The sequence below is a fragment of the Maniola hyperantus genome, chromosome 26, assembly GCF_902806685.2.
Source record: "Maniola hyperantus chromosome 26, iAphHyp1.2, whole genome shotgun sequence".
NCBI classification, from domain to species: Eukaryota; Metazoa; Arthropoda; class Insecta; order Lepidoptera; family Nymphalidae; genus Maniola; species Maniola hyperantus.
Window position 1 is genome coordinate 4068385 of NC_048561.1, and position 144179 is coordinate 4212563.

General features: G+C 37.1%; 8 protein-coding genes, 3 long non-coding RNA genes and 1 pseudogene across 13 annotated transcripts in view; 7 read left to right on the plus strand and 5 right to left on the minus strand.

The window, feature by feature from the left end:
* LOC117994453 (E3 SUMO-protein ligase ZBED1-like) overlaps positions 1 to 27972 on the plus strand; it is a 318547-nt gene extending 290575 nt beyond the window's left edge. The window contains exons 2-4 of the mRNA XM_069507573.1: positions 25017 to 25648; positions 25987 to 26189; positions 26317 to 27972. Of these exons, the coding sequence (XP_069363674.1) occupies positions 25455 to 25648; positions 25987 to 26189; positions 26317 to 26969 (1050 nt within the window). The 5' untranslated portion in view covers positions 25017 to 25454 and the 3' untranslated portion in view covers positions 26970 to 27972. The remainder of the gene's footprint in view (positions 1 to 25016; positions 25649 to 25986; positions 26190 to 26316) is intronic.
* The window catches only part of eRF1 (eukaryotic release factor 1), a 59185-nt gene extending 24533 nt beyond the window's left edge, over positions 1 to 34652 (minus strand). For both annotated transcript variants that reach the window (XM_034982363.2, XM_034982364.2), the window contains exons 1-6: positions 34167 to 34652; positions 32489 to 32664; positions 31629 to 31867; positions 30867 to 31097; positions 28590 to 28745; positions 1142 to 1242 (exon numbers count right to left, since the gene is read on the minus strand). In XM_034982363.2, coding sequence (XP_034838254.1) covers positions 1142 to 1242; positions 28590 to 28745; positions 30867 to 31097; positions 31629 to 31867; positions 32489 to 32664; positions 34167 to 34249 — 986 coding nt within the window. In that variant the 5' untranslated portion in view covers positions 34250 to 34652. The remainder of the gene's footprint in view (positions 1 to 1141; positions 1243 to 28589; positions 28746 to 30866; positions 31098 to 31628; positions 31868 to 32488; positions 32665 to 34166) is intronic.
* A 3342-nt stretch (positions 34653 to 37994) lies between these two features.
* Positions 37995 to 48485, plus strand: LOC117994449 (uncharacterized). Its single transcript, XM_034982362.2, has 9 exons — positions 37995 to 38424; positions 38641 to 38756; positions 39591 to 39712; positions 41301 to 41467; positions 41644 to 41952; positions 42037 to 42201; positions 42613 to 42693; positions 43368 to 43715; positions 44227 to 48485. The coding sequence occupies exons 1-9, from the start codon at positions 38173 to 38175 to the stop codon at positions 44338 to 44340; spliced, it is 1674 nt and encodes a 557-aa protein (XP_034838253.1). The 5' UTR covers positions 37995 to 38172; the 3' UTR covers positions 44341 to 48485.
* Positions 48486 to 49204: 719 nt separating this feature from the next.
* Positions 49205 to 64973, minus strand: LOC117994185 (uncharacterized). The gene is made up of 9 exons (XM_034982074.2): positions 64913 to 64973; positions 64227 to 64286; positions 62413 to 62445; positions 61755 to 61880; positions 60737 to 60947; positions 58478 to 58585; positions 56930 to 57077; positions 55572 to 55761; positions 49205 to 49360 (listed from the first exon to the last, which is right to left on the minus strand). Exons 1-9 carry the CDS (start codon positions 64934 to 64936, stop codon positions 49238 to 49240), a joined length of 1023 nt encoding a protein of 340 aa, XP_034837965.1. The 5' UTR covers positions 64937 to 64973; the 3' UTR covers positions 49205 to 49237.
* On the plus strand, positions 50318 to 93574 carry LOC138404206 (uncharacterized). 2 transcript variants are annotated; one of them, XR_011238228.1, is made up of 4 exons: positions 50318 to 50801; positions 91576 to 91780; positions 92141 to 92959; positions 93234 to 93574. It is a non-coding gene; the product is annotated as an uncharacterized lncRNA (long non-coding RNA). The 2 variants fall into 2 exon arrangements; XR_011238227.1 differs by having other exon boundaries at positions 92141 to 93574.
* LOC138404176 (transcription factor Adf-1-like) lies at positions 72365 to 75006 on the plus strand. The gene is made up of 2 exons (XM_069507560.1): positions 72365 to 72723; positions 74080 to 75006. The coding sequence occupies exons 1-2, from the start codon at positions 72408 to 72410 to the stop codon at positions 74958 to 74960; spliced, it is 1197 nt and encodes a 398-aa protein (XP_069363661.1). The 5' UTR covers positions 72365 to 72407; the 3' UTR covers positions 74961 to 75006.
* LOC117994104 (putative nuclease HARBI1) lies at positions 75554 to 79750 on the plus strand. The gene is made up of 4 exons (XM_069507566.1): positions 75554 to 76388; positions 76513 to 76802; positions 76896 to 77496; positions 77807 to 79750. Exons 1-4 carry the CDS (start codon positions 76183 to 76185, stop codon positions 77817 to 77819), a joined length of 1110 nt encoding a protein of 369 aa, XP_069363667.1. The 5' UTR covers positions 75554 to 76182; the 3' UTR covers positions 77820 to 79750.
* Positions 79839 to 82602, minus strand: LOC117994186 (uncharacterized). The gene is made up of 2 exons (XM_034982075.2): positions 82352 to 82602; positions 79839 to 81286 (listed from the first exon to the last, which is right to left on the minus strand). Exons 1-2 carry the CDS (start codon positions 82524 to 82526, stop codon positions 80616 to 80618), a joined length of 846 nt encoding a protein of 281 aa, XP_034837966.1. The 5' UTR covers positions 82527 to 82602; the 3' UTR covers positions 79839 to 80615.
* LOC138404217 (uncharacterized) lies at positions 79839 to 82868 on the minus strand. The gene is made up of 2 exons (XR_011238241.1): positions 82596 to 82868; positions 79839 to 80292 (listed from the first exon to the last, which is right to left on the minus strand). It is a non-coding gene; the product is annotated as an uncharacterized lncRNA (long non-coding RNA).
* Positions 79930 to 81989, plus strand: LOC117994184 (uncharacterized; annotated as a pseudogene).
* A 3024-nt stretch (positions 93575 to 96598) lies between the features above and the next one.
* On the plus strand, positions 96599 to 101001 carry LOC138404191 (uncharacterized). Its single transcript, XM_069507604.1, has 2 exons — positions 96599 to 99239; positions 99377 to 101001. The coding sequence occupies exons 1-2, from the start codon at positions 99234 to 99236 to the stop codon at positions 99854 to 99856; spliced, it is 486 nt and encodes a 161-aa protein (XP_069363705.1). The 5' UTR covers positions 96599 to 99233; the 3' UTR covers positions 99857 to 101001.
* Positions 101002 to 126686: 25685 nt separating this feature from the next.
* On the minus strand, positions 126687 to 127529 carry LOC117994182 (uncharacterized). The gene is made up of 2 exons (XR_011238250.1): positions 127475 to 127529; positions 126687 to 126822 (listed from the first exon to the last, which is right to left on the minus strand). It is a non-coding gene; the product is annotated as an uncharacterized lncRNA (long non-coding RNA).
* Positions 127530 to 144179: the final 16650 nt, after the last annotated feature.

The following is a 144179-nucleotide window of genomic DNA, read 5'->3' on the forward strand; positions in this document are numbered from 1 at the left end:
GAATAAGGGACTCAAAAAGATCATGAAACGTAGGCCATTCCATATATTTCCCAGAAAAGGTGGGCAAAGTTATTTTAGGTAATTTTATACTATGATTTTCTCCATTGGCACTACTACTATTGAAAGAACTATCATTTTGTCGTCTCACAGTAAAACTCTCAAGCTTTTCTTTTAATTCTGTCTTAAATTCTAAATAAAACTCCTCTAAATTTCCAAATACATCCTGGCTGAAGTAATCATTTGTTACAGCGCTTCTATTTCTAATCAACTCCACATGATTTTTGGTAAAATTATTATATTTAGACTCTAAAGCTTGCAATCTAGTTTCAATGTACTGACGAGTTAATCTTTCCTTTGAACACTTTTTGTAATTTGTTCTTAGTTTGTCTATTTGTGACCTTAACTCTTCCTGGACTTGAACAAGATCCATTGTAACCTCACTTTAGCGTAATTTTTACTTTCTTCAGAATTCCGATGTTTGTTTCACAAAGAATTCGGTTCGATTTAGGACCATGAACGTTTCGCGTAGCACTATATCACTTTTATATTACGATACTGTTATTAAATACACAATTGAGATGTTTCTATTCGTTTTATTTCATTAATTAACAAAGTTCACAAAGTTCCTTAACCCACACATGACATTTTTGACATAAGCAAAAACTTTTTACATTTGATATTTTTCACTCGCCTTACGGCTCTGGGTTCTAGCTATGAGTTTATTAACATAGTCCGACAAAAGGAAAAGGTGAGTGACTGACTGGCTGACTGATTTACTGATCTATCAACGCACAGCTCAAACTACTGGACGAATTGGGCTGAAATTTGGCATGCAGATAGCTATTATGACGTAGGCATCCGCTAATAAAGGATTATTGAAAATTCAACCCTTAAGGGGGTGAAATAGGGGTTCGAAATTTCTCTAGTCCAATCGGACGAAGTCGCGAGCATAAGCTAGTTATACAAAATGACTTCTCACGCGCCATTTTAATTCTATGGGTCAACTGTCATCAAAAGTAGGTACGGTTCACCTTTAAAAGACTAAAATCGTACTTTTCACATGACATTTGATACAGGCGCGTGAGCACTCATTTTTTACACATTACACCATGTAATCGAAAAAAAAGATTAGTAGACTTACCGCTGAATGTCGAGGTTCTCCCAGCAGATGAGTGTTTCGACGGCGCCCAGTTCGAGAGCGCGGAGGGTGTCGTCCACGCCGAAGCAGTACTTGCCCGTGTCCTGGAAACAACGAGAAAACTAACTATTAGGAGGGATCTATCTTACACCGCGCCCGTGGGGCACGGGTCTAAGAACAGGGAATAATCATCAGAGATTAGAATAGGGGGACCTATTTTGCACAGTGCCGGGCACGGATCAAGGAACAGGGGATTATCATGAAAGAATGAAGAATGTAAGAAGATGAAAATCATATATTTTTCTATCACCGCACTTGTATTATTTCTAGGTCACAAGAACATAGTGAACTGTAAGTACGTGTTAGAATAAACTAAGGACAGTTATTGGACTGTAAATTAGATTTAAAAATTAATCATAAGTAGAAGTTTAAGCTAGAATAATATTACTTATTAGCCCATAGGCTAGATGGTAGTAGTAATAAAGCTGCCATTTTATAATGGTGCTTTATGGTAGGAAAAAAAAAAACTTGTATTTGCCGCCTTTTGAAATGGAAGTCACGTGATCTGTTGCGGGACAGCCATCTTGAGTCGATTGTATAAATACGGGTGCTTGATGGTTTTTAAGCTAGTCTCGTTCCGACTCGAGACTCGACCGACTATTAAATGCTTTTTGTGTTTAGGTCGCCATTTTGACTGAGTGGTTGCAATAGCAATTATTCTGCCATAATCAAGTTAATACTGCAGTTAGGTTATTATAAAAGGTAATAAGGCACTGCGCGTCGTAACTAATATTTAACTTCACTTCTGGTATGTTTATTTTTCTCGTAATCTTTATCATCGAAAGAAATTATGGTATAGTAATTTTAATAACTAATGCGAAGTAGGTACAGTTTTTTTTAAACGAAATAGGCATGCTCTTGACTGCAATCACACCAATAATGATACAACAGATTATCAGGGTGGATCTATCTTACACCGCGCCCATGGGGCACGGGTCAAAGAACAGGGAATAATCATCAGAGAATAGTATAGGGGGACCTATTTTGCACCGTGCCGGGCACGGGTCAAAGAACAGGGAATTATCATAAAAGAATAGGGATGAAAATCAAATATTTTTCTCTTAATCTTCATCATCGAAAGAAATTATGGTATAATATTTTTTTCAACACACTTGCTCATAAAGTGGCTCTAATTTCACCGCAATCAGGCACATAATGACACCCATAATCAATTTTCATTGCTATTATTCACGGTTACAGTATGTGTTTTAAACTTGTCTATGATAATATTAGTCTATAGTCTATACTCTATAGTATGACGAAAATAAACGAAAGCCCTTGTCTATGGCAGACCAATGGACGACGACGTACTTCATTTACTATCCCTAACTTTTAACAAAACTAAAAGTATAACATGGTGTCAGAAGAAGTGTCCGGTGAAAATTAAAAACCGAAGAGAATAAAACACGATTTCAAGAATAAAGAGTCAAAGAGACCAATTCAAAAGAGACGCCACCACTGACAACTACGAAGACATCCGACAGCATGGCGGACGTACAATCACCATCTTCTCTTATCAACAATGTGGAGAAATTAAATATAAACTCTTCCATGTAGAATGGAACCACTTTGCCAAAAATCTAAAAATATTTATGCGGGCGAACAACTTTGAAAACGGAACAGAGGCACGTAAGGTCGCCATCTTGTGTTAGCGTGCATTTGATTCTTTAAATGTGGACATCGATAAAATTACCTTTGAAGAGCTACTCAAACAGTTCGAGGAATATTTTCTACCAAAAGTTAGCATCACCATGGAAAGACATAAACAGAAGACAAGGTCAAAATGAGGACATAGCATCTTATGCTACAGACATTAAGAACATAGGCCTCCAGTGTGGTTTTAAAGAACTGCGTGATAATATCCTAAAAGATGTCTTCTCATGGAACCTAAACAGCAATTACAATAGAAACAAACGTTTTATCTTTCAGTGACTTCCAGAAATTAAATATATCGTCAGACATTTTACAAAAAAGTAACTTGTAGTTACTTTTTTGCTTATTACATTTAGTGGTGAAATCATTCCAACAGTAGGTCTGTGTATTTTACCTATTATTCATAATAATCCGCCTTATGAATTAACATTTCATATTGTCGACTTGTCATGTAAAAAGATTTATTGGTCACGAGACATGTAAAATATTAAAATTAATTAAAAGAATTCACATTGTCTTTCAGTCAAATTTAGAGCAAACAGATATCTTTTCTAAATATGCTGACTTATTTGAAGGTATGGGTTGTTTAAAAGATTATGAAGCCCATCTTGTCCTAAAACCCGATGTAATTCCTTCAATTGATCCTTGTTGGAAAGTTCCATTCCTATCCTTTTCCAGGTTCCCTAGAAGCGAGGTGTTAAAAAACCAAGAAAAGGTGCAGGAAATAACAAGAACAAGTTAAAAGTGAAATATTCCTCGTCTTCTGAAAGCAATGCTGAAAATGATGATAAGACAGGTAATTCAGAAGATGTTTCAGACGAAGACATTAACAAATGCATAGAATGCACAGAAGATTATTACAAAACACAATCCTCTGAAGATTACATTCAATGTACATCTTGCTTAGGTTGGTTACCCCCTTGTGTAATCGTTCCGGCCGTAAAGCAAAGAGAAAAGTTGTTCAAAAGTAGACTGGAGGAAGAAATAATTCACCGTTTGTGATATTTATTACTAGTCTGATTGGGTCTCATAGATTTAAAAATTGTTACTTTATTATTACTTTTCTGTTAGTTTTCTTTATATTTTTGTTAGTAGATAGTAGTATCTACTTATTTTTTGTTTTACAGTACTTTAAAAAAAGTGGGGCGTATTACCTAGTTTTACCCTATTATTTCCTTCACAAGTGTAATGAAAAACGTCGTATGACACACACGTGTGTATTGATACACTAACTAAATAGGCATGCCAGATACAAAATTCACGATTCGGCGCAATAACAGCTGATTTTTGGACAGATCAATTCAGACGTCGCAATTATATAACTTGCACTTATTGTTCGCGCCGCTAAGGAGTCCTGTGTGTGTGCATGTGTGTGCAGTGCACAGACATCTCCAAATACGAACCCCGACTTTTCGAGAAATCTTGTACTCGCACGCCGGGCGTGCGCTAGTCTAATTTCAGATCTCAGAGCAGTCACTTATAACCTGTTGTATATCTTTAATTACAAGCAATGTTCATAAAGTAGAAGTTTTATTTACTGAACCACATTCACGAGGAGGACATCGAAGTCCCCAACATTTACTGGCGACCGTGACAGAACTCGAACCTGCAATCTTCGGATACTTATCATTTCATATCACAAGAAATGCAACTTTTGAAATACACGCTGGCTACCAAACAAGTTACTGAAAAACATACAGGCTTAAAAATTAAAGAGTAAATTCGGGATATTTTGTGTACTTTCCAAATACCACAAAAATATATTGTCCTGGTTACCGTACTCTGAAAAGAACTGCAAGTTTACCGAATGTGCAAAATCCGCAATAACAGCAGATTTATGGACAGATCAATGCAGACGTCGCAATTATATAACTTGCACTTATCATTACATATCACAACAAATGCAACTTTTGAAATTCACGCTGGCTACCAAACAAGTTACTGAAATAGGCTTAAAAATTAAAGAGGAAATACAGGATATTTTGCGCACTTTCCAAATATCACAAAAATTTATTTTCCTGGTTACAAACTCTGGCAGTAATATGATATCATATCGTCGGTTCGATTCTCGGTCAAATACAAATAGTGATACAAAGTGTTCGTGTGGCGAGTTCCATTCTAATTCCCAGATGTGTCCAGCGAAGTTAATAAAGTGTTTTTTGTGCAATCAGAAGGGTCATAAAATTTTTTTTGTCCGTTAAAAGCTACTACTACGGCAGTAATACGATATGATATCACTATCGAGCAGCTGGTTGTTTCATTACAAAAGAGCTGCAGGTTCACTGCATATGCAAAATCATCTGTCTTGTTCAGGCTTTGCATAATTTGGTCACCGTTAATGGTATTCAGAATACTGACGAGGTTCTTCAGTTAATAAACAAATGCAAGCAAGTAATCAAACATTTGAGGTACAGAGCTCCTATTTGGCCTTATTTTAAGTCTGAAATGTAAAATTATATTATCTGTAACGCTGTTGATTACAAATAAATGAATAAAAATAAAAATAAAATTAGAAGCCGCAGCCAATAAAAAACAATGTGATTTGCTTTCATCTTTAGAAGAAATTGGCGAGCATTTAGAGCACATAGATGAAGAGGTTTTTAGTGAATCTGTTAACATTGAAAGCCCTTTATTATCAACAAATATCAGAACCAGTGCAGAACCACCGGAAGACGCAGTGTTGGAAGACCTCCAACTAGGTGGACGGACGACATCAGACAAGTCGCAGGGAGCCGCTGGATTCAGGCGGCGCAAGACCGTGGCGTGTGGAAGTCCCTACAAGAGACCTATGTCCAGCATTGGACGTTTATCGGTTGATGATAATGATGATGATGATGATGATGATGATGAGAGTATTTATCTTGTTCAATACAATAAAAGTGAATATAATTATATTGAATTAGATATGGATGGAAAGAAAAGTTTAAGTGGGGCAGAGTATTGCTAGAGAGGAAGATGATAAACAAAAGGATGTGATAAAAAAAACACGGAAATCAGATGATTTCTTTGGAAAAACATATACAGATATTAAAGATCATATCATTGATCCAACACATATCATTGTTCCTAGTGATGCTACGTCAATTACTGATGTTTCTTCAGTTTCAAGTGCAGATACTTGGATCGTTGTGGCAAGTGGAACAAGGGAAGAAGCCGAAGATGTCCCATTAGTACCTACCAGGAGTGCAGCCCAATCCGGAGCAGGAGCTGTGCGAAATCATCAATGATCCAGCTAAATGGATAATTGAAGAGTTCACGCGTGATTGATACTTATCTTTGTAAGAACGGAGCCAATCAAAACATCCAAAACAATTTTCCTAACAGTGAGCGAATTTACAAAGAGCGAACGTCAGCTTCCAAATGGCGAAAAAGTTGCACGAAAGTGGCTAATTTATTCGGAAAGTACTGGATGTATATTTTGTGGACGTTGCCTTCTTTTTAATGGTAAATTTTAATGTTGATTTAATGACATAAATTGTAATAAATTGTTTGTAAAACACCATATTTTTATGGCGAAAAGTGCCATATCCCAACTGACCAAAATATGGAGAGACAAGAACATTTCGCAATGGACCAAAGTACATCTGGTCCGGACGCTTGTTTTTCCATATTTTAATATGGAGCCGAGACATGGACCCTTAAATCTGCCGACCGGAAAAGAATTGATGCCTTTGAAGTGTGGTGCTGGAGACGGATGCTCAACATTTCCTGGACGGAACATAAGACCAACGTCTCAGTTTTAAACATTGAAAATCAAGATGCGGTTGTCCAACATCTGTCTGCAGCGGATTCTCGATTACTTCGGTCACGTCAATATTTAAAAACTACCTACTTACTGTCTTAAGTTAGTCTCAGAACCGCCGTTTCAATGCTAGTACCTTTCACTGGCGACGAGGATGGGATACTTATTTATTTGGTGATTTACAGTTAATTAGTGGAAAAACGGTTGGTCCCCGAGGGAGCAGTAGACCGTCACCCTCCACCCTCACCGTCATCCAACGCTTATATATTAGTACACTCAATGTAAGATCTCTCGTGGAAATAGGACGTCAAGAAGAATTAGAACATGCTCTACAAAATATTAAGTGGGATATACTAGGTATTTCAGAAGTTAAAAAAGAAGGAACTCACACCATAGAGCACGACGAGTACATTCTACTCTACACAGGGAAGAAAAGTGGGAGAAATGGAGTCGGATTTCTCCCACTAGAGTCGCTAGATTAGACATATGTATAGAATGTACCTCACTCACCATAATACAAGTCTACTCGCCCACAGAAAAATCGTTTGAAGAGGAACTAGAGTGTTTTTACAATGACTTAACATTAGCTCTGGAAAATACTCTTTCAAAAACATTTATAATAGGTGACTTCAATGCGAAGATCGGTCAGGCAACACCTGAAGATATCACAGTAATGGGCTCTTGGGGATATGGGGTCAGTGGAAAAACGAGGATAATATTAAATTAATAATATCGCGGGCGTTCGGGAAAATAAGTGAATACAATTTAAAATCGGGGAATTGGACACTTTACGTGAAGAGGTTAGAAATGTATTTCAAAGTGAACGCCATTGTAAAGGCTTATGGTTACCCATGCTGATAGCAGGAATAGGTGACGAGACATACGAGTTATTGAGCAGCCTGGCGAGCCCCAAGAAGCCGGCAGAATTAACGTACTGTAGTGATTAGTAAATTAATCATAAAAATAGAATTAAAATTCATGGCACCATCTAGGCATTCCTACTAAAAATGTTTTTGCGAACGACATCTACCAATCGTATAGGGCATAACTACGTTAAAATTATGAAGACTAGGTAAAACTTTAGCAATCAACGCCAACCAGTATCGAATAGCTGAAAACCTAAAACTTTAGTGCCTGCCACCTATCAAAACTCGTATAAATTAGAACGCAACTGGACTACCAGCCAAATCAATAGTGACAGACAGTATAAACAGCTGGAACGAACTAACGAACTTGTTGAAAAACGTATTTAGTACTCCAGATTATTACTACAGAATACTAGAAGAGATACGTTCGCGCACACAGGGCAGTAAGGAGAACATAAATATTTACCTATCCATAATGCAAGGCATGTTCTCTAGATTAACCAAACCTATTAGCGATGATGCAAAACTAGAAGTTATACTACATAACATTCACAAACTAGAAGTTATACTACACAAACACTAAACACTACACAATCACTACAGTACGATACCGCGGTGTCATTACTACGAAATCATTTACAACCGAAAATGATTTCGTAGTAATGCTACACAACATTCGTCCGGAATACGCGAGTACTTTAGCTTCCGCAACTACAATAACCTCTATTGAACAACTACAAACACTCTGTCACAATTTTGAGATCTTTAACTCTAGATTAACCCAACACCACGAACCTCCTAAGGTACATCACGACACTATAATAGCACCAGAATTCGCATATAATAGGCCCAGTACATCATATTCTACAACTTATACAAACATACTAACCAATTTAAAACTAACAACTGTCACTATAACAAAGGAAAACCACATAACCACACCAACACGGGAAAAAAACATAAACACTACACACTCACTACATAGTGGCGCCCATTTAATTTTTAATTTTGTGATACTTATTGTGGAATAATCTAGTTGACTAATCACAATTTTAACCCACAGGTTTTGAGATCACACAGCTCTAAATACGCTAAACGTAATTTCGTGTGTGGATACGAGTATATTTTTAAATTTCGTGTAAAGTTTCAGGATACACTACATGTTTGTATATTTTACTGTATTTTGTGCAAATTTTTTCTCATTGTGTGTTATTCTATGACTTTGTAACACGGTTACCACCTCTTAGCGAAGAGGCAACACTAGAAGTTAACCCATCGCATTCACAATCGTATCGTATCGTAATCGTATCAGCTAGTTAATAATAATACCAATCATTATTAATAATTACAAGCAAAGCCGATCCTTACATTTTGCTGAGGAAAATTACTCATTATAGAATATTTTAAAACAATTTAAAACATTCTATAATGTGTTAATTTTCCTTACAGACCTAACACCTAGAGAGAAAAAGTTGAAGGAGCAACTACGGGAAACTAAATGCACTTTGGCATCACTGAGACGAAGTGCCAATATTATAGAAAATTTGGAATCTGATATTCTCAAAGAGATTGTAACCTCAGCTATAAAAAATCAAAAAAGGAAACCTAAGGGTAGGCGATGGACATCGAAAAATAAAATATCTGCCTTGGCTATATTCAAAAGATCACCAAAAGCCTACAGATATTTACAGCATCTTATGCCGTTGCCCAGCGTGAAAACATTGCACAATGTTTTAAAAAAAATACCTATGTCAACCTAAATTTAAGACAATTAAATCAAGACGCATTAGAAAACTTGTTTGGAGTAATAAGGCAGCATAGTCCCACAAATAGAAATCCAACTTGCTCTTCATTCATATCAGCCATGAAAACAACTCTGATTTCAGGGATGACAGCTCCTCACAATAAGGGGTTCAATTGTGAAAAGGATTTTAAAAAATTGTTAACAGATTTTCATGATGTTGTTTTCGAAGAACCCCAAAATAAACAGGAGCTGTCTATTAATAGAAATATAAAAGTTTCTGAGCAAGTTGGGATGGATGACTATGTTGCTGAAAACACCAGTAAGGCTATTCCTGAGCCAAGCATTGCGGAAGAGGCAGAGTTTGATAAAATAGAAACTGATTTAGCCGAAATGGAGCAGCAGCCTATTGTCTAAGTTAGTGGATATGTTTTCTCAAGCATTTTAAAAAATAATACATGTGCATTTTGTGAAAAATGTTTGAAAATCGATGAACCTGATGACGATCCAATGTATAGTTATATAAAATTAAGAGAATGGTGGACGGATAAAAAATCTTTGTTGTAGGTTTGGTCGAGGCAGCTACAAAAATATTTGAGAGAGAGATTGTGTCATGTTTGCATCATCAAAACATTTGTTCTTTGACAAAAACTTTGTTTATCGCCGAATGTGATACTTCTTTTTTAACTTGCGAGCAGCACAGTTTCAAAATAGTAGATGAAGTTTTAAAACGGTTGGCTCTTCTTTTAATAAGAAGACAATGCAAACGCATAAACGCAAATATAATTCTCGAAGAAGAAACCAATGCAGAGATAAATAAAAAAGCTCAGCAAATAGGCATTGCAAAATAATAATTTTAAATAATATTACATTACTGCACGAGACCGGGAAGTAAGCGTTTTCTGGTCAAGTGTGAGTTAGACGGCCTAGCCTCAGCAAGGACGTCTATAATACGAGGCCAGAAAGGCACTCCCAGTCGAGGCATGTATAGTGCTTTTCTAAAAAATGAAACTAGTAATTTATTTAAAAAGTATAATATATACTATGTATTTTGCTAATTCGGCCTCCTCTGTCAAATTAGGTGTACAATTAAATTCCATAATATCCTCACTTGAACTCATTTTATCTAGTAGGTAACTTGTAACTAATTTAAAACGAACAGTCACAATACGTACATGGACAGTAGTAATACTGTCCGGGAAGTTTAACTTTCAAACCAATCTACAGGGTATGAAATGTGCACATTTCATATAATTCTTTGGAAAATTGTTATTTTGCTATGCCTCATCATGATCAACCCATCGCCGGCTCACTACAGAGCACGGGTCTCCTTCAGAGTGACAAGGGTTTTGGCCATAGTCTACCACGCTGGCCATGTGCGGATTGGTAGACTATAATTTTGCTATGCCTATTTGCTGCTAAATGCATAAGATTTTCCATTTTTCTTATTCTTAAAAAAACATAATTTTGTCTGGTTCAACTACTACCTACTTGAAAAATATATAAATACCTACCTGGTATAACGATAAATAATTTGTTTTATTTTAGCCGCATTTTCACAACAGCATCAAACGATAGGTAGGTATAAACTACAAAATATTATTATTATAAATATTAAACATCGATAAACTGTCGATACGGTGCACATCCCTACTTTTTGGCCCATCCCTACTTGACAGATAAAGGTCACTGGCCAAAGCTCAGACTCTGAGGGCCAAAGAAAGTTTTTTTTAAGTTGGTAGCACTGCTTTTTTTAAGCAATTGGCTAAAAGGGTTAAGAATTGATACAAAACATAAATGTTCTAAGTTCCGCCTCTTAAAACGTAGTGATTATATTCTCTTTGTTAAGAACTACAACTATAATATGTAGAAGCTTTATTTATATATTTTTAAGAATATATTTTATGTAGAAGCTTGTGTAAATTTTGCATATCATAATTTGTTTATATATACCATCAAGAACTACAAGCACACACGCTTTAGGAAGCGTAACAGGGGAACGGCGAAACAATGACAAGCGTTGCCTGTTGCAATGCAATTGGTAATTTTCTTCCACCAGTTATCATTATAAAAGATGTCAGTAAGAAATCAAAATTTGAAAATGGACTTCCACTGGGTTCTAAAATATACGTCGGGGAAAATAATGCATACGAAATAAGACGTCTTTTTCATTAGAATTTATTTGAAATAGCAACACAGAGTAAACTCTGGTCTGTGGTCTTGTAGCTTGGAGAACGTCACAGACAGTGAGTCACAAAGAGGACACTTGACGGTAACGTTAATTCTTATTTTTGCCACGCGCCAAGGTAGCACTGTAGAGTTCAAGCGGACTAGAACCCAGTGTCGTAAATTAAAAAGTTTAGTCCATAGATAATAAATATTCAGTCAGCCGCTGAATCGATATTATTGCCGAGACAGCGCGGGGTGCGAGAGATGCATGCTGATTGAAAAAGAAAACATATGGCCGACTTTGGAAGTGACCACGTGAAATTAAATCCAAACGAATCTCCGAAATATATATGAATAAAAAGTCCTCATATGTAAACACTGAGCTGTTCTTTAAATGGCTAACAGAACATTTTATATCTCTCAAGTCACAAGGTAAATATTAGACGGGCACTCAAGTCATTCATGCGCACCAGACATGCTGCAAGCTGCGTTTGCTCGCCGCCCGTGGCGGTCAGCCGCGGTGTCAACCGCGTCAAGCGGCAAGCCGCTAAGATGAACCGCCTCGGCGGCTAACCACTAATGAGTATGAGCACTAAGATTGCCTTACTTCTGTTACGTACGTGGCATATTTCCCTCATATTGGGCTAAAAAGCATCATAATTATTACGTCTTAACAACGTAAAAAGTAAACCATATTTAGTTACCAAATTACAAAACTAACGGATTGCTTCGAGATCCGGCCGCAAACTGATTCATGTGTTTTCCCCTTGTTGTGAAAATCAATTTCAAGGTTCGATTTTCAACTTAAAGGTTAACATTTATTGTCATATCAATTTTTGCTTATTTATTGCAATAATTGCAGAATTTTACAGAAATCAGTTGATAAGTTCACTATAACGTTGTAAAACTTTGTTACAACAAAATGAGTGAGGCGAAGATGAAAGATCTTGTCAAAAAGCGTGGATCTATAAAAACAAAATTGACACAGTTTTCATCATTTATGACGCTGTTATAAAGCAGTGAATCATTAACTGCCGTACTAAGAGTCGCTAATACTTACTTAAGATTCAGTTAAAACGAGACAGATTTATGCGAGAGATATAGCTCTGTCTCGTTTTAACTAAGCGACTCAGAGTACGGCAATAAGTGAAGTGCAAAACTTAAGATTTCACTCAAATCATCGGCGACAGCCAGAAAGAACGAAGTTTTCAAAACCGACCAGCACCACCCTACACTGACTACACCCTAAGGTACGAACAATGATTGTCGACCATCTCCTTCAACGGACAACGGACAATTAACAGATAAGTGCTAAGACTTCTAAAATTAATACAGACATTGACTCTGATAGTGAATTACCTTTGAAACGTCAGAAATCAATCAGTTTCGGAGAAATGTACGCGTATTCGTCTACTGGTGATAAAACTAAAAAAATTAACAATGCGATACTGTTTATGATTTGTAAAGACAACCAACCATTTTCATCGGTCGATAATGAAGTTTTCAAAAACCTGTTGTAAGTTACACACGACGGAGTAATATAAATTATATTCTAGTCCGCTCAAAATAGACATTCAAGGTTACAATAATTCGCATAGGAGCCATAAATTGATACGAAATTGTAATTGATAAAAATTCATCTGGTATGTCGTCGATGAAATCTCTTTTAAGAGATGCTGCAGACGATGCGGCACCCAGTATGGTTCTTGAGTCAACCAGTGATGCGAGTTATAAACAAGATTTGAAAATCAGAAAACGAATCATGGAGACACTAGAGAGTGAAACTCAGAGAAAAGTCACAAAAGCTTTTGCTTCTACCATGTCCTCAGACGATGGAAGCAAAATAACGCCAAAGGTATCAAAAAATTTAGAAAAAGTTATCAATATTTGTTTAAAATCACCAAAAGAAGCATCCATCGTTCTAAAAAGGTTTCAACGGTGACAACACCTCTACCGCCAGAAGAAGCTTTGGCTATTATCACTGACAGAAAACTGAGCGTGGAGACTTACAAACTAATACGGCAAGATTTAAATTGGCGAGAACACCTCGCTTACCCACCTTATAGCGAAATTTTAAAAGCGAGAAAAGCGTGTTATCCTACAGAAGATACAGTTTCTCAAGTTTCTGAAGTAAAAGCATCAGTTCCTTTACAAGGATTACTGACACACACTCTTCAACGAATTGTCCAAAGTTGTGAAGCTAGTTTCATAAAATATTTTAATAGAAAGGGCATACAAGGAGCCACATGCGTATCTGAGGGGTCTTGGGGTTTCAATGGCAGCCCAGGCCATGCACTATATAAGCAGCACTTCCCACAATCAACAGAAGATATTTCTATCAAAGAAAATAGCCTGTTTGCTACTACTTTTGTATATGTATCGTAGTTGACAATCATTTCATTGCCCGGCTCAATCCGACACCCCAATCATACCGATTTTGTCGACCACTGCATATCCAATACAAAAAAGAAACCAGTGATAATTCTCTCTGAAAAAAACTATGTAGAACAGATTAAAAGTTTTTTTTTAAAAAGAATATTAGCCATATTAAATGACTAATTCCCATTTCCTCTTCAATTAAGCGTCAGGCTTGTGCTAGGAGTAGGCAAGCCTAACGGCGGTTACGCAGTCATCCGATCCGAGTCCGAGAAAATACGTTCCTTTTTGTTTTGTATGGTAGATGGTAGCTTATGATATATTATTATGTCGTAGATAATCGCTGGTATTCTCACGGATGACGGATAGAACTCGGATGGCGGAAGTGCAGTGCGTAATCGCCGTAAGCCGCATTCATGATTCCTGTCCACTTCCTGCTTTGCAACCAAAATTCAGCTTAGTTAGTTAAAGTTATAATAGCTACTTAATTGATTAACACCTAATCATTGTCTTAAGAATTTTTTTTTAAAACATAAATCCTAGCAGACAAAGTTAAAGCTAGTAAAGGCATAAGCTAGTCCTGTATAATAAGTGAATAATGTAACCTTGTTTTACTTTTTCTTAAAAATAATAGGTATTTGTGGTATGTTAGCTGAATAAATATTTTATTTTTAGCTTTACTTGAAACCACTCAGCCACTTCTGCAAAGTGAAGAGCTAATTCAGTTGATACAGGCAGAAGTTCCATGCAAAACAAAAGATTTGCCTATAGATGTTTCCATGAATGTAACAGAACCTATTATGGTTACATCCGAAGATATAACTCAGTCCACTGGTAAGATTGGTATACAGTTTTGATTGCTTGTTTGTTTTGTTTTATTAGTATTTTTACTTAACTTAATGGAGGCTGATCTCAATAGTAATTAGCCACTATACAGGAGATATTATAGTGCACTATGTTCACAAATACAGGTGTACTCTATTCCCTCAAAGTCCGATGAGATAGCCAGTAGCCTGAACATAAACCTGTTATTTAGGTATTGTTCAAGCTCATCTAAAAGTTTTTGTGTTTTATATAATTTCAGGTATGTACAAGGCTTCTTCTGCTGGACACAAGGGGCACAGGATTGTGAATCCTTGCAAGAAACCTACGTCCAGCTATCGTCATTCGCTTGAGATGCCAAAGACAATAACGGACAATGCATATTATAATCAAATTCAAAGGAAAGTTTATAAACTCGAGCAAAAACTCAAAAGTTAAGTGAAAAGTATAAAACCCAAACTAAGAAAATTAAATGTGCAAGGAATTTATCTCATTCGAATTGATAAAAACGATTCTGTTAAAGCACTGGCTAGGGCATATTATACTAGAAAATGCGAGAAATAAAATTATGTAAAAACCTATTTATTTTTCTTTTAATCAATAATTTCTATCCTTTTCCCAGGACGGCAGCTGGCGCCAGTTTCCCTCGAATTTGAACCAGACTATAGTTGAAGACATGTGAAGACCCAGTATCCATCAAAGTGGAAATGGAGATGCGTTTAGCTGACACCAGCAGATTATTGATTGATGTGTTAATTTTATAATAATATTTTCTTTTCATAAATGGATTGGTCAGCTAAACACGTCTCCATGTCTACTTTGATTGATACTCGTCCGAAGTCTGGTTCAAATTGAGGGAACTGGCGCCAAGCCGCGATCCAGAAAAAAATTAAATTATACAGCGCCATCTATTGCATTATTATTGTTATTGTACTACTAGCGACATCTGAGGCAGCGGAGTAAGCTTGGTTCCCTTTTCCAGTTACATAGTATGAGTTGCTTATCTATACCCGTATTAGTATGGATACTGCAGAAATTAGCAAGACAGAAATATCTGTCATTCTGACAGCTTTCAACGGAAGTTTGCGCGTTTATGGTCGTTTTTATTTGTAAATACACTAAAAATGGAAAACCTGGACGTACTAATAAAAATATAAGGCTTTACTTACAGTTTATTAAATCTATATTGTTATTGTACTGTTATTTTATCCTATTAAAACTTAAGTTTTCTGTCGGAAATTTTAAGTTTTTGCTGCAGTTTTCTCAAATTAGTATCACAAAATAACCAGGGGTTTATACAGATTGTTCGAGTGTGACCTTTTAGAAGACTATTTTACAAACTTTCGGTGGTTTAACTGATAAATAAACCAATTGTTATCTAAATTTCTATGATCTAGATGAATGATATTTAAGTCTGTGTTAAATTAAAAAGCTTGAACTCAGAGTCTTCGGTTGTACGGTTTTATCAAGTAAAAAAAAAAATGTTTTGAGAGTCTGTGGCCTGTGGTCTCACTTTGATTTTTGCGTGATTTGTCAAATTATTATAACCTTTTTTTACATTAATCTAGAATAAGCTTTTGGAATATACTTCGTACTTTTTTATTGTACAAGTTGTCTTATTCAAATAAACATGGTCCTTCGAACCGGATAAACCCAAGGATATACAAGGTTTGCTTCATTGTTGTTATGTATATGTTATGACAAAACGTCACGTCATCGTCTCAACCTATCTTTTTGCAAGAATATCCTCAGAACGAGAACTGGCTGGCGGCCAGCGTGTTCCAGCTACGCTCGAGATCATCTACCTAGCGGGGGCTCGTCCAACCTGCGTTTTCCAGTGTGAGGTGATCATCTGAACGGCTATCGCTTCGTCGAGCAATGTGCCATGCCAATAGTGACTATTGCTTCACTTAACAGTTACACCAAGCAAAGCTAGTGATGTGTGAGCATAGTTTATAATCAGTCAGCATTAGAGCTGCTTTCTCATATGAATTGTACAAATATGTTCTTAAAAAGGAATTGAACATTTTACTATTTCACAACAGCAAGTTTTTGAAAGTGAAATATGAAAAAAATGATTTACTCGAACCCGTTCCGAAAGCTACAGTACAAGGTATTAGTGAGCAAAAAAAATCCGGCATCCTAACAAAATTGGGACCTCTCATGCCTTCAAATCGACTTTCATTTTGGCAAGCATTGCCTGAAAATGATTTGGCCGTCGATTTAGTTACTTATGATGATGGTTGTGATTAGAATTAAGTAGTATAATTACTAGGAGATACCTACGGCTTTTTTTTGCGTAGGTTTTTAAGAATCCCTTTAAAATCGGTTAAATGGATGGATGCTTGTTTCTTTTCATAGATTGCGAGTTACGTACGTATAATAATGCCTGGAGTGTCATCAAAAAGTGCTACCAAAAGGAAAATAGCTGATGAAAATAGGAGGATGAATTTTGTTTCATCAGTGGACACAAGGAAGGTATTCTTATGCCCCGAAACTGTTGTCGGGATTAAACGGTAACAATTTATTTCGTCATTACACACGTAAACAGCTTGTTTACAGAGGCTTTTGCTTTGGAATCAAGAATAAAGTGGCTCATTTGAAGCCGTCAATTCGTCGTCAACAGAATATTATGACCACAGCGTCACAAAATGAGGCTGTAACAAAAGCTTCGTACCAAGTTTGTAACATTCTTGCAAAAAGGATGAAACCCTTCACTGACGCTGAACAAAAAAAAAGAATGTAGGCTAACTATTTCTCAGACTTTGTTCCTAAATTTCTCAAATAGTAAACAAATAATGGCAAAAGTAAAAAAAACCTACGCTTTCTGAATCAACCTGTTGCCGCCGCGTTGAAGATATTTCAAAAACAATGGTTAATGCACTAATTCAAAAAAGATTGCAATTTTTTTTTTTAAAAGAATATTAGCCATTTTTTAAATGACTAATATTCCCCTTTCCTCTCCAATTAAGCGTCAAGCTTGTGCTAGGAGTAGGTACGACAATAGTGCAACGGGCGGGGTTTGAACCGTCGACCTTTCGGTTTTCAGTCCACTCCTATACCGGTTGAGCTATTGAGGCTATAAATTTTGGTTGCGCCAACTTATTTATGTAATTAATTTAAAAATATTTCCTGGTGTTCCCATTCCTAGCTCCTTAAACCCGAATGCAGCACTCAGTAAGTCTGCGAAGAAAAAGGACTAGAATCCAGAGCCGCGACGCGACTCACCTCATACATACATTAAGAAAAAAAAAAACACTTCTTCTCGAATACGATGCAAGTGCGCGCGGTTCGAAGAGAAATGCAACGTTAAAACTTAAATTATAAAAAATATACTATATCTCCATGTGCTTCATTGTGAACACGTGAGACTTTCTTTATCATATATGTTTGTGCCTCAATCGTGGTGGAATTTGTGAAAAAAGAACCCGTGGAAGAAGTGAAAAGTTATCGTCGGCCATACTGGAAGATCTTAAAGCAGATTGATTCAAGTGCTGTATTTCCTTCAGTCTAAATCCTTTCTTTATTTCATTTGCACCACGGTTTATACCTATTTTGTCTCTTTAATACAGTCCGCTAATTATATTTAAATTCATTAATTTAACATAATATAACTTGGCGCAAACATACTTCGTCTTGCGTGTGATTCCAGCTCGGATATAACGTCGATGGCTCAATGCTCATTATTTGTGCGTCACTGCATAATGGACGGGATCATAGAAGATTTCCTGGCTCTCATAACCATTAAAGGTCAGATAAGAGGTAGTGTAACAACCCAACCTATTATTAGTTCCTAAGAGATGCCAATAGATGGCGCTAGTTGTATATTGCGTCGCGCTACAGACTCCGCTCCGCTCGCAGTGGAAGGCGGCTATAACGGCATTGAAATTCTCTATTTACCTCCGTACCACTGCAAACTGAACACCATTGGGTTGGTGTGGGCCCAAATAAAAAATTATATTGCTGCCAACAAAACAACTTTTAAGATGACTGACGTGAAAAAAACATTTTATTCGGTTAGAAAGACGCTGATCGATGGGAGAAATGCTGTGACCACAAGAAGAAAATACCATGTGGGATTTAGATGACGTCATGGAACTGGCTGCAGAAAATTCTTTTTAACCGACTTCAAAAAAATAAGGAGGTTCTCAATTCGACTGTATGTTTTTTTTTGTATGTTTGTTACGCGATTACTCCGTCAATCATCAACATCATACTTCAGAGGTGGTCCCCTTTTAATTTGGTGAAGATTTGATGAATATCTTCGGAGATGGAGAACGGAACTCCTCTATGGATAAGAGTAAATTGCTCGCGATCAGTGTAATAGCTTTGTAAACAGTAGGGTTTTGACCAAGGTACCTGCGGGTAGCAAGGACCGGTGTCTATCAAGGGCCATTACTACAAAAAAACATATTTCTAACACATTTATTTAGATTCCTTTCACGCACACATCTAAAGGACCAATCAGAAAGCAAATTTTCAAACGCGCAACCCCATGCGATGATCTGGTATGTAGCCACGACGCCGTCCGACGAGTAGGTCTACGCTACTCATTAGTAAAAAAAATCGCATGAATGCAGAATTTTGAGGCTAAAAATACGCAAATTTAATGTAATCTCTACTTAAGAACTTCAAAATAATAATTATTACGGACAAATCAAGGTAAGTTCATCATTAATTTTAGTTTTTTATGTAAATTTTTCATTTAATTTTGTAAAACTAGTCTAAGAGTCTAACGAGAACCACATTCTGGGCGGGTAATAGAGGCCGGCCCTTATTAAACTTACGAATCTTGTAATATTTTTAGATAGGTACTGCATTTCATTTAAATGACACTTTCTGAGGTAGGTATATTCCCAAAATTAAAAATACTTATTTAGAAAGGTTTTTAATGAAATTAAGTAAATCAATGACGTCAAAATAAAATCCGTTTGCCAGCTTTCAGGACACCAGCCATGGAACCTATTGCTCGTGGAAGTTGGACATAGGAACAGTTAAAAATGCCATGGACGCCGTTAAAGGAGGACTGATGTCTCAACGTAAAGAGGCCAAGACGTATGGTATTCCTAGAAGAACTTTATTAAATCATCTGAAATCTGGAAAAGTAGAAAAACAAATAGGGCGTCGCACAGTTTTGACCGCAGAACAAGAAAATCACCTAGCATTAGAAATAAGAATCGAAAGACTTGCATCCATAGGTTTTCCATTGACACCAAAAATCATACGACACCAAGCATTTATTTTTTGTGAAAAAAATAACATAGGTACCAAATAAATTTAACGAATCTAAAAAACGAGCTGGAAAAGATTGGTTAAAATTATTTTTAAAAAGGCATCCTGACATTACAAAACGTAAGGTCAGATTCTTAACCCAGCCAGGGCACAAAAATTAAATAAGCCAATTTGTAACAAAACATTTTGAAGAATATAAAAAAGTATATGAGCTACTAAATATCTAAACATATAATATAATATATAAAATATATAATAGCTATGTAAACAGAATTATGTAGTATATTATAGAGATATGTATATAGGTATATAGGTATATATATTTATATAATAATATCGAAAACATATTTACGGTGTTCGCGTCAGCGAAACGTTAAGTGATTATCCCTCGCCTGGGATACATCACATCAACGTGGTCCTCGCCTGGACCGCGTCGTAAAGTTTTTGAAAACGTGTAGTTCTCCTCGCCTGGATTACAATACAAACTTGAAGCATTTAAAATGTCACTGTCAAGAATATATTTATACGTTGATATAAATACACTGGAAGCAGGTAAGTTCTGTGTGGTGAATAAAAGATTTTATACACAAAATGGTTATTGTTATTTGGTCTATTTCCATCACCTTGGTTTTTCGACAACACAAATTTTAACTGTTGCCCAATATTTTAAATCCTACCCAAAGTTGAATCATGTTATGGATTTTCTTGGAAATTTCTTAGAAGACGATGATGTTATATTAGCTCCTAGAGTGAAATGTCAGAATGTATTACATGTTTCTGAGCGCTCGTATAAAAGAACATATAGAGAGGTCAGAGAGATGTATAGACATTTAAATTATTGCGTCGGGTCGAATGTGGTACCACATAGTGCTATACCCGCGATTTGTCAAAGAGCTGGGCTTGATTACCAAGCAGAAGTTGCTAAAGTAATTGCGCGTGACTTAGCCACCGGTGAAAGTGCTCTATCAGAGATGGTACGTAACGCCGTAATAGTTGATGCTAAGAGATTGGTTGATCCTGCATATAAAGTTGATAAACTTGTTATACATCATAAATTGACGACTGAGGAAGAAGCAACACTCACTGAGATTTTTCCAGAACTAAATTTGGACTTCAAGCACGATTTATTTCATCCGCACGCTTACGCTGCCGCATCTCGTATTATCGAGGAACAAATTAATATCTTGGGTTTAGGTTTAGCGAGAATAGCAAACGTTAAAGTACCTGAAGGTTACGATGCCCTAGTGAAAGATTCTGGAGGCGACGTATTTAAGCAGATATGTCGGGGTAGGCACAATTTTCATTGCTGTTCACCAATCATAAGCATATACGATCAACAAAGGGACGCGAATCGGAAAGCGTCTATAGCTACAATGCAGAGGTGTTCCAGTTTACAGTTAAAAGCGCTAAGTAAATACAACGATGACATTCGTAATAAACAAAATTTTTTTCTTGCTCTGATGTTTCAGAACAATGCAACGTAAAAACACCCTTTATGACATTTTTGCACTCTACTTACGACAGGACAGCAACTGACATAGCAAACGCTATGACTGCTGCAGATGCAAAAGTAGGAACCGGATCTTTCATTTTTAGTACTGAGATGCTGTTAAATCCTGAAGGTGTTATCAAGTCTTTGGGAGCGTATTATCGAGTATTCACAAAAGATGGAATAAAATACATAAACATGAGTTTTAAAGGTGACCCGTCATGGTCGTACACTCATCGTGTAGATACCTACATGACGTTACTGCAGCAACCAGTCATAAAAGACAGTAACGGGCAGCACTATTTTGTTAATATATCATCCATAAGAAATTCCATAGTGTTCTTCAGAATAGTTAGATGTGGATCAAAAAATATCTTACCTGGTGAGTTGACACATCGTCTATGGTTTGACAATTCAGAGAATATGGTCATCCAATGTTTCGACTGGTTGGCGGACGGTTACGACTCAAATAAAAATCATATGCGTCTGGTACGTTTCGAAGCTCCGAAACGTTTAGTTAATGACGCAATGAATTACGCGTATACTTTAGATCACAATAAATTTTCTGTAGCGAATATACTCGCGGCTTTAAAATCTTTCTCAACTCGCGTCGTCGGGACCAAAGCTATTAGTCAGGCGGCGTATGATATGGAACCTAAAAAATTGTACCTTCTCGCGAGCGCCATATTCCTAAAGTGTTTTGTGGATCGTTTTGGTATCACTAAAGCTACGTCTGAGGTCACTGACGAGATTCAAAAACTAAGACTACAAAAAGGTTTCAGTCCTTTGAACATAATAAAAAATCTATGGGAGAAATTTATATCTCCACGAGTCCCAAAACCCTCTAATGAGAAAAATGTTGTTTACGAACAAATGGTTGATAATCCTTGCAATATACCTTTGGAAGGGGTACCAGCAATGAACTGTGGTACGCGTTGGTATCAAAGGTTTCTCTCATTATTGATAGAATGGTCAGCAGTACCGCAAAAATATCCGGTCCACATAAGTGACGCGGTACAATTCGTTGAAATAACGACAATAATAGAGAGCGATTATTCGGATTTAGATAAAGATGCGAAAAATTATTTGCCGTGTTTTCCATTAGTCGATGAACTTGATCCTTTTAGAGAGAGTCCATTGTCAGATCAAGCATGTGGTATTGAGGAAATAATCGACGACATCGTCGAAGAAAATTCAGAAACAACTCAATCTGAAGTATCATCAGTTTCCGGGATCAATGAAGAAACGCGATCGCGAGATAAATTGCCTACAGTTGACGATCTTGTAATTGGTACAGCACTTGGTGACGGAAATTGTCTTTTCGATAGTCTTAGACAATTATTAGATGCAGATCTGTCTATAGCGGAGTTTAAACGAAAGTTATTAAGTAGTGAAGCGATTGTAGATATGCCGACTATTATTTTACCAGAAATTATCAAGGTACTCTTAGCGGAGAATGAATGGGGCGGTGAACCAGAAGTATTACTAGCTGCTAAGTGTTATAATGTAAAAATTTTAGTGTATGCTGATCATTTGAATTTCGAACCAAGAGTGTACGGTAGTGGTGAGAAACTCATATATTTATACTTGAACAGTAATCATTACAGTCCGTGTTGATTGAGACGTGACATTCCGAGATCAAATCCTGTTCCTGAACCGGAGGTGTCTACTAGCGATTTCACTTTTAAATTGTCATTTAGTGATTTGACTAATAATGTAAAACAACGTGACACTAAAAATCTTATGGATACTATGTCAAATTTCGAAAAAAACTATATATGTGTATTATTAGAATGTACTGTGTATGTAGTCTAATTTATAATAATATAATATATCTAGGGCCATTTTCGGCTGCCGCACCAACCCGTGCTTTCGTGATTCCTTTCGTCAAAGGTTGCCTGGAAGAGATCGCTTTAGCGATAAGGCCGCCTTTGCATGCTACATCTATTAGATTAAGATCCTGTATTGTGTTTTTTCAATGTTTACTTTGTGTTGTGTGTAAATAAATAAATAAATAAAAATAAATATCAGAGAAAATTCACAGCGCTTGTTTAACATGGACGAAAAAGGTTGCAGGCTAACTATACACAAACAACCAACAGTTTTAGCTAACAAAGGATCAAAAAGAGTTCATATGGTTGCACCTGAACATGCAGAAAACGTAACAGCGGTTGCTTGTGTGAACGCATTGGGTAGTCACTAGTCCGATACCTCCAATGATAATATTTAAGGGAAAAAGACAGAAACCTGAATTCAGTCACAATTTACCTGCTGGATCACTTGTAAAAATGGCTCCCAAAGGGTGTCATTATTCGTAGACTTTATTCGTCATCTTTTTTTTTATATTTTTTTTATTCAGATACAAGTTAGCCCTTGACTGCAATCTCACCTGGTGGTAAGTGATGATGCAGTCTAAGATGATAGCGGGCTAACCTGGAAGGGGTATGGCAGTTTTTATTAAACCCATACCCCTTTGGTTTCTACACGGCATCGTACCGGAACGCTAAATCGCTTGGCGGCACGGCTTTGCCGGTAGGGTGGTAACTAGCCACGGCCGAAGCCCCCCACCAGACAATCTAGGAAAATATAAACCCGAAGGTACGTCTGTTAGTTTTTGACGGTGCTTCTTGCCACCTCGACTATGATATTGTTGATGCAGCAGATGAAGAGGATATTGTTTTATACTGTTTACCTTCTAATACGACGCACGAACTTCAGCCGTTGGACAAAAGTGTAAACAAATCATTTGAACACTATTGGGATCAAGAGACAAGAGAGAGAGAGAGAGAGAGAGAGAGAGAGAGATCAAGGGAATATTAGATGTTAAATTACTAATATTCCCCTTTCCTCTCCAACTAAGCGTCAGGCTTGTGCTAGGAGTAGGTACGACAATAGTGCAACGGGCGGGGTTTGAACCGTCGACCTTTCGGTTTTCAGTCCACTCCTTTACCGGTTGAGCTATTGGGGCTAATTCCTTTGTACACAATCTCTAAACTAAACTAAAATGGCACGTCTAAATCTATTGCTATCCCTTTCATAATGTTGCTTGCGGAAAAGGATAGCACTAGATTTAGACCTGTTAATTTAGTTTAGTTTAGAGATTGTGTACAAGAGAATCGGCCCCATTGAGGCTCTAAAAATTTTCATTTTTGTATCAATATCCTTTAACAAAAACGCGATTTAACCCAATTTTTAGTAAAGTATGGTCAAAGTGTATGACTCACGAAAACATAGTCAGTGGATTCAGAGCTACTGGGCTTCATCCCTACAACCCAGAAGCAATACCAGATGTAGCATATGCTCCCTCAGTATTGACTGAGAGACCACCAGAGCTAGAACATGTTTCCACAGTACATATATCTCCAACTCCTTGTCCTTCCAAACAACATGCTATTAATAGTCCTAGAGCGAAGAAAGAAACCCAAAACAAAAGGAAACTAACAGAAAAAAAGTTCTTTGAGATTTTTCACACACAAAAACGTAGTTTTTGCTCAAAATGGTGATAAAAACACCAATATTTGCACTGTTTCTTAACTTTCAGCAAAAATTTCAAAAAAATTAAGCATCTTGGGTACAATGCCTCGATGCGGTGGTCACGAAGAGGGTTATAGATGTAATTATTTTAATTTAATGTTTTTTTTCACTTTTAATTTAGATTTATTTAATAGAATAGTCTGCTAGTATTATACCTACATGAAATAAATTTTGATTTCGATTTCTTGATGTAGGTAGGGATATTCCGATACTAATAAATACTAGTAGGTACTCGATACTTTTGATTCGATACCAAGTATTTATTGTATCGAATCAATTTTGCGATACATAATCGGTATCGAAACAAAAATACTTGGTATCGAATCGAATCAGCAAACGCATCATACAGAACTAAGAGAGCAAAAACGAGGCAAAAACAGTCAGCTAATCAGGTTACCGAGTTACCGGTATTCGTCGCGTGGCGGCGTGAGTGACGCGTTGTCTCGCGCTGGGCTAGCCGAATTCGTCCGACTTCAGCCGAGCCCGCCCGAGCCGAAAGCGAGAGAAGAAAACACCCGCACCCGCTCGCAAATCATCTCGCCATTCCGCCATTGTGAAAGTGTTAAGTGATTGTTTACAAGTAATTTTATTAATTGTAATCATCAAATTCATCGGTTTATTCCAATGTTATCATGGCACCACCAAAATCTATAATATGGACACATTTTACCAAAACAAACGAAACAATTGCAAAATGTAAACAGTGTTTTAAGTCTGTGAAGTATTGTGGGAATACGTCGAATTTATTCAAGCATTCTAAAACTCATGGAATTTCTGTGGACAAAGGCAAATTACAGAAAAAAGAAAATAATAAGTCCAACGAAAGGTAGGATTCTAAACTTTTCTTTTTTTTTGCGATTGCTTTCCTAAGATGTTAAATAAAAAATCCTACCTACTCCTACCTATTTTATTTGTATAAAAAATAGTTTTGCAGCAGTGGTACTGTGATTGTCTTGTCTATATATTAATAATATATGAATAATAATTGATGACCGGTGATGAGATATTTCCTTTGTATAAATACGATTTAAACAATTTAAGGTTATGTGTTTGTTTTTGTTAGTGTAATAGTGTTGTTAAATGGCGGTAGTGTTGGAGTTGGTATTATCGATACTTTGAAGATTATCGATCTATCAAGTGTTAATTTTTGTTATTATGTTTCAGTTCAAAAAATACAATAGTGTTGGCCAACTCAAGGCATTTAATGGAAGATGATCAACCCCAAGCATCAACATCGAAAATTTCAGAAGATCGTGATGATTGCTCTAGTGTAACCACATTAACAAGTATGGACTCGGAGACTGCAAGGGAGCTATGTCTGAGCAATTCAATAAAGAATGCGTTTGAACGAATTTCATCTAATAAAGGTAAATAAATAGATATTTAATTAAATATTAGCAAAATAATATTAATACATATAGAATTAGTGTTAAAGAAAAATATATAAATATTTAATTTAATATTACATGTATTAAAATTGAGTTTTATTTTTAGCTGGTGGTACGAAGTATAACAGAATTGTTCAAGCATTGATATTTTTTATCTGTCAAGATATGCGTCCATTTAATATAGTTGAAGGTGAAGGCTTTTTACGACTTGTAAAAGAACTGGAGCCTACTTTTAAAGTTCCTGGCGCAAAGTATTTAAAGAAAATGACTACCGAAAAGTACGAAGCTTGTATAACTATTTGTAAGTCCAAATTATCCAAGATAGACAATTTCTGTTTAACGCTGGACATATGGACAGAGACAATGAATGAAGTAGGATTCATGGGCGTCACCATACATTTTGTAGAAAATGGTCAAATGTGTATGTATTATCTTGCAACTCGTGCATTAAGAGAGCGACATACAGCTGAATACATATCGGAAAACCTGCTGGATATTTTGAAAAAATGGAATATTCCACTTACCAAAATTCGTGCTGCTGTATCAGATAATGCCAGTTCAATGTTGGCTGCCATACGAATGTCTTTAGGCGAAAAAAAACATTTACCGTGTTTTGCCCATACTATTAACCTTGTAGTTGAAGAGGCACTAAAGTTGCCCAGTGTTAAATCAGCTGTTATAAAAGTACGAGAAATTGTTAATTGGATAAAAAATAGTGTTGTGCAGTCGGATAAGCTACGAAAAAATCCAAATGCGTAATAATGTTTCGGCAGGATCAGTTTTAAAACTTATTGCAGATGTAAGAACTAGGTGGAACTCAACTTTTTTTATGTTAGAGCGATTTCTAAAGTTAAGAATAGTAATATCAGAAATTGTAATTGAGAGTGTAGTGGCTCCAAATTTGCCAAGTGCAGTGGAAATGGAAACCTTGAATGAGCTTACAACTGTATTAAAGCCTTTTGAATATGTAACAAGAGAATCATCGGGCCAAAAGTATGTAACAATCTCCAAAATTATACCAATGCTTAATTGCTTAACTACAGAACTGAATAGTATCACTCCAAACTCCGCTATCGTTAAAGAATGTAAGGATGTTTTATTGAGAGAGCTGAAAAGGAGGTATGGGATGATTGAATTAAACGATCATGCAGCCATTGCAACAATTCTAGACCCAAGGTTTAAAAATCTGCATTTCCAAGACCCCTCTGCATGCGGAAGAGCTATTCAAAAACTTAGAACCATGGTTGTCGGACAACTAAGTAGCCCAAGTGAGTCAGAAGATGATGTCTCATCTACTGCACCACCTGAATACGATTTTTGGAAACATCATAAAGAGTTAGCACATGGGCACAAGAAGAAAAAAAAATCTCATCAGGGAGATGAAGTTTCTCTTTATTTATCAAATCCAGTAGTTTCTCTTAAAAGCAACCCATTTGCAGAATGGGATGACATGAAGTTGGTGTTTCCTTGTCTGTACAAGTATGCACAGCAATATTTAATTGTTGTTGCAACATCAGTTCCTAGCGAGTGCCTTTTTTCCAAAGCCGGTGCAACAATGACACAAACAAGAAACAGATTGTCTTCTAAATACCTTGAACAGTTACTGTTTTTGGGCAATCTTAATGCTGAAGAGTTTTTTGTTTAAATTATAATAAGCCTAATAAACATTTATAATAAATAAATCGTTTTTTTCGTCTCAATTTTCTTTAAATTATTATCCTTCAACGTTCATTGATAGCACCCTCAAAATAATAAAATAAAAGTTCCAAAAAGTATCGATATCAGTAAGTATCGATACTTGAGGAGTACTTATTTGTATAGTATCGAAAAAAGATTTGAGTATTATCGAAATGAGTAAGTATCGATACTTAGGTGGTATCGGAAAATCCCTAGATGTAGGCTTGTAATGGTACTTATAGTCCAGGACAGGTTGAGATAGCAATCGGGGTATGAGGGAACGCCCCGCTCACCCACACGGGGCTAGCGCGGGGGGTTCCCTTCTCGATCTGTCGCGTACTATAGTCGACGCATTTTAAACTGAGTCGTCGAGTTATCTGTCTGTTTCGATCGCACTTACCAACGACCTGTAAGTGCGAGCGAAACAGACAGATAACTCGACGACTCAGTTTAAAATGCGTCGACTATATACATAAATCACACACACCTAGTTTTTCCTCTCACCAAAGGTTGCCTGGTAGAGATTGCTGTGAGTAATAAGGCCGCCTTTGCATACAATTGTTTTTTTTAGTTTCAGTTTTTTTTGTTTTTGTCATGTTATGTAATATTTTTGTATGCAATAAAGTATTTCTATCTATCTATCCATCTATAAATCGCAGCACCTAAAAAAGATTTATATAAAAAAAAAGTAACTGTACATACCTGTGAGATCTCGTCGAAGTATCGCCCAATGAGCTTCTTCTCCTGTATGAACTTGACGTTCTGCAGGGACTCGGCCGCCAGCTCGATCGCCTGGTTGAAGCCGTTCTCTCCGCCGTAGGACACGTCCACCAGCTTGATGATCTTGGATTGGAGACGCTGGAACAAAAAAATAAATGTAAAATCAAAACTTGAAACTTGTCTGATTTGGTAAGGCTGAGAAAAAGGCTAAGTGGAAAGGCTAACACTTCTAACGCACAACAGACTGAAACCAGCCCCAGCCCAGAGTGAATAAAGAAGGCTAGCACTTGTGGCCTAGTTGTGAGCGTATATCAGGCGATTGAGATTGATAAGCACGTCGACCCGAGTTGATAACTGGGTCAGTAACCAAATTTGGAAGTCCAAAGTTGGCCTCTTCGTTCAGAGATAAAAAGTATTATAACCTGTCTGTCCCTGGGATGCAAGCTATCTCTGTACCAAATAGTCCGCAACTTATAAGCTTTTTAAAAATCCAGTGGGAACTCTTCGCCTCTCTGGGACTAAGAACCACCTCCTTTTTAGAAGTTCATTAAAAAGCAGCGGATGCCAGCTGTCTCTATACCAAATTAGGTCAAAATCAGCAAAACTGATGGCTCGTGACTCGTGAAAAGTTAGCAGACAGTCAGACAGACACATTTGAACCTTTTTAATATTAGTATTGGTGTTATTAGTCTATTGTGTAGGTTCAGTACCTGTTCAGGATCGAACATTTCACATAGAGACAGCTCGACCTTGAAGTGCACCAGCTAGAAACGAGGATGCACCACGTTAGTGGCGTACGCTTCATGCCAAGACAATGTGGCTAATTCCCATGTACACAATCTCTAAACTAAAATGACACGTCTAAATCTATTGCCCTTTCATATTGTTGCTTGCGGAAAAGGATAGCGCTAGATTTAGACCTGTTGATTTAGTTTAGAGATTGTGTACAAGATAATCAGCGCCAATGCTTATACCCTAACTTGCTAAACATCTTTGTGGGAGATTCATTTAAAAAATGTATGTGTAGGACTTAAAAGAAGGCTTGTCTGTATGCATATCCATATTATTAATATTGTGTCTGTCTGTCTGCTAGCTTTTCAAGGACCAACAGCTCATTCAATTTTGATGAAATTTGGAACAGATATAGCTTGCATCCCAGATATACTTTTTATCCCGGAAAATTAAAGAGTTCCCTTAGGATATAAAAACAACCTAGATCCAAGGGAACCAAGTCACGGGAGTCATCTAGTTGTAAATAAAAAATACAGATATGAAGTAATAAAAACGGAAAAACCTCTATATAAATAGTCAATTTAAAACATAAGAGTAAGAAATCATAAATTAAAAAATCTGAATTAAAAAGAGCAACCGCCGAGTTTCTTGATGGTTCTTCTCGGTAGGAACAACATTCCGAACCAGTGGTAAATTAAAACTACCTGACTATTCATAAGCACTTGTAAAAAGTTTACATGAATAAAAAACATTCTATTCTATTGCAGCCCCATCAGCTAGTTTCAGTCCATTTGGGACTTACCTACCTAAATGAGTCCAGCAAATGAGTCTTTCCTGGGATAGTCCACTAAACTAAACAGCTGTGGTGAAGCCAAATTTGTAGAGCACTGTCTCTGTCATTGAGACCGACAAAACGTCTTATAGGTATGAGTGACATAGATAACACTTTACAAAGCCGAAATGTCATTCTAAAGGCTCATGTATATTACTTTCGGCCGCGTACTGTACTGTAGTTCAATGTGTACTTGTGATGTTTCTCCATTGTTTACCAACCAGACGTGTGACCAAAACGAGTCTAGTAAGTCTAACCAGTGTGAGTCCATTTCAACTTAACTCTGACCAATATGAGTCCAGCTAGTGACCAGATTTGAGATTAATATAACAAAACTTACTGGATCAAACATGTCAGACTGCGACAGCTCAGTCTTGAAATCAGCAGAACCGGCTAGGATGAGCCCAGCCACATTAGGTCGGTCTGATAAATAGCACTGTAGCCACTTAAGTCTTCTTTTACATGTATGACCAAAATATTAGTCTAGCCTAACCAATATGAGTGCATTTCAATTAACTCTGACCAATATTAGTCCAGCTAGTCTGACCAATATGAGTCCAGCTAGTCTGACCATTATAAGACCAACAAGTCTGAGCAATATGAGTTCAGGTAGTCTGACCAATATGAGTCCAGCTAGTTTGACCAATATGAGTCCAGCTAGTGACCAGATTTAAGATTAATAAAACAAAACTTACTGGATCAAACATGTCAGACTGCGACAGCTCAGTCTTGAAATCAGCAGAACCGGCTAGGATGAGCCCAGCCACGTTAGGTCGGTCCGCACTGATGAATAGTTGTGTCGCCACTTCTGCCACTTTCCGCACGTAGTTGTGACGTTTCTCCATACGCAGACGCGCGAAACGTAAAGCCGATTGACCACCACGACCGTGTTTCTTGGGTAGGTCGACTGTGAATTTGTGGAGGACCTAGAAATAAGGTTGAATGTTGATTATTTTATCTTACCACTAGAAGTGGTGATAGCCTAGTGGTTAAGACGCCTGCTTTTTATTTGGAAATATAGCCTTTATTTCCAAAACATGCATTAGGATTTACATCATTATCAAAAAAAAAAAATTGGAAATAATGATCCAACAGCTGTCTCAAGAAAAACTATTATACATTAATGATAAAAATATTTAAAAATCTGTTTTAGAATGCACAGGTGAAGACCTTTCATAATATGATACCCCACTTGATATAGTTATCTTACTTCGAAAATTGAAAATGCTAATTAGTTCATGACCACAATTTAATTTTTTGTTGTGTAATGTAACTACAAATTACGGTTTTCAGATTTTTCCCAAATGTCTGCTATAAGACCTACCTCCTGCCAAATTTCATGATTCTAGGTCACCCTGTAGGTTTCTTGACAGACCGACAGACAGACAGACAACAAAGTGATCCTATGAGGGTTCCGTTTTTCCTTTTGAGGTACGGAACTCTAAAAAGCAACTAACCTCTCGCGTGTTTCCCTGCAGTGTACCGAATAGGGCTCCGTTACCATCCATAACAATGAAACCAAACTTGTTATCATCGGCCAGTAATGCAGTCAGGGCTTCAGTGTGAAACTTGTTATCGCACAGGTAGAGAGATGTGTTGATAGGCTTGAAGGGCTCAAAGTCTATGTTGACTTTCTTCTCTTTGCCTTCCTCTGTTACGATGGTACCGCAGTAGATTACCAGGCCGTTTGGTGGTACTGTAGGGAGAGAAATAAATATTGATAATTATAATTTACTAGAGGATGCCCGCGACTTCGTCCGCGTGGATGTAGGTTTTAAAAATCCTGTGGGAACTCGTTAATTTTCCCGGATAAAAAGTGGCCTATGTCCTTCCCTGGGATGTAAGCTAACTCTGTACCAAATTTCATCAAAAAGGGTTAAACTGTTGGGCCGTGAAAAGCTAGCAGGCAGACAGACAGACACACTTTCACATTTATAATTTTAGTATGGATTATAAAAAAACCAGCCAAGTGCGAGTCATACTCGCGCAAAGAGGGTTCCATACTACAATCGGCCAGTTTTCGACATTTTGCACGATAATTCAAAAACTTTAATGCATAAAAATAAATAAAAATTTGTTTTAGAATGTACAAGTAAAGCCTAATTTAGGTTTTAAGAAGTCTGTGGAAACTCTTTGATTTTCCAGGATAAAAAGTAGCCTATGTCACTCTCCATGTCTTTAAATATACCCATGCAAAAAAATCACGTCAATCTGTTGCTCCGTAGCGACGTGATTGAAGGACAAACCCACTTTCGCATTTATAATATGGGTAGTGATTACTGATTATGACCTGCCTGTAGATAGGTTTCTAACTGACCTTTTGTGTATAGCTTGAGCCGATGCTGCACAGATGTGATGGCACCCAGCACAGACAGTCGGTTGACCCTGGACTTGATGTTGGAGGCTGTACCAAATTCATCAGCCAACATCTTGGACACTCTGGAGATCTGGTCCTTGGGCGGGATGATGAGGGATATCATTGATGTGCCGTTCCTGTAAGAAATTACCACCAAAATAAAGATGAATTCTCTCCACTCATATTCGTCATTGTTGAGGGTCCCATATGGGAGATTTCTTGGGACAATGTGACCAGCACCTCGATTGCGGGAAACGGATCCATCAATATTACAATCTCAATTGTTGTGATTGGCTGAATTTGTGCAATACTTGTTGCAACAATGCATTGTAGCCAATAGTGAGCGAGCGTCAACCAATCAGAGGTGATTGCGATCATGTAGCTGTCATTCAACTGCAATCATGCACCAGTTCCGAGTTCCTCCTGTATATAACTTAACTAAGAGAACAAGATTTCGACTCGTAGCACAGCTTGTGCTGTATGTAAAGACTATCACTCATTCAGAAAGCGGATTCTATTGAGAAGAGTCGGTAAGAAACTCAACAGCTGCTCTTTGATATGATATTAATGATAATAACCAAGACCTATGATTTAACACCCAAGGCATGGAGTAAGGGTGAAGAGGCAGGCCAAATTCAGTTCTCCAAAGTTAATTACCTATCCAGATACTATGCTCAACAATATCTCACCTAGGCTACACAATCTTCTACTGCTGGACTGGTGCTATTTTGGCATGCATACAAAAACTTCAAAAAAGGTTAGAAAAATATATCTTACTTAATAAACCTAACAATGTGGCTAATTCCATTGTACACAATAACTAAACTAAACTAAAATGGCACGTCTAAATCTATTGCTATCCCTTTCATAATGTTGCTTGCGGAAAAGGATAGCATTAGATTTAGACCTGTTAATTTAGTTTAGTTTAGAGATTGTGTACTAGAGAATCGGCCCCACTGTCTTACTGACTGCCAAATGCCAATGCACAGCTGAAACTGGTTGGTCTAGACCAACCACACTAAGCAAAAAGTTTAGTGTGGTTGACCAACCCACTCCCACTATCAACTAAAATTCAACAAGAATTCAGGTAATCGCAAGAATATGTGGCAATCAAAACTTCTGTGCTAACTGTCTAGTGATCTTACCAATAACCTCTCAAAGTTCATTACATTTAAGTCTTCCCCTGTACATACAATTTTATTTTTGTTTTTAACTCTTGACCTTTGTATAACTACTAGTACAAGGTGATTAAGTATATATACAGAATAAAAATAAAAAATAAAATAAAAATCAGTATAGACATATTTAGGAAGCAATACTGCAAAATTGACATAAAGTCGAAAATTGCTTGCATACTCTGCTGTGGTTGAATGAATCGCAGGCCAATGCTGAAAAGTTCATCGTTCGAAAATAAAATCGGTACGAAAAACACAATGGTGGATCTTAAACAATGCGCATTTCTCAAGCCACTGCATGATATCGAGGTTATATTTCGCGCATACGATTCGCGCATAGGTCCAGCGTGGTAATGACGCAGCCTAGTTGGCAATTTCACCCAATCATGTGGCCAAAAAACTTCGCGCCGTCACTCAGAATTTCACATGAATATTTGCTAATAAATTCCGCAACAATAACTCACCCTCTTGCCATTTCCAAGCTTTTGATTAGCTTCTTGATCTTCCATATTTCGACGTTGCGATCTGCTGACGATTCCTCGGACATTTTGGATCTTTATACACAATTTAACCAACAAAAAGTTTTCCGAACAACGGCAAATAAAACGTATATTTAACTAATACACAGCACTAAAGTTTAATAATATTAAAATCGAGGGGAAGGAAGCCCGACAGTCGGTTCAAACTGCTCAAATCCAGATCGAACCGGACGGACAAGACACCTCACGACTTTTCACACACTTTCTAGTTCACATTTAACTTCAAAAATCTAACTCGTACTTTTCTTCTCGTGCGGGGATTCTTGGATTTCTTCTTAATTCGGTTACCCCTAAGCATGTGGGATGCAAAATTCAGACATTTGAAGCTAAAAAGATGACGTGAACGTGTGACCAAGCGATCGAACAAACGCCAGCCGCTCGTCGTCGATCGAGGAAATGAAAGAAAGTGACATGTGTTGCCAGATGGAAAAATAAAAAATGCTTCCATATCAAAATCTAAAATATCTATCATTTGACACTAGAGATGGATAACATTGGAACAATCTGTCTAATGAAAGCTGAGTTTGAATTTTTAGCGTTTTTAGGAATAGCTGTGACACTCAGGAACAGCTGCGGATTCTTTTTACTTTTACTGTACTTTACTGCAGATTCTTTTTCTCAGTAAAATTCTACAGACCTATTTATAGTAATACTAGCTGATACACGCGACTTCATTCACGGGGATTTTTGTTTTCCAAAATCCCCTGGGAATTCTTTGATTTCCCGGGATAAAAAGTAGCCTAACACATAGGCTACTCCAGGGTACCTATAATCTACCTCCATTTCAAATTTCAACCAAATCAGTCCAGTAGTTTTTGCGTGAAAGAGTAACAAACATACACACAAACTTTCGCTTTTAGTGTGAAGAAGTGATAAATAAAAGAATAATAAAATATTACAATATTAAAATTGTAATATTTTATTATTCATTTGGACGGCGTATATTTTTTGTAAATATAATTTTTTTAGTGATAAGTTTTTCTGTATGCATATACTATTATTTATAATAAATTAGATAGGTACAAACTTAAAAAAGCTACCGACGACACATTTTAAAAGGAAACTCTTTCAATGGTTGAGCGATGAATCGTTCTACTCTGTCTCAGATTACCTCAATTATATACCATGGAAATCATAGTGCTTATTTAAGATGGGTAATTAATTTGTTGTAATTTTATAAAATAAGTTTGAATAATATACCCAACATCGTTTGTCATTGTACAAATTACCTTTAGGTGTAGATATATTATAATTAATATTTGCATGCTGAAGTATCAGTAAATATGCGGGGACTATTTAGATTATAAGTATTAAGACCTTTGTAAACTACCCATATTTAGCAAATAAAATAATTTCATTTCATTTCATTTCTATATATAGTTTTTTTTCCAAAGAAACATACTATAAAATCTAGTATGTATCGCCGTTGATTGCAAATAAACGAATAAAATATTAAAATTGTAAATCGTTATTAAGTCCAGTTTGAAATCCAATTTTTTCTGCTACGTGCATTTCATCCGTAGCAAAAACAGAATCAATACCTACATAAAATAATACTAAGCAATCAGATATAGTTACTATGTTTCTTTTCAGTCATACACAAGGACATAAAACTTAGTCTTTTTAATTAATTTAGAGTAATCTCTCACCCCCAGGTACTCCATAACTAAGTCACCACACAGTATGGGGTTGTTAACTGTAAATGAAACATAATATTTTTATACAATTTTCTCCTATAAAATTAATATAAAAATAAGCGTATGTTATTTTTAAAATAATTTATTAGATTGCTTATATTTGAGATAATTATTAATTAGTACGTGACAGTTCGAGATGGCAATCGGGGAGGTAACGCCCCGCACCTGCACAGCCCCCCGCTAACCCGGGCTAACGCGCGGTGCAGGCGGGCAAAGTTAACGTGCGGGTGTGCACGACGTCCCCCTGCCTCATATCCCGATTGTCATCTCAATTCTCAACCTGTCGCCGACTATGCCATGCTGTTATATAAAAGAAACCCACGAGCTAACTGCTCGCGCCAGCGAATTAACTCGTGCTAACATGCTTAACCCGTATCCTTGCCATGCCACCTTCAAATTTCAGCGCCCTTCGCCATCGCCTAGTTTGTCTTTATGAACGGGCTGATCCTGGGGTTTCCCGAGCAAACACTGGGACCGATTCTCTTTTACACAATCTCTAAACAAACGAAATTAGTGATATCCTTTTCCACAAGCAACATAATGAAAGGGATAGCCATAGATTTAGACGTATCATTTAGAGATTGTGTATTTAACGGAAAATTAGCCATATTATTGACGTTATTTTTTGTCTAGTTACCTACTTAGTTTTCATAGTGATATATTTGATAATATTCTACCAAAAGCAAATGCAAAGCTACCATTAATTACTGGTAACACAGTCACTTCGTCTAATGTCTAGTCTAGACTGTCTATGTTAATTATTATTATCTGTATTCGGTATTCGTGCTGTAAATTAACCTCAGAATATGACTCAGAATATCTGTGGAATATTAACTATTTCTATGGTAAATTATATCTGTGATTCCAGTGTTTTTACTTTTAGGGATTTCGCCCTATTTTGGGCGAAAACACGTCTAGGTGTACCGCATAGTCCGCATAATATTGCACGGGCTTCTTATGTTGACAATGATTTAGGCTAATTCAGGACAAAATTGGATTTTAAAGAAAGAAAGAAAGAAAACTAGTTTATTCATCTTGTGCATAAAGTACAAACAAACTTAAAACGAATGGTTAGTAGTAGTTAGTAATAAAAGCACTTGAAAATTACTTAAAATGAGTTCCCGCACCCACCCACATGGCACACGAAATCAATGCTCCACGTTTAAAAAAAATAAAACCTGAGCGCTGGTATTCTGCCAAAATGGACCAAAAGGGGTAACGCGCACGAGTTCAAACTGCCTTCACAACCATCTGCGATTAACAGGATGTGGGATAGAACGGTTAATGAAATAAGTAAGTACCTAACTAACTAACTAGTTATTTTGTATGGTGAGTATTATAGTGTATAAATAGAAATGTTGAAAACTTGTAGTGTTATATTAAGGTATGGATGGATATGAGATAATGTATCCGACGAGATACGGGCGAGGTATAAATGAAAATATGCGTGAATAAGTAGATAACAGCTTCAAAGTAGTTACGAGACTAAAATAACCCAGAACTACCTAATTAGAGTTTTTTGATGGTTTGGGACTTTGGAGTTTCTTTTTTTAGTTGTGTAGTGGTAGTGGTAGGCCAGTTTTTAATATTCACCCAATCTAAATAACTATAGTTGACATAAGACAAAAAGGATTTGAAAAGGTTAAAATGAATACGCTCTTCATTCACAGTGTCGCGGAATAACAGAGTCCACGACAGGTTGTGATGGCAATTGGAGTATGGGGCAGGGGACGCCCGGCGCACCCGTACGTCACCCGCACTCGCCTGCACCAGATTTGCGACCTGTCGCCTACTAACTATAAGTATTTTTGGTGTACCTAATTAATACTTATTGCCTTGTTTTATTCGTAGTTATGAGGCCAAATTATTTCTCATCACAAAATTAAAAATTTAGAATCCTGAACTCATATTAAAAACGTGAAAAGATGTTATTTTTATATTGTGCCCTAAATCAGGTACATATTTTGGATTTTTTCATGGGAATTCGTACCGAAACTGGGGTAAAACCAAAATCATAAGTGGAAACACTGCTGTAATCTGTAGTCGATTAAAATTCAAAAAATGTCCGTCATTTTTCTCGCACGCGCGGGGTTAAATTTCGCAATAGGTTTTCAGTTTGAAAACTCGGTTTATCAAATGTGAAGTAATTATTTAAATATGAATTACTTAATGTAATCCAAACCTAGTTTTAAGGAATATCCTAGTTGGCAGCTCAGGTTGGCAGGCCCAAAAGCATGTCAACTATTAAATTCATACTCAAGGACTTGGGTGTTATGAAATTATGGAGTGTCTGGACTCGCAGGTGCATTGTTAGTACGGTAGTTAAACGGTGTATGCGTGATCGTGGGTTCAGAGAAGTGATACAGCGTTTCAAGCACACAATTTTACGCCAGCGTAGGACTTTGATGTTAGCGGCGACAGCCGCCTGCAAGAGCCACTCGGAAATACCAAGGTGTGATGAGGGGATTAGTGACAATGAAATGCAGGTAATTTTTGACATTCGTTATACCTGTCTCGTTGATCTAGTGCCTCGGTCTCAACCTGGGGGTCGCTACGCCTGGGGGGGTGTTAACCAACCAACAATAGTGCAACGGTTAGGGTTTATGTCACAATCTCAATCAACTGCTGAAAATTTTTACTATTTTCCAGAATTCTACATTTTTGAGTTTAGCCAGTATATTAACATGTAATTTTCATTGCAGGCGTTGTTGTCAGATTTGGACAATGTCCAAAGCTTGGCCAAGTTGACATTGTACTGCACCAGCTGTGGCAAGCGACTGGTGATAGACAGGAAGCAGACAGGTGTGCGGTATTGTGTGTGAGTATCTCTGCAGGCGTTGCTGTCAGATTTGGACAATATCCAAAGCTTGGCCATTCACATATTCAGCAAATAAACTAATACACTAGGGGTGAGGGGCACTAGGGGTTTTGCCTAAAACCCTTAGACACACACAACAACTCCTCACAAGTTAGCTCACTGGAACATAGAAGGGAACAATGTGATATGTTGTTACTGCAAGCTATTTTAACCGGCTCAATCGATTGTCCTAGCTTACTCTCAGCCTTTTCATTTAATGCTCAACCTTCAAGAACGCGTCACACGCGCCTTCTAAATGTTCCCAAATCTAACTCAAATTATGCGCAAAATTCTATAATTCCACGCTTGGTACGTACTTATAACAATCAGTTCGCTGAGTTTGACTTATTTTACCTATCAAACAATAAATTTAAAAAGGAATTAAGAAACTATCATCGTAAAACAAAAAAAAAGTAGCTAACATCTAAATATGCATGCAATCATACACTCCCATTTACACACACACACACATGCACACACGCTCACACATACTCATAAGCACACACTCACACACGCATACACACACACATACAATCATACACACACTGTTGTAATTTTATTTTATTATTGTATATACCTACATTTATTCTAACTCTATTCTGTTAAAATAGTTTAATTATAATTTTAAGTAATCTCTTTTGGCCTTCTGTTATACCTAGATTTAAATTTAAATAATAATTATGTATTTACGCTGTTGATTACTTTCAAATAAACAAAATAAAATAAAAATAAAATAAACAACTCCTAATCGAGCTATCACAATTTTAAATTGGCCCTCATAATTCTTTCTATCAGATGCAAGGACCCGAAGCCCTTGGGTGACTCCTCAGAAGGTTGGGTGCCATACATGGAGACTGAAGACGTCATAATATGGCGCAAGGAGTACAAGCCAGGAAAGGGCCTCTATGCTTACAAAGGTATGGTACAAGGTTGGAGAAGATCACACTATCCTGTTACATGAGGTCATGTACAGCTCGCGACAGGTTGAGATAAAAAAATTAAAAATATTTGTCGTGTACGCCATGTGACGTCATTAATCGCTTGTCGTATAGCAAGACGTTAATAATTAATTATTATAAATATGAATAAAAATCATGATTTTTTAAAATTATTCTCTTTAAATTCTAGCCCCATAAACTACCGCTATACAAAAAATCATGTCATTTTATTTCTACAGCCCAAGTCTCCAAGACTCAAATGGGTATTTATGGGTATTTGACTGTATCACAAATTAATTATTTTTCAGTAATTATCCTCCAATATACGTAAAATAGTTTTAAGTGTAATAACCATTTTAAGTTTATCAATTAAACTAAAAAGGTACTTCATTATGATGTGACGTCACATCACTGTATTTCATAGAATCTCGCATAATAAGCGCGCGTTTTGACGTTTGACAAAAAGTTACTTTTTAAGGTTCCGTACCTCAAAAGGAAAAACAGAACCTTTATGGGATCACTTTGTTGTCTGTCTGTCTGTCTGTCTGTCAAGAAACCTACAGGGTACTTCCTGTTGACCTAGAATCATGCAATTTGGCAGGTAGGTGGGTCTTATAGGGGAAAAATCTGAATACCGTGAATTTGTGGTCACATAACACAAAATTTTGTTGTGGTTATAAACTAATAATTAGTATTTTCAATTTTCGAAGTAAGATAACTATATCAAGTGGGGTATCATATGAAACCGCTTCATTTGTACATTCTAAAACAGATTTTTATTTATGTTTAGGTATAATAGTTTTCACGATAGACTTTTTTTTTTTTTTAGAATAAATTATATAGGATAGGATAATTAAATAATAGGAAATAAGAAATTAGTAATACGGTTAGTAGTAATATAAGATGTATTACTATTGTATCAGAGAATAAAGGCTATTTTATTTATTTATTTATTTATTATGCTTTTTCAATTAAGATTTATAAATTATAATTATTGAAAATACAATAAACAAAAATACCAAACTTATTCTATATATAACAAAAATTACAGATCGAAAATATCATCTAAACCACCGCAACGAGGCAGGGTGCCCAGAACGCTGGCAGCATTATTTATTATAATAGTTTTTGATTTTATCATGCAAAATGTCGATAAAATACGATTGTAATATGGAACCCTCAGTGCGCGAGTATGACTTGCACTTGGCCGGTTTTTGTTATTTGACTAGTTGTCAAATACAGTACTACAAAATAATTATCAGCTAAGGTGGAAACAATTTGTTTTCATGTTTGTGATTCTGACTAACAACTAACAACACACTCTGATTCACCATAAATAAACTACCTATCTTTATGTAACATGACCTTGAATATAATTTTATCAGTCTGGACTCTAGTAGTAATTAGGTAATAGGTACCAAGTTTTACATTCATTCTCCTTGAAATGTGTCATGACTGAAAAGATGCGGCTGAAAATCGGCTTTTTTGCGTTTTTAAGGTTCCAGTTCCATTCCAGCGAGGATATTTCCGACGGGTTGTACACCGTTTCAAATATATTTTGTTCTAGTATACGGGCGTTACCCAGAAGTGCAGGCGAGCGACTTCGCAGCGGTACAAATAGACGGCGCCTACCGTCGCGTGTGGGACGCCGCCGTGGCAGCCCTATCGGTCGTCGAGACCAACGCCAGGGGAGTGCCAGGGCAGGCTGTGTTACATTGGGAAGTACTTTGGCCGGTGAGATATAGATTCTGTTCTAGTATACGGGTGTTACCGAGAAGTGCAATAGTACAAATAGACGGTGCCTACCGTCGCGTATGGGACGCCGCAGTGGCAGCCAAACGGTCGTCGAGACCAACGCCAAAATGTCTGACTCGCACTTGGTCGGTTTTTCAACAAGAATTTTGTTACAGAGACTATTCGCGAACCGCGACTACGTCTACATAAGGCGACATAAAGAGTATGACATCAAAACAAAATCACCCGCACCTATCATTGAAGACAAACCCATCTATTCCACACCCGAAAATGTACACACGAAAGCGAAACTGAAATCTATAGAGATCTATGCGAGGGAGGGAGGCAGAGAGATCACTAACAAAGTGTACATCATAATCAGCAAGTCTTGTGAACATCCAGACGTGCCCGAGACCAGGAATGCTATACGGGTGTCCGAGTACTGGAGCCATATGGTTGTTAAGACTATGGAAGGCACGGAGAAGGTTAGTACTTGTAACTAAATGGACATTATGATGAGCAAATTACGTGAACACCCATTTTATTATAATTTTGACTTTGACTTGCAGCCGGGTATGGAGTTTGTCCTGACATACTACGATGAGCCAGCAGTAGGGGGCATGCCGGGCGGAGTGACTGCCTGGGTGAGCAGTCGCGCCGCGCCGCAATACTTGGAGCAGATGAGACGGGCCGCGACCGACTACCGAGCCTGGGCCAAGGACAGAACCACGCAGGTTAGTACTGTCGGTAACTATGGGCTTGTACTGACATACTACGATGAGCCAGCAGTAGGGGGCATGCCGGACGGAGTGACTGCCTGGGTGAGCAGTCGCGCCGCGCCGCAATACTTGGAGCAGATGAGACGCGCCGCGACCGACTACCGAGCCTGGGCCAAGGACAGAACCACGCAGGTTAGTACTGTCGGTAGCTATGGGCTTGTACTGACATACTACGATGAGCCAGCAGTAGGGGGCATGCCGGGTGGAGTGACTGCCTGGGTGAGCAGTCGCGCCGCGCCGCAATACTTGGACTACCGAGCCTGGTAGTTTCTTCTGAAAGACTCCTTAGCTGACCTTTTGGTCTACTCCTACCCATTCAATACTACTAAATATCTTAGGTACTAAGTATGATTGTGTTCTTTTCAGGAGTTTCCAGATTTCATCCCCTTTGGTCCAGACAAGGTCCAAAACGAGCTCGCTTTCCAGATACAGGAGCAAGATATGGAGGTATGAACAAGTATTTTGCAACTAATAATAATCATCATCATGATCAACCCATCGCCGGCTCACTACAGAGCACGGGTCTCCTCTCAGAGTGAGAAGGGTCTGGCTATAGTCTACCACGCTGGCCATGTGCAAGATTGGTAGACTTCACACGCCTTTGAGAACATTATGGAGAACTCTCAGGCATGCAGGTTTCCTCACGATGTTTTCCTTCACTGTTAAAGCAAGTGATATTTAATTGCTTAAAACGCACATAACTACGAAAAGTTGGAGGTACGTGCCCGGGATCGAACCCCCGATCTCCGATTAGAAGCCGGACGTCCTAAACACTAGGCTTATAAAGACTTATTACTGAAAAAAAGAAATTTACAATATTTTTTAAAATTCGTTAGTGTTTTACCTACACTTCAAGGAAATTACTAAATAAATTACTGGCAGTAAGCGAGACCGTGGCCGAGTGGTCAAGGCATCGGGCGCGAACCCAGAAGATGCAGGTTCGATTCCTGCCGGTTACGCAATTTTTGATATGTATTTAAAATTATTTAGAAATTTACAATATTATTTCATTTACAATTTTAAATGTGTAATTTTTTTTTTTTTTACATTAGATACATGCTTTGCCGTCAGTCAGTTTTTGCTTTTATATATATATATATATAGATTTTTTTTATTTACAGTCGTCGAAACAGGGGCCCGAATTAGAGAACAGTATAGCGACCCGCGATCAAAGCTCGCAAACCGACGAGATTCTCCTACAAAACTATACACCCGTCAAAAAAGAAGTCCCAAATGACAGTGGAAACTCGACAGAATCAAACGAAGATCATACAGAACTGAAGAGCGGAGATGGAGAAATCAAATCTGAAGTTTTTCATGAAGGAAAGAAAACTACAGAACTTAATGAGGGTAGTAAAAGTGATGATGGTAAAAGTGGTGATAAGAAGAATGGTGATGGAAAGGTGAATAGAACTGGTGATAAGGAATCGGTGAAGGTTGATGAGAAGACTTCGAGTGGTGATGGAAAGGTATGCTGTTAATTTAAAAAAAAATTAAAACTAGATTATGCCCCGCGACTGCGTGGATTTATGTTTTTTTTAAACCCGTGGGTAGTCTTTGATTTTCCGGGATAAAAAGCTTATATCCTGTTAGAATGAAAACCACTTTGATATACTTTAACTAGTTTTAATCACTGTTTCTTATTTAATTAATTTACAAATCAGTACAACGCACTATTCCTCGTCTAAGCGTCACCATAGAGTGTAGAGTATATCCGAAACCATAGTCTCTCGGAGAATGTCAGAGGGTGCTAGGCCGTGTGCAGACTATCAACATTATTCATCTAACACACTAATCAACAATCCACCTAACCTTCCCCGGATCGTAAGCTAACTCTGTACCAAATTTCATCAAAATCTGTTTAACCGTTGGGCCGTGAAAAGCTAGCACACAGACAGACACATTTTATTATACTACAGCATTTAAAATATTAGTATGGATTGATATCGCCTTATTCTTTATCGCTACTTTTTTTTGTAGGAATCAAAGGAGTCAAAGGAAGAAAAAGAAAAAGAGAGTGACAAAACTCCTGTAGAAGAAGAGAACAATGGCGGATGGTGGCGCTATTTATATCCTTTCTACTATTTCGTATGACCCACCAAACTAAGTGTCGGGTCACACTAGAGACGTTTCAGTCGCATTTTATTAAAAAAATAGTACAGTGCGCAGCAGAAAGTAATTTACATCGGCCTTTAGAATGATATTACGGCTTTGTAGAGCGTTGTCTCTGTCAATCATACCTATATGACGTTTTGTCGGTCTCAACGACAGAGACAATGCTCTGCAAATGTGCTATCTCCTTCTAAAGGTCGATGTACATTATTTTCTGCCGCGTACTGTACTAGGTTACCTCACTGGCGTAGTGGTGAATACGGTGAGGTCTTATACGTGGGAGTTAGCGGATTCGATTCCCTAGCTAGCTTCGACTGAGTTAGCGAATCAGTAGGCTGTTGAGGTCGCAGTCAAGGGCTAATTTGTAATCGGTATAGAAAAAGGTACCAGTTATACGCAAATTAGTGTCAGATCATACTAGCGACTTTCCCATACCAAGATACACGACAAAAACATTTTATAATATCTTTATTCTAGTCTGAAAATCCTTTTTGTGAAGGTGTATGTTATAAAATAACAATATCCCTGTTATAAAAACCGGTCAAGTGCAACGAGGGTTCCATACCACAGTCGTATTTTTATGACATTTTGCACGATAATTCAAAAACTATGATGCATAAAAAGAAATAAAAATCTGTTTTAGTATGTACAGGTGAAGACCTTTCATATGTTACCCCACTTGATTTAGTCTCTCACTTCGAAAGTTGAAAATACTAATGATTACTTCATGACCACAATTTAATTTTTTTTGTGTGATCTAACCCTAAATTCACGGTTTTCAGATTTTTCCCCAAATGTCAGCTATAAGATCTACCTACCTGCCAAATTTCATGATTCTAGGTCAACGGGAAGTACCCTGTAGGTTTCTTGACAGACAGACAGACAACAAAGTGATCCTATAAGGGTTCCGTTTTTCTTTTTGAGGTACGGAACCCTAAAAACCTACATGTTTGTAGGCCCAGTGATTTCACTTGAATTAAATGAATTCATAGAATGATCGTTACTTTTTATGGCTAGTTCTTTGGTACATAATCTTTAAACTAAAATGACAAGGGGTCTAAATGTATGGCGATCCCTTTCATAATGCTCCCCATGGAAAAGGATAGCACTAGATTTAGACCAGTCAGGTTAGTTTAGAAATAGTGTACAGCAGAATTAGCGACTATTACGTTATCTATTAGTCCGCGACAGGTTGAGATGGCAATGGGGGTATGAGGTGGGACACCCCGCACACCCGCCCGTCACCCACGCTCGCTCGCACAGGGTTAACGCGGGGGTAGTGCCGGTGTGAACGGCGTTCCCTCCCCGATTGCCATCTCGACCTGTCGCGTGCTATAGTTAGTGTGTGTAGTATATTAATTTACCAGACAAAATCGTATACTTATGCGACTTTTTGTCAAGCGATGTGTCGATAGTATGACTTTACACTTATGGTGGTATGATTTTTTTAGTTATAACTTTTGACTCGAACTCTAAGTAAGAAATTATTAAACTCTATTTAATATACCTATCTTATATTTAATAGGTAATATAATCTAGTCTATTTGAGTTGAATTTTTATCTGTAGTTATTCTATAAATAGAACAAATCACACTCCTCGATCAAAACTGTTTCAACTCAGAAAACACTTCTTAGCAACTAGGAAAAATTGTTTTTTTTTTAATCTACAGAAGGTATAATATATACTTTATAAAAAGGACTAGATTATGCCCGCGTCTTAGTCCGCGTGGACTACACAAATTTCAAACCCCTATTTTACCCCCCTTAGGGGTTGAATTTTTTCTTAGCGGATGCCTACGTCATAATAGCTATCCGCATGCCAAATTTCAGCCCGATCTGTCCAGTAGTTTGAGCTGTGCGTTGATAGATCAGTCAGTCAGTCACCTTTTCCTTTTATATATTTAGATTTAGAAGAAATTACTGTGCTTTGAATTTACATAAAGCATAGTTACAATAGATCGTTCAGATAATCGAGTCTGAGATCGGAAACTGAGGTTATGTGAAAAGCCAAGGGTTTTTGAGTTGAAACAGTTTTGATCTAGGAGCGCGAAATGTTAAGACATGTTCTCGTTGCAATAATTCTACTAACTCTTACAGCGATCACGCACTCATCCGATCCTAATCCGTGAAAATACGGATATAAAAAATTTCTACGTCATGTCATAAGCTACCATACAAAACAAAATGGGACGTATTTGCACGGACTCGGATCGGATGAGTGCGTAACCGCCGTTAGGAGTGCCGTCCGATTTAAAATTTATGAAGTTTTAATAGGATCATTTGATATTTAAGTTAGAAACAGATTCCACGACTACTCGTACGAAGCAATTTGCTTCCTCGTTTCTAATACCCAGTGCTAATATGAAATTCCCTTCCGGCTTCGAGTTTCCCCACTAGATATTCAGGGTGCGCTGGCAAAAACGTAGACAGGTGATAGCTCTGATGATTACTGATATGACACCACAAAAATAACGCGGAAAAATATATAAAAAAATCCTATAATTTTGTAAAAGTTTACGATATATTGCATATAAAACATCTGACTGTCAACGAACTCACTCGGAGTCAATACAGCATCGTAGGCGGGGCACTGACCCGAGTTTTGCACACTATACGTTGCGGGTTTGAAAAATACTAAGTCTCTAAAACTAGTTATTGGAATTGGATTGTGTTTAGGTAGTAAAACAATAACGCTAAATTTTTGCTAGTGTTCTGGTTATAACCTGTAAATGAAATTCCGTTCAGTCAGTTTATCGTTTTATATATTAGAATAAAAGAATAATAATTAATATGAAATTTGTATTTCATAAGTCGTTATTTTAATTTATATGTACTAGTGCAATAATGTATTGTTTTTATACAGAGTGATGTTTTGGGAGCGTGCAAAGAAATGCAAAATCAAACTAAAAAAAAAACTCACATGACCTATTTTTGTTTAGTTTAATTTAGGGTTGTAGAGAGTTGAAATATTCACAGAATGTGTATTCCTATTGCCGCTATGGCAACAAATTATAAAAATTTCAAATGGTTTACCATGAAAATTAAATTGTGTTATTTCTTGTATGACGGTACGGAATCCTTTGTATGCGAGTCTGACTCGCACTTGGCCGATTTTTTTAACTTTCCGCTCTCAAAATAATACGCTGTGTACGCTTATAGCATTTACAGAGAGTTTTAAAAAATATTCCCATATTTTTTTTTGTGTGTGCGTGTGTGTTTTTGTGTAAGCAGAGAGATGTTATATTACTAGAGAGGCAAATATTATATTTCAGTGAAGTGAAAAAATCTATGAACTAATTTGTGGGTTAGCTAAGACGAGATACAAGTAATTTTTTTTTTTTTAAATTGTCAAATTAGATCAATGCCAAAAGTATCACAGCTTAACAATCATACAGTTAAGGTCGCCACAAATTGATGAAAATTTGTGCGAAGAGTTTGGGACTACTTTTGACCAACCTCTATAGTCAAAAGTACTTTTGGCTTTAGTCAAAAGTAATTTTGGCTGTTTGTATAGTTAAAATAGTTTTGATCCGGCAAGAATTATGACTGTAAAAATTGCACTGATACCGATATTATTAACAGACATAGAAGTTAGAACCGATACCAATTTTTAATTAATAACTAGCTTTTTCCCGCGACTTCGTCCGCGTTCTATCTCAGTGAAAGAATTTTCAGAATTGAATATTTAGTTCCAAAGATTAGCTCCTACAATGAAACTTGCAAACTTTAGCTCTGTGTAGGATTAGTGTAGATAAAGCACGACTGGTGTGCACTGTGCACCCGTACAGTGCGACAAGGCTATCTTGGCGCGTGGCGAAAATCGGAACTAACTTTGCCGTCAAGTGTCCCCTTTGTTCTTGTTTGAGTATTCTAAGGATTTCTGCCACAGCGCCCCCCTGTCAATGTCATTCAAGTGCCAAGAGAGCCTTGTCGCACTGTACAACAGTTCAGGCCATAGATAATGTACACTCTAGTAACACTCCACCTCTCTGTGTGTAGGTATGTAGATAAAATGTAAATAATAATATACTGTATAGATTGTTGTTTATTGAAGTAATAGTTCAAATCAATTATATAATTAATAATGATTATTGTTAATAAAATTATAATATTTTTAAATCGTGTCATTCAGTTTATTATGATTTTTATGAATCACTAATGCTTTAAATTTTCGAAGATACCTAATACAATTTAAATTGTATTTAAAACCAAATTAGGTAACTTTACACTTCTTTTGTAAGGAAAAGACAGTTTTTGCCTATGTTTTTTTTTAAATTTTTGGTGTATGACGTTTTCATTATAAGAATTAGGAGGATTTTAAAGTACCAGTCCTACGAGAATCCATGCCTGAGGTAATGTTAAGTGTTTTTTTCGAAAATAAGAAAATACAATGTATTTTATACCAAATTATGTAATCACTAGTTAGTCGAGTGAATATAATTAAACTAGCTTATGCTCGCGACTTCGTCTGCGTGGACTACACAAATTTCAAACCCCTATTTCATCCCCTTAGGGGGTGAATTTTCAAAAATACTTTCTTAGCGGATGCCTACATCGTAATAGCTCTGCATGCCAAATTTCAGCCAGATCCGTCCAGTAGTTTGAGCTGTGCGTTGATAGATCAGTCAGTCAGTCACCTTTTCGTTTTATATATTTAGACAACTAGTGAGATCGTTGCTTCTGGTCGTGCCGTCATTTGTATGCCCAATACCAACAGTACATGCCCGCTGTTTGGTTTGTTGGACTATTTTCCTACCTACTCGCTTTACGCTTATTTTGGAGTGAAGAATAAAAAATCGAAAATAATTATAAAATGTATAATCAATACCAAATTAAAGATACCTAATAATATCTTAGTTAGTATAATTAATAATATGAATTAGTTGACAAAGAACTCGTTGGATCGTTGATTCTGGTTGTGCCGCCATTTGCATGCCCAATTCCAGCATGACATGCCCGCCCAAGGCTCGTCCGTGTAGAACACCTGCCCGTTCTGGTACATCTGTGGAAGATTTACGTCATGCACTTAGTCATTAAAAAATTCAAAAGTACCCTCTTCTTTTTTGTCACTATTATTTTTGTCGAACTTAATCAATAATTAAGTATGGTGAAAAATTGATTTATATGTCTGAAAAAGTATCAAATTTTAAGAGAAATTAAACACGCCGTCCAGAATCCAGACAGTGAAAAAACCCCACATGGTTTGAAATGCTATTGTACATTATAAAATATCTAATGAACGGGGGTTCCTCGTGGTCCTACTAGTAGGATAATTTAGTAGATGCAAAATAAAACAGCGGTTTTTATTTATTTTGTTGAATGCATGAACGAAGAAACTAGAAAGCTTTTTTATTTTATTTTATTACTAGCTTGGGCTCGCGACTTCATCCGCGTTGACTGCACAGTTTTAATTCACCCCCCTAGGAGTTGAATTTCCAAAATTCAATTCTTATCTAAATCAACCTGCATGCCAAATTTCTGCCCAATCCGTCCAGTGTGAACTGTGCGTTGATAGATCAGTTTCAGTCAGGCAGTCAGCTTTTCCTTTTATAATATACTAGATGATGCCCGCGACTTCGTCCGCGTGGATTTCGGTTTTTTAATCCTGTGGGAACTCTTCAATTTTCCGGGATAAAAAGTAGCATATGTCCTTCCCCGGGATGCAAGCTATCTCTGTACCAAATTTCGTCAAAATCGGTTGAACGGTTGAGCCGTGAAAAGCTAGCAGACAGACACACACACTTTCGCATTTATAATATTAGTATGGATAATTTTTGCAGGTGATTGAATTTTTGTGCTTTTTATGCCATTCGATGAGTCACAGTGATTGAGATGTTTACAATGTTACCCGTGATGATTGTACCCGTTTCTGCTGTATTCTACAGTCTATGTCATCTGTGGTCTTTTTTTGTCTTGCTTTTTGAATTTCGAATTTTCAAGTTGGCTGTCAAGTGTCAAGAAAGCATTTATTTTAAAACAACATGGCGTCAGAAACTCAGAAGTCGAACCGTGCTGAACAGTAAATTAAAATTAAATGATATAATTTCATTGGCGAAAGCCCAATAACATTCATTTTAAAACGGTTTAATTAGTTGGATTAGACAGTGCTTTGAATCATAAATTCCTAACTATGTGCCTGGATAAAAATCACGTCGTGTCGGCGAGCGCGTGCTTCGTCCATTTTCAAGAGGTACCTGTAATACTCGTACGTAATATTTGAAGCATCAAACATTTCGAAAGCAGATATAGCCAATGCAGTGCTACACAGTGGAAAAATCGGTGGCCAAGCTTCCAAAATATGTTCTTGCTAGCCACAAACCAAGAGATCGCATAGGACACACGTAAGATGGCCATACTTCTACCACTTCTACACACAGTTTGAGAGGAAGGTTGAATTCTATAATTCTTTCAACCTACAACTGGACATAATAACGCTGACCGAGGTAAAAACTAAGTTCGACAATCAAATTGAACTACAAAATAATTACCATGTCTTTTCCACAAGGTTCCAAGAAAGCCGAGGAAACCATAGATTGCTGCAACAGTGACTTACAAAACATCTAAAATAAGTGTGATTTTGGAAAAGAGGTATTATTTAATGTCAAACAGAGGTTACTTATACCCATAACCTTACTTTGGAAAGAATGATCCTCCTTGCAAACAGTCATTATAGTGTAACCGAACACATTATATTGATAGTACCTACACAAAGTTATAATACTGTTATGGACAAACAGATCACAATACAGATACAGAGGTGCAGCGAGTAAAATATGCCTCATAGTCAGTACAAGTCAACTCTTCAAGGAAATGCAGTTTAGTCCATATCGTCAGCGTAGAGGCAATAATATTTGGATGGTGTGACCAACACTATCACTTCAAATATCCAGCTCAAAGAGTTGAGTGCAATTTGTGTAATCATCGCAACCACTTTTGAAAATTGTGTTACTATAACAAAAATAACAGAAAAGAGTCAATATACAACTCTACAGAACAGATGTCTAACACTTAACATTGTTTATTCAGGAATGGTAACAAATATCAGTGATTCTTCAAACTCTACCAAATATTGGTATCTCAGCTTGTTTTTAATAATGTAGATGTCAAATGCATATTAGATTCTGGCTATGATATAAATATTACATCCAGTAATATGTAATACATCAAAATTCAAGCCAATGTGAAATGTTTTGATGGGTTGTCGATTGAGATTTCGACTAGAATCTCCCATCTGTTCTGACAGGTGAAAGTTGTATGTACATTGATCTGATTTATCTCGTAAACTTATTACATTTTGATATGGAGTCATTCACAGTGTTGTCTAAGAGTTCTGCGTGTCATAGTATCTATGGTCATGTCAAATTTTTTTTTATATAGCAGTCAGTTTTTAGTATGTCATGTTGATTCATTTGCTAGTGTCTCGCAAACTGATTTTTACATTTAAATATGGAGTAGTTGGTTTCAACTTTTATGAGTTCTGCATGTCATATTATGCTCACAATTTCATACCAAAGGAAACCAAAAATCAAACTACTGAAAACCAGTACAAAAAAAGACCTTCCCAAACAGATGCAAAATTCCCATCGAAGTATCCATTGATAATTTCGACAGGAATCTTGCAACTGTTCTGAGAGGTGAAAGTTGTTAGTATGTCTGTTGATCTGATTTATCATATCCCGCAAACTACTTCTTAAATTTTGATATCGTTGGTTGGTCATGTCAAATGACAAAAAATGACAACAGTCAAGTGAAAACTGGTTCAAATAAATAAAAAGTTAAACAATATGGAGTTGTCAGTTTTCTTCGAGTTCTGCATGTCATAATTATGCTCATGACAAAGGAAACAAAAACAAAACAGAAAACCACCGGAAACCAATAAAAAAGGCCTTTTGAAACAGATGCGAAATTCTTATCGAAATATCCATTGATAGTTTCGACAGGAATCTCTCAACTGAGGTGAAAGTTGTTAGTCCATTGATCTGCTTTATCATATCTCGCAAACTACTTCTTACATTTTGATATCGACGCTTGAAAGGCAACCCTCACTAAGCGACATTGAGTAAATTTTACAGGTGATTTAAAGTTCAAATATTTATAAAAAAATCATAAAAATTCACCTAATTGTTCGATTAAAATGATGTTAACACTCGTAGAAATCGTTTTTTTAGCTATCCAAATTGTTAAAATAAGACACCTGACACTTATAAATACCGGTTTGTGTCGGTTAGATAAAATTGACCTGATTTGATAAACAGGTAAAATTATCTAAATCATCACTGTGTTGTGTGCAGTAACATGTAAAAATAGGTAAACTTACTTTGTTTAGAATTTTGATACAAAAAGATTGATCTAAAAAGATCTGATAGTTTAAAAAAAATCAAGTAAATTTACCTAAGCAATTGTTTAATGATTTCTGTGATTGTGGAAATTGTATCTTAGTTATTAAAATCACCCCAAACCTCCGTTTGTAACTGACACTTAACCAAGAACTGTTTATGTAATTATTATCATGCACGAAAATAAATGAAATAAATTTTTGTAGAATCTTTATTAAAAATTAAACAAAAATACGCTACGTAGTGCCGACCATAAAAAATTAATAAGGAAACTAATTATGACATAACATTCAGTCTGAGATCAATAAATGTTTTAATTGAACAATTATTATTGCTGTCGTAATTATAAATTACACCATCATCTTAATCATTTAGTATTTTAGTAGGTATCTAAAAAAAAATTAACTTACAATTCTCAGTAAATGAATTATTAATAAACTACATATTAAATATAGTAAACAAATCAAATAACATTCTTACAAAATAACAGCAAGATATACTTACTGTGCAAAGTGTGAACATTTTTGACACAATCCATACTAATATTATAAATGCGAAAGTGTGTCTGTCTGTCTGTCCGTCTGTCTGTCTGTCTGTCTGCTAGCCTTTCACGGGCCACCTGTTCAACCGATTTTGATGAAATTTGGTACAGCGATAGCTTGCATCCCGAGGAAGGACATAGGCTATTTCTTATCCCAGAAAATCAAAGTTCCCATGGGATTTTCAAAACCTAAATCCACGTGGACGAAGTCGCGGGCATCAGCTAGTTATTAATATTGCTGTAATTATTATAATAACAACGCTTAAATTATTCTCTTAACATAATTATAATCAGTCGCTTGTAACAATCAAGATTTTTCATATCAAAAATATAGCAAAAAAAATCTTTAATCTAATTATACCGTTACAAAATACTTAAATCTTTAGTACGTGAGATCTTGTTTTCGTTTAAGAATTCTGGTGTCATAGTATGCCAAATGACAAAACGAAAATTCCGAAATAACAGTCAAGCGAAACCTGGTTAAAAAATATGAAAATATAAAGAGTCGTTGGTTTTCTTCGAGTTCTGCATGTTTAGAGGAGGAGGTTACGAGTTAGAAATAAAATAAGTAGCGTGTTCGTAACTCAGTAAGTATACTCGCTTTGTCCAGAGGATCCACCACATCCCCATTTTGTAAACAGTTTTAGATGTCTCAGTGTAGGACTGTTAACAGAGTCGATCATTAAAATTCGATTAACAGTGTGATCCAGTAAATCCTGCAGCTTCAATTAGCATAGGTGTCAGTTAATTCAATGCTTGATTGTGGAGGATAGCACATCTTTTTTGCATTACTTAATAAATTATTAGATGGCAAAATATTGCAGTTCTTCTGAATTAAACATGCTTTTAAGTAACCATATTGAGATTTCGACAAATCTAAATCAATATAAATACTCAAAGCCTCATGGACAGAGAAAGAACTTACAGTTCCAGAGTCATAGAATACTTTTTCCTTGATGATCCGTTTTTCGTCCCTACTCAAATCTCGCATCACGGCTACAAGAGAAGCTTCTTCCAAGTATAAGTGTTGTATATTTGTTCAAATCCATTTTCCTGAACTAACTCCATATTCTTGCGTTTTTTAGATTTCTCAGATAAGTCTTCATATGGCTTCGATGGTCGACCACGTTCTGTAGGTGTTGTCGTTGATATGTTTGAAGGTACTTCATCGAGCGTTACCTTAAATTGGCCGTCTAGCCACGAGGAATTTTTGCTGTAAACTCGGTCTTTTGTTCAACGACAAAATTACACGTTCGACTTGAGAGAAGTAATCTTTGAATACTTTCCAAAACTTGTTGACTTTTTTAAGACGATAAACCGTAATTTTCTTCCAAATGTCTTTGAATATCTTCAGATGAAGTTTCATTATTGATGAAAAAGTTCCACAGTTCGCGACAAGATACAACGAATTCACTCATTTTGTAAAAAGTTCCACAGTTCGCGACGAGATACTACCAATTCACTCATTTTGTAAAAAACTTGATAGCAACTAATGGTGTTTTGTAAACTATAAGGTATGACCAGAAATTCAAGGCCTACCCTTCAGTTACCCTTAGAAGGAGCGGGTGCAAAACTGATATCAATTATTTTGCACCCAAGATTGGTTTCTTAATTGCTACTATCATAATTAAACCACATTCCGAAATCGCAGTCATGCAAAAACAGTTTAAAACTTAATTTTTTTTATAAACATAATAAATAATGGCCAAAACTATTCACTGGTTAGAATATCCTTCGCACCACTCGCTCTAGAATGCCTTATTATAGATAGACCTGTTAGTTAAGGGTAAAGTACGTCATAACATTCCTATGACCTAGCCGGGTTCTAATGTACTGAAATTCATTACGCCCTAAGGGTAGTTTCACTTAATGTAGGATATTCCAAATTATGGATTTACTGGTCATGTTAAGGGCAGAAATGAACATCGTCCAGTACTGCAAAATAATAATACATTTCCTTTGAGAACCTCGATAGCTCAACGGTCAAAGGAGCGGACTGAAAACCGAAAGGTAGCCGGTTCAAATCCCACCCGTTGCACTACTGTCGTACCTACTCCTAGCACGAGCTTTACGCTTAATTGGAGAGAAAAGGGGAATATTAGTCAGTAATTAACTTGGCTAGTATTTAATAAAAACAGATACGAAATGTCGGTCGGTAATATTGACCGGAATCTCGCATCTGTTTTGGATGTACAAAAAAAAAGATTCCGACGAATTGAGAACCTCCTCCTTTTTTTGAAGTCGGTTAAAAATAAATACTAAGTACACTAATAATACCTTTAAGATCTGTAAACTAACCCAAATTCGCAATAAGGAGAATTGAATTGAATACGTACGAAAGACAAATCCGAGCTTTTGTATGTGACTCCGTCGTATCCGAACCGTAGAATGAAGTTCATCGAGAAAATGGAGAATATGCATCGTATATCGGTTGTCGCTGGTATAAAATACCGGTACGGGCCGCACCAGTATGAAACTTTTGGTTCGTATTCCACTGACTCTGGAAACTCTTCTCTTGGGTTTATTCTGTCCAAAGGAATGACGAATCAATTATTTTTATTATTAACTAGCTGATGCCCGCGACTGCAATCCGCGTGGGATTAAGTTTTTTAAAAATCCCGTGAGTTAAGGTGTGCTGTCACCAGGCTGCTGTCGCGCCATGCTCAGGTGTGAGACCTCCACCGTCAGCCAATGTTATTCCGCAGTGAAGCCGGATTGAATGAAAGTCTTCATGCGATGAGATTTGATTTATTGCAATTACATTTACAATTTAATTGATTAAGACTTTAATTACTTTATATAAAATTGATACGCGGTTAATTTGCGATTGCGAGGGTGAAGCGAGTTATAGCTTCAGCGCGACGCGACTCGTAGACGATGATGTACCGGAATGATGGTTACTCCCATGGGTGGGATGGAGTATTTATACATCGCACCGCTTGGTCGACTCGTGGGAGCGAACTGCAGTCACGTAGACCAGATCTTCCATCTTCACTAATGGATGTGGTTATCAGTGCATCTTGATGTTTTAGCTTTTTTGCGCCGGTGTGCTTAAGATATGAGTAAAAGTCTGTTTATCTTTAAAATGTTTTTTGTTGGATTGCGTTTGTTTATTCCTTGACTAGTCATGAGGTCTGGTTTCTTGACTCGTGGAAACTCTGATTTTCCAGGATAAAAAGTAGCCTATGTTATGTTACTCCCCAGGTCTATCCCCATCTATACCTATGCAAAAAATCACGTCAATCCGTTGCACCGTTGCGGCGTGATTTAAGGACAAACCAACCAACAAACACACTTTCGCATTTATAATAAGGGTACTGATAGCATAACGGTTACGGAGCGGACTAAATTCTGAAAGGTCGGCGGTTCAAATTTCAAACCCCACCAGTTGCACTATGATCGTAGCTATTCCTAGCACAAGCTGTTCGCAAAATTGGAGGGGAAAGGGGAATATTAGTCATCATTAACATTCATAGCTAAGATTCTTTAAAAAGTCACTGGCAAAAGTGCGAATCAGACTCGCTCACCGAGGGTTCCGTACTACAGTCGCATTTTTTCGACATTTTGCACGATAAATCAAAAATAAATACCCTATAGGTTTTCCTGACAGACAGACAACAAAGTGATCCTATAAGTCATAAGGATTCCTTTTGTCCTTTTGAGGAACGAAACCCTAAAAAAAGCCAAAACATACTTATAAATGCATTGTGCGTCGCTCCAGTTATCATCTGAGTGGCAATAAAGTCCTTGGCTTGGGTCTTTGGCTTGAAACTGTTCTGCGTGAGGACCCACGTAGGTGGTCTCCGAGTGTCTGTGGTAAAACCCGCTAAAAGCGAAAGCTCCTGCAAATGTGATACGGATTAAACTAATGGAAGTCTGCTGCTGGATATAGGTCTCTCGAAGGGATTTCCAAGACCCACGCTCTTGTTCTTTTGTTCAAACTTTAAAAAAAAGAGAGAATTCGTTGACAGATTGAACATGTCACCCTCATGGGAGCATAATCATTAACTATAGACTTCGATTATACAGCGTTAGTTTTAGTATAAGCAAAAACCGAAAACGTCGAATATTTTTATATAAAAAAATTGTATATAATATTTCAAAAATATTTAATGAAAATGAATGAAGTTATACGCTTGTGTTGAGATGTTGTGCTCGCAAAAACATGGTCACCCTAAGCGGGCGGCTGTGAGCGAACGAGACGCCTGGCGTCGATCGTACGCGCTGCCGCTTGTGCAGCTCGAATCAGCTGGTGCATGCGGTCATTCAACTAGGTGTTCAAACTTGCAGGATTTCAAAGTATTTTTTTGGTCGAAATGTAATAACACTGTTTAAAAACGATAGCATTGATTTTGTTACCGACTCTGAAAAAATTGCGTTCAGGTTTAGCTCCATCCATCCATAGGTCACTGGTTCATATCCGGTTCGAAGGACCAAAAAATGTGGGGGTTGTTGATATTGATATAAATGATAACTGATAACGTCCTTCGATCGCTCCTTTAATGATATTAATTGATATTGATAATTGATATGATAATGATATTGATGATGTGTGCGATTCGCGGCGCGGCCGGTGGTGCACTGTCATTGTGAACTGCTAGGCGCCAGCACGAGGATTGCGTAAACTGCTGACACAGCACAGTTCAGTGTTCGGTACACACAGTGTCCCGAACATATACTAAAACTAAAACGTTAGTTTTAGTATAGTGCAAAGGGTCCACCAGAATACTGTTACGAGTAGCTAACTCCTTCAAATTAATGTTAAACTTAATGTCCAGTGATTAAGTATGTATGCATGTACCTATGCAATAATAAAAAGAAGTAATCACTTAGTTGGGGTAAAGTGCTATCACCAAACTATGTCTTAAAATATAATTTAATACGAATTGGGAGAAAAATGCAAGTATCGCCAAAGGTTCCCCAAAACACTCTGCTGTAGGGATCTGCCCTCCAATTGAGTAATAAAAACAAATTCATCGTAATCGTCAACAAATTCTGCCCTTGGATTGGCTGTGATAAAAATGTAAACAGCGAATCAACCAATCAAAGGGCAGAATTTTTTGACGATTATGATAACGATGAATACGTTTTTCTTACACAATCGGGGGGCAGGGATGGTTTAATTTGATTTGCGTTTTTCTGTTGCGAGGCCATTCCAGCAACATGACCCAAATGTTTATTGGTCCTTCGAGCTATATTGTTCGCTTGCTTACTGCTATAAATATCACTTGTAATTGTATACCTCTAAACGTGTAGCAATGCGGTTTCCTCTCACTAGACAGAATCATCTGAACGTCTTCTTGATTGTGTGGAGATGCTATGTAGTACGACGTTCCCAGACACTTGAACTCTGTAAAAGAACCGTATACTTTCATGAATAGAACGGGGACTTGGAGTGTCATATCTTTTGATGTAAAAAGTGACTGTCATAATGTCCAGAAATAAAAATAAATTTGTATTGCCCGCCTCTAGGCTAAGTAAAGTTAGCATTTCATTTGCTCGTAATTGATCTAGAGCGTCACTAATTCCTCTCTCAGAAGTATTGCTGACAACGATTCTCTCTCCCATGATGAAGGCGAGACCTGTGATCCACCCGCGAATAAAGAACACCTCGTCCTCTATACTATACCTCGGGGATAACGGAGAAAGTACGAGTAAAGTACGTAGAGATCCATCACAGAGGATATTGTGAGTTTACAGAACTGGCTGGTGAGTCCACTCAACAAGAGAGTGTCAGGTCATCAAATCCAGTACGCATTTGTGTTTTACGGGTTTCATTGAATATAACACTCATATTATCAACCATGGAATTATCTAGCAACACAAGATAGGTCATCAAGAAACCCATGAATTGTCCCACATCTATTTTTGACATCTCTGACAGATTGACAAAAGGTGGGGTGGATGATTCTTCCATTGCTCTTTTCTCTAATGCAAATATGATAGATGCATCCCGTCTATCTAGTATCCACGTCGCAAATTTGTATGCCATGTGCGCTGCGTAGGATGGCTTTGGGGTCCATGGTCCGCATGCTGCCCAGCATCGCTCGGTCATCCGTGGTGGGAAGAGAAGCCATGGCGGTGGGAATGGGGACGCCTTTATAAGTCACATGAGATAGAGAGAACACCTCTGGTGGGATTGTCCATGTAAAACATCCATTACTCAGCACAATGGCAAAGGGGGAACAGGGCCCCTGGTGAGACGCCAATCTTGACTGGAGTCGCCTCTCAGGACAAGTGATATCGTCTTTGTGTAATCTTCTACAGGTACCTTCTCCCATGTTGTTATGTAAGTTTGCTCCTGCTGAGCGGCTATGGTCACTCCTTCTATGGGTATTCCCTATCCTACCTCTCTGAGCTGTTGAGCAAGGTAGTGGTACATGTGTCCGGTGTGAGCGTCCTGAGAACCGGGTCTGACCGACGAGAGAGGATATGGTCAATGGTGTCGTTCTCTAACTTCCGTATTCGATGTAGCATGTCTTCCTCAGAGTTCCACTCTCTACATGCTATATAGCCTGGATAGACTGGGTGTTGGAGAATTTCCTCACAAAAGCCTCTTGCTTTCCAGCATTTGAGAGGGTCATGAGTTTGGACAGTAACTTTGGATTACAGGGTTGAATGCGCATTAAATCGTCTAGTAGGGCGTCCTTTTCTGCATCCACTTCGGGTGTAAACAATGGGAGTAATTCTTTGTTACAAATCAAGGAAGGAAGGCCCTCCGCAATCTTATCCTTGATGTAGTTCTCCGGCTGCCGTGGCATATGGAGTGGGAGGGATTGAGGGTCTTGCACTAACATCTTTGGGTCTATGTGCCGCATAGCCGTAGTAGCAACTCTCAGATACTCTTCTCGATATCGTGGCTGAGATAGCAGTGTCTTAGAGAGGCTCAGTTGATTAGTGAGAGGATCTTGGACTGAGCGGGTGCAAAAGTTTGCAAACAAGATGACAGGAAAGCCTCCAAGAATTCTGGAGACAGATACCAGGCACGTGATGTATTCTGAGGACTGTCGCCATAAGGCGGGGAATCTCTCATGGAGCGCTATACTAGCCTCTATCACTGCCACCCAGTAGGCCGCAACCGGACCATGATAACTAATAAAATACTTACTAATCTATGACCACTTTTTTGTTTTATTGTAAACTAGCTGATGCCCACGACTTCGCACGCGTGGATTTAGGTTTTTAAAAATCCTGTGGGAACTCTTAAATTTTCCGAGATAAAAAGTAGCCTATGTCCTTCCCTGGGTTGCAAGCTACCTCTGTACCAAATTTCGTCAAAATCGGTTGAACGATTGAGCCGTGAAAAGCTAGCAGACAAGCAGACAGACAGACACACTTTCGCATTTATAATATTAGTATGGATGAAAAATTCATAAAAAAACAGTTTTGTCAATTTTCACATTGTCCGATGGTACCCACACTAGGTAGTCCTGTGTCGTGGTTACCTGATTCGCATTAACAATAAACACTAGTGATTTTAGTAGTGATATCATGAACAGACCTGGGCTCGTGTACAATCCGAAAGGTATTTTGGCCTGTGTCGATTTTATCTTCGCCTCGGAGGTGTCCATTTTCTTATTTAATTTCAACAGCACCATTGACATAAGTGCCATGTCGGTTTCGAAGAGCAATCGTTTTAAATCCTTTATGTGAGTGTCTATGAATGCGAACAGCTTCTTCTGAGATGTTTCCAAGATTTCGCTACGTTCCGTCTGTATGAAAACATAAAAAAGTTGTGAAGTAGAAGTGTAAAGTTTACGTGTCCAGTGGAATCAGATTGCTACAGTTTGTCATATCCAAGGATGTAAGAAACGTATACAGGGTATAACCAGAACGCTGGCAAAAACGAAGACAGGTGATAGTACTGATGATTGCTGATATGATACCACAAAAGAGACGCGAAAAATTATATATAAAAATCCTATAATTTTGTAAAAATTTACGATATATTGCAAATAAAAATAGTCACTTACCGGATCAGGGAACGCGCTCCGATGATGGGTCCCAGGTTGATGATTTCGCGACTATAAATTCGGTTTTGTGCCGAGAGCCGTTAGAGGCTTTCTTGCGTAAACGTCGCAGTTCGCGGAATGTATGTGTCAAATTCGCATGACAGCTGTTGACAGCACTAAGTGTTGCCGGTTTAATAAGCGGCTACATTGTTAAATCCCAACCGATTGTAAAAATTTGGAAAAGATAGCTATTTCGTTCTAGAATAATTAACATGTCAGAAATGCGAAACAATCTGAAACTATCGATATTTCGAACCAGTTCACGTGTCATGGTCACGACGAGACTGCGGTGTTGCAAGAGATGAGACCTGTCATGGTGTATCGAACTACCCTCTTTCTTGTTCTTTTCTCTGGAACTTCGTGAGCTGTTCGGCAAAATACACTCACAGCGTCGAAAGCGAATTTTGTTCGCGAAATGCGAATTCGCTTCCGTACGCGCAGCCGTTTCTCTGTCCACAAAAAATCTTTAGAACTGATAGAATAGAAAAATCGTTAGTTAAAACTTACAGGATTATGCGGTTCCTTTATTCTTGCGTTCATGTAACTTGTGTATTCCATAAGTCTCTCGAACTTTTCGTCTGCATAACTTCGTTTGGGATCTATCTCCTTCGCACTCGGCATGTTGTATGGTCTCTGGAAAAAAGTGTGGGTGTCGGGGACTTCGATGGCCCTTATGATGAATTCACTAAATAAAACTTTTATTGTGTGAACATTACTTTTTAATGAGTAAACAGATATACAAAAGCTGTCATCACTGACTGAACACTAGACTGACTGACTGACGCAGCGCGGCGTGCGTGCGTTTCTTATGAATTGTTCGGGGTTCACATTTTACACTCACATCCCTCCTAGCGGCGCGAAGAGTGGGTTTCCAACAAGTCCGGGCTTGGGTATCAATGCTCCTGTTCATATCACTCACTTAGTTTAAATACCTTAACTAGCAGCTAATATTAAAATGTAGATAAGTCCCAATTAGTTGGAATCGCGTGTGGTTGCTTACTGTGCACTGGACACGTGTGACCTAATGACTTAACATGTGTGATTTGAACTAGGTCATCGTTGGGATATGTAACACGCCTCCTTGCTAACTTAAACAACCTGGGTATCTACTTATAAACATAATATACAAAATGGTGCTAAACCAAAATTAAGATGTATTACTCACAGTTTCGACTGTAGGAAATGAGAGTCGCGCGAGCTGAAAAGTACAAAGAAACTTTGTCATTCTCTCCCGTCCTCTTAAAGCTGGGCATTGACATTCAGTTTTTCACGTCAGCTGAACTGACGTCCATCTAAAATTTGATCGTGAGTGTCGAATCATCACTCCAGTTTTAACTGACGATGCGCCAGGAAATTTTCCGTGGCTACCATAATCCAACCCGGCGCGTCGCTCCAAATTGCTCGTGACTGTGTGGTCGTCATTCCAACGGCGTCAGCTCGCTCGCAGCGCCCGCGGAGATTGAGTCCTTGATCAGTAGCTTCATGTAATCCTTTAATACACTGAGTATTGCTCTACATGTTTCTGGAATTATGACTCCTAGACGCTGTGGAGAAATATCTCCACAGCGAAGAATTAAAAATTTCCAACTGCAATAGCAATTGGAAATTTTAATTGGAAATTTTAAATTTTAATATAACTCATTCCCGATGCTAAGAAGCGAAGAGTGGCAGTCAATCTCTCATGAGGGCTAATGGCTTCTCTCATGAGGGCTAATGGCTTCTCTCATGAGGGCTAATGGCTTCTCTCATATTAGTATCCTGTTTAGCAATATGGAGTTACAAGGTTTAAAAGCCTCAAATATGTTGTTTCGTCCATCTTTAAATAGTTTCTACAGTCTTGGTTCTAACGATAAGACATTTAACAAATTGATGTGAGTGAATTGATTACTTTTTTTAAGCCCTTCTTTCAGCCATTGCTTTCTTTCTTGTTTTTCGGTGAGTATATGGCAACAAACAGTAGCCGCAGTAAGAATTCATGTTTCTTCTTCGGAATCAGAATTCTTTTTTTTTTACTCAAATAGTTAGGTAGTACACCTCCCAGTAGAAAACTGAAGAGCCGGAGTGACGCCAGTAAGTGGGGAAATTTAGTTGGCCTAAACCATTTGGAGTGACGCCACAGCTTTACGTCTAGACTGTCGCGAAAAACTGACCGTCAATGCCCAGCATAACTCTTTATCACTGCAGGGGAAATGTCAGTATCGTCATTAAATAAAGAAAAAAATAAAATTAATCAATTAAAGAGGAAGATGTCGATGGCTGGGGTATTATTCAGTATTTTTCGTTGATTTCGAATATTTTTCAGCGGTACTCATTTTATGCAGAAGAAATGAAAAAGAGATTGCCCATTTTCTTAGGAGCTTTGGGCCCCCCCCCTTATATAATTGTTATGTCATCATGGTTTTAATTTTATTTTGTAGACAAATAATTAACTCTTTATATTCTGCAAACGATTTCTATTTATTCACCCCGGTTATAAAGAAATCTTATTTTTTATATTGCTGATATTGAGTTTATATTTAATTAATACTTCTTCAAAATAAATGCATGTTTACGATTCTAACTGTAATTGTGGATATTTTCAATAATAGAGTGAAAAAATGTCGTTATAAAACATAAACGTAAAAAAATAACTTTAAAAATTTAAAAAAAAAATTTAAGTTTTGACACGACGCCACAAAAAAGGGCCCGTTCACGGGCGATCTCCTTTGCTAGAAAAAAATGCTAAAAAGTTTAGCTACATAAAATTGTGGCTGTCTGTCACCAAATAATAGCTAGATCTAAACTAGCTATAAACTATAGCTAGCTTTATAGCTTTGTAGCTAGCTAGCTTGCTATATAGCTAGCTTTATAGCTTTATAACTATAGCTAGCTTTATAGCTAGCTATAAAGTTGATAAGTTGGCATGACTGGGCAGTGGGCTTACCACGTATAAAATCAAAATAACATAGTACAGGAGAAAAAGACTAATAAGATACTTACTAGTTGAAATGATGATAAACCATCGCCACTACCTAATGCCGCGTGAAATGTAACTAAAAACTAAAGAAAAATCCAAATCAGATAAAAAATTAAAAAGTAAAGCAGATGATTTTGAGCTAATTTTGTGGTTTATCGACATTGTATTGTATAACGGTGCATCCACGCCGCAGTTATTTTTTGTGAAGCAACATTGTGCAACACGGTAACATTAGGTAACAATCTGTAACTTTTGTGGCAACATATATTAACAATAAATAACTTTTTGTTGCCTGATGTTGCTGAGTAACATTTGGAAACGTTGCTCCACAAAATTGTTAACTGCGGTGTGGATGCACCGTAAAACGGGTACATACCCGTCCCGGGCAGTCCCGTCGTGAACGTCTCGTGCAACTGAGTCGAAATATCGGCAGTTGAAAATTGGCTTATTAATCGTGATATACACCCGTTTTACACAATACTAATAATCTACTACTACTACTGAAATTAAATTTATTAAAAAACTACTAATAATCAAATTTATTAAAAAAATAACTAAGGACTAAAAACAGTGCCATCCTTTTCACCGTTTCTTTAGGAAAAAGACCGGACGGTATGCCCATTAGGCCTTCCAATTAAGTTTAGTTTCACTAAATTATAACGTGATCAAAATCAATAAGTATCATAATAATATTTCCATTTTAACTTACGGTAAAAACTATTTCAATCGGCATTTTTCGCGCTAGTGACTACGCTAGTGACGAATATATCGACGTTTCAAACACCCGTAAATATTAATTGGATGAAAAATGGTCGTTAAAATCTACCAATTTGTTTAACAAGGTACCTGATAACAAGTTTAAATAAAAATACAATGCCCATTCAAGTATGAACAAATGTACTGTCTTCAAGATTTTTGTATCATTGGTTTTTGATTGTCAGTGGTTGGATTTGTAAGATATTAGTGGTGATAATTATTACGTAAACTTAAAACTAAAACTACGAGGGTTCCAAACGCAATCTACAACTCCAATGAATATTCTGTGTCCTTTGTGGTGTCTCCAAATGCTGCTACACCTATTCGTATGTGACACCACCCAGGATAGGTGTCCAGTGGACGCAGATTGGTGTCTCATCATGATCACTGCTCTTGCAAGCAATCAGATCGGATATGCTGGGGCATCTAGGCACTAGAGGTATATAATTCTGGACGCTGGGAATCTGTTGTAGGAACAATGTATCTTGAAAGAATTTTGAAGTCTGTCCCTCAATATCCATGTCTGAAACAGCTTTACATCAAAAGTTTCGTCGGCATTCCCGTACAGTTTAGTAGTTGTTAAAGTTGTTGATAGATAAAGTTAATTATAGATATATTTCATAAGTTGTAGTTAATTGGTACCATCGAACACCTCGTGGTACAAGGTCGAGTGGAGGGCACACGTCCGCGTGGGCGTTCCCCAACTAGGTGGACGGACTTAATCCGCTCTGGAGTCGCTGGAGGGAGATCGCACGAGCAGCAGTGAAGAATTCTTAGCCACGACCACTCTGTCAAGAGTGAACGATTGAGAAGAAGAAGTTAATTGGTTGATACATTAAAAGTTCATAATATGTTAAGATCCCCGTAGTTAACAGTTCCCCGTTCCCTAGTTAATAGTTCATAGATAGTTTGTTGATAATTGATTTCTATATATCAGATTGTTTTTGGTAATTGGTATATAAAGGTATGTAATTCATCATTGCTTCTGCGTTAGAGAACTTCCGACGAAGAAGAGAATGTTCTACACTCGGCGTCAAAAAAATCGCACCTTTCAAAAAATCTACTTCAAACAATTTTAAACCTTATTTGACATCAATAATGAGGGTCATGTTGGGTATCATTTGAAAGGGGATGAAATGGAGAGCACAAAAACAATTCAATTAATTATTTTTCTTTTATTGGAACAGCACAAAAAAAGAAGTTTATGAAACAGTAAAAATCCTTAATTAAGCCTTAATTTAAAACAGAATAATTATACAAAAAAGAATACAAAAAATGATCTTAAAAATAATCTAAAATCTAGTGTTACCCCCCCTTGCCCTGATGACGGCTTCCATACGATCCCTCATGGATCTTATCAATTTTAAAATGTCTTCTTGAGGGATAGTGTTCCATTCCTCAATAACAGTATCTTTGAGTTCCTGGTGAGTCGTAGGAGCGGGATCACGAGACCGAACCTTGCGTTTTAAATGGTCCCATAGGTGCTCAATCGGGTTCAGGTCTGGACTTCTTGCTGGCCAGTGCATGACAGAGATCCCAACCTCTTGAAGGTACTCGCGCACAATAATTGCAGTGTGAGCGCGAGCGTTGTCGTGCATCAACATGAACCCCTCGCCAACAAAACTGGCATAGGGGACCACATGTTCTTCCAGGATCTCTGTGATGTACCGGTGAGCAGTCAGTGACCCTTGCCCGCGAGCACCTCGAGCCCGGGAGACGCAAACAAGGTCGGTTTTGCCGTCGGCAGACATGCCGCCCCAGAACATACAAGAACCGCCTCCATATTCCACCGTCTCCTGGATGCAGGCTTGGGCGAATCGTTCACCCTGTCTTCTGTACACTCTTTTGCGTCTGTCGTTGCAGAAAAGGCACACTCTCGTCTCGTCTGAGAAGAGAACAGCTTTCCATTGTTCGAGGGTCCAATTGACGTGTTCGCGAGCGAATTGCAAGCGGGCTCGCCGATGCTCTGCGGTCAATTTGGGACCCGTAGCAGCTTTTCGCGCCGCTATTTTCTTCTCCCTCAGTCTTCGTCTAACCGTAGACACACTCACAGTTCTTCTGTTAGTTGTCTGGAGCTGCTGTCGCAACTCAACAGCATTTAAGAACCGATTTCTCAAAGACGTCACTACGATGAATCGGTCGTCTCTCTCCGAGGTGCAGCGACGTCTACCAGACCCATGTCTTCGGACGAAGCCACCGGTCTCCAGGAAACGCTGGTACACTCTTCGAACCGAAAAACGGCTCAAGTTGAGTTGCCGAGCGACATCACACTGCCGCATGCCTGATTGCAGTAGTGCAATCACTTGGGCGGCCTCATCAATAGTGGTATCCATCTTCAAAGGTATTTTTCTTGGGAATGAGCTTCTCGTGTGTCCACTTCAACGGTTAGATAGCGAATGACCCCGATTGTACCTGTATTGACCATTTTATACCTACAAAAGGTAGCGCAACTAGCGGCTGTCTTAAGAAGCAAAATTGTAAGTGTTTTCTTCTTCTTTTTTTGTGCTCTTCCAGTAAAAGAAAAATAATCAATTGAATTGTTTTTGTGCTCTCCATTTCATCCCCTTTCAAATGATACCCAACATGACCCTCATTATTGATGTCAAATAAGGTTTAAAATTGTTTGAAGTAGATTTTTTGAAAGGTGCGATTTTTTTGACGCCGAGTGTATTGCAGGCCTTATAAATGTTCTATTTGAAGGTCTCTTCGAAGAAGGATTTCAAGTTGACATCGGTCATGGGACATATTCACGATCCTCAAGAGTAAACCTTCACCCCTTTGTTTTTGATAGGGACTATACGAGATGAGTTTGATTTACGTTTGTATAGCATTGAGCTGCTTCTTTGCTAGCACATTGTCGTTTATGAGGGCCGGGCGGCATAGTCGTTTTCTAATTTCAATTTGGCCCTCTCGAAGCGCTGCTTTACCGATTCTTGAAATACCAGGATTCTTGCGATGTATATGAACGTACGTACGTACGCTCATGTACGAATGCAGCTGTGATAGCCTAGTGAATAGTGATTAGGAGGTCCGCCTCCCAATTGGAGGTCGAGGGTTCGATCTCGGCCACGCACCTCTAACTTTTCGAAGTCATATGCGTTTTAAGTAATTAACTTGCTTTAACGGTGAAGAAAAACATAGCGAGGAAACCTGCATTGCTGAGAGTTCTCCATAATGTTCTCAAAAGGTGAAGTCTGCCAATCCGCACTTTGCCAGCGTGGTAGACTATGGCCAAAACCCTTCTCACTCTGGAGACCCGTGCTCTGTAGTCATAGTCATGATCATCATGATCAACACATCATCGGTGATGGGTTGATCATGATGATGATGAAAGCTAAATTCTTAACGCATCATCGTCTTCATTATAAATATCTTCAGCCTCTTGTGATGCCATTGAATCTTTGTTTATCGAAATTTTTATAATATATCAAGAACTCTTTTGTTCTAAAAGTAACCCCCGATTTTTGGGGGTTGAAAAACCTCTAATTTTTTACTTAATTTACAATTAAAAATACTTCCAAAAAATGTATCGATTTAGAAAAACTTCAAAGGACTTAACCTATCTTAATACTATTTTTCAAGATGTGTTGCAGGGTTGTTTCACCCCTACTTAAAACACCACGTGGCAACCCCAAAAGAAAAGTTTAGAAAAGTCTTTCCAATTCCCCAAAATGTTTCTTCTCATTCATCTTCAGCCTCCTTAAAATCACCATTTGTGCATAGAAGTATATGTATATCTGTATTTCGACAATTTTCATTGTCTGCTTCTTCGGAGACGAGCGATGGGCCGAGATGGCAATCGCTCGGATGCCGTTACGCGGGTGAGCGCAGTGGAATGCAGAGACGTCGGCACGTCAACCCACCGCCGGTCCAGCTTCCGGGGCTTGCTGCTTGTGGCAGACCGGGAAACCAGACCGGGCGAGTATAAACGCGTTGATCTCACGCCACCAGCTCTGGCTCGAAGCCGAGGGTGCGGAGGTCGAAGGGACGGGCGTTCGGCGCTATTCCTAACTTCGCGCGTAGGTGGTGGGCCCAATTGGGTAGTGTCTCAACTATTAGTGGGGATACCTGGGGGTCTTTGTCGTCCGAGGAAGCGGTCGGTGGCGGGCCATGGCTCGAATTCGCGGTAGGTGTGGCGGCGTCTTGTGGTTGGCGTCAGGATTATGCTCTGGTCTGCCCTCGCTTCTACTACTGTGACTGGAGCGCCCGGGTCCACTGGACTGGGGGGGGGGAATCCCTTCTAACTTTACGTCACTTGTTACACACTCATCGTTGCTTGATAGACTGATCTGTGTTCCTGCTTGGCCGATATTTAAATACTTTTTTATTTATTTTATCCTTTGAGGGTAGTTTGTGGTTTTACTCCTGTGGTCATGGATCTTAATCACCGCTGGATAAGTCATTCCTATTTTTGTTCCTTGTCTTTGTATGTTTTTCATGTTTTCTGCGCGTCCGATTTTATATTCTCACAACGACGGTGAGGACGATGACGTGATGTTCAAGCAAATTGTTTACAACAAAAGACGGCACTGCCGTCATACCTATTTGAATAAAATTATTTGATTTTGTCACACAAGACACACACTTAATAGAACTAAATTAATACATACATCTGTCTGGCCTATTTCCGATTCTTCTGGTCCAATGCCTGAAGAGCACTCGTGCGCAATGATATTGAGCACTTTTGTGCTGATCTCAGTCACTGGTGGCACTACCGAGACATTCGCATTGGCGTTACATGCCCTAGTTGCCGAAGCATTCTTGTGATGTAACGAATGTCATATTGTGGACATGAAATGCCAATGTTTTCGCGTTAAGTTCAGTTTTTGTTTAAATTTGGCGCCATTTGCCTATGGCTTGCTGACCTTGGCGGCAGTCCCGTTACCAAATAGTAAAGAGAAAACTGATACTGTAATTACGAGGTTATGTTAATTTTTATTACATTAAAAAACATAAGACATTAATGGATGTTGTTTTATTAACAAACTATTACATCAAAAATATCGAAATCTGGCGAAACTATTACGATGTCGTCGACGAAAACGAATACCAAATTTTCAAATTTAGGGCCGTAGAATAATAAGTCCACTAGACGTTGTTGCGTTGCCGGCGCGTTTGTCAGTCCAAAAGGCATTGTTACGAATCGGAAGGTACCACGACCAGGGATGTAGAAAGCTGTTTCGTCGCTGTCTCCCTCAGCTATTGAGATTTGCCAAAAATATTTCTGCTACACGTTGACGCCGTCGTGACACAAATTGAACTGTTGCATGGCATGCCCCGATCTATGCGATCATGTGTTCAGCATGTCAGTCATAGCTTGCAGATGAAAAATAAAAGGAATTATCAATCAACTGTCAGCACGTATATTTTTATGTATAAAACGGTACATACCACGATTAATTTTTGTTTTTATTTGTCGATATTTCAACCCAATTGCACGGGTCGTGGTCACGACGGGACTGCGGTGCTGCGAGAGATGAAGTTCGAGCTGTCAAGGGCAGTAGTGTCAGCACGTAGTTTGCATGTCATTCACATCAATCAACACAATTAAACTGTCATGCATGTGTGAGATTTAGAAAAAGAAGTTAAGACAGTGGGCTTTAATAGTGATGATGATTAATGAAATGTAATGACTACTAATAAAAGTTATCATCTATCATTTATTTGAACATGAAGGTAGTTGTAAATTTTGTCAGGTAAGGCCAAAATATTAAGTTATTAAAATCAAGCAAAGCATCTGCTGTATTATTTTAAAGTAAGAATCCTAATCATCTAAACAAGCTTCTATAATAATTAGAAGCTAACAACCTAGTGTTTACTTTTATCTAAATGTATAAAATAAATAGCAAAAGAGGGTAGGTTATAAATACAGAAGTAAAACCAACCAAGTCGAATAATAATTAATCATTTATTGAAAGATCTTTAATATTTTAATCTTTATAGACCTATCTGTATTTTGTTGTATTTCTCAGCATAGGTCTATTTATATTAAAATGAATCTACCACCCGTTTCCAAAGGGGTTTTGTTGTGGAGAAGGAATGGGCAAAGAAACACACATCTTTTAAAAGCATTACAACATTCCATTATATATAAAACATATTTGGTACATGGTTATAACAAATAAGATAGAATAGGCAAGTGATTACATTACAATTGCGATAAAACATAAGAATACTTAGCTTTAGTAAGGTCCGCCGTGTTTGCTCTGCGCAGATAACTTCACCTTTCGAATTACACTATAAAACTGTTGTTAACACAGGAATTGAACTAACACCGAATCAATTTCACTTAGAGACTGTACGATACTGTGGCTCCTCTGTCGAGGTAGCTACTTTTATATCTTCCCATCGCAAAACAGGCGGACGTCGACAATCACATGACATTTTTAATAATTATTTATGTTGGTACAATGGTAGGTACCATTGTACCAAAATTGAGATTGTTGACATTATTATTAATTTACTTAAATAATATTATTTGCAACACGTATTGACGGTTTACCTATTATTGTTTTACTACATTAATTAATGCCATACTATATTGATGATTTACATATCATTTCACATAATTTCTATAGACAACTGTATTTTAAATCCAGCCATATCCTGTCAATCCTAGTATGTTGTCAGTATTTACTTTACAATAAATAATTAGCCATATGTATCGATAATTTACATAATATTATTTTTCGTATTGTCACATTCCTAGATATTAAATTAAACAACATACAAGAAATGATACTATTTAAATCATACCCTTTCCGTACATTGACATTGAATCCGGAAACGGAATAACGATTCTGTTTTAAATATTACAACAAATATTTATTTCGGACTCCCAAGTTTATGATTAGATGAATTTTAGCATAATTTTAGATTAATAAAGCGGAAATTAATAAAAGGAAGCGGCGAAGGCAATAATAATTAACAAAGATCGGCCAAAGCCGGGGACTCAGCCGAATGGCAGCGCGGCGCGGGGGAAAGACGATTGGACTTTGGTACAAAACAAGAAGCTCCTAAGAAATCGTTTCGCAGGTAAAAAGGGAACGGCGGACGGTCAGCCAGGCTGTAGATTTAAAGCGGCCATCATAAAGATACCGTTTTATATTTATAATGTGGATATGAATGCGCCTATTGAAGACATTCAGAGTTACATTGAAAAGAAAACTGGTATATCGGTTAACTTTTATTTTTCTTTGTCATTGGCTTCTTTACATTTATGTCATTTTTATATGACTGTTCTCCTTGAAGCAAAGTTATTGTTGTAGAACGTGTTAAGAAAAACTTTTTGCACTTTTTGTGACGTATGGGTTTAGAAGGTGATGAGCATAAAATCCGTAAGTCAACACAAGAATTTATTTTAAAGGTTTGTACGCACCTGAGCGGCGCGGCGCGGCGCTTCAAGCTTTGGTCTGGCGATCGTGACGCGCAACGCTGCGGTATGCGGTATGCGTTGTAGGACACTCAATTATATGAAAAACGTCGAGAATGTTCTCTTGTTCCGTCGCAGTATGCGTCAGCGGCGAGGGGCAAGCGCGGTGAAGTGGGGAGGTGTACTGCCGCACAGCGCGGCGTCATTCTCGGTTCAACGCTGCGGTGTGCGGTGTGCGTCACGGGTGTGCATTATGGAATTTTTCGAAGACAATTTAATAGAATTAGTTCGCAACTATCCTTCTTTATATAAAAATAAAGACAAAAAACATAAAAGTTTGATAGTTAAAGATAATTGCTGGAGGGAGATAGCTGAGAAGTTGAATAAAACACGTGAGTTGTTTGTATATATTTCTAATTGTTTATTCGACAGCGGTAGGTACCTAAGTTTACATAAAAAGTGGCAAACATTACTAGTGACACATGAAACATTTTGATGATTCTGAGGTTGGAAACTTGATGAACAATTTAATTTAAATTTAATGAACACTTTAACTTTATTTAATGTTATAGAAAATAAGCAATAAGTTTTGAATTACCTACTCACTTAACTTGTCCTATCTACTTCACTGTCTTGCCAAGGTACACTACCACGATCACTGTTGAAATACTGCTTGAATAAGTCACGTGTCACCGAACCATTTATATTATAACCTCTTCCCGGTATACGCGCCATAGGAATTACATTTTCAGAAGGCATTTCAAGAGTATTTCTGTCTGAATCGTGTATGATCAAAGAACTCATCATATTATGGATGATACAAGCTGACATAACCAACTTGTCTACGACACGAGGGTTTACTGCAATAGGTGAAAAAAATATTCGAAATCGTTGACATAATATGCCAAAAGCATTTTCAGATGTTCTTCTTGCTCTACTAAGGCGGTAGTTGAAAATTCGTTTTGACCTATCTTGAGACGCATGATTTTTTGAGTATGGTTTCATCATATAGTTGGTGAGACTAAATGCATCATCACCTACGAAAACATAAGGCATTTCTATGTCAGCTTCCGGCAACTTTGTTGGCGGGGGAATCTTTAGCTGCCCATTTTGAATTTTCTTAAATAAATCAGATTTCATAAATATGCCTGCGTCACCTTCTTTGCCATAAGAACCAACATCTATTGTTATAAATTTTCGATTCGCATCGACCACGGCAAGTAAAACAATAGAAAAAAACTGCTTATAATTAAAAAATAAGGACCCGCTGTTACTTGGGCACACGATGCGTATGTGCTTACCATCTATTGCCCCGATACAATTAGGAAAATTCCATAAAAACCAATATTCTTCGGCTATTCTTTTAAAATCTTCCTCGGTGGGTTCAGGAAGTGCAACGTTTAAAAGTCTCAAGCATATACTTTGTAAGACTTTAGGCACAATTTTGCATATCCAATTATGGCTAATTCGAAATTGAAAACTTAAAGATCTATAGCTTTCACCAGTCGCCAAATACCTGTAAAAAAAGTAGGTACTTAATTAATGGGTCAAACATCGGTGCAAAGGTAGTCCGTTTCAGTTCAGTGGTCCGTGTAGGTAAACATAATAGTAAATTATCAATTATGAATCCATCTAACTAAATCTTATTTCTCCATGAAGAAAAATACTTTATTTATTCGGATTATCTCGTTTAAAATCACTACTCATGTTTACCTCCACTTGTTTAAATAACAATGTTATTGTTTCAGCTGAAGAATGTAAGAATAAATGGCGTAATTTACGCGACAATTATAGAAAAAATCAAAATAAGAAGAAAACTGGAAGTGCTTCTTTCGTTTCAAAGTATGACGACGAAAGACTTAAATTTATAAATGACAGCTTTGAAGAAAGGGAGTCTATTTCAAATCTAAATCCCGGAAATGTTCTTGAGGTTGATGAAGATAACAATTTGCCAGTAGAGATATGTTCAGGACCAACTTCTTCAATGCCGAGTTCAACGCCGTATTCACCATGTGAATCTATTTCACAACAACCATCGCAAGAAGGACATTCAATAACACAAAACAAAACTCAAGGTACATCACAAGTGAAAAAGAAAAAAAGAGAGAGCCTTGTCGAAGAGTTTAGAAAGAATAGAGAAGAAAGAACAAACATGTTGAGACAAATTACAGAAAAAGGCAATACTCCAGTACACACATTCTTTAGGAGTATGGCCGACGTAGTTAGTCAATTTCCTCCGGACAAAATAGCTCAAATCAGAGCTCAAGTTTGTAACATCGTTACTGAAATGGAATTATTGGTCTTGGCGCAACGAGAGACACCATCCCCACAGCAATCATTCAACACACCACAGCATCCAATCCACGCATACAACTCGCAACGAGAGACACCATCCCCACAGCAATCATTCAACACACCACAGCATCCAATCCACGCATACAACTCGCAACGAGTGACACCATCCCCACAGCAATCATTCAACACACCACAGCATCCAATCCACGCATACAACTCGCAACGAGAGACACCATCCCCACAGCAATCATTCAACACACCACAGCATCCAATCCACGCATACAACTCGCAACGAGAGACACCATCCCCACAGCAATCATTCAACATACTTTGATGTTATACCGAGTTACTGTATTCGATTAATAAAAATAATATGATTATGAATTGTTTTATTTAATTACCGAAATAAATTCATTTAACTTACCTCAACGTTAGGAATAGTTTTTCTTGTGCCGTAATAGCAAAATTCCGATTTCTGGTTCTAGGCTGTGTGTCACTAATATCATCTTTTATGGCCATTAAAATCTTGTTATAGATCTCCCTTGAAACCCGAAAGTAACCCATGAATTTTTCTTCACAATCAATTAAATGCCTTTTTATTAAGGTTTCGTAACAACCTTCACTCCTCCGTTGTAAATACATGTTCCTCGGAGATTTTCTTTGTCTATTCAGAAGCAGTAAAAATTCTTCTTCTTCCTCCTCTTCAAGCAAAGCGCAAATTACAGAAAAATTGTTCATGTTCACGTCTACCTTGGTAGCTGCGGCAAAATCAACTGACCACCTCTCCGCAGGGACGCTAAATGCTGCGTCGTGACGCTGCGTTGCGGCGCATACCGCAGCGTTGCGCGTCACGATCGCCAGACCAAAGCTTCAGCGAGCTGCACGTCGCGGCACAGAGCTTCAAAATATCATTTCTATCATTTTGTATGGCGCATATCGCACTAGAGCGGCGCTGCACAGCGCTTCACCGCGCGTTGCCGCGCGGCACGGCTGGAGAGAATATTTTGAAGCGCAGCGAAGCGACGCGCAGTGCAGTGACGCTAGTGCGACATACCCAGCGGCGCGGCGCGGCGCTTCAGTATGCGTACGTCGCTCGAATAAGATACATGCGCATCTTGTTAGGTATTTAAAGTACAGGCAAGAATCGGCAAGATAGACCTCAAAATAAATAACGTAGGTTTAATTTTTGGCACATGACGTGTTCCTCATGCTCTTAGAAGTATATCCTCAAAGGTCCCAACCCCTAGGATGTCGGCTTCCTCCCTTCCCAGTGTCTAAGTGCCAATTTCACCGACAAAACTAAACGCGATTAGTTCACGCTAAACTCAGTTTACGCACATAACTGAGTTTAGGGCCATAGTTTGCATTTCACCGACGTCAATTAAACGCAGTTAAAGCTAAACGCGGTTTAAATTCTAAACGCCCAATTTTCTACGTTTAGCTTCGTAAAACCGAGTTTAGAGAGCTGTCAAGTGTCAACTGTCAACAGTGTCCATGTCTTAAGTTATATATTTTCATACTATTTGTATTTTGTAAAGTAATCTTTGCTGATCACTATGAAAAGAGCATTGGCATTAGCTTTTGACGATAGTGATACTGATGAGGAATATATTGTTCGTCGTCCAAGATGGATACGAGAAAGAGAACAGCACTTCGACACCCTTGATGATAAGGACTTTGTAACAAGATTTCGTCTCACGAAACCCACAGTTCTGTCTGTATTGGAATCGATTGAAGACAAGCTTGAGTTTCCTACAAATATGTAAGCCCTAAAATGTTGTTCATATTGTGTATTTTATAGTTATTATACTAGGGCCAACATATTTATTGTTTATGAGCTCTTTAGCTGATTGATTGTTTGTATTGATTGATTGTTTTTATTCCAGAAATTACAGTGTAGCTCCTATTAATCAGTTGCTATGTGCTTTACGTTTTTATGCTACTGGGTGCTACCAAGTAACTGCTGCTGACTTATGTGGATTTAGCACATCTACTGCACACAGAATTGTGCACAGAGTTAGCGCTGCAATCGCTTCGCTCCGAACACAGCACATTTACTTTCCGGAGCTACCAGATGAGATCCGAGACACACAAAGAGAATTTTATGAAAGAGCCAGGTTTCCATGTGTTATAGGTGCAATCGATTGCTCTCATGTGAAGTTCATTAAATCACCAGGTAAAGCATTATTTCATTTTTCATGCATTACCTAAACCTAAATGTTTCATATTACATTCTTATAATTTTATTAATAATTAATTATTATTTTAGGTGGAGAGAATCCAGAGATTTTTCGGAACAGAAAACACTATTTTTCTTTGAATGTTCAAGCCATATGTAATGCCAAATTGGAATTTACAGATGTGGTTGCTCGATGGCCAGGGAGTACACATGACTCATATATTTTCAGTAATTGTTATAGAAGAGCTATGTTTGAACAGGGCCGGTATGGAAATGCTGTGCTTGTGGGAGATGCAGGCTATGCCTGTAACAATTATATGATGACTCCATTGGATCAATGCAATACTGAGGCTGAAAATTTGTACAATGAGTCTCATATAAGGACCAGAAATTGTGTAGAGCGATTGTTTGGAGTCTGGAAAAGACGTTTCCCAGCGATGGCAATTGGATTAGGTGTTTCAGTGCAGCATTCATTTCCAATAATTATTGCCACAGCTGTATTGCACAATATTGCAAGGAGAAGTGGTGAAACAACACCACCAGATGATAATATAATAATTAATCCAGCCTCTTGGGATGCTATATTAGCTGATGGCAATATTAATATTGCGAATATGAATGCTGCACGAACACAAAGAACAAATCCAAATCATAGAAGACGTCATGAATTTGTAACAAACTATTTTGCCCAGTAAGTTTATTAGTTAAGTTTTCCAAACTTATTTATAAATTTATTAAAAACAAGCTTTTGCCCACAATTTCGTCTGCTAGGCATTAGGCTCTTAACTTTATTTTTTGGGATCATGTCATCCTCCAGGTGCTCACTCAACTTTACCATGCAAAAATATGGCTATGTAATACATAGCTCCATTTTTACATGATTGAAGGACAAACACACTTTGGCATTTATAATATTACACTCAAAGCTAATTGCAGGCTGAAAATTATTTATTTGAGAAATTTTAAATTACCCATGCTATATTAACTTATTTTATTTTCAGATTGGAAAGATAAATTCTAGAGTCTATATTAATAATGACCGCAGGCTGTCGACCATAACATATTTCAGGCGCACTTTGGAATACTTTGGACACTTTGCCCTGGAAAAACATCATATTATTATGTGAGGTGATCTGCGCTAAGGATTGTGACCCTCATTAATGGGGATGAAGATGCCACATGTCACTCTCTTGTTTACCGAACAAACTTAAAGGAAATTAAAATTATATAACATAAGGAATATGCCAATTTCCTTATAGTCTATAGTCATAGTAGTTATAGTTATAGTAGTTATACTGATTGATATATAATATATTAAAATAAAGATAATTTTATTGCAAATGCAAAGATAAAATATTGCCTTTGAAAAAACGTTCATGACTTACTAATTGCCAGGCTTTAAAATTTCAAAATTTTAATTAAAAATAGCCTTGACCATATTTTTATAGCCAATACAATTGCAATTTGTTTTTAGGGTTCCATACCTCAAAAGGAAAAACGGAACCCTTATAGGATCACTTTATTGTCTGTCTGTCTGTTGCTGGTTCTTCTCGGTAGGAAAGGCATTCTGAATCAGTGGTAGATGCTCTAGACGATTCAAAATTACTTGTAAAAGTCTAATTGAATTAAAAATATTTTCTGTCAAGTTGACCTAGAATCATGAAATTTGGCAGGTAGGTCTTATAGCACAAGTAAAGTAATAAATCCGAAAACCATGAATTTGTGGTTACATCATTAAAAAGAATTAAAATGTAGATAACTATAAGTACCAAATATGAAAGGGCTTTACCTGTACATTCTAAAACAGATTATTATTTATCTTTATGCATAATAGATAAATATAATCGATAAATATGCTTTTCATCTAGTAAACAGATGGGTGTAGGTAGACCTATATTTGGGATCTTGTAATAGTATTTATTATAAGAATTAAATTAGGTAGGTAGTAAATGGGATGAAAATAAATTGATAAAATAATCATAAATCTTTCATTTATTGTACATTTACAAGCACTCAAATTCTCAGCAGTTCTTCAGAACAAAAGGTTACAATATCTCTCATAATGTAATAAGTTATTACAATTACAATTTTGTAGACAGCTGGATGCAAAGGCGATTGCACCCATTCAACTTTATCTATGTTATAAGTTATAACCCAGACTTAATAAATGTATTTTTGGTAATTTTTATACATGGTTTAAAGTAGACAATGTTATTTTCTTCAGAAACAGATTGTATAAAAACACTACACTCAAAAATATACAAAGTACACAAAGGATTTCTATACTTTGTGCAGGTGACATGATAGTGTTACTAGTTTATAGAAAATTCCTGCAACACTATCTGGTGTGAACACCAGTCCACAAAAGAACTGGTAACTGACTTGGGCTAGCGTAGCTAGTTACCACCCTACTGGCAAAGCCAAGTTTAGCGTTCCGGTACAATGCCAAAGGAGTATGGGTTTAATTAAAACTACCGTACCCCTTCCAGGATAGCCCGCTTCCATCTTTGGACTGCATGAAAATTTACCACCAGGTGAGATAGCAGATGGCAGTCAAGGGCTAACTTGTATCTGAATAAAAAAAAAGGAAACATCAACAAGAAAAAGAAAAACTGAAACTTCAACAAGAGTGCATAAAATAAAAAGAGTACATAAAATTAGAACTTTATAAAATTAAACAAATTAAAAGAATAAAGAGTTTATTCTTTTAATTTGTTTAACTGTATTTGTAACAGCTCTAATTTTATTTTCTCTTGTTGCAATTTTATGTTCTCTTGTTCAAGCTTCACTTTTTCTTGTTCTTCTTGATGTTGCAATATCCTCATATGAATATCATGCTCCTCTTGGGCATGTTTGTTGGTCATAGTCAGAGTGTGTATTCTTTCATTATTCAGGCTTTGACTAGTATCATGCCTCAAAACTGGCCGCCTTCTGCTTCTCGCTGCAGTTAGGCTGTGTCCCCAGTATGCAAACTGTTAGCGGCCGACTGAGTGAGCCGCAAATTTGTGGCGAACTGAAATTCGAGTGAGCTGCAAACTTTTATGAGTTAGCCGCTTATTTAGGTCGACCGACTGAATTTTCACTTTACTATTGTTATACGAAGGGAGTGGTTGTGTTGGTGACGATGGATATTTTTGAAGTAATTGGTATCTTAGAGGCACTGAAAGAGGATAAAGAGAAGCACTGGGTTCACCCTTTAAACAAGAAAAGATTGAGCATTGGACAATTTCATGTTCTTTACCCAGAACTAAGGAAATATCCAGAAAAATTTTACCAGTATTTCAATATGACTTCTCATACATTTGACGAATTGCTGAACTCTATAACCCAGTACATTGCTAAAAATAATATCACAAGAGATACAATAAGTCCCGAAGAACGGCTTACTATAACTTTGAGGTAAGTAAATAATTGACGCTTTTGAATTTTAAAAATTTTAATATTAAAAATCAGCAACGAATGTAATGACAACTTAATATTTTAATTACTAGTGGGGTGGCCGGCGGCTCCGCTCGCGTATAAAATTTTAAGTCCCGCTGCTCCCGATCCTGTAGAAAATATCGGGATAAAAAGTAGCCTACAATATCAATCACTCATGTTCTATTTTACATATCTATGCTATTTTAGGACAATTGGCTGCGTTGTTGGCTCGCTATAGAGGTACAAACAAACAAACCCACAAACATACAGTCACTTTCGCATTTATAATATAAGTATTATTCTAGTTTTTAATTTAACAATCACTTTTCAAATTACAGTCTTATTAAATTGGATTAGGAACTAGCATGGTAACATTGAGTAGGTAACCAGTCATTCGTCATCCTCAATGTGGTCTGAACCACCTCGCAATATTGCTTCTATGTCTTCTACTTCCACTGAAGAACCTGTAGAGCTATGTGATGGACTGTTTCGAGGACTTCGAATGCTGCTACTTCCAACTGGGTTGTAGTTGTTTGAGGTTGAAGGATAGTTTTGCACATTTGGCGTACTGCTTCCACTCGTGTAGCCGTACTGATCTGGGTAGTTATTGGCATTCGTCCACCCAGTTTGCATCAAAGCACCGTCATAATTATTGTGTACATTATATTTAATATTTTTAATAAGTTTCATCACTTCAAACCGAAATTCAAAGTTCTGGGTTGGGGACATTGTCTTCATTTCCGGTAAAATATTTAGTAGAAAGTTCATATCTGGGTCGGATTCTCTATTTTTATCCATCGATTTAAGTAGTGCCTCCTGAAACACAGTCATCTTTTTCTTTTTTTCATCATACATAGTGCTACTGTTGCTAGACGTCTCGGCGCTAATGTTGCTAGATGTCTGGTTGCTAGCTCTAGAAACATTCAAAAACTGCAACATATCCAAGTATGGCGTCTTACGTTTTTTTGGTGCCCCACTTCCGCTTTTGAGTGAGGAATCCTTATTTTTTTCTCTGGTGTAATAGTCGCGCAACCCCTTCCATTTTTTTTGTAGGTCTTTTACTGAAACAAAATTAACCGGTACTTCATATTCTTTCTAGATTCCTGTCAACTGGATTAAGTTACAGAAAAATTGCCCAAGAGTTTCTTGTTGGAAAATCGACAGTATCGAAAATAATAAATGAAACTGCATGCATTATATGGGATCTTTTACAGCCACAGGAAATGCCGGAACCTTCTGAAGAACTGTGGCTAGAAATAGCAAAACGATATTATAAAAAAACAAACTATCCTAATTGTATAGGATCTATCGATGGCAAGCATATCCGTATTCGAAAACCACCAAAAAGTGGATCTAACTATTTTAATTATAAGAAGTTCTTCTCAATTGTTCTGTTAGCCGTAGCAGATGCAAACTGTTCTTTTATAGCTATTGATGTTGGTGCTTGTGGACGAAATGCTGACAGTAATATATTTAAAGAAAGTGCTTTCGGCAAAAAATTGGCTCGTGGGTCTCTGAATATTCCTAACTCTATTAAATTGCCTAATTCAAATGGATTGCCCCAGCCTTTCGTGTTTCTTGGAGATGAGGCATTTGGATTGCAAAAGCATATCTTGAGGCCTTTTCCTAATAAAAGTTTAAATAAGGAAGAGCGAATTTATAATTATCGCCATAGTCGGGCTAGGAGATGCGTGGAATGTGCATTCGGCATTCTAACAAACAAATGGAGAGTTCTGCATACACCGATTGCTACTAATGTGAATACAACCATCGCTATCGTAAAAGCTGTTTGTATTTTACATAATTTTGTCATAGCAAGGGAACAAGTACAATATACACATCTTTCGCGACGTACCTCAACAACTCTTACAAGCACAAGAAGCCAAATGATTACTGTATCAAATTCTGGAAAGACAACAAGAGATAACTTTAAAAACTATTTTCTTTACGAAGGAAAACTACCCTGGCAAGAGAAGTATTTTTAAGGTGTAGCTACAGGACGAAATGGTGTAACGGAGTTTGTAAAGCCGTAAATACTACGTAGTGATTATGATACTTTATTTTATGTAGTGAGTGATGCAAGTATATTGTTGAATAAATAATAATTTTATTAGAATGGAACTTACTTTTTTTTACTTTAGTGCTTTCTTCTAAGTTTTGCCAATCATCGTATAGAATAACAGCGATTTCATTCCAACCGCTCTGCTTTAATACTCTGTTGCTGTATTCTTCACTCGACAAGTTCCATATGCATGGTCTATTTTGTATTTCCGTAATGAACCTTTCCGTATCAAAAGGCATCTTGGATTTTCTGTGGTGTGTGTGCGTAGAGATTAGTTAGATAAGCGATGCAAAAAAACACGTCCGAACACGTCGATAGCTTCTTTCCAACTGTCCGCATGAACAGTTTGAGGCAAACGGACTCACTACGCCCGGCGAACAAGCATATCGCCGTCGCCGACTGCAACCGGTTTTGCTGTGAGTCGGCCACTACGGCGCACGTAACGCTGCAAACTGCGTAAAGTGAGCGCAAAACTAGCAATCTGTGGACACTCCATTTCAAATATATGGAAGGGCGTACTAAACCGGTACGCCGCAAACTCAGTCGGCCGCTAACAGTTTGCCTACTGGGGACACAGCCTAAGTGTTGGTGCACGAGTATGGATCCTGCAATATAAAAAAAATTATAGTGCTCTGCCCATCACCTATTAAGATTACACAGTACACAGCAAATTTTACTTATCATTTTTAACTATAGTTATTGTTTGACTTTATTAAAATGTATAATGTAGTTTGTGATAAAATGGTTTCTTTTACTGTTAGCACGTAATTTTGGTACTACATTAACAAGTAGCTCCCTAATGAAAACTATTCATATTATAAATGTTCATATAAATCCTCTTGATGGAAGTTACAACTCTACCTATTTGGCTACATTTACATTGCTGTTTGGCTACCACTACTGCTTTCTATTCCTAGAGACATGAATAGAGCAGCTAATATAGTACACAGAGCAAAAATGATTAATACCTTGATGGTGTGTGATGCAATTGTTGTGCATCAGAAAAAGTCACATCAGGCTGTGCTGGTTGTTGTCTGTCAGGTAACGGGCTTTCCAATCTGCCAAGAATATGATTCATTGGCTCCCTTAACATACTCGGATTGTACTGAGACCAGTCCTGTATGAAAATATGAAGACATTATTATTTTGAACATTTTATGTATAATAATTATAACTACCTACGTATAATTATGTACCATATATACCTATATTTATAAAATAGAAATTAATGAAGAACACTAAATAATAGTTCTTGCTTGTGTGCATAGTATACTTACAAGGGTCATAGTGGTGGCCGCCTCAGTTGATATATTTTCATCCAGTATTGGTCCACTCTCACTCTCCTGAACCAATACTGTGTTACTGATATCTGAAAATTAAAGTCGTTTTATATACACCCAATACTAGCATGATGTAAGGGCCCATTTCATAGTTGAAGAGGTAGCAAAAAGGTGACTGCATAGCATCATTGTTTAATGTTTGCAGAACAATTAATATTAAGTATATCCAAAAATAAGGATTTTAAGGTACATACCACTTAGGACTGTATCGTGTTCTTCATCAGCTATTCTTACAGAAAGAGTATCAGGTTGCGATGAGGCTAAAAAATATGATTGTAATAATTACTACAATGTTATGAAAGTTGTTTGTCAGAATGGGTGTGACATATATAATAATAAATAAAATTGAATTGTCTATCTGTACTTTCGAAATTACTACCTCATATTACTGAACCAGTGGTAGATTTACTTGATGATGCCGCAATCCAAACTACTAGGTTATCACTGCTTATTATACTACATACTTATCACTGCTTATTATACTACATACTTATATTTCAATAAAATTAATACCTACCTATAACCTGAGTGTTATCAGAGTCATACTCATTAACAAAGCCTGACACTCTTGACTGAATTAACTGCAGCACGCGTTCAATGGCAGGATCGTCAATGATTTTTTTTGGTGGTCCTCCTCCTACAATAAGTAAATAATTATAATGAATCCTGTTGTTGTAGTAAGGTTGTTATTATAAGTCATGTTGGACAAACAATCTACAGAGTGAATATATATAAATTTGCATATAAAAAGATTAAAATCTTTTAATTGTAATCATAAATTAATTCACATTAATATTGTTTACAACATATTTTGACTTTTTTACTTTATTTTAAGAAGTTAAACTTTAATTATTACATCAATTGGGTATATTGTCTACAAGTTGGGTATATTGTGTACACATTACAAGATTACTAAAATAATATAATAAAATGCACATACCTGTTCCCAAAAAGTGCTGATTTTGAAGCGTCAATTTATTTTTCGCCTTTTTTTTTAGGTTTTCCCAGCAATTTTTTAGGACCTCCCACTCCCTGGGGTGCAGGCAGGACACAGTATTAAATTCAGTGGCTATTTTGCGCCACTCTTCACGTTTTTCAGCCACTGAAGCCGCGTCCGTTTTTTTATTTTCGACAATGTTGAAGTGTCTTTCGACGACTTCAACAAGAGCCAATTTTTCGCTGGCGGCAAAAGTGGCGTCTCTTTTTCTTTTTGACATAATTAACTAGTAGGTAACAATCTAACAACGTAACAACTAACAATACAAAATAAACAAAACAAAATACTATAACTAAAAAACTTATATCGATATCAATTTCAAATAAATAATTAACTAATAAAATTTTTAAAGAGAAACACAATGACAAACACCGATCAGAAAAGGATAATCAAGGATAATGAGTTGTCAAAGAGTATAGCACAATGACAATGCGCTTTGTTCTTGCAACTAAAAATTGTTAAAAAAGGGGCAGCAAGGCGCTGTTTAATGTTGCCAAGATGTTGCAAATACAAAACGCATCGAATACTTCCGTGGTTTTGTCTATGATCGTGACAACACTTCATGTAAACTTAGTTTTACTAAACGCGATTAGTTTATAGCCGGTGAAATCGGTTTGACTTAAACTGAGTTCAAATTATTTGTTTAAACTCAGTTAAGCTAAACTTAGTTTTGTTAAACTAGGTTTCTGTAGCGAATGGTGAAATCCGCCCTAAATGTATAAATGTCTCTCCGAGCGTTATGAGAAAACATCAATGGTAAAAATAATCCTGATTAAATAACTATAATATATTATGTACATATTATACCTACCTACTTCATCTAGGTAGAATTAATAGTTTCGGAAATATGCCTACCTATTGTTGTACTTGTGTTTATATTATACTAGCTTATGCCCGCGACGTCGTCCGCGTGGACTACACAAATCTCGAACCCCTATTTTAGGGTACCGTACCTCAAAAGGAAAAACGGAACTCTTATAGGATCACTTTGTTGTCTGTCTGTCTGTCTGTCTCTGTCTGTCTGTCTGTCTGTCCGCCTGTCTATCAAGAAACCTACAGGGTACTTCCCGTTGACCTAGAATCATGAAATTTGGCAGGTAGGTAGATCTTATAGCTGACATTTGGGGAAAAATCTGAAAACCGTGAATTTAGGGTTAGATCACACAAAAAAAATTAAATTGTGGTCATGAACTAATAATTAGTATTTTCAACTTTCGAAGTGAGTGACTATACCAAGTGGGGTATCATATGAAAGGTCTTCACCTGTACATTCTAAAACAGATTTTTATTTATTTTTATGCATCATATTTTTTGAATTATCGTGCAAAATGTCGAAAAAATACGACTGTAGTACGGAACCCTCATTGCGCGAGCCTGACTCGCACTTGGCCGGTTTTTTCTCTTCGATAATTCGTTCTTCTTCTGCACAACAAAGAAATAATAATCAAATCCTCTTCACTGTCGCTCATCTTGCGACGTTGTTGCTCGTACGCGAACGGGTATAAAAGTGACGCGCAAGTGACGCGAGGTGCCGCGTACTGAAGTTGTAGTGCGGTAGGCACCGTCGAGCGGCCTGAGGTGACGCGTTCTGCAGTCGGACTGAAGCGCCGCGCCGCGCCGCTCAGGTGCGGACGAACCTTAATGGTAGGTAGGGTAGTGAGTTTTAGATGGCGTCACTACAATCTCTAAGGCTTGCAGTAGGCGGTACTTTCCTGTTACGCCGTGCGGTGACGTCCCAGATGTAGCGGGAACCCGAAATGTCCGTCAGTATTATGTTAGGCGTCGAATTATTTATGAAAAAAATTACATGTAACGCCTTACAACGTTACATTTTGTAACTAAACATGCCAGCTGGTGCTTAGCTTGATAGTTGGTGCGTAGGCTGATTTTGGTGCCAGCCAGGTAACCTCCCAGTGTGCCTGTGTGCTGCTGCTCTGACTAGCAGAGGGCATAGTGGACGAGGCGGAGGTTGAGACGCGGGCGACGTGCGCGGGATTGCGTTGTCGCCCGTTGCGTCTCTGATTACTCTCTCTCCTTACAATTGAGTATGGTAGACTTGCCAACTGTACCTACAAACAGGTCTGGATACGCTCTGCGAGAACATTTTGCCGAGTACTTTGTGAGCCCTAATGGAAGCGTGCCCCGGCAAGATTCGTGCATATTTTAACTTAAAAAGGCTTTGTTACTTCCTGTACTGTAGGTATACAGATAATAAAATAAGATAAGAAAGTAAACACACCTAGTTGTTGTTTTTCTTCTCCTGAAATATTTTCGAATAATGTGTCGACAATATCCTCCCAGGCTTTGTTTCTTGCATCTTTATTTTTGTACAGTGGATCGGATGCATCCCACAATTTCTTCCTCAGGCGTACCTCATCGATAACTCGACCTGTATCCACTTCGCGATTCGCCATGATTGTACACGCTGACTGCGTCCGTTCCGCTCGACACTAGAACGCTCACTGAAGGCAGAGGCGCTCGTGCAATGGTCATAGCTATCAGCGCTGACCACGGTGCGCTCTGATAGCTACGCGTCTTTCAAAAACGCTTCCTAGAAGTTTGTATATCTCGGCCATCAGCGCCGACGGTGCGCGTGCGATCAGCGTGAGACTAAAATCAGCCTTAGAAGTTATAATGAAGAAAGGTATAATAGGCTAAAAAGGAGGAAATAAAACATTAATTTATTAGTACATGTCACTTTTATTTCATTCGCAATGCACATAAATGATAAAATACTGTGTGGAAAAATAGTAAAGAACCTGCCATGACACACAACGCAATAATAATAGTCGCGATATGAACTATTTACATGCTGAGGCAACACATAATCAATAATAGTCATCACTTAATACTTAATTGCTATTTTCTTAATACAGTTAGTACACATGGGTTTAATTGGATGAGTATAGCCCGGATAAAAAAGTACACATACTAATTTCGCAATACCCGAAACAGTACTCATATAATCAAAATGATTGGTAAAAAGAGAGGCTTCTTCATCAGATAGGAACTATCCATGATTGGTGTTGGTATAGGCGGAAACTGGAGTATTATCTAGTTATTATATTATTATTATATTATACTATATATAGCTCAACAAAATACTAGTTATACTATATATAGCTCAATTACCACTCACTCACTGACTGACTCATTGACATAATTGTTCTCCTAGAAAGAGACAGAAAATGATATTATAATGTATGGGAGATATGTTCAGAAGTGGGATTCGAGTAGGGAAAAATTATGACATTTCAGAAAAACAAGATGGCGGCCGACCTGACTTTTGTAACTTTTTTGTTTTCCAACCGATTTTGTTACAACTTGCAGCTCTTGTAGATGTTAGTAAACGATTTTTAGAAAATGTAAAAAAAATTGGAAAAACAAGATGGCGGCCGAAATTTTCAAAAAATTTCCTCCTGTAAAATTTTGTATGAAACTTTTTTTTTTCACTTATGGATTCATATAGAAGACAAAGATTCCTTTAGGGCAACATATGGAGGGAGCTGATGATTGAGGATTTCGGAGACGGGTGAAGGGCACGCTCGAGGTATCGAAGATAGGTGAGAGGTGCTCGACCAAATGTCATTCGAAACCTCATCCAATTGCCAAAAATTTAAAAAAAAAATTCAAAATTCCGAAAAAAAGATGGCCGCCATACAAATTTCATCCGCGTCCATCTCGGAGGGTATGAAAGATGGAAGAGTGGTTTCTTGGCAAGAGATTATCAGGATCCGAAGGTCTACTCGATGGGTGGAAAAAAAATTCAAAATGGCGGATTTTTTTTTTTAATACAAAATGTATGACTTTTTTAAAATTGTTCAAAATGGCCATTATAGACCTCGAGAGCTGCTTTAGCAGCTCGAGCAGCGAGCAAAATACTAGTTATACTATATATAGCTCAATTACCACTGACTCACTCACTCACTGACTCATTGACATAATTGTTCTCCTAGAAAGAGATAGAAAATGATATAATAATGTATGGGAGATATGTTCAGAAGTGGGATTCGAGTAGGGAAAAATTATGACATTTCAGAAAAACAAGATGGCGGCCGACCTGACTTTTGTAACTTTTATGTTTTCCAACCGATTTTGTTACAACTTGCAACTATTGAAGATATTAGTAAACAATTTTTAGAAAAAGTGAAAAAAATTGGAAAAACAAGATGGCGGCCGAGATTTTCAAAAAATTTCCTCCTGTAAAATTTTGTATGAAACTTTTTTTTTTCACTTATGGTTTCATATAGAAGACAACGATTCCTTTAGGGCAACATATGGAGGGAGCTGATGATTGAGGATTTCGGAGACGGGTGAAGGGCACGCTCAAGGTATTGAAGATAGGTGGGAGGTGCTCGACCAAATGTCATTCGAAACCTCATCCAATTGCCAAAAATTTGAAAAAAAATTCAAAATTCCGAAAAAAAGATGGCCGCCATACAAATTTCATCCGCGTCCAGCTCGGAGGGCATGAAAGATGGAAGAATGGTTTCTTAGCAACAGATGATCAGGGTCCGAAGGTCTACTCGATGGATGGAAAAAAAATTCAAAATGGCGGTTTTTTTTTTTCATAGAAAATGTACCTATGACTTTTTTAAAATTGTTCAAAATGGCCATTATAGACCTCGAGAGCTGCTTTAGCAGCTCGAGCAGCGAGCAAAATACTAGTTTATACTATATATAGCTCAATTACCACTCACTCACTCACTCACTCACTCATTGACATAATTGTTCTCCTAGAAAGAGACAGAAAATGATATAATAATGTATGGGAGATATGTTCAGAAGTGGGATTCGACTAGGGAAAAATTATGACATTTCAGAAAAACAAGATGGCGGCCGACCTGACTTTTGTAACTTTTTTGTTTTCCAACCGATTTTGTTTAAACTTGCAGTTATTTTAGATGTTAGCAAACGATTTTTAGAAAAAGTGAAAAAAATTGGAAAAACAAAATGGCGGCCGCGATATTCGAAAAATTTCCTCCTGTAAAATTTTGTATGAAACTTTTTTTTTTCACTTACGGTTTCATATAGAAGACAAAGATTTCTTTAGGGGAACACATGGAGGGAGCTGATGATTGAGGATTTCGGAGACGGGTGAAGGGCACGCTCAAGGTATTGAAGATAGGTGGGAGGTGCTCGACCAAATGTCATTCGAAACCTCATCCAATTGCCAAAAATTTGGAAAAAAATTCAAAATTCCGAAAAAAAGATGGCTGCCATACAAATTTCATCGGCATCCATCTCGGAGGGTATAAAAGATGGATGAGTGGTTTCTTGACAAAAGATGATCAGGATCTAAAGGTCTATTTGATGACTTGAAAAAAAATTCAAAATGGCGGAATTTTTTTTTTCCGCTGACTCACTCATTGACATAATTGTTCTCCTAGAAAGAGACAGAAAATGATATAATAATGTATGGGAGATATGTTTAGGAGTGGGATTCGAGTAGGGAAAAATTATGACATTTCAGAAAAACAAGATGGCGGCCGACCTGACTTTTGTAACTTTTTTGTTTTCCAACCGATTTTGTTTAAACTTGCAGTTATTTTAGATGTTAGCAAACGATTTTTAGAAAAAGTGAAAAAAATTGGAAAAACAAGATGGCGGCCGAGATTTTCAAAAAAAATTCTCCTGTAAAATTTTGTATGAAACTTTTTTTTTCACTTATGGTTTCATATAGAAGACAAGAAATCATTTTGAGAAAAACATGGAGAGAGCTGATGATTGAGGATTTCGGAGACGGGTGAAGGGCACGCTCGAGGTATTGAAGATAGGTGGGAGGTGCTCGACCAAATGTCATTCGAAACCTCATCCAATTGCCAAAAATTTAATTTATTTTTTTTAATTCCGAAAAAAAGATGGCCGCCATACAAATTTCATCGGCGTCCATCTCGGAGGGTATGAAAGATGGAAGAGTGGTTTCTTGGCAAAAGATGATCAGGATCCAAAGGTCTATTCGATGACTTGAAAAAAAATTCAAAATGGCGGATTTTTTTTTTCATACAAAAATTTTTATTATTCAAAATGGCGATTATAGACCTCGAGAGCTGCTTTAGCAGCTCGAGCAGCGAGCAAAATACTAGTAACAATATATAATTGGTTGCTAGTTGTTTCACGGTTTCAATGTCTTGATTACTGTATTCGCTTTTTGACATGAAAACGCTTAGCTGAAACAAATTAAGTACTTCAGGAGACGCACGGTCCTGTAGGTCACTTATTATTGAATCTTGAAGAGTATATCTCTCTATAGATCTTTTGACATCGTTCTTTTGCCCTTTCCTTTGTCTTTCTTAGTCTCTCGTATTTTCTTTGTCTTATTTAACTTTTCTTCATGTTCTTTTTGTTACTCGTTCTTCTCTGGTGTGTCTGTGACGACACAGCATTTTCCTTTACGTTACGTTTTTCGTTTTTCTTTTCCAATCCATAAAGGGTTGTTTTATATTGCCCGCGGCCGCTATTATCAGCGGTGGAGGCTGCTTTAAAAGCTCCATTTTTCACAAAGTGCAAGTTGATTGTAATGGCGTCGCGTCGGCGTTCACGATAAGTTTTCTTGTACACGAAGTTTTGTTTTTCTTTTCCCAATAGTTATTTACGTTTTTTGCCTCAGCGCCATGTCATGTATTGCAATTAAACGAACTTTAACTGTTTAATCATTTATTATAAGTTTCACATATTAGTTAATAGAATAAGTTCACACAACACGACTCCATTACCATGTCTACAATGGCTGCCGGAACCGGACATGGCATCGATTTGTTGCCACACCTGACCACGCTATGGAATTAATGCGACAAGCAGCAAAAAATTCATGACATTGCAGAAATGAAATTGGGACGGATTGTGCGATTCGTCAAATACCTCGTTTAGCACGCCGACCAGCTCTGAACGCTCGTGAAATAAGAAATGAGTTCACGAAATACTTTGAAAATAATTAGCAATGTTTTGCAGTTTCCAGACCGTATGGTCAGATGTCCAACAATGAAACAGTGGTACACAATAAAACATTGTGAAATCTCTAAAATGCGGCGTTGCCAGATTGTGCATTATATTGCGTTAGGACACTCTCGTGGACCCCCCGCCCTACCCCAGTTTGCATCGGAGTCGCGTAGGACCAGACGTATCTGCAGAGCATTTTAAATATTTTCGACAAAAAGTAAGTATTTTCTGCATTCTTTATAGATTTTTCATTAAATATAGATATTTTTCATGATTACCTAGCAATAAAGATATTTCATAGATTGACTGCATAGATCATATGTTAAAGTGTTACAATTTAGTGAGAAAAAAGTTGAGGTTAGTAAAAAAACCTTGGTAGTTCACAGTGAAACAGTCGTATAATGGACACAATGAAACACTGTTTCAATGTGTACTATCTTGTTTCATTGTGTACCATGACACGTTATATAGGTACACACATCTTTATTGTTGGTTTATTTCTGTAGGTATGTAAATTTGGTTACAAGAAAGTATTTTACTTTTACTTAACATTAATCGATCTTATTTTTCGTTTAAGATGGCGCGTACTAAAGCTATAAAAAGAAAGAAAGGCGTACATTCAGGCGAAAATATGCTCCGAGCTATTCTAATGCACAGGAAAGGAAAGAGCTTGAGAAAAGCTGCACAAGAGTGCAATGTATGTTATCCTACGCTATTTCGATACGTAAACAAATATAAGAATATGGATGATGCATCTTTACCAGGTCACAGGTTTACTCCTAACTACGAAGTTAATCAAACGTTTACAGTCGAACAAGAAACATCACTTCAAGAATAATTATATCAAAGAATGTGCGCTAAAATTTAACGGATTATACTCCAAGGATGTGCGCCGTATTGAGATATGTTGTTGCCGTAGCGTAGGTAATAATTAAATGCGGCAACCGTGAAAGATGTTTATTCAGAGCCGTCTTATGATCTACTCCAGCTTATGGACTAACAATACCAATAAAGAAATCTTACATACTATTGTTTTAATCTTATTGCTTAACTACCTAACCTACATAATTTTGAATCACCTCTCTTTCAATCCGATGTGCAGGCAACCTACTTCGATATATTGAGAAGTTGCATTTTTATGTTACAGCTAATATGAACATGCTACGTTTAAACTGACAATTCGTACATATTCAGAATCATATAAACTGAGCAAGGTCTTAACTGTACGTCAGCTCTTCATACTTTTGTTAACCCTACGTAGGCATGCCAAAACCTTTTATGATCCTGAATTTGGCAAGAGTAAGCGTAGGTTTGACAAAGTCTGTCTAATTGAGCCGTGTATGATCAGACTGAACAACTTCTAAAATCAGTGAATTAGACCTTGGAACATATTGAGGTGAGTACTATACAATTTTCTCAATTTAAACTACTAATTTGTTTTTCAAAATTATAGTTAGAAATACAAAATCTGTGATAAATAACCTACGATTTAGTACGTTGCTCACAGTTGTTAGTTTAGTTTAGTGGCGTTGTTAGTTTAGTTTAGTGGCGCCGGCATTTGAGGTGGGGCATCTTGTACTAAGGTATTTACAAGATGCCCCAGCTATCACGGTGTAAGAAGCCCCATTTTTAGTGTCACAAAATAATACGTATGTTTTACATTTTTTCAGAAATGCCACGTAATTATGTAAGATCTACTTTCCGGGCATCTTGGTCTGAAACTGAACATATTCAACAAAACAGAAAATATACAAAAACGGAAGTTGATTGAAGAAAAGAAGAAACCAACGAAAACATGTCAACCTTCCAACCCCCATTTCACCCGGGGTTGTTTTAATCTTGAAACCGTTTCCTAGCTGACACCTACATTCTAGAAAGAACCTACCTTCCAAATTTATTTTTCTTAATTTATTTTTCGGGAGAATCCCGGAAATCCCACGGTACATATCAAAAATCGTGCCGATGAACTACGCCTGGGCATTAGACTGCGTGGGCACACATAGGTTGCACCCTATATGAGTCATATAGTTCCAATACCCGCTAACTCCACTTTAATAAAAAAATATGACTGTCGATGGTTCCACATAGTCTATGGACTTTTGAATCGATCATCCAAATAAATTGTATGCCAAGAACCGCTAAATCCCAAATAAATTTGACTTAAACTTTTTAGTTGTTTCCAAAATCCGCCAGCTCCACTATACATTTAGGTACAATAACCGCTAAGTCCGTTTTCGACCAATCACGATGCGCTATTCCACAGCGTGTAAGATGGCGATTCAGTGAGAAAGCTTTGGTTGTTGTGCTACTTAAAATTGCAAATTTTAGTTAAAATTATGGAAGAAATGACAAAGAAAGTAGAAAAAGCAGCTCCTAATAAAGGAAGAAAACGAAAAAGTCAGCCAGATTTATGGAAAAAGAATAAACTGAAAGAACAAAGGTACGTTAAAAGTATGGTCGGTTACTATGGCTAGTATAGGCTATACAGAGTGTTTCCTGTATAGACGTGTTGACAGTGTTCAACAAGTATATACCTACATATCCTTATATATATTTTTTGAATTATTTACTTTACGATCCTATTAATATTATAAAATATGTGAATATTTCGATACCAGAAATTTCAATTGTCGTAAAGGACAGGCCTGTCCATGTCTTGAAATTTCTGGTATGTGTTGAAATTTCTGGTATCGATTTGTATATTTGTACCTACTTTGGTTATTTATTTTTACGAGGACAATAAAATGTATGATGTTATTAATATAATTTTTATTTTTTTCTATTAATATAAAAGTTTGAAACTTACAAACATACATACTTTACATTATAAATAATAATAGGTAGATATAAAAGTTTGTAAGTTTGAATGTTTAGTTTTGACTTGAGTTTGAGTATCAATATTTATTTTTCAGGTACACGCCTCATGATTTGCCTGTTTTTCCAAAGTGTAGACATAATACGAAAAGTTTGAAGTGCGGCTCATTGTTAATGGGTGACTTAATGAATATACATAAGCATTTTTACTTTAAAAAAAATAAAATACACCAAGATAACTTTATTTTGAAGAACTGTGTGACAAAAAATGTTCAAAGACATCGCCCTAAAGATGGTACTGGGTGCTTGAAAAATATGAGTATAACCTATTATCTTTACAAAAAATCTGACAAAAAAAATGTGCGTGTCTGTAAAGAAGCATTTATGTCTATTCTAAATATAAAAAAAGATAGGATTTGGGGAGTCTTACGAAGATCACACAATTCTTCCGGCGCATTAGCAAAAGAAACTCGAGGTGGTGATCACCGATCTCAGGAAAATGAAAGCAAACGTGTTGCTATAAACGCATTCATACAATCGTTCGAATGTAGAGAATCACATTATTGCCGAGGAAAATCAGCCGAAAGAATGTACCTGAGCAGTGATCTCAATATTAGAAAAATGTGGCTTCTTTATAATAGTAACGCATCGCCAGAACATAAAGTCAAGGAATCATTTTTCAGAAAAGAATTGAATTTAAATTACAACATTGGTTTTGGAAACCCACGTACTGATGTATGTTCTCGTTGTACTGAACTATTAGAGAATATGAAGGTGGCTAAGACTAATGAAGAAAAACAGTCTCTAATGATAACTAAACGAGTACACAATCTAAAAGCTAAAGCTTTTTATGCATTATTGAAGGATGACGACAATGAAGTGATGACACTATCTTTTGACTGTCAGAAAAATCATTGCCTCCCAAAACTACCTGATCAATCAGCCTATTTTAGCAGGCAATTTAATTTTTATAATTTCATAGTTGTTATTGGCAACTCTAAAAGTAAATTGACAACTGAAAACGTTTTCAGTTACTATTGGTATGAAACAGAGAGGCCAAAAGGATCCAATGAAATTTCTAGTGCAGTTTTCCATACTTTAGAAAACCTAAATATACCTGAAAATGTTAAAAAGTTAAGACTATTTGCAGACGGCTGTGGTGGCCAAAATAAAAATTCAATTTTAATTGGCATGTGTTCCAAATGGCTATATTCGCACGCACCAACTCAGCTTAAAAGAATGGAAATAATATTTCCAGTTGTCGGTCATTCTTTTCTCCCAGCCGATAGAGTTTTTGCCAAAATAGAAAAGGATATTCGAAGAAAAGAAGTGATCATGGAACCACAGGAATATGTCGAAATTTTAACTCCATATGCAAAAACTTTTCACTTGTCTGAAGAAGTACCCGTACTAGATTGGAAAACTGAAACAAATGCTGCTCTCAAACCTCCGGGTAGTTGGCATTTCAGCTTTAATATTTCAAAGAGATTTTTATTATTTAAGGGAAAAACTAATGTTGCTATTCAAGGAGAAGAAAATTATAGAAGTGAAATGAATGTCAAAAAATTAGTTACCAAAAAAGGTAAATCTGTATGCAATATAACACCTACAGCATTACCTGTAGGAATGACAATGAAAAAGGAGAAGGTGTATGATGTTTGCAAATTACTTCAAAAACACTATGGAGAAAATTGGCGGGATTTACCAGATTTAAGTTTTTACTACACTGCTGAGCAGGCTTTTCTTAATAACAACAATGAAGATCAAAATAATGACAATGACTATGCGTGCGAAAGAATAGAAGAAAATGACCAATTTGTTTAACTTTCTTCCTTCTCTTCTATTTTTGTGTTTCTTTTATTATTATAATAGAAAAAATCAACGAAAAATAAACACTGGTTTTTAAACATCCTGTATCGAATTATAAAGTCGGTTAGGTACAAATCCCGCTAAATCCACTAGTAGTTTGTTCCAAAATCCACCAACTCCAGCAATTAATTACAAATTCCGATAACTCCATTTTAGTTACACAAAATTTTTTTTTTATTTAATTATAATTACGTATGAGATAGTTTAAAAAAAATCAAATAATATTAACAGATTAAATAATCAATTTTCAGTGAGTAAAGGTATTGATTTCACTATGAAACCGATTTTTGCTTACACTGAAAACAAGTGTCGCGTGGAGTTAGCGGATATTGGAACTATATGACTCATATATGATCATCTGCTGTGTCCGGCCTCTCTGGTGACATCATCGCCCATTGCTAACTGGTCGACTGAACTTATATCGCCTTATTAGGACTAATTGATACATCGATCAAAGAAAAAACCGGCCAAGTGCGAAACAGACTCGCGCACTGAGGGTTCCGTTACATACATACATACGTTTTATTTACGGGTAAAACTCGATTCTGAAAAAAGGTTAACCCTAATTTAAGACTGGAGCCCAAAATAAGACTCCACGTCTTCAAGCTTTTAAATTAAGGCTCAGCCCAAAAAAGGACTCGAGCCTTTTTTCACGAGTGAGCTCTTTTTTAGACTCTTCCGTTAGCAGTTAATGGACTAAGGTCGAGGGGTAATGTTCTCAATGGTGTGAGGTGTGTGAACTGGGCCAGCGTGGCAGACTATGGCCTAAACCTTTTTCATTCTGAGAAGAGACCCGTTCTCAGTAATGAGCCGGCGATGGGTTATTGTGCACGACGCGCGGTGCCTTTATTGAGTGATTGTGCTACGCAATAGTGAACTTTATTAACCTAATAATAAGAACCTTGTAACTTTGAATTGTGTAGAATAGTGTAGTGTTTTTGTAAGTGTATTTAAAAATGCTCCATTGTAACTATTTCGAAAGCGACCCGCGTGTTTCCCCGAGGCCCGAAACTGTTTGTTTGCATTGTTAGAATTGTTAAAATGTACCTTCCGATGTAAGTAACAATTTCACAGAAGGGCCCGTTTTCTGCTCAACGGGATTCCCCAAAAGCAAAATGTAAAACAAAGCAATTTGTAAAAATAATATAGCGTCCCTACTTCCCAGTCTCACGCTGCCTACCATACGATAATATTTCACGGCCAATGATAAATAGGCGGGCACTGGACCCGGCCGGCCATTCCGTATTAGTCTGCGAACAAGTTAGAAGGGCAAGGCAGCCTGCGACTGGCCTGAGGGGTTATACCAGGATACTAGTGTTTCATTATAACCTCCCTGGGCCACCAGCCTGCTCAAGAGCGCTGCTCTTCACCGAGTGGAGACTGAGTCACCTGACGACCCTGGCAGTGGTGAACACCGACCGGCGAGAACTAGTGCACGTTCGGGGCATCCCGAACAGTTATCATGATTATTCATCCTCTCCTACTCTCATACAATCCGCCAAATGTCTTACATTATCAAATCTTGTTGACACCCTAATAAAAAAGGACACTCCAATTTAGTGCTATCCCACGTCTTGTGGGAGTGTGCGCTGTACGAGGACCTCCGGTGCGCCCTGCTGGACGGGATTGTTCGCAAGGAAGAGGGTCCGGTAGTAGTGTAGAAAGTCGATTCTGGACCACCCCGGGGGTCCGCGAAAAAAAAATTGTCCCGCCCACAAAAAAAGACCACCACCATTGGCTCTGGATGTTCGCCGTTTTTAGACCATTGGCTCAAGCCTAACCTAACCTAACCTAACCTAACATATATCGATCGGGTCGTTAGCGGGAAACTAAAAGGGCAATTGGAATCTCCTACCACTCATCTAGTGAATGATCGCGTGCGAGGCTGTAGGTACCTGCTACCTACGCTAGCTCTAACAATGAGTACCGTTTGACTCTTGTTTTTTTGCCCTTTCCTATCAGTCACTAGTCTATACACCAGCTAATGTATAATTTTCTAATCAAACTTCTATAAGCGAGAGTTTTGCCGTTTTGAACCGTTTGACTCAGGCCTAACCTAACCTTACCTAAATTTACGTAAGGCTAATGAGCTGTATCACTTATTACAATATGCGTAAATTTATTACGCAATTAGTATAAAGATAGCACGCGTCAAAATAACTTTGGAATGTCCAAGGCGTCACTTTCTCATTTTTTCATCGGGGATACAAGGTACCTGCTCCGGCGCCAGGGGGTTTTAACAATGCCCCCCGCCCCTTATCCCCTCACCCGTCGATCCATGCATTTCTACAATTTTGTCCTTAACCGACTTTAAAAAAGGAGGTATTTTTCTGTATGTATGACTGTATTTTCATAAAATGTTTAAATACGAGTTTATCATGTTATCACCATATTGGATGACTGATATTGTTTATAATGAATAAGTAAATTAGAATTTGATAGCAATGCATTTCGTAGAAACTTAACCCAAGCTTTTATGATAATGTGTTCTCTTGCAAAAATATGTGAGATGCTCTCTCGTGTCAGTTTAAAATATATTTATTATCTCATTAACAAAAAATTAACAAAATTCACGATCGATCGTGTCGTTGATTTTTTTAGTTAGTCCACTCAATCTGTTTTTATCGCCCATTAACTTTAGGTAGATGCAAAAACTGATATCGCATGCAGGTGTTTCAGAGCATGTACATTCGTGTTTGTTTCGAAGATTTATAATCCCATTAAGAAGGACTAACAAAAAATTAACCCAAGCTTTTATGATAATGTGTTCTCTTAGTAGATACAAAAAAATATGACACATGCAGCTGCATGAAAACATGTTGACTCTTGCCTAAAAAGATGTGTGTATAAAAACGCACCATTGTAATTTTGTGTCACAAGTTTACTCGGTGCCAGATCGTTAGGATCAAATATCAGTGCTATAAGTCTTAAATATAAATCACCCGTCTAGAGCGATTGTGTTGTGAATCTACATATTTCCATCCATCATGACGGTAAGTTTGCAATTTTAGCGGTAACTAGGATCTTTTATAAACTTTTATAAATTTAAGTAAATATTATAATTAGTTTTTGTAATTCTATTAGTTAAAGTATCACCTTAATCTTATGCACTATTACCTTTTTATTTCAGGACTCACAGGAAGAATTCACTTACAAGCATTACTACTATCCACTCAATGTGCCAGATGATCAAGATGCGAGTGATTCCACATTAAATAATAAAAAGACTGCTTCAAAAAGGAGCAAACCAACGGAGCAAAACAATATAGATGTATTTTTCGAAAAACCAAAGAAAAAGAGGAGAACTACTATTTCGTCATCGGTAGCTCAAGCGACTGATGGAGGTCTATCCTATATCTCATCCAATGATGGTGATGGTGTCAGTGCAAGTCATCTCATCAAAATAGATGTCTATGACATGAAGAATCTGGAAGGGGTTTTACCTATTGATTACTGGAAATATGCAGATTTACGATTAAAGTACTACGTGAAATCAGACGCTGATAAATTTTATCACAGCACGCGAGATATTATTTACAACATAACAAAGCAGATCGCAGGAAGACATGATTGTAAAAAATATTTTATCGACAGAGATAACAAGCAATAACTACTAACTATACTTATAAAGTATGGTTTAGCTAGCTTAGGATCATAATGATCGGTGCATACACATGCGTTTTTTCTGATAACTGCCGAAGCCGAGTCCCCCCACTCTTCGCCGATACAACAAAGTATAAAAGTGTTTTGCTTCGAAATACGAACTTCATATTTCATTACACTATGTCCAACTACACGATGTCGCCTCAACTTTGTGAACTGAACGAGACCATTTATGACGAAGAAATGGTTACAATATGTGAAGAAGTAGAAAATACAGTAAATTTGGAAGAGATAGAAGATGAAAATTGGTATTCGCAATTAGATAGAAGTCCATCACCATCACCAAGTCTCTACAGCCCTGTTGACTTCGCTGGGAAGGAAGATGCACTATTTGGGATACGAGGCCCCGCAACAGATGATGAAGAAACTATGCAAGATTCGCTCCATTCGCTCTCATCACAGTGTACACTTAAGTTATAGTTATGGGTACTTTAAGATTCATTTTTAATAAAAATGTTATGTAAGATTTTCATGCAAATAAAACTATAATTTTTCAAACCATTCTTTTTTATTTCATTTCTCTAAAAATAAAGTCTTAAACATATATTGTAACAGTTGATCATTATACAAAGTATTATCTGAAAATACATTAAGAAATTGTGACATTGAGATGTCGTTATATTTAAAATATATATAAACTAAACAATACATTCCACAAAATGAGCTGAAATAGTTTTGCAGTACTTTGTTGTTATGAATCCACTTCTTACAGTTGGTTTTTAGAAACATTTCATGATAATCCATTGGTTTTCGACCAAACGAGTCAAAATATTCACCGACACCATTAGTACCCACGTATATCGCTACCCAGTGAGATCCAGGTTTTGTATCGGGGTCTAAATTGGATATTAAATAAGCTGGTGGTGTTAAATATATCGGTATCTTATTAGCTGCAAATACATTGAAGTGAATATTTGCATCAATTTTTTTTAAATAGTTTTCTATCTCTTTGGTATCCATTGAAACTTTAATTATAAATAAATTAAAATGTAAAATAATCTTCTTTACTGAATGGATGGTTAAGAAATGACTTAAAAAGTAAATATCTCCATTTATATTAATTCTTAACTGTTGTAGTCTAAACTAACGTCTCGATTTTTATTAATTTCAATTACGTTATCAAACTCTGCGTATACTATGCAATTAACAGTTGTGGTTAGAGCTTTTTCGAATCGAACTTCAAATCTTACACTACCCCGTTTAATAAGGTTCCAGTGGGAGTTTGAATTAGCAGATAAATCAGGAGTTAAATCAAACGCAAACAGACAATATCCATTTTTATACTCTTCCTTAGAGACATCATTTCCATCATTCAAAAAATGAATTCCTGTTCCCGAGAATAAAGTATGGTATGCACTCGTGAACATATCATTATCAAAAGACGGTGTTAATGTTTTTGATGGTATCGATTGGCCATCAACATATAAACCGAACAGATTAAGTCCGTGATTACCAAAATTAAAAGGATTTGTATTTAGAGTTCCATTGAAAGCAGAGTTTCCCACGAAACCAACAATACATCTTTTGGGAATTTGTCCTAAAAATACATTATCAAGCATTTTTCCTTGGATTCCTGAGGGTATCGTTAACACTTTAACTTCGGCACGGGTGACAGGATATTTAGCGGTTGTAGTAGCTAATACTTTCTCATGTGCAATTAATACACTCGGATTGATCCGAACTTTACGCATTATAAGGCTAGCACTAGATATATGCACTTTGAATTTACCATCTGCAGAGGAACACATAAGATTGAAAGTATCTTTAGAACGTACTAGTTTTAGACGCATTTCAACACCGTTGATTAAAAACTTATCTTGATTAAAAATATCAGCGTGTATGTGTCCAATCATTTCAATAGTTTTACTTTCCTTTGCTAATTCTTCTCTTTTTGCGTATCCCTGATTTGAAGCATCACATGAATCCATTTTCGAGGTGGTATCTTTATACCATAGACCACAAGTGAGATGAGATTTCTTGGCAGCTGTACCATAATTAAGCAATGTCTCGATGTAGGCTCGATACCCATAAGTGTTGTTTGGAGGTGATACGAGCTTTTGATTTAAATATATGTCAACCTGACTAAAAAGTGAGTGTAACCAATTGTTAACTGGAGCAACATTAGCCGTCTCCGCAATGTTAGTTGCATCAGTATTCTGAACTTTAGCTTTTATGTGAAGTAGGGTATGAGATAAATCAATGTAATCATCTCCATTTCCTGGTACTAAGAACTCAATGGGTCCATCATCGGTCAATGATGAAATGGGGTTGTAATGAATCCACTGACCCCCCTCAATACTTGTTTGAGTCGATGGTAGAGCAAACAAATCCAACTCAGATTTTACGCATTCACAGGAGTTATGATGTAAAAATGACATTTTTTTAAATTTTAACTTTTATGAAAAATATCCTGAATATTACTCTGTTTAATTTTCTTAGTACCTTTCCGTTTGAGAGTTTTTTTAGAAGTGGTACGTTTCCTCTTTTGTCGCCTAATTTTATAGCCTGATCCTCTCATTATTGAATCAATTTTTTTATCAGCTTTTTGTTTTAGATTCGAAGTTGCTGTTTTTAAACGTGATCTGATAGATTCATCCATTGGCTGCACATTTAACATATCGGACAATAGGCCCACACCAGCATTTAAAGCTTCTTTACCCACAACTTTAGCGCCATTTTTCAAAAGTGGAAGAACAGATCTAAATAATCCACCCAAAAAACTGCCAATACCATGACCTCGCTGATAAGGTGCTCCCTTATAAATTGCACCTACGCCTGTACCAGCTTGATGAGAATAGGTAATAATGTAAATATGGGCACGGCATTTTACATGCACGTTCACTTGATTCTCTTAAAATGTAGTTTAATACACGTTGTCCCAAACTGGAATGGTACTTTCCGACCTGTACTCGTTCTTATATCTATTTCTATTACATCGAACTCTCTGCGCATGACAGGTACGTAATGAGGTGGTGAAAAAATATGCATTTTGTTTGCCCCGTATATATAGACTGTAGGATCTAGTGGTATGATTCTGAGAAGAGGGGCCATCACATCTCCAACAATTTGTGGTTCTATTATATCACAATAAATGAACAATTGAGATGGCAATCCTAATTTTAAATTATAAGGATATGTTCCAGTTTTATGCTGAATTAGATTCGTATTTGGTTCAAAACCCAGTTGTAAACATAACTTGGTTGATAACTTAAGTACATCAATTAAGTTATCCTCACATAATATTGATACTTTATTTTTTATTTCATCATAATTAAACATTATTGCAACATCAGTATTTTTATTTAATTCAGCTACAATATGAGCAATGCAGTCATAGTTCATGGCAGGAATACGGTTTCTATAGTGTACTAATGATTTAATATCGTCCTCGGGTATCATAATCCATTTTGATGTAAAAATAACATTTTCATTTTCTCGAACCGTATACATAGTGCAAGGATATTGAATTTCAACAACTCCAACGTACCATTCTCCTTCCAAAATAAGCGCTTTTGGTAATTTTGTTGAGAACATGGTCGTTGTGTTTTCCTGGAAGTATTCCATTGAACTATTACTAAGCAAAGTTAAATAAAAATTTTCTTCCATCATCCTATCTGATTAAGACTGGATTCTAAAATCCAACTGTTAAATTTATCAGGATAACCTTTCCACTTGACAAGTAATTGTTTTCTGTTACCTGAGTAGCGAGAGCGTACTATTTTATCAATTTTATATCGAGTGGTGGGGTTATATGTAATTTTTTGCAATTCATCCTCGTAAAACGTTCCTACAATAGACTCATCTTGAAGATCTTTGAGGGTATAGACAACCTTAGACATGCTTTTTTTTATGCCGGATATAATAAATATTTCATCACTCCAATTTGTTTCATACCCTTTTTGAAAAATGTGTTTATATTTTGTTATCCTTACATAATCACCAATTGAAAACTTAGTTTGCTGTCTAACACTTATTTTATTGTTGAGATTTCCATATAAATTGTTCCAAACTTTCATGATGTTATTAAAGTTAACTTCAAATGGACACATTTTGATGCTCGAATGAAAGCTATGGTTATAGGAATAGAGTAAATCTTGTAAAACGTTAATATAAGTATAGGTATTTTTATGTGTAAAATAACGCCACATTTTAGTTTTTAATGTCCTTTGAAATCTCTCAACTATACTAGCTTTAATATCTGGGTTGTTGGTTGTGTAATAATTAATATTTTTACTTTTAAAGTATTGTCTAACATCTTTTGATACAAATTCAGTTCCTTTATCAGATTGTAAGTGGGTGGGAGTTGCTTTAGCTTCAGTAAATATGCTTTCAAATGCCCGTTTTATACTTTCTGAATTCTTCTTTTTAAGTGCTCTAGCGAAAGCGTATTTACTAAAAACATCAATAACACACAGAATATAATTAAAACCTTCATCATATTGAGAATAAGTACGCATATCACTTAAATCTGCTTGCCAAAGTTCATTAAAGTTAGATAATATGTATTTGTTTCTTGGGAATTTTCGATGCACAGGCTTGTGTAACGTATAAGTTTCCTGGGCTTGCAACCACTCTTTAACTTGTTTCCTATCCATTTTACCTTTTAATGCTCTGGCTAATTTATCTATGCTACTGTAACCAGCTGGGTTCGAAACATCATAATAGATGTCTTTAATGTCTAGTATGGATTCCATCTTTCCCAAATGTCGTGTTTCTTTCTTAATGTGTATGATGTTAAAGTTTCACGACTCTTTTCATCATCTGAGGAACTATGTCTTCTAAATTTTAGCGATTTATCATTAATATTTTCAAAAGCTTGAGAATTACCGATACAAGCCGATGGAACTCCAATATTTTTTAGAGTTTCAATAAATTTTCCCCATCCAGCAGGTTTGGGGCGTTTTAATGGTCTTAGTGTGTAATTCACTAGATCAACTATATTACTGCCATCTACAATCTCATTATCTATGACTATTAATCCATCATTTTTCCAGTTAATTTTGTCTTTATTGTTTAGGAGAGTGTTCAACAATATATCACCTTTTTTTCTATACGTTTTTGGTATGAGTTTGCTTATATAAGTGGTGGTATATAAAATATTAATTGATGAATCACGTACGTGCTTATCATCCTCAGAGTCCTCATTAACTGCGAAATCATTATCTTTACTTTCCTTTTTAAGGAAGTCAGTGCAATGTTTTTGTCCATCCTCTACTGTCACCGGTAGTATTAATGGTTTCCTCTCTTCCCCGGTAAAATGGAGATATCTTTGCAAAATTTGCATATATAACAACCATTTTTCACGGTCATCCATTTTATTTTTTAATATATTTTTCATTTCTTTGTCTAATCGGGATAAAGAATCTTCATGTATAGTATCTCTTGATTTCAAGCGTTCAATAGCCTCTGGTTCAATAAGAATCATTTTCTTTGTGTACTCCATTTTTTATACTAAATTGAACAATCCATTCAAAACAGCCCCCAATATAATCGGTAGAAATGCTCCTCCTTGCTGAATGATAATGCGTTTTCTTAATTTACCTTTTCCTTTCTTAATTAATTTTCTTAATATAGTTTTGTGTTTTTTCAGCTTAGACTTCTCACTATCCTTCAAGGGTACTTTACCATTTAATATATTTAAAATGCACTCACTAATGCAATCAATTTCTTCGTCCTTGCAAACTTTTAATAAGGCTGTACGAAATTTAGGTTTAAGTGTGAGTAAAGCCTTTAATAAATCTTTATGAGTTTTCACACGTCCAAACATTATAATTACTATTATCAATGAATTTTAATATTTAAATCACATTTGTAGAAAAAAAGCAATTTAGTTTTACGATACTTATGATGGGTTTTCTTGCTTCTTTATACTTTGGGGTATTGTCCTTAAAAATTTCTTTGATATATTCACATACACAATTAATTTCCTCCTTTTTTGAGAGAACGAAGTAAAATTTTACGATATTTTGGTTTAAATGTTTGTAATGCACTCAGCTTTTTTATATCTGACGTTGTGTTACCTTCAACCATTATTTGTTACTAACAAGAATCGGGTGATGCTCGCCATATTTAAACCCCTTTTTGGGGACATATACTACACATTCATTAGTAACGGGGTCTATTTTGCTTTTAAAACGACATGAATCACTTGTATTTTGTTTCAAGTCAATCATTAAATAACCAAAAGGTTCATTAGTAGCATCTTTATAGGCTTCCTCAATAAATTTTGCATTGTCTGGAAACACTTGACGAGCTAAATGACGAATCTGTGTACGGTCTCGTGGATTTTTGAAGTAAATAATGTAACTTGTGTTCAGTGAAATATCTCGTTGTCCTTGATGAAATAGATTTTGTGTAATGTAAAATACACTTAAATTTCGGTGATGGCTACCTTTAGTAAAAATATCGACAACGCGACCATCTGACTCTCTCATAAGATCATCAATTATAACTAACCGAGGATGTTTTCCATCAAACATGCTCATTTCAGGAATTCCCTGGATATATGTCACATTTTCTAGATTATAAAGAGGATGCATTTCATCATAGCACCATAAAATTTGGTCAAACCGTATGTTACATAAATCATTACAGTGCTTCAGGAAATTTGTAACAAAATTTGATTTACCACAGCCACTTGGGCCTGCTACTATAGCAGTAAATGGATGGAGAAAATGAAACATCGTAAATAAATGCGTGTGACTTTAATTAAGGCAGATAAGGAAATGAATAAAAAAATAACATATTATTGCTTTTAAGGATCAATTAAAACAATTTTATTTTCCTTTGTATATTATTATCTTAAATATAATAATATTATCTTAGCTCTACTTACTATGTCGAACTATTGCTAAAATTAATCTTAAATATATTTTCTTAGTTCTATTTATTAACTATACATTTTTATAATTATAACTAGTTATACATTTCAATACGTATCTACATATTATATACGTAGAAGTTCTTTTGCTAAAGAAAACGTGTTCTACAAACAAAAATAGCATCGATAAACCTCACTGTTCATTATTATTTAATGTATTTATTTTGTAATGCCCCCAAGCTAAAGTGTCAGTGGAGTTGTTGATTAAAAACCGTTTTGTGTCTGAATGTGATAACGATATTTTATTATTTTTTGGGTGAAAACAACATGCTTTATAGATCTAAATCTATACATTTCACATATTTCATTTTTTTGCTCAAATAAGACTGTTTTGTAATTCTCCATTTTAAATTTTTTTGTTACTGATTTGTTTACTCCTTTTGCTCTAGCAATGAATTTTTTTTGTGTATTAAAAGCGTATACTTTTGATCTCAATCCAACAAATTCTGTCAAAATCACACCATTGTTTTCATCTTTAAAAAGACCAATTTTCTTTTTATTTATTCGGGGGAAATCAAATGCATTATCAGGGGGATAATCTGAAGTATCAAAGTATTTATTTAAATCAGGTTTAATATCCTCATAAAAATTATCAGTGAAAATGTGATAAATGAAGCTGTCAGTATCAGTATATAACATTTTACAATTTGGACCATATTTGTTTTTCATATATTTGTAATGAAAATCATACATAAGCGTTTTGGAAATATCCAAAATACATAAACCTAAATAGATGGGTTTGTCATATAACACTTTAGTTTTTTTAAGTTGAATTGCAACAAAACTTTCAGAGAATATTGAAAGACTATGAAATTCAGGTCTCGCGATAAGTTTCTGTGCACCAGCGACTTTTCCTTTATCTTCCCAATGTGTACATAATTTAACATCTACTCGTTTTTCAACATTTTCCATTGTTTTCCCGAAAATGGAATTATTCATTAACTTATAGAAATCCTTTTCAAAATCAGAATGTGCAGATGTACGTAACTGGGTATTCAAATCAATATATTTTTGTAACCAAGGGCTTTGATTGAATTTTAAAATCCGATGGACTTTCCCTAGCTTTAAGCCCATTTCTAAACATTGTTTTAAATTTCTATAATGAATAACATACTTAGTTTTATGAAATAGGTTCGGCACTAATTTCAAATTTTTACTCCCTCCTACGAGTATATTCTCTGGACATAGTGGAAAATCGGTATGTAAGTCGTGTAAAATTTGTGGATATTCTAAATCTACTTCAAGAATATAGCCTACGTCAGAATCAATTGGTACATTAAAATTAGTGTCACAATTTACCCATTCAAAACCACCTGTAGGAAGGTATTGAGACATAGCCCATCCATATAAATTATTCGCGTCTAAGTACATGAGATAAGATGATTGAATTTTCTCATCAAAATTCTCCATAAACTTATTATTTGCTTGCGCATAACGGTTACTGCATTGCGAAACACCGCCACGTATACCTGATTTTATGAATGCAATTTTATCGTAATCTGTGAGCAGATCCAACGTTACTTGTGTATACTTTAACATTGCGTCCCAACTAAGACCTGGCGCTGTATAATATTGAGCAGGATCTAAATCGTAAGTTTTAATACATACGTTTCTAAAGTTTTCAAAAATATCCGTTAAAAGGAGAACATCTGTTTTGAGATATAAATCAGAGTAATCACTCATATTACGACATTTAAAATGATTCCTGACATCACTGGCATGTTTATAATCCTCATTTGAAATAGAACTGTTTGTAAGTGTGTTGAAAAAATTATCTTGAGTGGGGAGTGATGTCAACTTTAAGGATTCAAATGATGACATATACTCATATGGATACACACCTTTGCGTTTTAAATAAAGAAGATCCTTTTCATTCTGAAAATTTCTGCGCAATTCAATGAATTCATCATCATTCAAATTATTTGTTAAGGATTCTAAACTATACGATAAAAATTTAAAAGAATCAATAAATCTCAATTCAATTTGGTTTTCATCGATTTTTAACATTTTTGAAAACGAAATGTATCGTTCCTTATTTTGAGGTATGACCTTTACCACCCCTTCGGAAAAGTTTAACGCGTGTACAATGAAATGAGCATCATAGTTACTAAGGTTATGCAGAATTACAGGGATAAATCGAGGCGTGACAAATTTTTTGCTGCAACTTTTATGGCAGACACCTGTGAAAACGCCAGTGTACTTATTATAATCTATTTTATAAGCTGAATCTAGTTTTTTATTACATATATAGCATATAGTTGCTCTATTTATTTTTTCATTAATATCCTCTGAGAGGGGAAGTGGATTGATTTCAATTAAATATTCGTTATAAATGCGGTTGACGTCGTCATTTAGGTGTTCCATAAAAACTTTTGAACAGTCACTACCCGTATACGTTTTGTATTTAGATAGACTATCATTGAATGTGCATTTGATATAGTACCCAAAACTATATACTTCATGCTTTTGAAAATTTGTTGTATATGAGGTAGATGGATCATTATCACATCCTTGTATAGGATTTAAAAATGCTTCAAAATCTGCATATAAAGGGTGATTCATTTAGAGGTATTTTTTTTAATAAGTACAAAAAAAGAATAAATTCAATTTTATTTTATAATCTTTATTATCATACAAAAGAACCATTCTTTACAATTATTTCTTAAAGATAATTTCTTTCAAATGTTGTCCTTGACTGCGGTTAACATGGTCCATTCTGAAGTTCCAATTTTCAATGACGCGTGTGAGTATTTCGAGAGGTATTTCGCCAATGACTCGAGTAATATTGGCCTCCAATGCCTCAATCGTAGCTGGCTTATCCATGTAGACTTTGGACTTTACATAGCCCCAAAGGAAATAATCAAGAGGTGTGATGTCACATGATCTAGCCGGCCAATTCACTGGTCCAAAGCGTGAAATGATTTGTTCGCCGAATCGTTCTCGCAGTATAGCCATGGTTTCACGGGCTGTATGGCAAGTGGCGCCATCTTGTTGGAACCAAATTTCGTTGAGACCACGGGCTTCAATTTCAGGCATCAAATAATCTGTTACCATCGCGCGGTAACGGTCACCATTCACAGTAACACTCCGGCCGGCCTCAGTTTTGAAGAAATAGGGACCGATTATTCCACCGGCCCATAAACCACACCAAACAGTTGTTTTCTCTGGATTTAATGGCAGCTCTTGAACCTCTTTGGGTTGTTCATCAGCCCAAATACGGGCATTTTGTTTATTCACAAACCCATTAAGCCAAAAATGGGCCTCATCTGAGAACAAAATTTTTGTTGAAAACAGTGCATCTTCTGCAAGCTTGTCAAGAGCCCAACGACTAAAACGGAAACGATTCGGAAGGTCGCTCGGCTTCAGTTCTTGCACTAATTGAATTTTGTATGCTTTTAAGGAAAGATCCTTACGTAAAATACGCCAAGTTGTTGAATACGACAGGCCAAGCTGTTGAGAACGGCGACGAATCGACACTTTACGGTCTTCGCGTACACTCGCCGCTACCGCCCCTATATTTCCTTCACTACGTGCTGGATGTGGTCTATTTGTTCGAGTATTATCCAATAATGAAAATTGGGTCTCAAGCTTACTGACAGTAGAGCGAATTGTGCGTTCGGTTGGCCGATTATGTGGACCATAAGTTGCTCTAAGCGCCCGATACACATTCCTCGTACAACGCCCATTTTCGTAATAAAGCTGAACAATTTGTAGACGCTGTGCCGGGCTAAGTCTTTCCATTATGAAATGTCAAACACTACTGAACAGGAATGCCACTTCAGTTGACACGACGCATGCGCGATCTGCAATTAAATCCCAACCACTAAAAGTACCTCTAAATGAATCACGCGTTACAACAAAGGGTAATTTTAACTTCCTCTCGTGTTTATGGAATGTTAGTTTAGCTTTGTTAATGCCTGGTAAATCTGTTCGAACATGATTACAATCGAACTCCTGGTGAGATTTTAATTTACACTCTGTTTGAAAATAAAGCAAGCAACCGTCGCAAATATAGTTCGCGTGTTGATGTCCATTTAATTGGCGACTAACTAGTCGGGATAGGTTTTTTATATAACAATAATGACCGGTAGAACTATTATTTATGTGAAGTAAATTTACGTGTTTTTGTTTTCGGCATTTTGTGGAATTACTTTTAGTATCACGTTCAAGTCCAAAAACATTAATACTAATATTATTTAAGCGCTCAAATTTATATATATATCTTTCAACTTTACCGGAAATGGAATATCTTTAAAACTTAAAGAGTTTTGTTTAGATGCATATGAACTCACTCTGTCTACATGATTGTTAACTGGATACAATGCGGAAAGCACAGCCCATTGAAAACATTGATAGTCATTATTTTTTACATTAATTACAGCATGCTTATGTTTTATATCTAAGGGTAGATCTATATATGAAGATCCTCGTAACGGGTTAAATTTATTTATGTTTAAATCAATGTAATTAATTTTTTTTAGACTCCAACCACTATCTTTCTTTTCAAAATTACAAACTTTATTTGAAATTTCATCATGCAAATCTGAATAAATTTTATTGATTTCTTGCTCTAAACATAGAATATAATTAATGGTTTGAAAATCAAAAGAATTCTCTAAATTTTTTGTTGTTTGAATAAATTCCCCACTTAAAATGCAATTTACTTTAATTGCCTTATATTCCTTTAATAGCTTATCAAGCAACTCATAAATAATATTTTTAATTGAGTTTAGGAAATATTCAGGTGTTTCGAATTCTGAATTAGACGACGTATTCTCATTGGAAATCCTGTATGTTACTATTCTTCGACCGAAAGCGTTTTCTATTATTTGCACATTAGCTAAGTTTTGAATGGAGCTATTAAGAAGTACATTATTTATATGTTTCTTGCTTTTAAGGTGGCTGGTATAGTATTTTTGATTAACATTTGTTTTACAATAAGGACACTCGACACTGTGATTGTTTGCGGGACTTACAAATGAGGTAGATCCTCCCTCCGTTGATGTTGATGTCGTCAATAGCCCCGTAGAAGTAGAAGGTTCTTGAGAACATGGTCGCTTACTCGAAGACTGTGTGAGCACAGTAGCCTTTCTTTTTACTCCGGCTCCAGTTTGCCCCGAACTAAAAAATAAAAATACAATAGTTAAAAATATGTTCTGAAAAATACACCTTACAATTATCTTTATTGGAATATAATTTACCATTTGAAGCACACATATTACAATATGCTATCATAGGAAACACCCCATCAATTTCATCACAAACAGGGGATGTCATGGAGACAGAATGACCACTACATGGAGTATAAAACGGTTTAATATCTGGGTCCTCTAACATCCATCTAGGGAGTCTATTAGATATATACCACAACCGGATGTTTCTATGAAACTTATTTAGCACAAATGATTTAGTAAATACACTTATTTCATCACTGGAAAAAGCTTCCATGGTTATTATTTTTCTATCACAACTTGTCTCTGAATGGACGTTACTAGAGCTAAGCCCGGATATTTATACACAAAAAACCCCCTCTCTGTCAGCAATGTGTTTAAACAAGTTTGAACTTCAGGGTCGAGGATGGCGGCATTACATTAATAATTTATAGTCGCACACCTAATATTCGATGAAATTTTTGAAATACAATAGATTAAAATAAAAACTGCTCGCGGAAAAAAAATAAAAAATACTCACGAATAAACTTGATCTCGTTCGGTTTCCATACATAGGTCAACTAACATCGTGTTCAATTCGACTTCTTCACAAATTGCAACCATTTCTTCATCGTAGACCGAGTTGTTCAGCTCACACAGTTGATACAACATCGTTGTAGGTAGTAAGAAGGAATATGGCGCGACTGCTTTAGAACAGGACTCTTTTATAATTTGTTTCAAATTTGTTCAAAGACAAATGGTAGGGAAAGTACACATTATTTAAAAAATATATTTCCGTAAAGTGTCACTCACGGGTTACTGGCTTTTGTTGTGTATTCACAGCGGGCAAGGATCGCTTTGTGTCTGGAAGACCAACCTTTCAATTGTTATATTCTTATCTTAGGGTTCTGTAACTCAAATAGAAAAAGGAACCCTTATGGGGATCGCTTTGGTACCTCATGTGTATATCCATCTGTTAATGTCATATTTAATTAAAATGAATGACGGAGGTGCCAAGATGAAATTAATACCGGTCCTTCTTAATGGGATTATAAATCTTCGAAACAAACACGAATGTACATGCTCTGAAACACCTGCATGCGATATCAGTTTTTGCATCTACCTAAAGTTAATGGGCGGTAAAAACAGATTGAGTGGACTAACTAAAAAAATCAACGACACGATCGATCGTGAATTTTGTTAATTTTTTGTTAATGAGATAATAAATATATTTTAAACTGACACGAGAGAGCATCTCACATATTTTTGCAAGAGAACACATTATCATAAAAGCTTGGGTTAAGTTTCTACGAAATGCATTGCTATCAAATTCTAATTTACTTATTCATTATAAACAATATCAGTCATCCAATATGGTGATAACATGATAAACTCGTATTTAAACATTTTATGAAAATACAGTCATACATACAGAAAAATACCTCCTTTTTTAAAGTCGGTTAAGGACAAAATTGTAGAAATGCATGGATCGACGGGTGAGGGGATAAGGGGCGGGGGGCATTGTTAAAACCCCCTGGCGCCGGAGCAGGTACCTTGTATCCCCGATGGAGAAATGAGAAAGTGACGCCTTGGACATTCCGAAGTTATTTTGACGCGTGCTATCTTTATACTAATTGCGTAATAAATTTACGCATATTGTAATAAGTGATACAGCTCATTAGCCTTACGTAAATTTAGGTAAGGTTAGGTTAGGCCTGAGTCAAACGGTTCAAAACGGCAAAACTCTCGCTTATAGAAGTTTGATTAGAAAATTATACATTAGCTGGTGTATAGACTAGTGACTGATAGGAAAGGGCAAAAAAACAAGAGTCAAACGGTACTCATTGTTAGAGCTAGCGTAGGTAGCAGGTACCTACAGCCTCGCACGCGATCATTCACTAGATGAGTGGTAGGAGATTCCAATTGCCCTTTTAGTTTCCCGCTAACGACCCGATCGATATATGTTAGGTTAGGTTAGGTTAGGTTAGGCTTGAGCCAATGGTCTAAAAACGGCGAACATCCAGAGCCAATGGTGGTGGTCTTTTTTTGTGGGCGGGACAATTTTTTTTTCGCGGACCCCCGGGGTGGTCCAGAATCGACTTTCTACACTACTTCCGGTTTATTACCAGGACCTCGTATGCTTCGGCGGAAAACTTCGGCAAGCTACGGGAGTTCGCGCACCACTGGCACAAGAGGCGGAACAGCTCGGACCGTGATCGTGGACCAGTGGGTGTTTGAGGAAGGATCCGGACCGCGGGGCACGCGGGGATCTGCGTGTTGTGTACGTCTGCCCCAGAAAGGGGAGAAAGACCAACTAGGGACAAGGACAGGAAAGAAAGAATTTGTAGGGAGTCAAGAAGGCGCCCCGGGAAAGAGCCACCGAGCAAGTACCGAACGGGCGCCCTCCCGCGTTTCGGCCCATATAACCGCGAGGTTGGTGGGGCCATGGGAGGTGGTGGGTTGTCTCCTACTCTCATACAATCCGCCAAATGTCTTACATTATCAAATCTTGTTGACACCCTAATAAAAAAGGACACTCTCCAATTTAGTGCTATCTCAACGGGCTCGTTTTTGGCGGCACAATCATGTTTAGACAGTACGTCTGTGCATTGTACACAATCACTTGCTTACCGGGATGCCTCATTAGCCACGAATCCACGGCTCTATTGTGGTAACCTTTAAAAGGGGCATTCATGCCTACATCAAGGGGCTGCATCTTTGCAGCGTATGTGGATGCAGTGTAAGCACTGGTACTCTAGCTTTTTGGCTGAATCTAAGTATTAACAATCTACCTCTAAATCGGGTTTATAAAGTCTGGGGAGAGCTTTATGAATCAAACGCTGTTTCAATGGTCACATCACATAGTATTATATTCAGGTACACTTGTAAACACACACTTCGTTTATATCTAGCTTAATTAATCACCTAGTACATATCTCACTTAATTATTTTTATATCATCGTCCATCTTTTACCCTCCCTGCGTACGTCAGTCGCCGCTCTAGCTGTCACACTCCCACTGACGGGTGACAGATGACAGGTTTTTCTGTGTTGCCCACATAAGGCATTGACAAATCAATTTTGCTGCCTATAATACATCGTAATTACGATGAACGATAAAGCAATTACTGTTGAAAAGTTCAACGGCGAAAATTTCCGCCAGTGGAAGTTCCAGATAAAGTGAACATTGAAGGCAAAAGGAATAATTGACATAACCAAGAAAATGCCCTCAGGGGTGCCAAAAGTCAAAGTCAGTGGCTTAAGAAGAAGAAGTGGCCATGTACATTATAACCTTCTCGATGGAGTTAAATCAGATAACTCTAATAGAAAACTGCGAAACTGCGTTAGAGATTATGCAGAAGTTAGAAGCTATTTTGGAACAAAAAGTGAAATAAGTATGAAAGTTTGCGTTCACCAAAAGCAAAAAATTACCGTTTCTTTCTAAATTACCAGAATGGTAAATGTCTATGCCTAAAGAAATCGCTAAGATTTTAGGTTTAGCAGATACTGATATGGCTTCAAATTTTACGTATTCTGTACATTGCTCTCACTTGAAATTTTACGGATTGATACCAGATTCACTAAAGAGTTCTGTATTTGTATGTGCAGAACGAAACAAAGCATTGACATCTCTTAAATATGGCAAGGTCATAGATCTAATGCTTTTACTCCCCTTGAGGTTGGTAGCTTGCACTGCATGGATTTCTTTTTCTCTCAGTTTTTCCACTTGGGCTTTTCCAGCCTCTGCGGCTCTGCAAATTTTTATGGCTTGCTCAGCGGTGAGGTCGGCCTCTCTGAGTAATCTTTCCTGGAAAGCCATGTCAGCAACTCCTATTGCTACAACCAATATATCTCGTACCATTCTGTCTTCTTCTATAAAGTCAGTTTTTTGCCTGTGTTTTCAACTCTGTCAAAAATTGGTCAAAGGAGGTGTCCTTTTGCCTCATATTAGAAAATTTATAACTATGTATTAACAATGAGGTTTTTCCTGGGTATAGCATATTGTTCGAAGGCCTTTATTACGTCTTCCAATGTGCCTATCGAACTCTTGTCAAAAGTGTTGCCCACATCTAACGCCTCCGTCCCAGCTATGTTTAGCAACAAAGCAATTTTCCTTGCCTTTTCTAAACTAGAGGCCTCTAGATAGATTTCAAGTTTTGTTTGAACTTTTTCAGTTAATTTCCGCGTTTTCTTACGCCACTGTTTTTTTTTACCACTAAGGTACAGTTTACTAATTTGGTAACCACGAAGGTATATTAATTATTATGAAGCGTAAAATTTTCACCTGACATCATTTTTTATATGAATTAATAACACTTCAGTAATTACATAACTTCCTTTATTAAGTTTCTACATAAAACTTCTATCGAGACTGTCGTCTACACGACGCCAGAGCCAAAGATTTGCCTTTGGCATTGACATCTCTTGACTATGGCAAGACCATATAAAATAGCACTTAAAGTTATTATCAAGAAAAAACTAAAACTAAACTAAAAACTATTACGCAATTTCCTTAACTCGTAGTTAAAGAAAATTACGTAATAGTTTTCTCGCAAGTAATTTTTTATTGTAATACTAATTTTTAAGATAATTTTTAATATATTACTTACATATTATTTTTTTACTTTTTGAAGTTTTTTGTGTCAGGGGTTTCTTAAATTTTATTTTCTTTGAAATTCTACCGTTATTACAATAAACATATGTCTAAAATGAACATAACTTTACTGCTAAGGACTTTGTCAAGCCACATTTGTTGAAAGAGTATTTCGCAATCTTTGAAAATGTTAGAATGTGTGAGAGAGAAGGAAACTTATGAGTACTAGGTACTGGACCGACACAAAATGAACAACAACAACGCGTGTTGCACTGAAATACAAGGAACTGAATGAATCACGTCATATTGCGGAGCTTCACAATGTGGCCATTTTCATATTAATCGCAATAGCTCGACCGTTTAAGGGGCAGACTGAAATCCGAAACGTCGTCGGTTCAAACCTCACCCGTTGCACCATTGTCGTAACTCGTACCTACTCCTAGCACAAACTTTACGCTTAGTTAATAATAATAATAATAATAAATACACTTTATTTGCAACCCCCAAGAAGGATTACATTAAAGAATAAAAAACACAGACAGAAGGAAGATACAAAAGGCGGCCTTATCGCTAATTAGCGATCTCTACCAGGCAACCTTAAAGATAGGAAAGTATAAGGAAAATTAGACTGCAGGTGGTGTGTAATATACTAATAAACATACATTCAAATAACTGATACATACTAATACATAAACCACTAAAAAATGTATTAAAATAATATGTATAATACCAATATACTAATAAAATAGACTAATATATACTCTATAATCGTACTTAAGGAGAAACAAATATGATTGTCGTCTTCAATTTGTAAGATAATGATTCTTCACTGCAGTTTTAAAGGAGTCTAGTGACTTTGATTTCCGTATGGTCAATAGTAGTGCATTCCAAAGTTCAACAGCTCGCACAGTGAATGAGTTGCCATAGAACTTCGTTTTGTGACTCGGCATTTCTAATACTAAGGTTCGGCAGGATCTTATGTCGGTTTGCACTCCAAGAAAACTAAACTTCTCCTTGAGGTAAGGGGGAGTTTTTAAGTGATATAGCACACAGTACAGAAGAGAAAGTACATGCAAATCCCGGCGACGGCGAATAGGGAGCCATTTGAGCTTTTTGAAAGAATTTACTGATTGTGGTCGTAATAAAACACATTAACTCAATTACTATATAAAGTGTATTGGAAAGACTAATAAATTTAACAAAGATTTTACTAGATTTTAAACACGTCACCACCGATAAGAAAAAGTCACAGAGAGAAAAAAAAACATTGTCAACAGATTATAAACCTAGGGTTGCATTCCTTTACAACACCCACCCTGAATGCAAGCCCATACCTCTAGTACAAAACAAATGTTTATTACATATAGTCCCTTTTGTTAGTATATCAGCAATCATTAGGGTTCCTTTAATATAACAAAACATTATCGCATTATTACTGACATGGTTCTTTAAAAAATGAAATCTTATATCTATATGTTTTGTCCGAGGTAAATAACAATCATTGGTAGTTAGTCTTATAGCACTTTGGTTATCACTGTAGATTGGTAGAGCACTTTCTTGAGCCTGGCCCAGTTCTTTCTGCAGCTGCCTCAGCCATAGAGCCTCTTGTGCTGCCGAAGCCATGGCCATATACTCAGCCTCAGCAGTGGACAAGGCTACGGTTTGCTGTTTGCGCGAACACCATGAAACAGCACCTCCCTGCAACATAAACACATAGCCAGTGCACGACTTCCTGTCATGAATGTCGCTGGCCCAGTCAGCATCACAGTAGCCGGAGATTCCGGTTTCGCCATCTCTGGTATAGGTCAGCTTCAAATCTTTAGTACCTTTTAAATATCTCAGCACCTTTTTTACTGCCACCTAGTGCTCTAATTTAGGATTTTTATTAAATCTACTCAGTGTATTCACTGCATACGATATATCTGGACGAGTTCCTTGAGCAATATAGAGAAGACAGCCAATAGCTTGCTGATAGGGAAAATCTGTTTCAGTTTCATCTTCAGAAATTGTTTCAAATTTTGCTGACACTTCTATAGGTGTTCTGACAGGTTTACACTCTAGCATTCCAAACTTACTTAATGTTTCTTTTATATATTTTTGTTGATCTAACATTATTTTGCCATCAGCTCTAGTAATGTTAAGCCCAATACATTGACTCACTTCACCTAGATCTTTCATTTTGAAATGTAATTTTAATTTTTCTTTTATCATGTCTTTGTCTTCCTTTTGAGATGTGAACAAAATGAGATCATCCACATAAACAGCAATGTATATACTTTTAACACTATCATAATAAATGCAGGGATCAGTCTGTGAACGTTGCAATCCAATATCCTTTAGAGATTTATCCAATTTAATGTTCCACAGCCTGCTGGCTTGTTTGAGCCCATATAGCGACTTGTGTAAGTGGCATACCTGTGAGCCCTCTTCATACAGCTGTGGCTGTGTCATATAGATTTCAGCATCAATTTCTCCCTGCAAAAATGCTGAGACAGCATCCATTTGATCAATATGTAGATTTAGTTTAACTGCCAAAGCAAATAGGTAACGTACTGAAGAATATTTCTCAACTGGAAAATATATTTCTCCATAATCTATTCCTGATTTTTGAGCATAGCCTTTAATCACAAGTCTAGCTTTAAATTTTATAATATTGCCTTGTTGATCAGTTTTTGATTTAAACACCCACTTGCATGGTAAAGTCTTTTTATTGTCTGGAAGATCTGCCAAGCTCCATGTATTATTTTCTATCAATGATTTATACTCTTCATCCATAGCCTTTTTCCACTCGGACGCATTCACCGAGGATAAGGCCTCTTCGACAGTTTGTGGGTCAGTGAGGTTTGTCATAAGACATAAAAGGCTAGATTTACCCTTTTCATCGTTAGACCTATTTCTTGGCCTTAGAGTGATGTTTCTGTGTATCACTGGTCCAACAGGGGGTGAAGGGTAATATGTCTGATCATAGTCGCCTGTATCTGTTTCATACTCACTTGAGTCCGGACCATCCTTTTCTACTGAGGTACTCGGCGAGTCTGAAATATCAGGAACCCGATTTTCAGACTGGATTTCCGTCTGACCTTTCGGCTTAATATGAATCAACAATTTACCGGCATGAGCCAGCGTGGTTTCCGAGGACGTGGTGGTTTTAGACCCCACTATGAAGATGGTTATCAAAACTTCAATAACAATTACGGTCATAATAATAACAATGGCAGCGTTCCACCTCAAAATATGAATCAACAGAGATGAAGAGGACGAGGTCGTGCAGCAAAACAACGTTCAAATCAAAGAATGGAAAATTTTAGAGATAAACAGAGCACAAGCCGTCATGAAGCGACACGCGAGTCCATAAAAGACGAGCTCTTCGCGGGCGTCGAGGATGAATTCAACCGTTTGGCGGAGCAGCAGACTATGCAAGCAAACATGCTTTCAGTCACCAGCCGTGGTATCGGATTCGGAACGACTCACCTTACATATGTTGCAACTCAGTACTCCGATAATATCCGAATACCTAGTATCTATTCCCAATATCGAGCTTATTTCGCATTGTTTGAGGCAAAAGTGATGGATTTGATACCGCACTATCCCATTCTACCCAGATTCATGGATGATACAAACCAGCATCGTGGATTGACTGCTGAATTTCTAAAGATAATAAAAACGTTTACATTTGTGCCTACCCCTATTAAGAAGCTAATCGACGCAATTGGAATTTTAAAGTATGAGGAGAAAATTTTTCTACCTGTAGTCGCAGCCACTCCTGAAGTGGATGGTCACCTTAGACCAAGACCTGAGTCTACAGTCTATTCAAATTTGAGAGAGACAGTTGTAGCACTATCGAATCATGCTACACCAGCCAATGTCCGCAGACGCTATAGAGATAGTTGCGCTATTCTAGGCGCCATTTGGAATGATAACCTTTTGATGAATGCTGATGAGATAATGCCAGCAAATCATGATTTTGAAACCGGTCTTAGAAAAGACATTATGATGATCCTCCCATATCTGTCGAGACTCCAGAAACACGCTCCAAAGATGGTTGGAGGCCCACTGGAAAGCAAGACCGTGGGAAAACCTTCTATTCTTCTGAGTAATGAACTTGAAACATTACGATGTCCAGATAGAAATGTTAATGAACCTTTAGCTGAATACTATCATAGATGTATTTTAGAAGGAAATATTACAGAATATTCCAGTTTAGGAAAATTGTCAGCAGCTGATCGAGTTGAAGGACAAGTTAATTTGTTAGGCGAACAGCCTTCCCTCCTTAATTTAATGCGGCCCATTTATCTTTTACGTGATAATTCAATTCACAGTTATATAATGCGCTCCGATTTTAAATCTGTTTGTCAAGTGATGTATGCTTTGTAAGCTGTCACTTTAGCGAAGGAAAACGCTTAAAACCCGTCCGGTTACAATAGACGTGAAACTTTCTTCAAAATTAAACAAATAAATAAATAAAAGGCGGTCTTAGTATAGCAGATTAACGACCTGCAACCGCACTCCAACCACGCTCTGCTACCATGAAAGAATTTACTGATTGTGGTCGTAATAAAACACATTAACTCAATTACTATATAAAGTGTATTGGAAAGACTAATAAATTTAACAAAGATTTTACTAGATTTTAAACACGTCACCACCGATAAGAAAAAGTCACAGAGAGAAAAAAAAAACATTGTCAACAGATTATAAACCTAGGGTTGCATTCCTTTACAACACTTTTGACGAAATTCAGATACATGGTCATATTTGCGCAAACCAAATATGAACCGAATGGCAAGATTTTGGAGTCGCTCAAGCTTGTTAAGTTGGTCCTCAGTCAAGTTGAGATAGCTTGCGTCCGCATAATCGAGAATAGAGAGAAGGAGAGAATGTGCCAACATAACTTTGGTTGGAATTGGCAAGAGATAACGCAACCGTCGCAAAGAACTCATCGTCGCAAATGTTCTTCTGCTCAACTTTTTTAGATGTACAGACCAGGACAGTTGTTGATCTAAGTGGATACCTAGGTCTTTAACAGAGTCAGAGTAAGGAATAACAACGCCATTAAAGAGGATCGGAGAAAGGCCTTGCAAGTTAACTTTTGCAATGTATCCTGGACTGCCAATAACAATAGCCTGAGATTTTGCAGGATTAACGCGTAGCCCAAACTGTCTGCTCCAATCAGCAACTGCAGCTAAATCATTATTAATAACGCAAACAGCAGAATCGAGATCTTCTAGAGTTGCAGAGCGATAAATTTGGATATCATCTGCATACATGTGGTAGAGAGAAGAGATATGAGAAGTTACGGAATTAATGAAAATGGCAAAGAGTAAAGGAGACAACACGCCACCCTGAGGTACCCCAGCCGTAAGTTAGTTGGAGGGGAAAGGAGAATATTAGTCATGATAAACATGGCTGATATTCTAAAAAAATCCTTTTATTTTATCACAACTTAGAACATGTTGCCATCAAGTGTTATGTACTCAAGCCTTAATCTTAAGAAGTCCTAATCAAATAAATTATTTTCAGTTACGAGAGAAGAGAGAGAGAACTTAACCTAAAAAAATACGGCAAATATGATTTTCACCCACCAAAACCAACTGCTTCAACTATATCTAGAAACAGACCAGATGTCCCTGCTGTAGCCCCTAGCACATCTAAATCTGATATTAAAAACACTAAGACTGGTAGTGGTAGTAAAATAAACAGATAATTTTCTTTCGAGAAATAATATTAGTAATTATTTCTCGCATCTCATCCCCCTCTTCAGCATCTTCAGAACCACTAACCATCTTTAGATTCTTATACCAAGGCTCCAACTCTTCTGGTATTATACATATATTTTTTAATTAGTAAAGCTTTTTTTTTGCTTCGGACATAAGTCGGATACAGGTATATTTTTTTTAACTCAGATGGAAATTCATCATGACCCTTTCTTTTTGTTCGTGTACGAGTAGCTCTAGTTTTTCTTTCTTTACCGGTGACGTCAAAGTAATTAAAAGTCTCACTCATGTCATAATTGAAGTAAATTCTTTTCTCCCCCTTTACAAACTTCAGTCGTTTGGTTTTAAGCCACTGCACTTTATTTCCTTCTTTGTCCTTATCTTTGTTATGAATAATCTTAGAAGTCAAATCTTTTAAATCATAAAACTCATGGTATTTAAACTCTTGTTTTTTTATGGTATCTTCTTCTTTTGAACAGTATGTATTTTCCTACGCCTTGCACGTTCGCATATTGAAATCCAGTCTTGCATTGAATAAACTGATGTTTCCTTCTTTTGTGATTTAATAGCACTGTTTATAGAATGTATGTGTGTCCGGATTCTAAATTTTTTTGCTGTTCTGTAAATGTTTAATATTCTGAACAGCCCACAAAAGAATTGCTGCCACATATTGATTACTATTTTGACCTGAGCAAGTATCAGAAAAAGGCTTATTTCAGTAACATTTGCTGGAATACATTTAGTTTAATAATGTAATAAAATTGTTCCAATTTCGCAGCTACCTTTTTTATGGTTCAGTTCGGACCATAGAAAACAGTATGCATTATTGGGCAGACATGCTTCATAAACTGAGATTAAACACGCACAGTTTTCGAGAATAATACAACAGACTCACTTTGCAATGAGGGATCTGAAGTACAGCCTGCAGATCAAATCAAACCGAGATAAACTTAGGATCTTTGTTAGCACTTTCCTTGTCTTTTTAATTTTCTTCTAATAATCCTTTTTTCTCTTCGTCGGCCTTTTCATAACTTGTACAAATTGTACATTAGGGTGTCCCGAAAATTTTTTTTTTTGGTTTTCCGTAACGCAAGACCTCTCAAAACTTGCGTAATTAATCGTAGATTACCAAAATAGTTTTAAAAATAAAATAAAACTATATCTTTAGGGCTCTACCTGTCTTTAAAGTTTAGAAAAATTATCAATTTTTTGCTAATATTTATTTATCTTTAATTTCGGCTCCTGAACGAAATATAAATAGAATATTAATTATCTGTTCTATATATGTGTAAAACATTGACGATTTTTCGATTTGCATGCAACTACATGTTACCTGCAACTTCGAATTTGATAGGTTTCAACTTGTTTCGAGGAGTTTTCTTGACTTGACTCGCGAGTGTTTTATTCTCAGTCAAAGCAATTTTTATGCTATAAAAGTACATTTGCGATTATTACAGTGTTAAAAGCAGATTTGGTGATTCTTAAATAATGAGTTCGAGGCGTAGTGAGACTACTTGTGCTATATTAGGACCATACAAAGAACTTGACGATCGGCAGCTACCAATAATAAAGGACGTCATTAAATATGTATTATTTGTAAAGAATGAATTAAAAGTGAAGTATAATGGAAAGGATCCATCTAATTATGATGTTTATGCAATAGTTTATGAAGAAATCAATAATATTTGGACCAAAGCTTCACTTCCAATCGTTACTAGGGAACGAGTTATTCAATTACTTAAATCTAATTTTGAAAAATACCTCAAATTGAAAAGATACCCGAAAAGCAAACGAAATGTTAGTTTTGAAAACAAGCTGAAGTATTTTTTGGAATTATCTGAGACGTTTTTGACATTTCTGCTTGTAAATGCCCATCATTTGAATCTTGTTTGTGTTTGAAAGCGAAAAAAGTTCCCATCCCAAAGCATATGCTGCAGTAGTATACGTAACACATGGTACTAAAAATACAGAATGTAAAAAGTGAAGAATACCAATTACACTGGTTCTCAGACGCATTCCTCAAACCATATGCTGCAGTAGTATACGTAACACATGGTACTAAAAATACAGAATGTAAAAAGTGAAGAATACCAATTACACTGTTTCTCAGACGCATCCCTCAAAGCATATGCTGCAGTAGTATACGTAACACATGGTACTAAAAATACAGAATAAAAAAAGTGAAGAATACCATTTACACTGTTTCTCAGACGCATACCTCAAAGCATGTGCTGCCGTAGTATACGTAACACATGGTACTAAAACAAGTTTTGTCATTGGGAAAACACGACTAGTCCCTATAAAGGATCAACAACACTTAAAAATCCCTCGGTTAGAGTTACTAGGAGTTTAAATCGGTTGCAGACTAATTAAAACAGTCTTGAAGGTATTCAGTATGAAGATAGGATGTCAAGCATTATGGACTGACAGCCAAATCGTCATAGAATGGTGTCAATCTAATAAATTGCTTCCACCGTTTGTGGCGAGACGAGTTGAGGAAATAAAGAGTAATAAAGAACTCATGATCAAGTATGTTTCTTCAGAATTAAACCCAGCGGATATTGCAACCAGACCGAGTTCCAACGGAGACAAAGAAAGATAGCTTTTATCAGAATTCAGCAATCGAACATTCTCTGTTAATCATATGTCATGTTCTTTCAACGCGGGAGGATCTGCCGAATACTTCTAAAAAAAACGATAGTAATCTAGAGATAGGGTGTAATATTTCAGAAGAAAGTATTATAGTAAGTTGCAAAAGAAGATAACAAGACCAGACACAAGGAACCATTTTGCATTAAATAAATAAATAAATGTCAGCAACACTGGTTAGATTACTCGTTAAATACAACTTCTGTGTGGTCTATGATAAGCATCAGGAAGAATGGTAATAAATGTCACTGATTTGATTATTGTAAATTGGGTGTGTCAACATACCTTTTGTCAACAAACCTAAAAATAAATAATGATTAATATTAAGATCATGTGATAGTCGCCATCCGCCTTGTTTGCGATGGCAGTGTTATAAAAAGTACCCTACCTTGACAGGGAGGGACAGTTGATTGTCGTGATCCGATCTGTGAGGTTCTTCAGCCCAGCGCAAACAAGGACGGTGGCCTATACTAAAGTTAAGTATTCTTATATTTTATTAGCATGTAATCATTTGCTTTTTATAGTCTACTTGTGATTGTTATAACTGAGTACCAGATACGTTTTAGGTACTGTATACTATGTCATAGAATCTCGTAATTGTAATGTTTTTAAAAGATATGTGTCGTAGAGTTTCTTGTCCTTCTTCTCTACGACTAAACACCTTAGCGAAATGGGTGGTAGATTCATTTTAAAATAAATAGACCTATGCTGAAAACTACAATTAAATTATTGTTTTCCTTACATCACAAAATGTAGGATTCTGTCGGGGTAATCTGAAATGGTGCTGACATAAATAAATAAAGCCTTAATTTCCAATCGATAATTCAAAAGTTACACTAATTTTTATAGTTCATTAGGTACAAGCATTTTTATTTGTACAATTCATGACAAAATATGACTATAGTTAACAAAAGAAGAGTTAAAGATAAAGCAGGTATTACAATATTAATCAGTCTATAATATTATTCTTATGATTTAATATTTTACATTACATTTTGCATTACAGGGGAGATAAAGAAGCTGCAGGCAGAACACTTTGCTCGCGAAGTTGCTGGAAAAGAAACTGATTTAAGTCGTAACCTTAAGTTATTTAAAGATGTTGTTGAGCTACTACGTTGTAGAGGACGCCTTCAGAATGCAGACCTGTCATTTGACAAAAAGTACCCAATATTGATTCCTAAGGAATGTGATTTTACAAACAACTTAATAATGAAAGTTTACAGTGATAACTATCATGTAGGAGCAAATCACACACTTAGTCTCATCAGACGAACATATTGGATACCACAAGGCAAATTTCAAATCCAGACAGTATTAAGGAAATGTCTAAGATGTGTTAAACACGGAGCTGGTCCGTTTAACGGCCGTTTTCAATAACATATCTAACCATGGTTCTATGTGAATCTATCTAATAGGCACTGTTTTACGTCTTAATAATGCACAGCTAGATAACCATTCCTATCTTCAGCAGTTATCTATCATTGGGAGGGGTTACTGCTTACTAAAGATAGCATATTGTATGTAAGGGCGCCTTTAATTGTATTTCAATAATGTTTAGCAGCTATCTGTCGGTATAGTGTAGTTACCAATGATAATAATAGGGGTTAAAGTATGAAATTGCCGTTTTATTGTAATAGGTACTTCGAATAGACATAGAACCTTCATGGTTTGAGATTTTTGAGTGAAACTTTTTTCATACGGTACCTATGTAGTTCTTCTTTTAAAAAATGTGCAACATTCTATTATCAACTTTCAGTTGTTTTTTTTATTCAGCTTAGACAATAAAGATGGATACTTCGAAAATTCGTGTGATTTTTGAATACGAGTTCCGACGCAGAACTAACGCGGCAGAAACAGCTCGCAATATTAATGTTGCGTTTGGAGAGGGGACTGCTAATGAACGCACTGTGCGATTTTGGTTTAAACGCTTTCGTGATGGAAACTTCGATTTGAAGAACGAACCACGTGGAAGACCGCCACACAGGTGAATAACAATGATTTGAAAGAGATGGTGGAAGCCGATCCGAGCCAAACTACCCAGGAATTAGCGGCATGGTTTAACGTTACCTTACCAACAATATTGACTCATAAGCGTCAAATCAATAAAATAAAAAAATATGAAAAATGGGTGCCTCATGATTTGACTTGTTTGTTTGTTTGTTTGTTTGAAAAATGTCTTAATTAATAATTAACAAAAATATATACATAGTTTATGACCTATTAACCTAGGATAAACACATAAAAATATAATTAAACATAGTTTGGCAGGCTAAGACGCCCCTTTCAAACTTACCAGCTTCATATTTTACCGTTCTATTTACACCATAAATACACCAACAATAGGATAAAAATTTGTTATGCTAACCTTAGTACACCGGTTATCACTTGTAAACATATTTTTTTTTTTTTTTACATTTAAAGCACTATTTCTAATATTCTAACATAAGTACAAAATTTAGGTAAGTAGTTAATTTAACTAATCACTAATCCTATATTTTTTTATTTAACGCTGGTTGAGGGTAAAGCGCGGAACTACTGACTCGCCGCGCGATTACCCGTCGCGCGTTCACTCAAACAACACAGCAAAAACAGCCCCGACTTATGAATCGATCTTCACCATTATTGCTCCATGATAACGCGAGACCTCATTGTGCGGGACGATATAGTGCATAGTGTGTATAATAATTGACAATTAATAGTTTAATAGTTATCATAGGATTTTATAGTATAGATAAACAATGTTTAGCATGTAATTCAATAAAGATAGTTTATAGGTATTAGGGCATAGGTCATAGACTTATGTATAATATATACTTGAATAGCATGTAAACAGTAGCTTGTTATGTTAGGTTTTGTTAAGATTTTACTATGTAAATAACTTAGATTTAATAGCCTTTTGATAAAGATTTTAAATAGAAAGAGACAGGTTTACAAATAAACAGAGGAAGGAAATGCACATGTCGGTTGCCTAGACTATTCAAATTGGGATGCAACTGTGACAGCCGAAGAACGAATGCTAGAAGCTTTACATGTCAAACAGTTTTTTAAACCACATTTACAGACCACAGTTGAGAACATGTTAAAAGATATGTGCTTTGCTATATGCGTTAATGATGAAGGAGATGTCTGGATCAGGAATGGACAACGTGGTAGCGGTGAATTAATGACAAGCTACGGAAACACATTGCTCGTACAAGCCAACACCGTGAGAGCAATAGCCAAATGTCTTGGAAAAACTCTTGAAGATGTATTAGAGACAAAATCTAACTGTGAAGTTAAATTATCGGATAATAAATTTAAAAATTATGAAGTTACTTCTATACCGACCTATTCAGATGGCGATGATACTATTATCATTACAAGTGAGGATAACATGAATAGAATTAAAAATAACATATCTGATATCCTTGAAGAAGCAGGAAAAGCAATCAGAGTGGGTAACAAAACAGGACTAAAGGTATCGAAAGATTTTTCTGATCTCGAATTTTGTAGTCATAGATATGAACCCGTCCTTATCGGACCTGATGCAAGTAATCTATCTATGACAAAAAATGAAATAGAGAAAGGAAAAGAAGGTTATGAACTTGTTTACTTACCCACAAAGTACGCGAGTGATATAATAAGTAAAAGCAGATTAACTTTAAAAACAGTACCTAGGAAATAAAGAAAATAGTGCCGGAAAACACTTGTTGAACAAGTGTTTTCCGGAAGAATTCCAACCAATCTAGCATAGTGTGATGTGCAGAAGCGCACACTCATACAGCACGAGAAACCGTTTTAACTCTACAGGAACTGCAATTAGAAACCATTCGTCACCCTCTTTAGCCTTCGCCAGACCTTGCACCAACGGACTACCATTTTTTCGTGATTTGGACAATTTTCTGCGTGATAAAAAGTTTTCTTCTCAGGAGGCAGTGCAAAATGCTTTCACACAGTTTGTCGAATCTAGATCACCAGAGTTCTATCGCAAAGGCATAAATGAGCTTCCTATTAGATGGCAGCAATGTATAGATAATAATGGTAATTATTTTGATTAAATAAATATGTTAAATTAAAAAAAAACGAATTTTAATTTTTCAGTACAAATCGGCAATTTCATACTTTAACCCCTAATATTTTGGCTTATCTGTCACTTTCGACGGATAACGTTATTCAGTCTGTACGCTAGGTTTTTTCATACTTTAAAACCCCTATTATTTCATAATTACTCATAAATATAAGAAGACTGTTTAAATATATGTATAATGGAATTAAATCTGATCGTGTTATCACTTTGTTCGAAAGACATATACGATAAACTCGCTAGGGAAGAAATCTATCAGACTCTTCACTCATTAGTCGAAAACGATAAATTACTTGCAACCGGTCATTTAATAGACACGTGTTCTATTCTCAACACCTCCAGTAGTGTCGTAATAGAGGGTCGAGCTGGTCATCTGGAACGTTACGTAGAGTCCATCAGAGTCCTATTATCAGTGTGAAGATTTCAGACGAGAACGTGCCTCGTACTGAAGAAACCTCTATTGTAACACGTAGTAAAAGTGGTTTGGGTCCCGTAAGATCTGAGCGTTCAAAATCTCGTGCTCGTTCCAGAAGCGTATCGCGGAAAAGAAGACCGTCATCAACTCCGCATAAAGAGGTTCAAACAACCGTAGACATATCTAGTTTACTTGATAGGGTTTGTACGAGATCACCTCGTCCTTCAACTTCATCGGCGCCTGCGCCAATAACTCCAATTTGTCAAACAAGTTCTTCTGGTTCGATTGCTCTGAGTCAGATAGTCTCACCTCAATCCTCTGGACCAGATCCGTTATCATCTGCATCTCCTGTCTCTTCCGGACCGGACTCTTTAACGATACCCGCTGTTTCACTAACAATATCTGACACGGTTCCTATTGACGTATACAGAAGGGAAAAGAGATTACGTGTTGCTCGTGAGCAGTGTCTTGAAAAGACTAAATCCGAATTGCACTCACTTAAATCGAACATGGTTGAGCAGATGGATCAGGTTCTTGCTAATTTTCGCACACAATTTGAAAATTTTCTCAGTGAATGTACGGCTAGGTTGGATGCCACCTTGCGTAATGTCACCGCGTCAATGGCTGCCCGACCACACAGCTCATCGGTTAATATGGTCGTGGATGCCACGAATGGTTATACCAATTGGATTGAACAGCACAACTTACTGCTAACACACCAATATGTCGATAGAAGTGTGTTATCAGAAATGATCGCTGCCGCTGGTAATATCCGATTCACGACCACTGCAGGACGCGACGAAATTCGCAACTTATACACCAACATGCCCCGTTTCACCGTCACGAGGGATAAGGGTTTCCCGACGATTGGGGTGTACGTAAACATAAACAGTCGCTTAATCTCGTTGTAGAATCTCGTTGTACGCATTCATCATGCGTGCGATTTCAGCGAGAGATCTCTCGAACACACTGAAAACACCGTTTAGAAACGCTATTCCAGTATGGACGATGCAAAGCAATCGTTCTACACCGCTCTCCGCAGTTTAAACACAGCGGTAACACGTTCTTCTACGCCCGATAGGTTGCATGAAGTATTTGATAGAAATTCTTTCGAATCTACATACTCTTTGATATAGAGTATGTAACAATGACTTTATGTGTAGTCTTAGTTTAGTTATATTCATTTTATTCGTTTCTTTTCCAAATTTTCAATTTTAATAAAGGTTTTCTTAATTAAAATTTTCTTTTATTATTAAAGTGATCTCTTTTGTTTAAAACGTTTAAAATTGAAAAAAAAATATTTTGTTTATTTATTTTTTAGTCTTGGTTCTTCGCACCCTGCTCCCCGCGGTCCCCGGCGACAGGTGTACTCGCCGCACTCGTGCGGCTTCAGGAAGCGGCCGGGTTGAACCGCGTGCGGACGTACTGCACCCGACTGAGACGACAAAACGCACCACATCCCAGCGCCTCTTTCTTGAGGAAATAACCCGCTGGGATACGAATCAGCGCGCCACAACCCTCCACACCAAACAGGGCCGACGACAGCCTCCGGACGCGGCACCGAAGCTGGGCCTCCCCTAGGGATCTCACCTAGCTGGGTTGCAAGCGGGGAGCGTACGTCACCCTGTTAAGGGTTGCGATACTTAACACAGACCATGTCGGACAAGGACCAGAGGACTCGACCACGAGCGAGAAAGCGGACGAGGATCCCACGCGCAGTTGTGCGATGGGATATAACTGATCAGACGTTCACCCCGTTTCCCGTCGTCGTTTTATCGCGACAACCCCTTGTAGTGGGGTTATGAACTAGATTCAGTAATAAACGGAGCTTGGAACATTTCACACGTGTTTGATTTATATATCCACTCTAGGGGACCCCAACGGGCATCATCAAATGGCGACCGTGACAGCGGGCGGACTTTGCGCTGGCAGTGGCAACCGCTCGCGCGGCGATAAATACACGTGTCAAGAAAAACATTAATAGAATTAAAAATGGGACCGGAGTGCTCCAAATGCGTGTGCGAAAATAAAGAAGTAATATCGCAGAATGGGGACTCCACCATGGAGCACCCCATGTATACCAACAACATCATGGTGGCAGCAATCCTAGCAATATGTAGCGCAGCAATTCTTAACATGGGAGTTACAAAATACAGACTACTCTAGTTTAAGGTAAAAATGTGCAAATGTGCTCCCGCCGCCCCGTGGAAAGCACGGCTGCACCTACTACGTGCGGCTGGCGCATATGGCGCAAGACGAGCTGAGAGAGCTCTACGCCACCACAGAACTCTTATACATGCCGCTCATAACCATTGAGGCTTGACGCGGAGGAAGCAAGTCGCCGCAGTGTCACAGATGCCAGATGTACTCGCACAATTCTGCACCGCGATGCACAAACCGGTTTGGCGAGTGGCTATTAGATTGCACGGCGCGCGGTGCGACGCGGACGTCATAATCGCGAGCATTTAGTAACATTTCGCTAATTACCTACCGACCTACATTTTACCTACCAATATTATTAAGATCGCATCGATTTCATCAGTTTTGATTTGTACTTAGTTATTATCTAGTTTAGTTTAGTTTAGTTTTATAAGAGGAATGTGTTGCATCCATACAAACTCAACAGAGTTTTAGGATGTCAAGCGTAAAATTGTATAATTAATTATTTGGCTAAATATAGAATTAAAAAAAAAAAAAAACTGCCATAGACCCTTCCGGTGCGTCCGATGCGCCGGACCGCACCCCGTTCGGAACTGCAGAAGGTCCCGGGACGAGCCACCCACCTGCGCGAACTGTAGGCAAAACCACGCTGCGAACGACCGTAGGTGCAGTTTTTACAAGCGCGAAGCGGGGAGGAGAGGCATAGCCGTGCCTCCGCCGCCCCCGCGCGCACCTGCAGGGCGAGAACCACCGCGCCGCGGCGTGGGACCGCAGCGCCTCCCACTGCAGCACAGGGCACCGCAGTGCCTCCACCGACCCCGGCCCAAGCACCGACCACATCTACCGCAGCACCGACCAATACAGCAATACTGCGGCTACCGCGGCCCAGGACAACGCTCGTCCTGCTACCTTGACCGCGGCGGCCAACCCACCCACGGAAAGAGGACAGCCGCCTCCGCGCAGGAGGAAACGCAAGCGCAACCCTATCGCCCGACCGAGGCGCGCTGAGCCTACGGCCGCTTCAACGGAGGCAAACGTCCGTGAAGACACAAACCCACACGCCGCTGGACCTGCACAGGGACCAACAACGGCTTCCAGACCTGAGCAGGCGGATCCAGGCACAAGCTCCGCCCACCGACCTGCTCAGGCTGCGCTTCCCGCCCCCACAACCCGCTTGAAGCGGGAGGGCGCCTCTGCCGCGCGTGCGCATGACTAGGCAGCAGTCTCCAATCGCTCTCAAGGTGACACGCGTCGAATTGCTCCTCAAAATTATATAACGTGTTCCTGTTTTGGGAACATAGGAACACAATATCCCGTTATCTGTACGACCGGTGATCCCGTTATACGGGTTCGCGGTTCTCCTCGATTCTGCTTGGATCTCGCTGCCGCTTCTACGCAAGGCACGCACAGAGTAATTTACAACTGGCCTTACTCGAAATTTGCGCTTCAAGTGCAAGTATATTATGCTCTCTGCAAGAGCAAAAGAAGCAGAGCAGCTGATACAATTGATCAGCTCGGAGAACATGAACACTCTGATGGCTTATCAAGTTTTAATTTTGGAATAACTCAATACAGCCATAGAATACCTCAATTACTCAACACTGTGCGCAGCCAGTAAATGTTACTCTGCTGCAAGACGTGAGAGCGGAAGAAAAGAAAGCTTTTAATATAAAACCAATAGAAAACCAGGAAGAATTTGAAATGTTTGAGATAGCCTTAGATGATTAAAAAAATTCAAGCCAGTAAATGTTACTCTGCTACAAGACGTGAGAGCGGAAGAAAGAGAAAGCTTTTTTTAAATATAAAACCAATAGAAAACCACGAACAATTTGAAATGATTGTATCTCAATAGGCTTAGCTGATAAAAAAACAAAAAAAAAAAAAAAAATGTTGTCAATGTTGTGCTTATCTTCATCGGGTGGGGTGGTACCACACGCGCATATAAACTACTGGATGCCATTTTCACCAGAGATTTTCTTTGTCAATGTTCATGGTTTGGCGGCAGTAAAGGAGAAACTTCTATAATTCCTGTCAAAAACTTCAAAAATTTCAAAAAAAATTCTTTGAATTGGTCCATTCCTGGGATTCGAAATTCACGGATAATGACTCACGCTTAGCTGATAAAATAAAAATAAAAAAATTCAAGATATTGTCAATGTTGTGCTCATCTAAATCGGGTGGGGTGGTACCACACACGCATATAAACTACTAGATGTCATTTTCACCAGAGACTTTGTCAATGTTCATGGTCCGGCGGCTGTAAAGGAGAAACTTCAAAAATTCCTATTAAAAACTTCAAAATTTTCCGAAAATTTTTCTTTGAATTGGTCCATTCCTGGGACTCGAAATTCACGGATAATGACTCACAAATCAGTAATAGTTCCTCTAGTACAAAAACAAACAAGAGGTTCTCTAGAATCATGGCAGCGAAATTGATCGACAAGTGAATACTTTAATTGAATCCATTGAAAATGAAGACAGCAGCAAGAGTATGAGTTTTTTCAAAAGTATTGCTCCTATTACAGATAAGTATGGTGACGACGATAATATCGAATTTCAGTATAAGTTATTAAAGTAATGAGAAAAAATATATAAAACTTATGTTCTGACCAAGGCATATGGCCAATACAATTAAATTGTGGGAAGAACATTGTTCTTCGAAAAAATGAAAAAAGCTGTGCGACCAGCAGGACTCTTCATTGATGAAGAGTTTGGCTTTTTAGGAACTCCCAGATAGTATGTGGTACTACACACTAGTGTAGTTGATTACAAATCATGAATATATCCAAATGCTCTATGAAAACACATCTGTTTAGGGATTATAGAAGAAGAAAAATCAGTTTTGGAAATAAGATGTTTTCCCTCATGGGCTTGCAACTGTTAATAGTGAGTAGTGACACGTCCGTTACTTTTATTATATCTGCTTTTGTACACACTTTTTTTGGAGAGGTTTATAAGTCATGGCTTGTATTACTCAGTTATTATTGTCATAATCTGTTTAAATAAAATAAAACAGTCATGCTATGTTTTCCGCTGCAAAAGAACGAAAAAAAATTCCACTCTACACTGGTTGTACTGGGAGTATACAAATGAACAAAAAACACAATTTCTATTATCAGTTTAGTACCACAATATTTTTTAATTAATATTATGGGATGTTTTTATTTTCGTAGGTATAAATAATGATATTTTTTATTGCAGATCCAGGGCCAGCTGCGGGTTACAAAAATGAACAAAGGTTACTTTGTTGGATATATGTCTCCAATTTACGACATTGCAACGTAGCCAGTATTCTTGGCACCATTCCACGCGGGCATGATTTGTATAGTAATTAGATAAGGCTAGCTTTAAGTCTTATTGTAATATTTTCATTAAAAAAAATTTTACGTCATTACTATTTTGGAAATAAAACGCGATGAAGTTTTTATTGGGAATATGATACCAAAACTAGTGAATTTTTATAAAAAATGTATATTGCCTGAAGTTGTACTTCGAAGAGTCGGTAATAGTCAAAGTTGCTTAGATATTTCATTGTGGGAATTGAAATCAATAAAAATATTTGAAATTGTCTCTACTTTAAATAAGCCTTTATTGAATTAGATAATAATCCTTATCCTTAGGTATTTTTATTCTGCAGTCTCTTCTTCCCTAGCTACGGACCCGGCTTCTACCTGCCTTAAGATAGAGACTGGAGGAGAGTAACTGCAGCCCGAAATAACCCTTCACTAGGGTCCCGCGAGTGGTGTAATCCAAGTACATACCTATCTATAAACAATTAGTGTAAAGTGTGGACAATAAAAGGGGTGTCTACCTGACTTAGTGGTTATTTCTATTTGCACCAGACACCCCCACCCAACGCGGTATTTACGCAACGCGACAGCAGTAGCAATCCGACAGTTCATTTGCTGTCTCTCTTCTTCTTCTTATTTTGCTTTGTGGCTATTGCTGTCTCTCTCTAGCCGGACGTTTGACAGCAATGATCGAGAGATTTACGCCTGTCGCAAGCCTGTCGCGAGATACGTAATCACCCCGCCGATTGGCTCTGTTTCTACCGTCCACCATCGTTTCCGCGGTAGAGCACGGAAGTGCGTGGAGCCGTGCGCTTGGAAGAAACAGGAAAACTAAAAGTGGTACAGGTAGGAGAGGCGGACACCTGTGCTATTGCAGCAACGCACCGCCTATGAGTTACAGATGTAAGTACTGCAGGGTTATTCCGTATCTCAGTGGCAAGCTGATTTAGTTGAAAATTTCTAATAATTAAATGTCAAACTCGCTAACGGTATTCGCTAACGTCAGTTTTTGACCAAGATGACGTCATAGACAATGAATCTCGATCATAAATATTAATAGTAATGGAGTAGAAACCGGAAATGCGTATTTTTCGTACCTATAGTTTTAAAAACTATTCACTAAGCAAAAATGACAGCTTGTAATTAGAAACTTTATTAGGTGGTAAGGATAGTTTTAACAACTAATAAGAAGTAGTGCTTTTGGGTTCCACTATAGTCCGTCCGTTTTATAGAGATGTTTTGATTTCAAAGGATTTTTAATGTCAAATCGGCTCAATTCCGCCCCTTTTTTCGTAAATAAATCAGAAATATGTATAGTAATTAAAAAGTGATACTTTATTAGTGGTAAATAGGTAATATGAAGTATAATAGTTTAGTGTGGTTCGTGAGTTCAATAACTATTATTGTTATTTTGTGAGTAAGTACTATATTTTGTGGTTATGTTAAATTGTTTTCCGGGTGTCATATTTTGTTTTTAGTAGTTGTAGCGACGCGTTTTTACAAAAAAAAAAGCGTTTTTGTAAAAAAAGGTGTACTAGACTTAAGAAGGGCAAAATGGAAGTGAGTACTTACCGACTTTCTCTATTAATTATAGATAGGTATTGTGAGGAACTCTTATGTTATGAAGTTGAGGTTCTCAGTTGGATTTTCGATTAAAAATGAAGAAATACGTGAAAATCTATCCCCAAGGGGGTTAAATAAAGGATGAAAGTTAGTATGGAAATCCGTAATTTTTTAAGTTATAATACGCATGAAACTTAGTATTTGGGTTTTCGGTAAATGGTTTTGGATTAAAAATGAAGAAATACATGTTTTAAGATTTCTGAAAATCTACCCCCAAGTGATTAAATAGAGGATAGAAATTGGTAATTTGTATCTACATGAAATTTGGTGTTTTGCCTTCCGGTTAAAAATGAAGTTAGTAGGATATTTTTTTTGGAGATATTTTTTTCGTCCAATCAAGAAATGAAATGATGGGGATTTACGTGCTCTTCTAAGCACGTAGTAACATATGTAGGTACCTGTATTTCTGTAACAGGAGGCATTGTGATGTTTTGGTTTTGCTTATTACCTTATGACATTGTTTATATTTTATGCTGTTGACTAAAGAAGGTAAGTACCTACGTACTTAAGTACATTTATTTTGTTGTGTTAATCAGGAAGATGAAGACACTACGCCCAGTGCATGGACCCCTGCGGCAGGTACTTGCGCCGCGGGGACCGGCTCTGGCGGAGACGGCAGTGCAGGAGAGACGAGCTTATCGGCTCTCCTGCGAGCTGCGATCGCTGCCGCAGGTAACGAAGACGCCGGCTGTCCTGGCGCAGGACAGCGCAAGATGCAGAGGCTCTGCCATCGGGGGCGGCGTCGCAAGCGCCCGCCTCCGCCGCCAACAAAGACACTACAAAAACCCTTTCGGCTAAGGAGCGGGCTGCGAGGGACCTTAGGGACGCTGGGCCGTCCTGGGCCTACATGCCTTTTGAACGGCCCAGCGTCCAAGAGGCATTTTGCAAGCAGCGGATCCTGTCCATCAGTGACTCTGACGACAGTGCGCTGACGGGCCGGGGCCGCGGAAGCGAAGATGTATTCGGAAGTGAATATGAGATATCGTATTCACTTCCGAATAGATATCTTCGCTTCGTAGTGTAACTTTTTAGAGTTCCGTACCCAAAGGGTAAAAAACCGGCCAAGTGCGAGTCAGGCTCAGTCAGTGACAATAATAGTATACAAGGTTGAGTTATTATAATATATTCAATTTTTATATTTTTTTGTAGTTTCCTTATACCTAATGTATTACCTAATGTATTATACCTAATAGGTACATACCTATAAATATTTCATACTTTCATAATTATTATGTAGGTAAGTACGACGTTTCTGACGTGTAATAACCATTTTAATATTTTTAATAATAATACCTTTATTTTAATGCCTTATGCTACTTTATTATATACTTACATAATAAAGTTACTATATTTTTTCAGCTTTATGGAAAAGTTTGGGTTCCCGGGCATTATAGGTTGCATTGGTGGCACTCACGTAGCCCTAGTACGGCCCAAGAAACATGAAGAGTCATTCCTCAATAGGAAATTTTATCATTCCTTGAATGTTATGATAGTACCTAAGTATCCCGGGCATTATAGGTTGCATTGGTGGCACTCACGTAGCCCTAGTACGGCCCAAAGAACATGAGGAGTCATTCCTCAATAGGAAATTTTATCATTCCTTGAATGTTATGATAGTACCTAAGTATCCCGGGCATTATAGGTTGCATTGACGGCACTCACGTAGCCCTAGTACGGCCCAAAGAACATGAGGAGTCATTCCTCAATAGGAAATTTTATCATTCCTTGAATGTTATGATAGTACCTAAGTATCCCGGGCATTATAGGTTGCATTGATGGCACTCACGTAGCCCTAGTACGGCCCAAAGAACATGAGGAGTCATTCCTCAATAGGAAATTTTATCATTCCTTGAATGTTATGATAGTACCTAAGTATCCCGGGCATTATAGGTTGCATTGATGGCACTCACGTAGCCCTAGTACGGCCCAAGGAACATGAGGAGTCATTCCTCAATAGGAAATTTTATCATTCCTTGAATGTTATGATAGTAAGTATAATAAATAAAAGCATTGTAGATAGAAGTGCTAATGACTGAATAATAATGACACTTTATCAATAGTTTATGTATATCTATCTACACTAATAAGAGGAAAAAAAATGTTATAATAAACTCTGAAACTGCCGAACTGATTTTAATAACTCTTTCACCATTAAAAAGCTATTGATCTGCTAACACGTTAATAATTGGTAAATAATTTATATTGCACATTTAGTTGAAAATTTCTAATAATTAAATGTCAAACTCGCTAACGGTATTCGCTAACGTCAGTTTTTGACCAAGATGACGTCATAGACAATGAATCTCGATCATAAATATTAATAGTAATGGAGTAGAAACCGGAAATGCGTATTTTTCGTACCTATAGTTTTAAAAACTATTCACTAAGCAAAAATGACAGCTTGTAATTAGAAACTTTATTAGGTGGTAAGGATAGTTTTAACAACTAATAAGAAGTAGTGCTTTTGGGTTCCACTATAGTCCGTCCGTTTTATAGAGATGTTTTGATTTCAAAGGATTTTTAATGTCAAATCGGCTCAATTCCGCCCCTTTTTTCGTAAATAAATCAGAAATATGTATAGTAATTCTGCCGTCATAAGGAAAAAGGGCACAACTAACATTTTTTCCGAAATTGAGTTATATACATATTCGGAATCAGAAAAAAAGGCCCATCTGCCAATATTTTTTGTACAATTTTAGGAACAAGATTAACAAAAATACCGTAAGCTTAAAAGGCACAACTGAGCTACTTTTCATGTTTGTGTACGTAAAAAGATCACATCTGACTAAATAGTACGTCAAATTTCACATATGCACAGATACTGCTTTTATGTGTAGCACGAAAAATATAATTTATTTACTTGAAAAGGCATAATTGACCTGCATTAAATATTAAAGACATAACTACCACAGATGTGCTCTTTGGTTTAATTTGTTTACCAACTAGACCTTGACATTTAATTTAAAAAAAGGCATAACTAGCAGTTATGCCTATACTACCAAAAATCTTTGACTAGAGGTGAAGTGAGGGGGTCGAGGTATGAAGCGAATCCCGCCAGTTGTGCCTGACATGTCTGGCGAGTCCACGCTTGTCTGTGCTGCGATGGTAAGATTAAGTTTTTGTTACATTTGCATGCTTTTATTATGTAAAACTTCTTTTGTGACACAATAATATGATTTATTAGTATTTATTGACGAAATTTTTGAGTGATTAATTGCGATTTGGTTTTAAAAATATGATGACATTTTCAGTAGGTACTGTATCGTAAATAATTTAGAATACGAGACACGCAATAATTGTTAACTGGATTCTGTCCGTTTATACTACAAAATAAACTTGATTCTTTTTTCAGCAATATGGAATCACGAAGCGCAAGATTAGTTAGTGCTGCTTTACGCAATAATAATTCTGTAGGCGAATGGTCTCCCGCGCCGTCAACAAGACGTGGCGTTCAACACTCGGTGCAAGCATCAAGCTCGGAGCATGTTGTGGTGCCGCACTCTGTGTTAGATACAGGGTTAGATTTTGATTCTGATGACTCAGTATTGGATAAAAATTACGAATTACCAAAAGTACTGGAGAAAAGCAGCGATAGTGATGGTTCTGACTCAGAAGACTTTATACCATGTTCGCAGCCAGTTTTAGGAAGAACAATTTTAGAATCATCGGAAGAATCAGACAAAGAACCAAACCATGTTCAACTGACTAAGAAAGGAACTATTAGAAAGCGCAAAACTTATAACGTTAGCATAAAGGAACGAAAGAGACTGAAGAAGGAGGAAAAAATACATACAAAATATTTTGTAAAACCTGGATGTCACGAAGATGTCTGCAAAAAAAAGTGTTCAGCACGCTTTACAGAAGAGTATCGCAAAGTCGTGAATAGCAATTTTCGAAAAATGACATGGATGGAACAAAAATACTTCTTTTTGTGTCATACTAGTCAAAGAAAACCGGATAGGCCGAAGAACAGAGAAAACGATGACAAAGAAGGTAAACATTACTTACGATCTAAAACCATTTCATATTTTTTGGCAGATGAAAATGGTGACAAAATTCCAGTATGCAAAACATTTTTCCTAACCACCCTAGGCTACAATCAAAATAATTGCAAGGCTGTAAGAAATATTCTTGATAGGAATACTTGGTATACCCCTATATGGCCCCTCATTGATGGTCGCGGCCACAACCCAAATCCAAGAAAAATCGATAGTACTAAAATCATGGAGCATATAATGTCATTTCGTCCTGCTGTGTCCCATTACAGGCGAGAACACGCCCCTAACAAAAAGTATTTGCCTTCTGACCTCAGTATTCGAATCATGTATGACAATTACTGTGAAAATGGGCCTGAAACGAAAGTATCGTACGGCTTTTACAGAAAAATTGTAAAAGAACTTAATATCTCATTTGCCAAGTTAGGCCACGAGGAGTGTGAGCTATGTGAAAAATTTACAATTCATAACCCTAACTCAGAAATCAGGCACAGAGGTTGTCAAGCGTGTAAAGGTTATGAAGAACATCACGAAAAGTATATTTTAGCTCGCAAGAAGTACGAAGAAGATGCTGATAACCAGACTCAGAAAAAGAATAATGCCGATACTCTTATTTTTGCCGTAGACCTGGAAAAAGTTATTATGTTACCCCGTATGGATGAATTTAAAACAGTGATGTTCTGCCCACGCCTTATTGTTTTTAACCAGAGTTTTGTGCCAATAGGAGACAAAAAAATACACGAAGTTGGTCACACGTTAGCCGTTTTGTGGCACGAAGGGACGTCTGGCAGAAAAAAAGAGGACATAGTAAGTTGCTTCAGGGCTTTTTTTATAGAAAACCGAGACCTAAAGCACGTAATTTTGTGGCTTGATAACTGTGCAGCACAAAATAAAAATTGGACGCTTTATTCTTATTTGATATATTTGGTAAACTCTGCCGAAGTTAGTTTTGAAAGCATTACTTTGCGCTATTTGGAAGTCGGTCATACATTCATGGCTGCTGATGAATTCCACCACAGAGTGGAACGATCTCTTAAAACAAAAAAACGTATTTACGACTTTGAGGATTTTTGCAAAGCTGTATCTGATACTGGCTCTCGCACAATAGTAAAGAAAATGATTATTCATGATTTTTTTGATTTTGAAGACTGCTCCTCGACAATTAAATTGAAAAATTCCAGCCCTCGAGCTTACTTGAATGGAATTGCCGAGGCTAATTTTCGCAGGGGATTCAATTCATTATTTTACAAAAATAGCCATGGCACTGATGAGTACTTTGAATTAGATTTCCTTAAGTTAAAAAATCTCAAACAAGGTATTCCAGCACCACGCCAAAAACTTGCTCCGAGGGGTATCACGAGTGAAAGAAAATCCGCCATACTCACCAAACTTGGTCCACTTATGCCTACTAATAGGAGGATTTTTTGGGAAAACTTACCCGTGAATGATGGCTCAGCTGATCTAACTCATATTTATGAAGACTGATGTTTTTTTAGTTTACTCATTTCAACAGAAGTTCTAATTATAAGTGCCTTGATCATTGTGATAACTTTATTGTAAGGTTTTTTTAACTTTTGAAATAGTTTTTAGGATATATAAGGTTCACCGCAGGGTGCCGGTTGTAGCAGCCGCGTTGCCGAGATACTCGGGAGCCGCCACAAGTTCTTGTTTATTTTTATTTTGAAAATTTTAATGTTATGTAAAGGACATGGTTGTAATTGTGATAACCTTAAAAGTGCCATATTTTGGATAGAAGCAGGCGTAACTTTGCGGAAGATAAGCAAGAAAGGATTCAAATTATTTTGCTATAATCCGCCTACAGAAAAAATCTGTATGGTCAAACAAGCAGTCACAAGCTAAGCACCGCTTACCACCCTAACCAAACAAGTCTAGACAATACGGCATTGTAAAGTCGTCATTTCCTGAGGATGCTTCGGTGTCGGGGCGAAACGTGCGTCGAGAGTAGTAAAAGAGTCTTGTGTGGTGGTGCATGTGAGTGGTGGTTGCATTGTTTGCTTGGGAACTTAGCTTTCTTGCTTGGTTGGGGTGGTAAGCGGTGTTTAGCTTGTAACTGCATGTTTGACCATACAGATTTTTTCTGTAGGCGGATTATAGCAAAATAATTTCAATCTTTTCTCGCTAGTGCCATATTTAACAAACATCAATATACATATAACTTCTAGAAGCTGATTAAATATCCATCATGTGATTTTTATTAAAAAATAAGTTTCTTTATGAAAGCTTTTTTTTTTAACTTTTCAAATAGTTTTGGTTTATCCTTATTTTGATTATTTTAATGTTGTTTATAGGACATGGTCGGAATAATTATTGTAATTGTGATAATCTTAAAACTTCTAGAAGCTGATTAAATATCCATACTGTGATTTTTATTAAAAAAAAAAAAACAAATAAGTTCCTTGATGACTGATAATAATTACAGTTAATTTATGTTAATTTGTTAAGTAACAGTTAATAAATGTAAATTTTTTAAGTTTTGATACGATAATTTTTGTTACCTTTTCAAAATAAAAGTTTTATTTAAATGCCCTAATTGTTTTTTTATCTGTTTTTTTGTATAATTATTAAAATGAAAAGGCGCATTTTACTAAATATGCCTTTTTATTGTATAATTTCATATTTTTTCACAAAAAGTCAGAATGAAAAGCCACAATTGGGTAGTTATGCCCTCTATTCGTAATATTAATAACTTTAATTCATTTTTTATGCTACATTGAAAGAGAAAATGTTGATTATTTAATAAATGCAAATAGAATAAAAACTTATATTTCAATAATCGTATAGAAATCGTGAAAATGAATTTATTTAAATTCATCTTTTTTCGAATAATAATATTGTAATCGATATTTTTCGCCAAAAACCAATAAATTTTTTTAACTCGATTTTCTCCATATTTATAAAATGTTAGATGTGCCCTTTTTCATTATGACGGCAGAATTAAAAAGTGATACTTATCTATTAGTGGTAAATAGGTAATATGAAGTATAATAGTTTAGTGTGGTTCGTGAGTTCAATAACTATTATTGTTATTTTGTGAGTAAGTACTATATTTTGTGGTTATGTTAAATTGTTTTCCGGGTGTCATATTTTGTTTTTAGTAGTTGTAGCGACACGTTTTTACAAAAAAAAACCGCGTTTTTGTAAAAAAAGGTGTACTAGACTTAAGAAGGGCAAAATGGAAGTGAGTACTTACCGACTTTCTCTATTAATTATAGATAGGTATTGTGAGGAACTCTTATGTTATGAAGTTGAGGTTCTCAGTTGGATTTTCGAGAACCTGTGTAGGTACCTGTATTTCTGTAACAGGAGGCATTGTGATGTTTTGGTTTTGCTTATTACCTTATGACATTGTTTATATTTTATGCTGTTGACTAAAGAAGGTAAGTACCTACGTACTTAAGTACATTTATTTTGTTGTGTTAATCAGGAAGATGAAGACACTACGCCCAGTGCATGGACCCCTGCGGCAGGTACTTGCGCCGCGGGGACCGGCTCTGGCGGAGACGGCAGTGCAGGAGAGACGAGCTTATCGGCTCTCCTGCGAGCTGCGATCGCTGCCGCAGGTAACGAAGACGCCGGCTGTCCTGGCGCAGGACAGCGCAAGATGCAGAGGCTCTGCCATCGGGGGCGGCGTCGCAAGCGCCCGCCTCCGCCGCCAACAAAGACACTACAAAAACCCTTTCGGCTAAGGAGCGGGCTGCGAGGGACCTTAGGGACGCT

Bases quoted from the DNA above. Each gene is read 5' to 3' on its own strand.
- LOC117994449 (XM_034982362.2), top strand. From the start codon at position 38,173: ATGTCAACTATTAAATTCATACTCAAGGACTTGGGTGTTATGAAATTA. The intron at 38,757-39,590 runs GTGAGTATCTCT...TCTTTCTATCAG, and splicing joins ACAGGTGTGCGGTATTGTGT to ATGCAAGGACCCGAAGCCCT. The intron at 39,713-41,300 runs GTATGGTACAAG...ATTTTGTTCTAG, and splicing joins GGGCCTCTATGCTTACAAAG to TATACGGGCGTTACCCAGAA.
- LOC117994185 (XM_034982074.2), bottom strand. From the start codon at position 64,936: ATGCCGATTGAAATAGTTTTTACC. The intron at 61,881-62,412 runs GTGAGTAATACA...ACTTTTTTCCAG, and splicing joins CATTTCCTACAGTCGAAACT to AGACCATACAACATGCCGAG. The intron at 58,586-60,736 runs GTCTGTTCATGA...GTTCTTTTACAG, and splicing joins CGGATTGTACACGAGCCCAG to AGTTCAAGTGTCTGGGAACG.
- LOC138404176 (XM_069507560.1), top strand. From the start codon at position 72,408: ATGCGTTGTAGGACACTCAATTATATGAAAAACGTCGAGAATGTTCTC. The intron at 72,724-74,079 runs GTGAGTTGTTTG...TTATTGTTTCAG, and splicing joins TGAGAAGTTGAATAAAACAC to CTGAAGAATGTAAGAATAAA.
- LOC117994104 (XM_069507566.1), top strand. From the start codon at position 76,183: ATGAAAAGAGCATTGGCATTAGCTTTTGACGATAGTGATACTGATGAG. The intron at 76,389-76,512 runs GTAAGCCCTAAA...TTTTTATTCCAG, and splicing joins CTTGAGTTTCCTACAAATAT to AAATTACAGTGTAGCTCCTA. The intron at 76,803-76,895 runs GTAAAGCATTAT...TTATTATTTTAG, and splicing joins GAAGTTCATTAAATCACCAG to GTGGAGAGAATCCAGAGATT.
- LOC117994186 (XM_034982075.2), bottom strand. From the start codon at position 82,526: ATGCCTTTTGATACGGAAAGGTTCATTACGGAAATACAAAATAGACCA. The intron at 81,287-82,351 runs GTAAGTTCCATT...ATTTTGTTTCAG, and splicing joins AAGCACTAAAGTAAAAAAAA to TAAAAGACCTACAAAAAAAA.